At 33.4% G+C, this 144,179-nt stretch overlaps 1 protein-coding gene across 8 annotated transcripts; it reads left to right on the forward strand.

Moving 5' to 3' along the window:
- Positions 1–59,931: 59,931 nt before the first annotated feature.
- SLC35B3 (solute carrier family 35 member B3) lies at positions 59,932–110,339 on the forward strand. Of its 8 annotated transcripts, none has more exons than XM_012541660.3 (10): positions 59,932–60,010; positions 74,386–74,667; positions 78,413–78,534; positions 81,420–81,574; positions 84,306–84,413; positions 86,928–87,025; positions 95,240–95,332; positions 95,761–95,872; positions 106,037–106,106; positions 107,349–110,339. In XM_012541660.3, the coding sequence occupies exons 2-10, from the start codon at positions 74,467–74,469 to the stop codon at positions 107,497–107,499; spliced, it is 1,110 nt and encodes a 369-aa protein (XP_012397114.1). In that variant the 5' UTR covers positions 59,932–60,010; positions 74,386–74,466; the 3' UTR covers positions 107,500–110,339. The 8 variants fall into 8 exon arrangements, 7 of the variants coding, with proteins under 7 accessions (XP_012397114.1, XP_023352115.1, XP_023352116.1 ...); XR_004231024.1 differs by lacking the exon at positions 59,932–60,010 and adding an exon at positions 60,219–60,351 and having other exon boundaries at positions 95,744–95,872; XM_023496347.2 differs by lacking the exon at positions 59,932–60,010 and adding an exon at positions 60,219–60,351.
- Positions 110,340–144,179: the final 33,840 nt, after the last annotated feature.

Genomic DNA, 144,179 nt, shown 5'->3' on the forward strand with positions numbered 1-144,179 from the left:
ATCTAATTTATCAAGTTAGCTGTGCCTCCATTTTTATTTTTTCTTCATTTTTTGTCTTTCCCTTTTGCTGCAGATAGTGAAAGATTTGGAAGAGGAAACTAGTAATACTATATATATATATATATATATATATATATATATATATATATCAGCAATGATATTCTCAAACAGAATTAAGAGAAATGCAAAATTAGTGTGGGGTGTCACAGCAGGGAACAGACAAAGGGGAAGAAGGAATATCAGGAAAGGGGAAAATTGCAGGTTAATAACCTGATATAATTCAGATCAAAATAGAGATTTGGCTTAATTATCTGTACAACTGTCCCAAGTAATCGTCTTCACTTTGGCCCATGAAGAACTGAGCAGTGGAATTTGAGCTTGTGAATCTTAAAGGCATTATTTAAAATATAAACATAATATTCTTATTTAATATTAATTCATTCCATAAATGTTCAGTTAAGCATCTCCTATATGCTGGCCTCCTGCTAGCTATCAGAGATATAAAGACAATAAAATAGCCTTTGCTCTCAAGAAGCAGTGGGGGAATGCTGCAAATCAAGAACTAAATGAGGAGTCCAAGAAACTCGATTCTTATAGAAGCTTCTTCCACTGATTTGATATTTCAGTCCCTTCCCATGTTTCCTGTTTTGTTTTTTGTTTTTTTTCTATTTGCCAAATCAGAGTATCTCAAATTTTCAAGTATCCAAGTACAATTATATTGTATTATATTTATTTTATAATATTTATATTATATTAATATTATTATTATAGAAATGAAAGCAATTTTACTGAATTTTGAGATTCTTTAGAAAAAATTAATCTAAAGAATAAAATTGTTAATATAGACATCTGATGGAAAATGGATTTGTTACATGAATGCTCTGCATTCTGGCTGATTTTGATATATAGGAATTCACCTATACAGTATGACTTCAGGTTTCCATAGAGATCCATTGTCTAAGAATTTCTTCTCCACTGTCCTGCCAATGGCATCTGCATAGACTCCCTGCTACTCTCCCTTTTTACCAAGCCCCAAATACCTATAATTAAAAGTGAATAGTATAGGTTAAATAAAATCTAGACACTATGTTCAGAAAAATACTTTAAAATATGAACACCACTCTAAAATACCACTACACACCTCTCAGATTAGCTAAAATGACAGGAAAAGATAATGACAAATGTTGGAGGCCAGGAATGTGGAAAAAATGAGACACTAATACATTGTTGGTGAAATTGTAAATGGGTCTAACCATTCTGGAAAACAATTTGGAACTATGCCCAAAGAACTATCAAATTGTGCATACCCTTTGATCCAACAGTGATATTACTGGGCATATATTGGATTTAACATATACTTCTATCATATTTAACAAGTTTTGGACTGCTTGCCATCTAGAGGAGGGAATAGGAGAAGGGGAGGAAATTGGAAAACAAGGTTTTGCAAAGATTAATGTAGAAGAATTATCCATGCATATGTTTTGAAAAATAAAAAACTTTAATTAAAATACATATAAACACCATATATTGCCTGGGAGAAGAGAAACCTAGAGTTTTACATATCTCCTATTAGCACATGTATAGACTTCCATAATCAAGTGCTAATTAACTATGGTTTTAAAAGACACAAAAAAATAGATCTTGTAAGGAATGATATAGACACATTTCAATGACAGTGTGAAGGGACGTTATAGTAACAAGATATATGTAACCACGGAGGTCCATAAGGCCCAATCTTAAAAGAGTATTAGCAGCTGGCCATTCCAGTAATGAACTTGGGATTCAACAGAAGTTATGGAAGCATAAAGCTTCCAAGCTAAATAAAGCAGGCTGCAGAAGATCATATCTCCAGGACAGATACTAATAAGTGGATTACGTTAAAGAAAGGAATGCTAAAGCACAGAAGGACTGGAAAGTAATGTGGAACTGGGAAAGAACTAAAGACAAGCTTTTTGTACTTCAAAATGATGTCTAAAGTCAATCTTGTTTACAATATCATTTCTATATAGTGAACAATTTAGAATAATTTTGGTATCCAAATTTTCACTTAATTTTCACATGTTAAAATAATGTCATTGAAGGAGCTAGGAAGAGAACCTGAACTTTAGTTGTATCTGATAGTCAATGAATTTGCTTCTCTTAGCATCTACTTTTAAGACCTGAAGCCTGCAAATAGCAGTTTGTGGTAAAGGAAAGATGTTTCAGGCTGTTTTTATACAATATGAAGTATTTGTGAAAATGAGTAATGGGATATCTACTTTTGATAACCCATAAGCATTTCTTCTATAAAAGAGAATTAATCTGAGATCTTTAAGATAAAAATAGTCAAATATATATCAAAATAGGCAGATATATACACATGAAGATATAAATATACATGTATATATATATACATGCATATGTGTTACATATACATATAAAGAGAAGAGAGAGAAACTTGAACAAGTTACTTAAACCTCTGTTTACCTAAGTTTCCTCCCCTGTAAAGAAGGGAAACAATGCCATCTACTTTCAGGATTGTTGTAAGGATAAAAGGAGATAATATTTATAAAAGCCCTTAGTCCAGAATCTTCCTGGCACATAGGAGGCACCATATAAATGCTTATTTCCTCTCCTTTCTTATGTATCAGATTTCTTCTTATAGATTCACCATAAATTAAAAATGTTTTCTTAATTCCACTAAAGAATGATCACTTCAAATTATAGTAGTAAGTATTTTCTCTGGATTCCTCTTTATTATTTCCATTAGTGTAACTTCTGAATCCTCCTTATATTCCCTAAAAAAGTAGAATGAAAAAAGAAAAGCCTTTGGAGCGTTCAGAAGAAATATACTCCTCCATAAAAAATAGTGACTTCTACCTATTAAGTAGAGCAATATAGCTTATAGCAATATAGTAAGATAGCTTATCTTTATCAATCTTAAAAATCATAGAATTGGAGGTTGGAATCTTTAGATTTGGATCCATTTTTTTCAAAATTTTAATTATTTAGTACATTTGATTATGGTATCCTTTCGGAGACAATGCTAAGAAGATGTTTTTAATTCCCTATTGTCTAGGCCACATAATCCAGCTCCCTGTTCAGTGAGGAATCTCTTCTATACCTGACAGGTGGCTATTTAGCCTTGACTTCAATTCATCTAGAAAGGAAAAAGAAAAAAGAGAGAGCTCTCCATTTTTTAGTGCCACTTATCCCATTGTTAGATAGTTCTCTCTACTGAACATTATTTCCTTATGCTTAGGTAAAATCTACTCTTTTATCTCTTTGACCTGTTGGTTATATCAGTTCCTCCTTTTGGAAAACAATATTCTTCTTTCCTTAGCATTCTCCTCTCCAAGCTAAACATATCCAGTTCCTTCAAGTATTTGTTACAGCCCATGAGTTTTAAAATCATCAAAATAAAATAAATTCATCTTATCCTGAAGTCTTTTAGGAAAGATCTCTCTAGTAATTAAAGGCAAAAACCCCTTTCTAAATTCTAAGCAAGGGCATTAGGGCAGCCCCTAGTGGATGAAAATTAGAATGTGACTGGGAATTATTTCACTGACTCAGGTCTTGGATAATGGCGTACATTATTGGTATTAAAATGGCAAACATTTGATCAGCTTGTCAGTATTTTATCTCAGAAACCACTACTGCCCTTACAGATATGCTATGTTGATAACCAGATTTTTGGTTTTGTTTATCTTTTAGTTTTTGTTTTGGTAACCCTATTAGTATGAAAGAACAAATAAGGAGCTACTAAATGCCGAACTTTGTGGGAAATCTTAATTGTATTTCTGCTAGTGGAAATAAGTCTTCTTTCTAAAGAAAGTCTTCTTTCTAAAAAAAGAAGGCAACAACTGAGATTTGTTTTTCAAAGTTACTACTATGGTTATAATAAAAATGTACATTTCTGTTTAAAGAGAATAATAAATTTCTTGCCAAACTTCATCTTAAAGAAAGGAAAGAAAAGGTTGGATGTACACTTCATTGGACCTTATTTTAATAATTCAAAACTTATTAGGATTAGTAGGAATTGAGTTGCTATATCCTTATGCATTGAAGTTCTTTTTTTAAAATCCTTCTTTAAGAAAGATAAGGACATTTTAAAAAATTCTACTAAATTCCTTTCTGGCTAAATATTCTATAATAAATAGTTCAGTTTTTCTTTTTAGTACAGCAATGGTATTATATCAAAATTACATGCTTGGTACATTGGACAAATTCTACATTGACTGACAGTTGTTCAGAAGAAATGAAGCAATTAACACTTAAAATCTGAAGTAGTATTGTAGAATATGAGCTTATCAGCAGAGTTCCTATTTTCCTTAATGATGATGACAATATATCGCCTCATTTTCTTCCTAACAGTATGAGAGGCTTCTGAAGACCAGATCATCAGCTTTATATCATTTATTGTGAACAAACTTCCTTGATAGTAGATGATATGTACAAAATTGTTTATCTATTTGTATTATTAAAGTTCAGCTTCTGAGGGTTCATTTTTCAGAATCATATGTATTACTATTTCTTAGTAGCCATTGGGTAAATAGGATGATTCCATGCATTATGAGGATGCATTTTCAATATCAGAGAAATCACAACAGTGGCAAAATGAATGAAAAAATACAGAGCTCTAGTCTGGCAACATAACACAAAATGCAGATAAAAATAAAGAACATAAACAAAGAAAAACACATATATAAAGCACATAAATATAAATAGATTGATGCTACCTGCTTTTTCTGTAGAGAAGAGTTAAAATGAATATTGAAATTAAATAAGAGTCCCTCATATTAATTTTCATTAATACTATAGGTTAAATCATACAATTAAAACCATCATAATATAGTAGCACAGAAATGGTATGTTCAAAAGTTACTCTAACCCACAGAGTAATCCTATTTTGATATGCCTCAACTTAGAAAATGTGCTAAGGACCAAATGGATCAGTAAAAATAGTTAAGCCATTCCATAGTCTGCCCTTGGGGCTATAAAAGAACAGCCTCTGTTAGCATACATGGAGTGAAAAAGAAAGTGACATAATTATCTAGAAAAACTACTGATCTCAATAGTTCAGAGGCTAATTTTTCCCTCAGAAGTAGAATGTTTAGATTGAATTCTTTAGAAAATCTACTTTGCCTTTAAAAACATACATACTTAGCCAAGAAAATTTGCTAAATATGCTATAGATTAGGAATATGGACTGAATCTGTGATTGTATTTGGTACATGGAACTCTCAGGTGAAAAACTATCAGCATTTTCTCTGAAGTTTATAATATAATCTTAAGAGAACTGTAAGGAACATTGAGAGATTGAGTGGTTTTGCTCATGGTCTCAAAAGCAATATGTGTCAAATACTCTTGAATTCAAGTCTTTCTGGTTTCAAAGATAACTCTCTATCTACTCTAAGGTACATTTCTTATGTACCTTAAATTGAGGGTCATTAAGTACGCTATATGGCAGAGAAGTAAAGGAAAGCTGACTAAATAAACTAACTGCATGGAGAGAAAAGAGATAAATGCAATGAGCTCTGACTTATAATACATAATCTACAATTTTAAGTACTCATGTGATTTGTATTTAAGCTGAAAAATAATAATGCCACAATTCACACATATCTTGCATTTATCAGAGGGGAAAGTAATAGTCTAAATAACTCTAGTTATTTAAATTACTTTTCAGAAAAATTCAAGTTATGTTTTCATATTCAAACTGTGATGAAGTATCAAATGATAACTAGATTACATTTATACAGTTCTCTAAGTTTTAAGGTGTTTACAAATATTGTTTCATTTCATAAATGTGCATGTCCCAGAGAAAAACTCAGGTGGTTATTCATGTTAAACAAAAAATGAGAGTAAATATGTTATGGAGGCATTTACAATCAGGCCAGGAAGACTTTGCTGGGTTACATATGAGAGAAGGAACCTATCTCACCAGAAGTCTGATTTTATGAGGCTATAAGGGGAAGTCACAAAGTTTGTTGCAGTTCACAATATTCTCCTGATACAGTCAATTGGTTCCCTCTTCTGGCCAAAGTCGGTGGAGAATTTGAACTTTCTCAGTGCATCTAAACAAAAACAGCCAGTATCATCTCCACCACAAAAATAAATAAATAAATAAATCTTAAACAATGCAACCTCAGTTTGTTTTAGAACTTTGTTTTTTGGGTTTTTTTTGTATTAATAGAACTAAAATCTGTTTATAATTGAGAAAGCATAACTTAAAACTTCTTGGAAAACTTTTGTGAGAAAAAGCTATTGAGCTTTTCATTTGTAAAGCATTTTGCAAGGAGAAATGGAATTAAATCAGTGTTCACCAAGCAACCTTTCATAATAGGAAACTATAGGTTTCCTTGCATGGAGGTCATTGGGGGTTAATATATTTTGATTTTCAACTAACAATATTTATAGACAGAGGAATACAGAATGGTAGTTCTTACAAGAAAGAATGAGGAATTGCACAAATCAACTGCAGAAATTTTACCTCGGGTTCTAAAATGAAATACAATTCCCCTTTCTAAAACCTGTTCAGCATTTTCAGTAGTCTGGGAGCAGACAAAAAAAAATCTGTATTCCTGAACTCAAGATTATTTCCCTTAATCATAGTAATTTAAATAGTTTAAGTGTTCATTAATGTTTTCTGCCATTCCACCTGAACATCACTCCCCCCAAAAAATCATACTGATGCTTTTTGACCAAAAAAATACAAAATTAGATTATATCATGTGCACTTAATTCAAAGGTTTGTTGTGAGATTTAAATCATAAAACTCATATAAAAAAAGCTTTACAAAGTACCAGATAAAAGTTCTTGTTATTATTCTTAAAAATTGTATGGTATAAAATGCAATCTGCTGGCAAAAAGATAGTGTGACTAAATTCAAGAATATTTCCCTTAAACAGAAAAGTTAATAAAAAATTCAAATGAACTTTAACATTACTAGCCATCTTACCATCCCCCACAATAATTACATATTGATGATTTTTGAAAAAAGCAATTGTTCTGCTTGAGAAAATATCTAGCAAAACTAAGTTTTCATACTGTTGTAACTTTTTTAAAGCTTGTTTCTGGATTACATAATTGTGCAGTTATCTATTTAACAGAAAGTCTATAAGTGGCCAAAATTAATATGAATTGTACAGAATGAAATAAAACCAGTAACAATAAATAAAGTATGGACAGTCAATCCCTAAGTATGTAGATTTTAAAATACTGGTGCAGCTTAGGATGGTATTCTTTTGAATATGATTAGTGGAAAAGCAAAAGAAAACTCACCATCTCCTATTAAGAAGGGCTGCTCACTATACACTGATTTAATTCAGTTACTCTTTGTAAAAAATTCTTATAAATGAAAAAGAACTAAAATCTGGAATTTTGAAAATGGGAAAGGGAAACAAAAACCATTGAAATTTCAATGTTTCTCATTTAGAGAGATATGAATATATCCTAAAATATTCAAATCATTGATTTAAAAGGTAACCAACTAGATAAATTTGCCCAAGTATTATTCAAAAGTATGCCAATAAGTGTTGCCTATCACTCAACACACAGTACAACATGTGTGCTTCTAGCTACTAATCTCAAGTGTTGTGTAAACCAGCAAGAATCTATGAAGACAACTTTCAGTTTTCAGGAATTAAATCGACACAAATGGAAAGTATTCTTAAAGGTACAATTTGTAGAAACCAATTTTTAATACTCTGATGGATTCAGAAAAGTATACACAAATGTATACACTTATATAGAATTATCTTTCCTATTATATAATATTTATGTAGTAGGAATGTCAAATCATTATCTTGGGTCATCATTTGCCCTACTGATGCTTCTTGGTTCTAGCACAGATGACAGTTTGAGCCTCATATTCCTTATCTGTAAAATAAGGGAGTTGGACTAGATGAGTCTTAGAGATCTCTCTGAATTCTACATATATGATTATATATTTCTTCTTCATACAAAGTAGGGGTAGGGAACGTCTTTTTTCTGCCAAGAGTCATTTGAATATTTATAACATCATTCCTGCGCCATGCAAAGTTATCAACTTACTGAACTCAAGCAGTGGAAAACTATCGTACCTAGCTTTTAGCTCATCATATCCTATAGTTTCCTTGACAAATTATTTCACTAGTTTCATATGGCCCACAGGCCAGACTTTTCCCACCCCGATGCAAAGCATAAAAGCCATTGCTGCCCACTGATGAGGATATCGTACTAGATTTGGAAGCCTGAACTTATCACCATGTGTAGAGATATCTTTATTAAACTTTATGAAGTGTTTAACATAAATTGGATTACTTGCCATCTAGGGGAAGGGGAGGAAGCGAGGACGAAATTGGAATACAAGGTTTTGTAAGGGTTAATGCTGAAAAATTATCCATACGTATGTTTTGAAAATAAAACTCTTTAATTAAAAAATAAACTTTATGAAAAAAGTAACTCTCTGTAACTAGGGAGGTCATGGTAAGTCTTCATCAGAATGAGACTGCTTGCCACAGAAATCTTCTTTTAATAGTATCTTAAACTTCAACCCTGTCCAGGAACCAAGACTGGGTCCAATGCAAGGTATCTTCTCCTTGTGTATCTCATTCACTACCAACTATCATTCACTCTCCAACATGTTTTCTCTTCCTATTTTTTCCAATCCGTCCCACTGCTCTGGTCCTAATTTTCTCCCTTCATAATCTCAACCCTATAGTAAACAAATTCAATAAAAAGATTCTTCTCTACTTCCAAATTTTTGCCTTCTTACATTATGCTTACTCAGGTCTCACCACATTCCCACCATCAGTTTTTTCTATTCTTACTCATAACAATCATGACAACCAGATTCTTATATTCTCAAATTTCAAAAGGGCCCTCAGGATTGCATGGGGATCATTTCATTCTCAATTGACTGATTCCCAATAGTGTGCCTCTCAGGAAATGTTCCAAACATTCTTTTCCCTCTTCAATTCTATTTCACCACTTCCTTCTCACTCCCTCTTAGCAAAGTAACTCACTAACTACTTTATTGAAAAAATAAAAGTCATAGTCATGAGCTTCCCCTTAACACATTTGTAGCTCAAAATCCTTCCATATTATCTCAGAGTCTTCACTTCTTTACACAACAAAGATGCAGCTCTTCTTGACAAGATCAGTGCTTCTATTTATGCTCTCACTCATATCCTTTGCCATCTCCTCTGAGTCTTCTGCTCCTGCCTCAAAGTTCAACTTCTATCTACTGACCTTTTTTCCCTGTAGCCTATAAACATTTCAATCCAGACTATAGTAAGCAAATTTGTATTTTATCCTTTCACCCATTCTTTGAAACAAACAAATAACAACAAAATCTTTCACTGACCCTTCTATCCCCTCAAGCTATTAACATCTTCAATCCACCTTCCACTTCTTGATATCTTCTGAAGGAGAAAGGAAGAAGGATGAAGCAGTTGGTCTTCCAAAGAAGGAGCCAGAGGTTAAATTAATAGTCATGACAATAAAAAACGATGTCATATTCCCCTTCCCCACGCATCTATCTCAATCAGCTCCCAAGAGGGGGGAAATATATGCACAAAATATTTTTAATTTTAATCTAATTATTAAAATTTTTCCATCACTTTATTAATTCCAGATAATCAACAAAACAATAGTAAAACAGGCTTTATTTGTAGCATTTGCCAATTTCTGAGGTGTAAATAATCATACTGAAAATTTAACAAGAGTTTTTCCTCAACTGATTTCATTTGGCTCCAGGATACTCCTGGTTTTCTCTTCAAAGACTGTTTTATTTAATTATCTGTCTGTATGTTGCACCCCACCTGGATAGAATGTAAGATTTTTTGAAGGGAGAAATTGTTTTTCCATTATTTTATGTACATATACAAATCTTAATATAGACACAGGGAAAATTCAGGTTAAAAAGAATGAGATCCCCCCCATGTATGAAGTTTTCAATTAATGAATTATTATATTAATAACATCCCTTTAACAAGGTATGAAATTTCCTTGATAGCTTTTTAATGCCGTGTGAATCTCTTATTTTGTCTTAGCTTTCTCTATTCACATTACATTTAAGATGTTTGGTGGACTGATGATCAGTTCATATACCTGAGCTATTATATCTTTAGATTTGCTATCTAAATAGAGAAGTTGAAGAACTGCTTAACCTATCAACTTTAGCTTCCACATCTAGAAAATGGGCATAATAAGGAACTAGAAATTGAGTGAATGCCCATCAGTTGGCAAATGCCTAAATGAATTGTCATATGAAGGTAATGGAACATTATTGTTCTATAAGAAATTATAAGCAAGCTAATTTTTAAAAAGCTTGGAAAGACTTGCATGAACTGATGCTGAATGAAGTGAGCAGAACCAGGAGAACATTGTACATAGTAACAAGATTATGTGATGATCAACTGTGAAAGACTTGGCTCTCCTCAGCAATTCAGTGATTGAAGACAATTTGAATAGACTTGGGATGGAAAGTGTCAATTATATCCAGAGTGAGAACTATGGAGACTGTATGGTGAAGCTACTATTTTCACCTTTTGTTTGTTTATTTTTTCTTTCTTATGTTTTTCCCCCATTGGTCTGATTTTTTTTTTTTTTTGCACATGACAAATATGGAAATTCATTTAAAAGGATTGCACAGATTTCTTGCTGTCTTGGGAAGGGGAAGGGAAGGAGGGAGAAAAATTAAGAACACAAAATTTTACAAAGACAAATGCAAAAAACTATATTCACATGTATTTTAGGAAAATAAGTACTATTGAAAAAATGGGCATAACTGTATCTACGTCACAGTATTATGGTGAAGATAAAAGGTCGTGTATGTAAAGGGTTTTGTAAACCTTAAAGAGCAATATTGGCACTGTTATTTTGTTCAGCTTTATTACCTTGAAAATTTGCGTGTAATATGAGAATTATTTCCTTACATCATAGAACCTTCGATATAGTCAAAAGTGTGATGTTCTAAAAGGAAACCTTAGGTAGTAGCATTAAAAAAAAGGATGGGGAAGAGGAACTTTATAGTTAAACTATTAATGTATGTCCATAGCTTTATTTATCAGCTATCGTATGCACATGGATAGTCATGGATAGATGCTATAAGATGTTACACCCACAGCAAGAGTTCCAGGATATATTACTCTCTCTGAGAATCATATAACCTGCTGTAAGAGACAATTTGACTTTCCTATCACTCAGTTATCAAATGAAGCTAGTTCTTTGCTTCCTGCTCCTAGGCAGGTTCCTTCCTGGACTTCATTAGGGGAAACAGAATGTCTTCTTCTGTTGAAAAATATCTCTCCATATCTATGAAATAGTGAAATCACAGATATGAACTTAAAAAAACTAACAAAAATAACAACAAAGAGAACATTTAACTGAGGATAAAACCCTTCTCTTACATAGATAGAACTACAAGGCTTAAAGTGCTTATTGAAGTAAACTAAAACACACACAAATATAATTAATGAATTAAGAACCACAAGTAAATAACAGTTTCTCTCCTTTTTTGATAGAGCAGAAGTGAATTAAAGGTATCTGAAATGGACAGAGAATTTGCCAGTGAGAAAGGAAGGAGATACAGAAAAGAAAACCTAAGAATTATAATAGCAAATCTCAGACTATGTCCCATTTTTAAATCATACTCTGTATGCTTTCAGTGGAGTGAGGACAAATACAAAGTATTTCCAGAGATACTCTATATATTTGGCTAGGAATTTTTAAAAGTAAAGTTCCTATGATTTGCAAATTTTTCTTTGATTTTATTTAACATAGATTGGTTATTAAATGTGTGTGTTATCAAAGGATTTATTGATAAACTGAGATTCATAATGATGATTCTGATTAAACTGAGAAAATGTTGTGTTTTCAAATTCTTTTAAAATGAAACGGAAGTATATATTTTAGAAAGAGCTCTACTAAGAAAATGTTTAAAAGGTTTGAAATATGTTGTTATTTATAGAGTAAACTTCATTTCTATGGAAAGTCCTAGTTCCCTAAAAATGCAGGAAAAAAAATCAAGGTTACTAAAATTTCATGGTATCCACATGTGCTCAAGTACACATATACACACATACACTCACACAAAGATATTATTGATGGGATAGTGAAAAAGAACACAAGTAGAAGTTATATGAGAAAATCTAGGTACCAATTCAGGATCTATCACAAGCTAACTACCCGATTTTGACCAAGTAATATAATCCCTCTCACCTTAATTCCTTCATCTTTAAAATGAAGGCTTTTGTAAGATATGATCTCTATTTTTTTTTTTTTTTTTGCTGCAGCAATTGGGATCAAGTAACTTGCCCAGGATCACACAGTTAAGAAGAGTTAAGTGTCGAAGGCCAGATTTGCACTCGGGTCTTCCTGACTTCAGAGCTGGTGCTCTAACCACTGTACCACCTAGCTTCCCCAGCTGCTACTTTCTTTATTAGTCCTGTCATCTCATGATCAGTCTTTTCTCTTTAGATAATTTGGGGCATTTAGAATACAGGAGAATTATTGACTCCAGAATCTTTGAAAGCATGGGGACTCATGAGGCCATTAAGACTGTAGATTCTGAGCAGAACAAGGCCAAGAGTGTGTTAAGACATGAAGTTGCCCAAGGAGTCCACTGTAGATCCCAGTTAAACCTAGAGAGACTGAAAATTTGTAGTGAGAAAGGATATTCCAGAAACCTCAATGGAACAGTGGTCCTCTATATCAGGAAATACTTTAGTTTTATTTGACCTGCCCAATTTCAGACTAAATCACTAGAATGACACTCAGGACCCCAAAAAGCTCTAGGTCTATCCCAGGATTTACAACTTTGGCCTTAAAGTTTATATTACCCACAAATTTCAGGAACAACTAAATACCTACTGTATTTAGAGGCACACAAAATTTGGTGGGAATAGGAGGTGGCACCCCTTGTAGGTTACTCAATTGTCCAAAATAATACATTTGGTTATTGGCCCAACCTAAATTGATGAATAATTGCAAACATCTACTTACCGTTTTATGATTCAAAGATTTGGCTCTGGACTTCACATTCCAGGAAATATTTCAACAGAGAAAAAGACAAAGGGAATGAACAGAAAACAGAATAACTACAAAAAGAGATCAAATTAAAGAGCCTGCCAGGAAATACCAGAGATTTTAAATGCTGAATGGACACACACACACAAAAAAAAAAACAACCAATTTTTTAAAATGTCAAGTTTAATAGACACTAACTGTTGAAAAGCATCCCTGGCTTTGTAGTCCATCAATCTAAAATAACAATAATGGCTCATGTTCACATGCTATTTCAAGGTTTATAAAGCCTATGCCTCACGATATCCCTGTGAGGTGAGTGGTACAAATAAAAGTTTTACAATTTTACAGAAAAAAAATGTTAGATTCAAGTTGGCTTAGTGACTTGCCCATAGTCACACACCTAGTAAGTGTCAAAGCCTTGACTCAAAGCCACGTTTTTTAACTCCCAAATCAAAATTCTCTGCACTACACAATAGTGCCTCTCAAGAACAAAAAATAAATGTTTTTAAAGTATACTTTAAATGAATGCCTTTAATATCCACGCTTTTGATCTTTTTCTCTCCCTACAAACCTACTTAGTCACCAGGTCTTATAGATTTGACCTTAGCTTATAGTGATTCACAGTGTCATATATTTGAAAGGGACCACAGAGATCAATAGAACCATAAAATGTTAGAATTGAAAAGAACTTTGTAAATCAACTAGTGGAATTTTTTCATTCTTCAGAGTAGCTGTTTAGCTACTGTTTAGCTAGGATCAGATACTACCACCCCGTACATTTAATTAAATGCTAACCATATACAAGGCACTATGAGGGCTCCGAGAATATCATATATCTCCAGACCTTGAGTTTTCCTTCTGTTTAAGGTACTGAACCTAACATAGATAAGTAAACACAAAGTCAATTAAGTGAGGAAAATACTGTCCAGTGACAGAATCTGAGAAGGTCATGTGAAGGGAAAAACATTTGCTTTCTGTTACCACTGAAAACACTCTATTTCAGATTGTTTTCCCTTTTCGATAAATCATTGGAAGACTTCTACCTTTTTTCTAGATATATCATAGACCTATCTCTAACATTTCCTCCATTTCTAAAACATAACTTAATCATGTCATTGCCCTGTTCAGAAACTATATATGCTTCCATTTTCAGTATCCATTACTAAAAGCATCAAGAGGGGAAGAGAGGGAAATAAGAATCAAGTACCTACTGTTTGTCAGACACTATGCTAAGTACTTTACAAATATTGTCCCATTTGATCCTTTCAATATTTCTAGAAGTTAAATGCTATTATTATCCCCAAATAACTAGTAAATATATGAGGCTGAATTTCAACTCGGGCTTCCTAACTCCATGTCCAATAATCTATTCACTTTACCACCTAGCTACTTCAATAGCAGCCACTTCACAGACTATCATAGGGAAAATTGTACCAACGATGGCAGAGTTAAGGTTTATTGTGAGCTTATTTATATATTCCACAAACATTAGACAAAATTTTATATCCAGATTCTGTAGATTATCTTTTTATTACCCAGTACTTAGCACAGCTGAATACATAGTAGGTACTAAATAAATGCTTGTTTGTTTACTAATTAATTGAAACCTAAATAATATACAATTATTAGCCAAAGAGAAAGTCTGTTAAAGAGAAAGAGAGAGAGAAGGCAAAGATAAACACTAGGGTTAAAGGAGCAAGGAAAAGTATGGACTCATGTTTCCATTCTTACATCACTACTGGGATTCATAAATCCATGCTACAATTTGGAACTATGACTAAAGAGTTATCAAACTGTGTATACCCTTTGATCCAGCAGTGTTTCTACTGGGCTTATATCCCAAAGAGATCTTAAAGGAGGAAAAGGGACCTAAACATGCAAAATGTTTATGGCAACCCTTTTTGTCATGGCAAGAAACTGGAAACTGAGTGGATGCCCATCACTTGGAGAATATCTGAATGAGTTATGGTATATGAATGTTATAGAATATTATTGTTCTGTAAGAAACAATCAGCAGGATAATTTCAGAGAGATCTGGAGAGACTTACATGAACGGATGTTAAATGAAATAAGCAGAACCAGGAGATCACTGTTTATGGCAACAAGAAGCTTATACGATGATCAATTCTGATGGACACAGCTCTCTTCTACAATGAGATGATTCAGACCACTTCCAATGATTTTGTATGAAGAGAGCCATCTACACCCAGAGAGAGGACTGTGGGAATTGAGTGTGGCTCGCAACATAGCATTTTTACTCCTTTTGTTTTCGTTTGCTTGCATTTTATTTTCTTTCTCATTTTTTTCTAGTTTCATTTGATTTTTCTTGTGCAGCAAGACAATTGTATAAATATGTATACATATATTGGATTCAACATATTTCTACTATGTTTAACATATATTGAACTAGTTGCCATCTAGTGGAGGGGCTGGGAAAAGGGGGGAAATTTGGAACACAAGATTTTGCAAGGGTTAATATCAAAGAATTATCCATGCATATGTTTTAAAAAAATAAAAAGCTTTAATAAAAAAAAAACAACAAGAGGTTTAATTCAAATCTAAAAATAAATAAATAAATAAATTCATGCTACATTAATTATCTTTTTCAAGAAGCCTTTCCAAGGCTCACATCTATTACTACCTCTTGATTCAAACTGTCTTGTATCTGTCTATATAGACCTTATTAAGTACATAGTTATTCATATATTGTCTCTTTCATTACAATATACATTCCTTGGGGACAGGAACTGTTATTTTGTCTCTGTATCCCCAGCACTTCACACACTGTGTCTAGCATACAAATAAGTGCTTAATAAATGCTTGTTGACTGACTGACTAAAATCACTCTTATTCTAGTGGTCCCTATAACTATTTACCAGGTGTTATCTTCTCAAATACTCTTCTCTCATTAACCTCGACCTCTACAGATGCACTCAGGCTAGGGCAGCATTCCATTCCTCTATTTTGTTCTATTACATTCTGACTACTCCCATTAGGATTCACCTAAACTAATAGGTCCAAATATTTCAACCAAAGCTCTTATGACTTGCTAATACAGATTACGCTATATCTAATTTTTTTAAAAGATCTAAAATTCATCATTGTAAAAAGCTCCCAAAGGGGAAATTTCTTTTTTACCAGTATAAATAGTCTTCTCTGTGACTTACAGTCTTAGACAGATGTAGGGGGTACTGGAAAGTTAAGTGAATTACCCAAGTAACATGTATCAAAGAAAAGATTCTAACTCAGATCTTCCAGACTGAGGCCAGCTCTCTAGATACTCTATCATGCTGTTTCTCACTTCATCTAATTTAGGCCACTATACTGTTGGCAATAGTTATTGATTATAGAAAGTACTTTTTTCCAACATTCTTATCCATAGTAAATTAGATGAGCCTGCTATCACTAATCATAACCTCCCAAATAAAGTCCAAACTCCTCAGTAAGTCTCTTTCCCTTTCCAATAACCTCCCCCTTATTCTCTTACAAGTAGCCTGTTCTCAGTGCTCAGATTATTCCCCAAAGCTGCACATTTCATCTTCACTTTGTTTTTCCCTTTCTGTCTAGTAGGGTCTCTATCCAATTCTACCCATCGAGATGCTAACCACCTTTTAGGATATTTCTTTTCACCTCCTCCATGAAGCCTTTCTTATTCCATCTAAATAAAATACCACAGCACTTAGTATCTCCTCAGGGATGCATATTCTATTTTATTTATGAAATAGTTCTTTCACTGAAGCTGTGCCTTTGCATAGTGAATAGAATTCTGAGTTTGGAGTCAGGAAGACTTGAAAGAGTCACAGAAAACTTGCTAAGATTTAACTATCAATTTATAGACTGGCTGTGATCTGTATTTCACCTTGGCAAAACTTTCTATTGAATCATAAAGACTATTAGAGTACGAAAAGACCTTAGCAATTAAGTAGTACAACTCTCTCATTTTACAGAAGAGGAAATTTAGGATCATATAGGTGAAGTGATTGATCTAAAATATTTAAATACAGACTTGGTTACTTCCTATATTCTCTTAAATGACTTAATCACTTAACCTCAGGGCCTCATCTATGAAATGAAAAGTTTCTATTTGATGGTCTTCAAAGTCCCTTCCTGTCCTGAATCTATAATCCTATGTTTCCCTAATAGATTGTAATTCAATTTTATTTTACATTATCCTACATTATTTAAAGACAACGAGTATGTCTCATTCATTCTATAATTCCCCCAAATAATAGCCTACAAATAGTAAGTAAGCACTTAATAAATATCTGTTGAATCTAACAAATCCTGGAAACAACTTAACTAGCATATATAAACAGTCATAAGTGAAAAGTCCTAATATAAATATGATCACTTGATCTACTAGAATTTATTAAGTACCTACTACGTGCCAGACATTGTGCTAAGGATAGGGGATACCAAAAAAAAGGGAAAAAACAGTCCCTGTTCTCAATGAACTCACAGTCTAATGGGAGAAAACTTGCAAATAACTATACAAAACTTCTATATGTGTGTGTACACACATATGTATTATGTAAAAGTATGTACCCATAAATATGTGTATATATATATATATGTATGTATGTATACATTATGGATATTATGTATATGTGTGTATATTAAATATACACATGTTGTTTTATTTCAGTCATGTATGACTCTTTGTGATGTCATTTGGGGTTTTCTAGGCAAAGATACTGGAGTGGTTTGCTATTTGGTTTGCTATTTCCTTTTCTAATTCATTTATAGATGAGAAAACTGAGGCAAAAAGGATTAAGCGATTTTTCCAGAGTCATTCAGACAGTGTCTGAGGCCAGATTTGAATTCAGAAAGAGAAAACTTCCCAAACCTATACCTAGCTTCTCCTGAATTCAAATCTGACCTCAGACTCTGACTGAATGACTCTGGGAAAGTCACTTAATCCTGTTTATCTCAGTTTCCCTCATCTATAAAATGAGCTGAAAAAGCAAATGGCAAACTAGTCCAGTAACTTTGTCAAGGAAACCCAAAATGGGGTCACAAAGAATCAGATACAACTGAAAAACAACTGAACAACAAATATACACTTATGTGTCTATATTGGGTGTGTATATATTTGTATATATATACAATAATAGTTATACATTCTTATGTTTGTTTTTTAGACATATTTTAAGACACTCCAGTTAAGCCTTTTTGTGAATGTTTCTGAGTAAAATATTTTTCCCCTTCATGATTTCATGGCAATTGTTCCACAAACCAAGTCACATGGTGTTCTTTTATAACATGCCTCATTGAGATATCACCTAAAATGAGCCATTGTTAAAATGTCACAGAATTAAGCTACTTGATTTACCCTTTAGCAGTAACTATCCATAGATAGTTATTTTCTAAAAGTAAAAGGCATGAATGGCATTTCAGAATTAAAATATGTTTTGTGTACCTATGTATGTATGTATGTATACATACATACCTGCCCTGAGATTGTCTCCAATTTATGATATATACAATATGATAAATTGGAGATTTTTTTCAGAGGGAAAAACCATATAATAATATGTTATCTCTAACAATAAGAGTATCCAACGAAATATCTTTAGTCTCCAAAAGGAATCCAGGAATTATTCAAGGTTGCTGGTATTTTTTTTTTTTGTGGTCTGAAATAGTTAACTAGTTATTCATTCATTGTGCACACCACAGAGCACTACACAGCAAAAGTAACTGGTTTTCATTCCCTTTGAAATCCTGTAACTTGATTTTGATTGACACTGCTGTCTATCCCAGCCTTACTCCAGATGGAGGTTGCAGGAGTAAGGTCACTGTATGTTTGATCCTGCTTTTTTCCCTTGACTATTTACTTATACCTGCCAACAAGTGCTACTTTAAAAAAATCCATTGCCAAAATTGTGTTCACAAGTTATCAGTGATTAACTCTGAAATAAATACCATGTCCTGAACCTTTGTAAAGTAACTATCCAGTTGCTTAATCCTTTTTCAGAGATTAAGAATTGTCACTCAGAGCATGAAATAAAAACAGTTGGTAAATCAAGTGGTTTATTTCTATGGCATTTTGACAATGGCTGGTTTTAAATGACATCTCAATCAGGTATGACATAAAAGGAACACCATATGATTTGGTTTATGGAGCAGTTACCATGATGGAATCACAAAAAAGAAAAAAGTATTCTATTCTGAAATATTCACAAAAGATTTACTTTTAGTCAGGATTTCTTAAAATGTTTTTTTAACTGAATATAACATGTCATTTCCATAAGAATTTATAGCTATTGTTATTAACAGAGGCTTTTTTATTCTAAGATATGGACACAGACAACAGGTCTGGAGATATCGAGGGAATTCTGATCTAGATATTTCTTTACCCTTATCCCAACCCACTAACTAATTTTTTTTTCAAAAGTATTTTCAATTACTAGATCAAGAAGATAAACTAAAAAGCTATCACCCCTTTGCTCTTCTACTTCCATTTTGGGAATGATCTACTATATGTCAAACTTGGATATGCCAAGCCATTACACTTCACCATCTGGTTAACCTTATCAGGAAAGCACTAGAAAATAGATCCAAAGCATTACAGTTTCATCTGTGCTACAGAGTTATCCCAGCCATAAAGAGTTACCCAAAACTGAGATAAATTGTTATGGAGACTGGAAATGGGTTGCATTAACTGCACATGATTGAATTCAAGCAAGAGTACCGCACCTGCAACAAACCACAGTGCATGATGTTAGGAATAAGGATACAATTGAAGAATCACAAATGCTGTACATTCAGCTGGCTTAACTAGTTATATTTTCCCATCTTATAACCTGACACACATCAAATATGTCTAAATGTAAATGAATTGGGGTTTAAAGCTGAACAGCGCCAGTTTTAGAGGACAGGACACCTCTGTGTGCAGTTGACCGTGTTACTGCAATGCAATTTAAAGCCTACATTTTTCCATTCTTTTCTGGGTCAGATATTGCATAAAGTAAAAGCCAGAAAACTGTCAAGCATAAAATTGAAATAAAAACAAAAGCTTCTGTAAGTAGGAGTAAAGACTGCCAAAATTCTTGGATTCACTTAAGACATAAGAAAGGAACCACACACAAAAATACCCAAACTACTACTTTTTTTTTTTAAAGATTGTATCTCCATATTTCAGCACAAGCTGTATCCCTCTCTAATTGCCCAGGAAATTTTACCTATTCTGATTCTAACCTGGGTCAGATCATTAGATCATCTATCTATAGGTAACTTGGGGGCATTCCTGGGAGCTTACCATATTAAACATGAATTTAGTGTAAATACCCAACAACCTAGATCTTCACAGCTCAAAAATCCACAGCTCAAGTGATCCATTTGCCTCAGAATCCCTGGCAGCTGGAATTAGAGCATTCACTGCCATATTCAGTCTATCTTGTCCCTATGGCACCTCCAGAGATTAGAAAAAATAATCAATTCCTAAAGTTCTGGATAAGTTGAAGAAATACAAAGCATTCTTACTCTTTGTCCCTATCTCCTAAAATTGTCTTGTATTTCCTTAACACATACATGTTTAAGGATAGGATTTAGAATATATTAGGATGTGCAGAGAAGTCATTTGGGGGATGAAAATTTGCTGAGACTAAAATACAAAATAAATAAGCTAGACATTGATAATTGAGAATTGATTATCTGATGCATTTCAGGAACAGTAATCTCATTTCCCTTGTAGTTTACCATTGTGATAGCTTTAAAAAAAAATGATGTTAGTATTCTTCTTCCTACAATGGATATATATATATAATTACGTTCAGACTCTACATACCAGAGTACATCATGTCACTCTCAACCAGTGTCATGGCTTTTTTTTTTTTCCTTTCTGCCCATAGAATTCCAAGAACTTTCAAAATGCATTACCATGCAAATATCTTGGGTGCCTTTACTACACATTTATATTGCAAGGTAATCAATAAATTATTATTTCAATATTTATTGGAATCTCAGAATAAGAAAGAAGATAGATTACACAAATCCATCTTAGTTGATTAATGGAGACTCCAGCAAAAGGCACACACTGATGGAGTGGGTCAGTATGCAGACTATATTACTGAATATTTCAGCCAGGGTTGTAAATATAGTATCTGTTTCTCTTAGGGACTGTCACACTGAGTGCAGTATAAAAGGCAATAAATTTCAACAGATTAATTAACTCTTTGGTTACTGGGGCTGTGTGTCACCGATCCTGGCACCTAATAAAAAATCCTTTAATGCCAAGACATAAAGAAGGGCCTCTTTGGAAATGAGTTATTAACAGCATTTCGTGAATAGATGGAGAAATTGTAGGCTAGCCATTTAAGTGTCATAAAGTGCAGCAAAGGCTGCTGGAGGCCTCTGAGGGACGCCAGGCAATACCATAACAATCAAATCTGAGATGGAAGAGGGATTGAGCTGTCCACTCAGAATTTTTATATTGTCAAAGAGCAGCGAGGAAATAATGTGATCAAGAAGTGAATTAACCTTGTGTGTGAAAGGAAGGGGATGATCTGATGGAAAAGGCCGTAAAGTAAAACTCACTCCATAATGCCTCCATTGCAGGCTAGTCATGAGGGGCCCCTAATGTCTGCAGGCTGTCACTGAACAGATCCAACCCTCTAAGTACTATAAACCCATTACCTGCATTAGATTGTAATTGGAATACATTTATTCACGCTTTTTTAGTTCTTTGAGGTCCCAGTGTTGTAGACCCACAGAGCATTAATTCCTATAAATGTTCTGCCTTTTGCCGACTCCTGCAAAGAACTAGACAGGCTTCTGTGGCAATTAATACTCAGTGAGGGAGGAAGGAATTGCTGTATATACAGCACAAGATTTGTATCCATTTTCTGTGTCATACAATATTGTTTAATTTAGAGCCCTAGGTGCTGCCTCCCCCAAAACACTCTCTGGGTGTATTCTGATAAATGTATAAATGTCAGAGTAGAAGAAAAAAAAAAAAAAACTTCCAGCTATTTCCTTCCTCCATATCTCTCTCTCTCTCTCTCTCTCTCTCTCTCTCTCTCTCTTTCTCTCTCTTTCTCTCACTTCTAACAGGCAGAAAATGGTAAATGCCAAAAGCTAACAAATTGTTTTCTAAGTAATCTTTGAAAGTCAGTATGTCATGAGGCAGATCTCATTTTCTCTGATTAGCTTGCTTCTGAATATGTCATTTTAAGACTCACTCAGAATTCACTGTGCTCTGTAACTCAGAAACCTGCAACAGCCAATTGTTTAACTTATTCCCATAGCCCTTCTTTCTGGCATTTTATTTTTTTTAATTTATTTTGTATTTTATTTTCCCCCAATTACATATAAAAACTATTTTTAACATTCATTTTCAAAACTTTGACTTCCAAATTCTCTCCCTGCCTCCCTTCCTATGCCCCTCTTTGAGAAAGCAAGCAATTCTATGTAGGTTTTATATATATATATACATACATACATATATATCATATGTATGTTATATATATACACACATACATACATACATATATATACATAAATATGTATATATACATATATATGCAAATAATGTAATCATGATTATGTAATCATGCAAAACATATTTCCATATTAGTCATGTTATAAAATAAAATATAGACCCCCCCAAAAAAGATTGAAAGAAAAATAAAGTTTAAAAAGTATGCTTCAATCTGTATTCAGAAACCATAAATTCTTTGTCTGAGAAAGAATAACATTTTTCATCATAAATTCTTCAGAGCAGTCTTGGATCATTATATCACTGAGAATATCTAATTGATTGACAGCTGATCATCTTACTTCATACCTGTTACTTTGTATACAGAACATTTCACTTTGCATCAGCTCATGTAAGTCTTTCCAGATTTTTCAGAGATTATTCTGCTCATCATTTCTTATACTGCAAGAGCAGTTCATCATGATCCCATGGCACAATTTTTCAGCCATTCCTCAACTGATGGACACATTCCCAGTTTCCAAATCCCTTGCCATCAAAAAAGTGCTGCTATAAATATTTCTATATTTAGGTCCTTCTCTCCCCCTTTTAAAATCTCTTTTTGTACATAGATCTAATAATGGCACTATTAAGTCAAAGGGTATGCATAGTTTTATAATCCTCTGGGCATAGTTTAAAATTGCTCTAAAGAATGGTTGAATGAATTCACAAATCCACCAACAATGCATTAATATCTCATTTTTCCCACATCCTCTCCAACATTCTATTTCCTTATTTTTCCTATTAGTTAATTTAATTGGCATGAGGTAATACCTCAGAATTATTTCAATTTGCATTCCTCCAACCAATAGCAATGTAGAGCATCTTCTCATATGGCTATAAATAGGTTTGATTGCCTCATCTGAAACTATTCATATCTCTTAATCATTTATCAATTGAGGAATAGCTCCTATTTTTACAAATTTGATTCAATTGTCTATATACTTAAAAATGAGGCCTTTATCAGAGAAATTTGCTTCAATTTTTCACAGTTATGATTCCTAAATAAATATATTTCCTTCCATCTATCTCTCCCCCATTTATTCTATCCTGTATCTCCTTTCACCCCATCCTTCTTCAAGTGCTTTGATTCTGATTATTTCCTTCCCCAAATTGCTCTCCCTTCATATTACCCATCCTCCTCCTCTTATCCTTTTTTTCTCCTATTTTCCTGTAAGATAAGATAGATTTCTACACCCAATTGAGTATGTATACTATTCCCTCTTTGAGCCAATTTTGTTGAGAATAATATTTACTCAGTGTCCCTTACTCCTCTTATCTTCCTCTTCACTGTAAAAGCTTTTCCTTGGCTCTTTTATGTGAAATAATTTGTCCTATACTACCCACTCCATTTCCTATTCTCCCAATACATCCCTTCACCCCTTAAATTTTCTTTTAAATAATATTCCTTCAAATTTGGCTCACACGGGTGTCTTCTATGTATATATACTCCTTCCAAATGTCCTAATAAATGAGAAAATTCTTATGAGTTACAAGTATCCTCTTCTCATGCAAGAATATTTGAATTTATTAAATCTTTTATGATTTCCCTTGCCTATTTACCTTTCTATGCTTGTCTTGAGATTTGTATTTGGAAGTCAAGTTTTTCTATTCATCTCAAGTCTTTTCATCAAGAATACGTGAAAATCCTCTATTTCATTGAAAATTAATTTTTCTCTTGAAGGATTATACTCAGTTTTGGTACGTGATTTTTGGTGTAATTCTAAATTCCTTTGCCTTCCAGAATATCATATTTCAAGCCATCCAATCCTTTAAATTAGGAGTTGCTAGATCTTGTGCTGTCCTGACTGTGGCTCCACAAAACTTTCTGATTGTTTCCAATATTTTCTCTTTGACCTGAGAGCTCTGGAATTTGGCTATAATATTCCTGGGATTTTTAATTATGGGATCTCTTTCAGAGATCATTGATGGTTCTTTTTATTTACCCTCTGGTTTTAGAATATCATGGAAGTTCTCCTTGATCATTTCTTGAAAGATGGTGTCTAGGCTCTTTTTTATGACAGTTTTTAGGTAATACAATAATTTTTTTTTAATTATCTCTCTCAGATTTTCCTCTCTCTATTTTCCAAGTCAGTTGTTTTTTTTTTTTTTTTCCCCAATGAAATGTTCCATTGTTGTCTTCTTCATTTTTGGTTTTGTTGTATTGTTTCTTGATTTCTCATAAAGTAACTACCTTAAATTTGTTCTATTCTAATATTTAAGGAATTCATTTCTGAGGCAGCTAGATGGTTCAGTGGATAAATCCCTAAAATCCACCCTAAAATCAGGAAGAGTTGAGTCCAAATATTGCCTCAGACACATCACACTTCATATCTGTGTGACCTGGGCAAGTCACTCATCTCCAAATGCCACACACACACACACACACACAAAGAATTATTTTCTTCAATGGACTTTTGTACCTCTTTTTCCATTCTACTTTTTAAGGCATTCTTCTCTCCCCATTAGCTTTTTGTACTTCTTTTACCATTTGGCCTATTCTGTTTTTTAAGATGTTATTTTCTTCAGTATTTTTTCTATATTGTCTTCTTTACCAAATTATTGGCTTGTTTTTCATGTTTTTCTTGCATCACTCTCATTTCTCTTCCCAATTTTTCCTCTACCTCTCTTATTTGATTTTCAAAATCCTTTATGAGATCTTCAGTGTCATAGGACCAATTCATATTTTTATTGGAAGTTTTAGATGTAAAAATTTCACCTTTGTTATCTTCTTCTGATTGTGTATTTTTATCTTCCTTGTCACCATAGTAACTTTCTATGGTCAGAATTTTTTTCTGTTATTTACTCATTTTTTCTAGTCTATTTCTTGATTTTTCTTTGTTAAAGTAAGATTTTGCTTCTGTTATGGAGGGTGCATTGTTCCAAGTTTCAGGGATTTTGTCCTTCTATTTTCAGAACTACTTCTAAGGACCTATAAGTTTTCAATTCTTCTGGTTGCATGATCTAAGGAGAGGTGCTTTTACTTCTCTCCTGGTCTATGCTCTGGTTTGTAAATGACCAAAAGCACTCTTTCCTGCTCTTACTGTGACAAGTGTCCCTCCTTCACTGTAGCTATAAGCTCTGATGTGCTAGTGCTCCTCCAAAGACTGCCACCAAGGACTACAGCATCTGCATATGGGCAAAACAACGAAGTCCTGTCCTCCAGTGCCAGCAAAGAACCTCCTGTAATTTCTGTCTCTATCCTGAGAACTCCCAAAGCAACTACTGCCATCAGTAAGTTCCTAAGGCCTGCTTCTAGTTAGCTGGAACCCAGTTTGCAATGAAGAAGCCTACATTGGACTGTACTTTGCTGTCACCCAGGTACAATTGACCTTTTCTGTCAACCTTTTAATTTGTTTTAGCTGAAAAATAATCTCACACCATTTTTTTGTTGATTCTGCTATTTAAAGAATTATTTAAAGTTGTTTGGAGGTATTTTGCTTTCTTCTTTAACCCATAACTAGCCCCTCATGTTCATCAGTAAGATAGATATTTTGTAAATGTTTTAACACTTTTCAGTTCAGTCTCCTAATCATATTTTAGGAATATTAGTATTATTTTATTTTTGTTAGTATTATTTGTATAGTATTCTAAAATATTATTTGATAAATTATTATTACTGGGCAATAATTATATATTGCATCTATTTATAAGCTACTTGGCAAGCCAAAGAATAACTCCTTCATTGACCATGTCTGGATAATTAAGGAAAAAAATAAGGGAGGGAAGGAAAAAGGAAGGAAAGGAAAATGGGAGAGAGGGAAGGAGAAGGGAAAGAAGAAAGAAAAAAGGTTCAGATGGAGAAGGGAAAATACAAGATTCTGATGAGAAACGGGAATGTAGGGGACCTTGCAGTGCCAGACCTCAAACTGCATTGCAAAGCAGCAATTATTAAAACAACTTGGTACAATCAATCAGTGGAACAGTTTATGTTGTAGATACAGTATTTTCTTAGCATTTAATAAACAAAAAGACTACCTACTAAAATCAGAGCATACTATTTGACAATAAATAAATTTAAAAATCCATTTCTGGGAAATTTAGATAGTTGTAAAGAAGAAATCAGATTAGATCAGATTTAGATCAACATTTCACAGGATATACTAAGTTCCAACTCAGTTTGTTACCAAGATGCAAAAGATCACATTATAAACAAATTAGAAAAAGTGTAAATATCAAATCAGATCTGGAGAAACAAGAAAAGTTCTTGAACAATCAAGCAATAGAGAGGATCACAGAAAGTAAAAATTAATAATTTTGATTATATAATATTAAAAATCTTTTGCATATACAAATCAAGTAAGGCTAAGATTAAAAGGAAAACAATTGATTAGGAAAAATCTTAGGATAAAAGTCTCATGTAGAAGATATAGAAGTAACTAAATTTATAAGAAAAAAGGTATTTCCTAGTTGATGAAAGATATGAACAGATGGTTTTCAAAGAAAGAAACACAAGCTATCTATCTAGCTATATGAAAAAAATGCTACAAATCATTACTTATTGAAGAAAGAGAAATCAAAACTTCTCTGAGATTCTACTTGATACCCATCAGAGTGGCAAAGATGACAAAAAAGAAAAATTACTAGACATTGTGGGAAAACAGTCACATTAATGTATCCTGATGAACCTGGGGTTACATTCTGGTGTACTAGGATATATATAACCATTCTGAAAATGAATTTGGAATTGTACCCAAAAAGTTACTAATAGTTCATGCCCTTTGGCCCAACTATATCAAATATATGCCCAAGTCCAAAAGAAGTCAGAGAAATAGGAAAAAGATCAATATGTACAAAATATGTATAAAAGCTCTTTATTTGTGGTGGGAAAAAAGAAAAATTAAAAACTAAGAGGATGTCAAAAATTGAAGAATGGTTAAATAAGATGTGGCATATGAATGTGATGGAACTATTAAGCTGTAAGAAATGAATAAATAGATGCTTTCAAAGACATTCAATGACTGTGGGCCATACCTGTGGGACATGTATCCCAGGGCATTCTAAGGACTTGTGGCCCTTTCCATCCAACCAATTCCTGTACCTTTAGGACTTCTACCTTTCCATCTGCCCTGGGGCTGAACTTTCTTATGCATTGTCTTTTACGGTTATTTTGTGAGCTGCTTGAGAAAAAGAACTAGCTTCTGGTTTCATTCTTATCCTCAACACAGTGCTTAAAACAGACAAATAACTAAGTAAACATTTGTTCAGAGATTCATTTTCATTTAAAAACATTATGAAAAATATTGAAACCAAAATAAATAATATAAAGAAATGTAATTATTTAAATTTAATTTGACACTTGGTGTTTACACAATACCAAAATTCCAAAAGAAATTTAAAACAATTATTAATGAACTAATTATCTTGGTATAGAGGCTAAAAACACTCCCTAGTATCAGAAAGATGTGGGTTTAAGTCCTGACTTTAAAATTTACTGTATATGCAAGAACAAGTCACTTAACTTCTCAGTGTACTAAGAGATATAAACTGAATACTTTTTTTCTTAATATTTACTTTTTAAATTCAATTTTGTTTTACATTCAACTACAAAATCTCTCTCACTCCTTCTTTTACTGAAAAAGCAAAAAAAAAAATTACAAACATGAATAGTGAGCAAAACCAATTTATACATTAACCATATTTTCTCCCCCTCAAAAAAAAAATGTCATGGTATGTAACGAGTCCATCAGCTCTCTGTTTAAAGATATGTAACATACTTCACCAATGAATAGTCTGGAATTGTAGTTGGTCAAGGTATTAATGGTATTAGTAAGAGTTTCTAAGTTTTCCAAAATTATTTATATTTATTTTATTTACATTTTATATTTATTGTTATTATATATAAATTGTCCTCTTATTCCTGCTTAATATGCTTTACATAAGTTCATTTAAGTGTTCCTAGGATGCTCTAAAATTCACTCCTTCACCATATCTTAGAACATAAATGTGTGGACTTATGATGGAGAGAGCCATCTGCATCCAGAGAAGACTTAAGGAACTGAAAGTGGATCGCAAAATTCTGGTATACCAGAATAAGTATAACTATTCTGAAAAGCAATTTGGAATTATATGCCAAAAGTTACTAATAATGCATGCCCTTTGGCACAACTACCATGTCCAAGTCCAAAAGAGATCAAAACAATAGAAAAAAGTTAAATATGTACAAAATATGTATAAGAGCTCTTTGTCTACTTTTTGTTGTTGCTTATTTGCTTTTTGTTTTCTTTCTCATCTTTTTTTCCCTTTTTTGATCTAATTTTTCTTGTGCAGCATGATAAATGTAAAAACATGTATAGAAGAATTGTACATATTTAACATATATTGGATTACTTGCTGTCTAAGGGAGAAGATGAAGAAAGGGAGAGTGAAAAATGTGGAACACAAGGTTTTGCAAAAGTAAATTTTGAAAACTATCTTCGCATATATTTTGAAAATAAAAAGCTATTATTTAAAATTATGAGAACATTTATGAGAAAAAATTATCTGGGATCTTAGAATTTATCAAAAGCTAGGCTATTGCTTTGATTCTATACATTATAGACCTAATTTGGTCCACTGGTTAACCTCTCTACTTCTTATCCAGTACCTAATTGTTTTGATAACTACAGCTACAGATACTGATACTGGCCCCTTCTTCTCCGTTTTTTTATTAATTCTCTTAATATTAATGACCTTTTGTTCCTTCAGATAAATTTCTTGTTTTTTCTAGCTCTATAAAGTAAACTTTTGGTGGTTTGATTGGTTTAGCAATGAATAAATAAATCTCAGCCTACTCATGAGGAATGAATATTTCTCCAATCATTTAGATCAATTTTTATTTGTGGAAGGAATGTTTGATAATTGTGTCTATACAGTATGTATATGAATATCTTAGCTGGTAGATTCCCAAGTATTTTATATTTTTATGGTTATATTTTAAATGAAATTTACTTATCTCTCTTCCAGATGGATTTTGCTGGTAATATACAAAATTCCAGTTTGTGTTAATATATTTTATATTCTTTAACTCTGATGAAACTTAATTATTTAAATTAGTTTTTTAGTTTACTTTCTAGGGTTCTATGAGTAAACTGTCATATGATCTGCTAAAAGTGATACTTTTGTTTTCTTTGTGAAGTTACTCATTTCTTCAATTTCTTTTTCCTGTCTTATTATTATCATCTAAATGTTATTACCAGAATTTACCAGCATTCTATTTAGTAATAATGGTGAGAATGGATACCTTACTTTATTCTGATTTTTTTGGAAAGGTCTCTAGCTGATAATACTGGCTCTAGGTTTTTGATAGATACTATTTATCTTAAATATGGTCTATTTCTATGTTTTCTAGTATTTTTAAGTGCAATTGATAGTGTGTGTTACCAAATGCTTTTACTGCATTATAATTATAATCTGATTATAATCATATTATTTTTGTTGTTTTGATAATAACCTGAACCAATTATGTTTATAGTTTTCCTGACATTGAAATGCATTTCTGGCATAAATCCAGTCTATCCATGGTATATGATCTTTGTGATACATTGTCATAGTTTCTTTGTTAATTTGTATGTATGTGAATATAGGGATACATATATATATATATATGTATATATATATATATATACAATATTCATATTAATTCATTATCCATGCTAGTACCTTCCCACAAAATGAAGTTTCTCTGTTTCTCTCTCAATTAGGTCTATTTTTTTAATTTTATTTTCTATGAAATAATGACTATTCTCCCTATCTTTTTTTCTTTAGCAGAATCAGAAGATTCTGCTATAGTCCCTTACTTTATTTCTGTGTGTCCTCTTTCAAATATGTTTCTTATAAACAATGTATTATTGGATTTTAATTTCTAATCCATTCTGCAATTCTCTTAGATTTTATAGGTAAATTTATCCAACTCACATTATGATTATGAAATATATATTTCCCTCAATCCAATTTTCTTATACCTTTTTGTTGTTTTCCACCCCCTCTTTATTTGGATTCTCACTAATTCCTCTTTTAATAATTTTCCCTATTTCTCTGTCAAATGTATTTCTGTATTCAATTGTGCATATATGAATTCTTCCTTCTTTGACCAGTTCACATAAGAAAAAGAATTCATTTGTTGCCTGATCTTACCACTCCATCCTCTTTAGTATGTAGATTTCTGCTTGTACATCTGTTTTATGTCAGAAATGGTCACCATTCTTTCTCTCCTTTTCATATTCCCCACAATGTGTTTCTCTTCCACTCTCAGGCCTTATCTACTTAGATATCTTCTATGACTCCTGAGGATAATAGATGGTTGTAGGGATACTTTCCCTGTGTGAAGTTTAAGTGTCTTTAGTTCCTTATGGTTCTTTACATATTTACCTCTGTATGTTTCTCTTGACTTTTTAGTTTGTATGTCAAATTTTCTCTCTCTACTCTTTTGTAGTAGTGGCTGCTAATTCTTATGTGATACTGTGATTACTCAATTACTTGAATTCTTTATGAGTGCTTGCAACATTCTCCCCTACTACCTCCCCAAACTACATACACACACATTTTGACTTGGTATTTCTGGAATTTGATTATAATATTCCTAAGAATGATTTCTTTCAGGAGGTGACTGGTTAATTCTTTCAGTTTCTTACTTTGCCCTTCTAGTTATAAGAGATTTAGTAAATTTTCTTTTATCATTTCTTGAAATATGATCACTGTACTCCTTTTTGGCCATGGCTTTCACATAGGCCAGTGATTTTTTAAATGATCTTTCCTCAGTCTGCTTTGTAGATCAATTGTTTTTCCTATGAAATATCTCCTTTTTTTCTATTTTTCAGTTCTTTTAACTTTATTTTAATCTTTTTTATGTCTAATCTCTAGCCTATTCTATCCTATCTAATCTATGGACTTTATGGAAGAGATGGGCTCTGTGTATTTTGGGGCAAGGGAATATATATGAATTGAGTTTTTATTCTTGCAACTTCTTGCTGCTTCCAAGTCAGGAGATCTTCAAGTTTCAAGCAAAGCAATGTAATCAAGGGCAAAGTATATTAACGCCCACCTGATTTGAACTCTATACACTTTTGATTCAGGTTTGGGCCTTTCAGCTTGTTCTTGGTTGGAATTTTCAGTTCAGTTGTTGGATTCAGGCACTATTAGCCCACCTAGAAACTCTACAATTTCAGATTAACTAAACTATAGGTTTCCCTTTGATATGAGATTTCTACCTTGATTAATATACTTGAGGCTGAAACTGAGTCCTTGCTCTGCTCTTAGGATCAGAATCACATAGTTACTGTTTGTTTCTGAACTCCCTCCTAGCTACTATCTCTGACCATTACTCTCTGCCAGCTCTAAGAGCAGGATTCCTCCTCAGTCTTCTCAGGATATTTAACCTAGAATTGGGTAGTACACAATAGAGCTGCCAAAGATATTTACTCCCATACCCTTTGCTAATTCAGTGATCCCTAGGGATCTCTTCCTATCTCAGTACCCAGTTTCAGTCTTTTTTCAGTCCTTAAGAACTAGAATATTCCATGTGTATTCTTTTTCTGGTCAGGCCCTGAATCCAGTGTCCATAGACCTCTCTATCTGTATTCTGGAAGAAAAATGACTATGACTTTTTCTGATCAGAATTCAGTTTGGTATACTTTCTAGATCTTTGGGAGGTTTGATAGGGGTGCTGAGCTGTATTTCTTTCCACTACTCATCCCATTTCCTTCTCTCAAACTGCATAAAAATCACAAGACAAACTTTCTTTTCAAAACATTTTATCATGAGATATTTTCTACACTTCAGTTTCTGGAATATATCAACCATATTAACATTAATTTCTATCCCCTCTAAATCATACATCTGTGTCTTAACCTTTCAGACAGCTTATGACTTCACACAATATGCATCATGACTAAATTAAATTTTACTTGTCCAAGTTCATAACTATATAATTTAGTATTATATTTTGTGGTTCAGATGACAAATGCTATAGGAATTTAAAGGGAGATTAATTAAGATTAGAACAGATAGTGAAGGATTTGTGAAAAAGGAGCAATTTAAACTAAAACTTGAAAAATCAGCAAATCCCTTAGCTCTATTCCAAGTCTTTATTTTTTTTACCTGCCCTAATTAGTCTAACACATCCTGGTCCTACCTTACATCTATCACTGAGTATCCTGCCCATTGGGTTGGGTCAAAGAGATTTCATCAGAGATGCTGATCTACAGCTCTCTTTCATTCTTTCCCTCTGGGGGCACCAAGCCTGGAACAACACACTTTAGTAAGAAATACAACTACTCCATACCTCAGAGCTATCTAACACCTATTCATGGAGAATAGAGTCTGTCATGTAAAGCTGGGACAAATGGTTACTACTTGTGTGTCTAAAAGAATGTGAAAAAAAATAATTTAGCATGCTTTACTTTGTAAAAAATGAGCAGAATTTGAATTTTAAAAATGAGAATGGATATTTCATCAAAATCAAAGGTTCTGGAATGAACATAGTGTATTCTTGAAACACTGAGGAAATTAACAATGACTTTACTGACCATTCATTCAAAAGAGATTTACTGAGAAACCACTAGGTCCAAGTGTGTATGCCACACACAAGAATGATACAACGATATACACAGGCACTGCCCTTACCCAATTTAGTATTGCTATTCAAAGAAAACAGAGTAACAGACATAAAAAGACTATTAAACTATGGAATAGAAGAGGAAAACATCCAACTCTGTACACTTCCCTTAATCTTTCTCATTTTTCTTTTTATGACTTAAGTAACACAGTTTCACCATCAACCATGTAGTTTTGAACTGACAAGATCAAAATCTTTTATGAAAGTTTCCACCACGAACATCCCTGCCAACTATAGTTATGGTCTAAACTCTGAAAAAGTCAAAAGATGCTAACTTGGCTGATTCTGATTATTTTTTCATTGTAAAATTAATAAAATATCCCTTCCCCTTAGAAATTCCAAAAATGTAGAAGTAAAACTCAAAATAGGGCATTTTTGCCTAGTTTGAAACTTGATGTGCAGACTGAGAAATCCATACTCAACAGTCATGCAAACCCAGTATCTATTTTCACCTTAGAGATTCAAACCATCCTTTTCATCCTACTTTTTTTGCCTGACCTCTAACTTTAAGAATGAGTCTTGAGAATGTTGAAATAGGAAGGCACAGTGATTGCTGGGATAGTCTTACACATAGAAGCATCTTAATCAGCCTTTTATTTTAGGTATGCTTTTATGTACGGTTTCAAATTAATTCTATGGAATTGGTCCATACATTTAGGGATATAATCTCATTTGGAAAATTTGGAAAAATTAAATATTTTGAGTTCACTACCAATTCTATCAAAATCAGTAACATTTTCAATAAAATGATGAGGTTAAAGACCAGAACCATTTTTCTACAGACAAATCTTATTGCTAGTCTGAACATAAATTATCCATAGAAAATACAGCCAATTTTTGTCCTCTGCCAATAATGAATGCCAATATATCATTGGCTAACAATAAAATCATCTAATCACTTACTGTATCACTAACAGATGGAAATTTACAGACATTAGCACTGCACCTGCCACAAATGTCCAGTAGTGAACCTATTTACATAGCATTTGTAATGCAATGATTAGAATTGAAGGGATACGAATTGCAAAAGCTAAATGGGCCTGCTAAATGTTAAATCAGAATCATAGAACTGGAAGGGAACTTAGAAATAATTTATGTATTGTTCAATGGAATTGGTGAAGACTTTGGAGGCAAAGTACCTAGGTTCAAATCCCAGGTCTGTCACTTACTCCCTGGGTGATGTTAGGCAAATCATTTGAACTCAGTTCTTCCATCTGTAAAAATGAAAGGATTAAATCAAATCACCTTCATTATCCACCACAAAATCCATGAGTTTATGAAATCCTTTACTCTACTAATAAAGAAAATGAGGCCTAAAGAAGAGATTAGTGACACCTAAGATTACAATTTAAACAAGGGCAAGAACAATGTTTCAGCACCAACTATATAAGAGAAATTGGTACCAGTAGCCAAGAGGACAGGGCACCAAGATACTCATTTTTTAGAAACAGGTCTAATACTTATTAACTAATTAAATTAAAATTAAATTAATTTAGAATCAAAAGGTGTAAACTATTACCTTCAAACATGTATTTTTGTTCATTTTCACTTGCAAATCAATAATTTCCAAGGCTATTCCAAATGGCCACATGTATTAATACCTTCAAAATCAGGACACATCAACCATTTATTAGTTGTTACTTTGTTCCAGAGAGTTTATTAACAAACCAGCTGTTGAGGCCTCTATCTTTTGCAAAACAACTATCCCTAAAGAACAGGCTTGAACCAAGGATGAATCTTTTCATCATAGCTTTCGGTCTTATTTAACAGATTGTATCTCAGAGGGACCACCTGGCTTAATATGGCCAATTCCATTTAAAGGCTGTGATTTGGCTGTTCAACTTCCCTAAGTAAATCTAGTATCTTCACTAACAGTGAATGTGGCAATAAGCATCATTGATTTTATGTTTGATAGGCAAGACTTGAAGTATTCCAGCACAACAAGCATCAAGTCCCAATAGATAGAGAGATTCCAGATTTGGCTATGCAGTAGAGCACTGTTCCAAACTGAAACTATCTTGGTTATCTATTGAGTTTGATAGAATAATGACAATGTACCCATGTCTACCAGCCAACAGCAGTGATGCTAGTTAATGATCTGTGTAGACTGTCATCCAAAGAATCCTTAATGGGGAAGTGCCGCCATGTGCATAGCTCTTGGTACTCTCAGTGCTCTCATCACTAATAGCCTTTAAGATACTTTGAACATTATCTGTTACAGTGAAGCCTACCATGAACCTAGTTTCTCCACAGAACCAGGTGTTCTTCATAGTACTTATGCTAAGTAGAATACTGTTGAAAGTACAGCTTGTGTCTAATGTTCAAGCACATAATAGTGCCAGCTGTGCCCCCAGTTACTCAGCCATCCATGCTGCTACAGGGGTGGTCAGAATTACACGGATTGCTATTTTGTATGCCAGCAAAACAGGCTGGTTGGATTTCATTTATACTTTTCTGATCACAGAACCTAAAATTAAAAATAGTAAACCAAAGAGAAATGGCTTCTTCTCCATGATGAAATGCCAATGTTGACAAAATTGAAGTGCTTCCAGTTTTTGTCTAAGCAAATATTGTTCCAATGGGTCCTTTTTCTCTCTGTAATAAATCCATCCGGTTCATGCTGCAAGAATACATCATCTGTAGCAACTCAAGTAATATTTGCCTTTTGCCTTAATCCCAGATCTGGTATTACCAAATGGTCAAATTACCCAAAATTCTAATAGTTCAAAACTTATGTGAATATGATTTTGATATGTCCACCTCATAATCATGTACTGACAGTTTTAATAAAGATGTATAAAGCAGCCAAAAAGAATACTTCTATAGCTGAAAAGAGAAGAAAATCACTATTGTAAAATCAGAGTAAATAGGCGTAACTTGATTATCCTTATATCTTTTTTTTTTTAGTTGGTTTATTTGTAGTGACTAATGGTCCAAATTACTTATGGAAGAAATGGTTTAAAAGGAGGGGCATATAAGGAAATAGATTTCTTATTGTTGCCTTAAATTTAACAGTAGACTTAGCAATTTATGGACTTGATTATACCTTCAAAATGAACACTAACCCAGTAACTACTGCAGTAGAAAGGTACTAAATTTTTATGATATAAGATAATCAGGTTGGCTACCAAAGATATAACAGGCATGTTTTCCAAGAAGAAATAATTCATGTTAAAATAGCTGAGTAACAAAATTCTTCTTACAAAGGCAATTTCCCCCTTTTGAGGACGCTTTTAACCATCTTCCAAGTTTATTGTTGGGGGAAAAAAAAACAGCAAAACTGTTTTGCATTAAGCCCTACTCTTTTATTTTCCCCTTTCCCTCAAACAATGATAGTAAGAATGCCTTAGGATATCTTAAACACGTAAGTAAACATAAATGGACTTCCTAAAAAAAACATAGGGTTCTCAGCTATTAGTAATGAAAGTGTACCTAATATTTTATATCCCATTGATCTCATTGTAGAACAGAGTAACCTTTTTATGATTATCGTCATCAATGATAAATACCCAATATTAGATAACAGTCGAGAAACTACAATCCATAGTATTTTCTCTATATATAATTGTCATGGGTCTATGTTTTTAAACTATATCAATAAAAGAAACACTATTAGCAATAGGCATCTTTAGACTTCCTTTTCTATTCAAAAATGACAATTCAAGCAATCAGGTATGTATTTAAGTGAAACATATGCCCAAAAAGTGCCTGAAGTTTTTATATTGGAAGAATTTTAAGAATACTAATTAATTTTAATGTTATATATTAAGTCCATTCCTAGCAGACTAGGTTAAAGTCTCATGTCCCAAAACCCTCCACTTCTTTGAAATCTAGCTTGTAAGCAGAGAGAATACATAACGTGAGAGCAATATGCTTTAAATTGTTATGTAAGCAAGACTTTTGTACAAACAATATGTAAATTTTCAGAATATATTTTCTGTGATGCACTGGATATTTGTATTCACTTATTTAGTTGTAAGCAATCTATTGTCTGATTACTATTGTAATCAACCTACTTCCCCATGAATTAATGTGTATTTTAGAAAATCAATGGTTATATGGAATCATTTTGTTTAACATAGCAACAAATAAAGGAAAAAGTAAAATACAGCATATTATTTTAAAGAAAAATAAAAATCTAATATAGTTTATTTAGTCAAATGATAGGTTTTTGTTTTTTGTTTTTGTTTTTTTTTGCAATGAGGATAAAAAAAATGCCTTAAGTTAAGATATTCAAGTATCACTGGATGTGTAATAGGTGAGGCTCCTTCAGAGATATATCCTTTTGATACTTCAGTATATGAGTCCCTTCAAAGGGGCTCAAGATGGATTTGACATATTCTATTCTATTCAGTATACTGCAAGGTTACACTGAAATCCTATTGTTTTCTAGGATTTTTTTTGCTTCCAAAATGATTCAGAAGTTCCTGATGTGGAGAGTCTAACTCAATAAATCAAATGTTTTCATCTATGTGATAAGGCTACCTCAAACATATTAGTTTTAAAATATAAATTATCACATAGAAATAAAGATTTTATATGTTAGTGTATGAAGCAGTTTATTAGGTTTTTAAATATAACTCTATTATAAATCCAGAAAATGCATTCTATGATTTATCAGGAGAACATGGATTTCTTTTTTCCTAGTTCCATCTCTTCATGTGATATAATTTAACCCATTCTACCTCTCCCTTCTCTCCTCTTCCAGTGAAATCTTCTCATTCCTTAACTTTTTTTTAAATCATCACATCAAAGTATCATTTTTCCATATAGAGATATAGACAATTTAACCTCATTGAATAATTTATTTTCTCTTTCCTGTTCACCTTTTTATGCTTCTCAAATCTTTTATTTGAAAACTGAATGTTCTGTTGAGCACTGGACTTAGCATTAAGAATATTCAAAATTCCTCCATTTCACTGAATGTCTATCCAATCTCAACATCCACTAATATAAATATATATATATATATATACACACACACACTCAGTTTTGCTGAGTAGTTGATTCTTAATTGTAAATCCATCTCCTTTTTCCTTCTGGAATATATTCTAAACCCTCCTATCCTTTAATGTAGTAGTTTCTAGATCTGTGTAACCATTATTGTGGCTCTTTGATATGTGAATTGCTTTTTGTTTGTTTTCTGGCTGCTTGCAGTATTTTTTCCTTAACTTGAGAGTTCTGGAATTTGGCTATAATATTCCTGGAAATGTTCATTTTGGCATCTCTTTCAGGAAGTAATAGGTGGATTATTTCAATGACTATTTTACTATCTGGTTGTAGTTTATCAGAGCTCTTTTTTAAAAAAATATGGTAGTCCAATAATTCTTTCCCCTCCCCCCCCCAGGCAATTGGGGTTAATTGATTTGCCCAGGATCACACACCTAGTAAGTCTTAAATGTCTGAGGCCAGATTTGAACTCAGGACATCCTGACTTCAAGGGTGATGCTCTATCCAATGTGCCACCTAGCATCCCCAATCTAATAATTCTTATATTTTATCTCCTAAAGTATTAGTCTCAAAGTCCTTGAAACATCATTATCACTACTGTTCAACTTGCAAGGTCTGGGTTAAGATGGATGCCTTTATCTAGATAGTTGAAGGTCTCTGAGTCATCAAACCAGTTTCCAGGTACAGGAAATGAAGGCTTTTTAGCCCACCTCCTCATCCACTGTCTCATTAATAGTTCATTCAGGGTTAGGGATACCTACTTTTCCAAAGATATTTAATCATTCAGTGACTTTGTCTTTGGTTACCCAGAGAAACCACTGACCACCAACTTATTTGCTGAACTAATAAATTCATTATTACCTAGAAATTCTTGCCTTTTCATTTGTCTCAAAAGAATTGTTTCCTTCAGTAAGCTTTTATACCTCCTTTTCAATTTTTCAATATGGCCTAGTCTACTTTTTTCCCCTGAGGAAATTGGGGTTAAGTGGCTTGCCCAGGGTCACACAGTTAGGAAGTGTTAAGTGTCTGAAGCCAGATTTGAACTGAGGTCCTCCTGACTTCAGGGTCGGTACACTTTCCACTGCTCCACTTAACTGCCCTGCCAATTCTACTTTAAGGAGTTGTTTCCTTTGTCCATTTTTGTGCTACCTTTTCCAAGCTTTTTTGTTGTTAACTCTTTTGCATAATTCTCATTTCTTTTCCTATTTTTTCTTCTAACCTTCTTATTTGATTTTAAAGCTTTTTTTTTTTTTTTTTTTTTTTTTTTTAATGTCATCAAAATTTATCCTTTTTGCTGAGGCAATTGGGGTTAAGTGACTTGCCCAGGTTCACACAGTTAGGAAGTGTTAAGTGTCTGAGGGCAGATTTGAACTCAGGTCCTCTTGACTTCAGGTCTGGTGCTCTAACTACTGCATCAACCAACTGCCCCTACAACTTTTTTTTTTAAGCTTTTTGAGCTCTTCCAGAAATTCTATTGGAGCCCAAGACCAATACATATTTCTCTTTGAGACCTGACATTTAGGGGGTTTGATACTGATATTCTGTTGGTTTCTGGGGCTAGAAGATCATCTGCTAACTATATCAGGGCCTCCAGGCCTGCTCATACCAATTGTACTAGGGACTAGAAACCTCACATCTTTGCTGGCCTGCTGTGCCAGAGCTACAGAGCCTCAGTTGCTGATCCATGCTAGGTTATGGTACCTCTCACTGGCTTGCCCAGACACTACCTGTGCTAGACTGTACTCCCCATTTTCCCAAGTGAGAAAGACCTTTCCTGAAATCCTTCTAAATTGTCTTGGGTGAGAAAATTATTTGCCCTTTCTTCTGATTTGTACCACTCAAGAATTTGTTTTGAGGCACTTTTAAGTGTTGTTTGGCACACACCTCTCAGATTGGCTAAGATGAAAGGAAAAGATAATGATGAACGTTGGAAGAGATGTGGGAAAACTGGGACACTGATACATTGTTGATGGAATTGTGAACAGATACAGCCATTCTGGAGAGCAATTTAGAACTATGTTCAAAAAGTTATCAAACTATGTATACCCTTTCATCCAGCCATATTTCTATTGGGTCTATATCCCAAAGAAATCTTAAAGGAGGGAAAGGAACCCACATGTGCAAAAATGTTGGCGACAGTCCTTTTGGTAGTAGCAGGAAACTGGAAACTGAATATAGATGCCTATCAGTTGGAGAATGGCTAAATAAGTTATGGCATATGAATGTTATGGAATATTATTGTTCTATAAGAAATAATCAGCATCATGGTTTCAGAAAAGCCTGGGGAGACCTACATGAACTGATGCTAAGCAAAACAAGCAGAACCAAGGAGATCATTATACACAGCAACAACACGACTACATGATGATCAGTTCTGATGGACGTAGCTCTCTTCAACAAGGAGATGATTCAGACCGCTTCCAATACTCTTGTGATGAAGAGGGCCATCTACACCCAGAGAGAGGACTGTGGGAACTGAGTGTGGGTTCACAACATAACATTCTCACTCTTTTTGTTGTTCACTTGCATCTTGTTTTCTTACTCATTTACTTTTTTTTTATCTGTTTTTTCTTGTGCAGCAAGAGAATTGTATAAATATGTTTATACATATTAGATTTAACATATATTTTAACATGTTTAAGATATATTGGATTGCTTGCCATCTAGGGGAAGGTTGGGGGGGAAGGAGGAGAAAATCTGAAACACAAGGCTATGCAAGGGTCAATGTTGTCAAAACACAATTTGTTTAATTTTTTCTTCAGTCTGCATTTAATAATGTTGAACTTAAGGAATTTTTGAATAATCTTACCTAAACTTTTACAACTGGGCTTCATCACTTTCAAGTAAATAGTAGGATTAAAAGGATGATGAAGAAGGAAACTTTTAAAGGATTCACCAAAGCAGATTGCTGAAAGAGAATGGCCATCAAAGGGGAAAGTGATGGGGGATAATAGAACTCAATTCCTGGGGGCAGCTGGGTGGCAGTAGATAGAGTACCAGTCCTGAAGTCAGGAAGACCTGAGTACAAATTTGGTCTCAGACACTTGACACTTCCTAACTGTGTGACCCTGGACAAGTCACTTAACCCCAATTGCCTGAGGAGAAAAAAAAGCCTGGGCAAAAAACTAAAACTTCCATAATCACCCAGTCCAGGGATGGGAGTGGGAGCTAGGGTTAGTAAGTACAAAGGGAACTCTACACTACAAAGCAATGATCTTCAGAACAATGGATATTGATGTTTTTTAAAAGAAAAGCTCATAAATGCAACAAATTAGAAATGCAAAATCCACTAGCATAGTATAGAACAGTTGGACACAAACTACTTAATAAGAAGTCACTATTCAATAAAAATTGCTGGCAAAACTGGAAAACAATCTGGGAGAAATTAGGTTTAGAAAATCATTTTATACCACAGTAAATCATAAATTGAGGCAAGATCTAGATATAAAAATATATCAAACAATTAGAAGAGAATGGAAACACTTAAAACTGTGGAGAAGAGTTCTTCACTAAACAACAAACCCCCCCCCCAAAAAAAAATCAGAGTAAATAAAAAGGGATAATTTTTATTTCAGAAAATTGAAAAAGGTTTACACAAATAAAAATAATGTATTTATCATTAAAGGGGAAATAGTTACCTCTTAGGAAAAAGAAATCTTCCCAATAAATTTCTTCGATAATGGCCAAGTATCCCGCATGAGAGGAAATTTCTACAAAAATATAAGAACAAGAGCCATTCCCCAATAGAGAGAAACGATAGATGGATTATATTAATGGGTAGACATAAGCAGGCAGTTGCCAAGGAAACAAATCTAAACTATCAATAATTCATTTTTACAGTACTTTAAATTCCAAACTTCTCTCCTGTCTTGTTTCTTCTCCTTCCCCCAAAACAGGCAGCAATCTCATAAAGATTATACATTTACAACCCTATTAAACATATTTTCACAATAGTCACATTATGAAAGAAGAATTAGAACAAGAGGGAAAGACCATGAGAAAGAAAAAAAAAAGATGAAAATAGTATATTTTCATTTGCCTTCAGTCTAAATGTGAATGGCATTTTCTGTCCCAAGTCTATTTGAATTATCTTGGATTACTGTACTGCTGATAAGAGCTAAGTCTGTCATAGTTGACTATCACATAATGTTGCTGTTACAGTGTACAATGTTCTCCTGGTTTTGCTTACTTCATGCAGCATCAGTTCATGTAAGTCTTTCCAGGCTTTTCTGAAATCAGCCTTCTCATCATTTCTAATAAAACAACAGTATTCCATTGCATCCAAAAACTACAACTTATTCAGTCTTTCCTCAACTAATGGGCATCCACTCAAATTTCAATTCCTTGCTACTATAAAAAGAGCTGCCACAAAAATTTTGTACATATGGCTCCTTTTCCCTCTTTTATCATCTCTTTGGGATATAGACTCAGTAGTGATACTGTTGGATCAAAGGGTTTGCATAGTCTTACAGTTCTTTGAGCATCGTTCCAAATTGCTCTCCCCAAATTGCTCTCTAGAAAGGCTGGATCAGTTCACAGCTCCAACAATCATTAATTAGCATCCCAGTTTTCCCACATGCCCTCCAATGTAATATCTAGGTTTGGCTTGATCTTAGTGGACCAGCTTTGATCTTAGTGGCGGAGTGAAGGAGGCAGGAGAGCCACCAGGAGGATGGTCAAAGATGAAATGTCTCATTTCCAGTCCTCTCAGTCCTTAAATACCCTACTGTAATTACATCATTACAGCATACTGAGTATGTGTGAACTAGCAAACCATTACATCACCATACTAAGTAGTAAGTATATGTGTGAACTAGAGAACCATTATCTCATCAATTCCACTGAGTTAACACCTTGCTTCAAGTATATTTTCCAGCTTTCCAGACCTCTACATCTCCTGATTTCTTTTGTTTTAAAATACAGGTGGTCATGCACTCCTTGACTTCTGAGGAAGGTAAGAACACCAAACCAGATATTGTTGGCAGGTTTCCTCTGGACTGAAGGGTCTTAATTGAAACAGGTATACATAAATCCATCAGCATGGGAGGTATTACACAAGCACATAGTAATATAACATAGGCTAGTAATGATGTAACAAACAATTGAATCAACATGAGGAATTATACATATTCATAAGTCCTAGAAAGAAGATATATAAATAACAATCACACATACACCTCCTTCAGCAACCAAGAGACAGTCCAAAACCAATCTATTGTCTAGTACTTCACGCGCCAGGGAATCCAATGATTCCTGCAGGTTTTCAAGTCCTGCAACATTCGTATCAGCAATTTTTGATGTTCATAAATCAAGTGCCATATGGCACATGTAGAGATGAAATTGATATTTCTTGGGTATTCTCCATCTCTCTCCAATGAACAAGGCGAATATGGCTCGTTGGCACTCATCTGATTCCTTCTCCATCTGTAGATACAAGCAAATCCTCTCCCCCAAGCAGTGAACCTATCTGGTCCCTTCCATTCACCACTTTCTGGATCTCTCCACATCACCTGGCGACTATCGAAAAGTAGTGGAGCTGCTTATCCTGGACACTGCCCTTCTGGTGGGTTATAAAACCTATCTGCTGGAGCCAGTGCATCTTTATAAAATAATCAATAGTATAAAGAGCTAAATTTAAATGTTCTTTAGGGTTACCTGTGGCTCCCCTTCTTTTATTTTTGGAGGAGCATCTTGATGTCTCTGTTTCTCCTCTATACTATTGCCTATCCTTGAGAATTAAAAGGTATGCCAGTGGTGTGTAAAATCTGATACTGTGCACAAAAGTATGCAAAATGTTTAGAAGATCCAAATGAACTCTTTGATGATTTTGTGAAGGCTTCCCCTCTATCTTGTCTTCCTGGAAGGGTGACCCATGCTTTGATAGCAGCAGAAGCAATTTGCTCATATGCTGCTACAGGGTAATTAATCTGCACTAAAGTGTCTGCATAGGGACCTAAACTTGCTAGTTGATCAAAGATGACTGGTATATTAACTCCAGGTTGCCTGTTTCATTAGGCTTGTATTCTACAGTGTTCACTATACTCAGAAAGCCACAACAAGTTTTGTCCAGGTTCTAAACATGTCCTTGCTATGGATTTCCAATCACTAGGGGCTAAAATTTCATAAGCCAAATTCTCTAATACCATCTTAACATAAGACAATGTAGACCCACAAAGAGTGCAAGCCTTTTTCAGATCTTTGATAATTTCCAGATTACAAGGAGTGTATTTTCTTCTTTCTCAATCTGAAGAATCAAACTCTTTAATCACAGGGTATGCTTCTATATTTCAAATCAGATGTATCCTGTCCTTCAATTTTGGCTTTAATTAGTGCCTTTTGTAATCATGTCATAGTGGGTGAACAAAGCTGCTGCATGGATAGTGCTAATTGGGAAGCACCATACTCCTTAATTTCATCAGCACTGTACTTAACTCCTTTCTTGTCTAAATCTTCATGCTTTTCAGCTGCTTTGTCCCTCCTGCTCTTTCTCCTTTTTCCTTGTTTTAAAACTTATGGGATTCCTTAAAGCCAATTGTATTATGTTGTATATATAGAGTATTTCCTCAGGAATTGAATCAGGACCATTATCATTGTAATATTCAATTAGTTGCCTTCCCACTAGTTTCCATTTATCTGGCTCTAATTTTTCTTCCTTAGAAAATTAAAGAGATGTGTACTCTAATATTTCTAAGACTAATGATTTGTTCCCAATTTACCAACAAACCTTGCTTCTTTATTAACCTATTCTTGTTACACACTTCCCTTAGAGTGGGGAAGTCTCTTTTCTTAGTATTTGCCCCATTTCAGTTGGAAAATGAAAGTGACTAGTTTACTCACCCTATTTCCAGGTCACAAGGAATGTAGTTTGCTTCTTTCAGTGCTCCACATTGGGCGCCAGAATGTAATGTTCAGATTAGCTCTCTGGAGGATCTCGGGACCAGTCTGGTCTTAGTAGAGGAGTGAAGTAGGCAGGAGAGATACCAGAGGGGGGGGGGGGGGGTCAAAGATGGAATATCTCATTTCCAGTCCTCTCAGCCCTAAAATACCCTATTGTAATTACATCATTACAGCATACTGAGTATGTGTGAATTAGCAAACCATTACATCACCATACTAAGTATATAGTAACTAGAGAACCATTATCTTATCAATTACACTGAGTTAACACCTTGTTGTAAGTATCCTTGTTTCAAGTATATTTCTCCAGAGTTCCAGCCCTCTATGCTTCAACCTTTATCATTATCTTTTCCGGTCATCTTAGCCTATTTGACAGGTAAGGTAGTATTACCTTATATTATATTGATTACATATGTTAATTTGTATTAATCAGTAGTGAAGTAGAACATTTTTTCATTTAACTACAGAAGACTTTAATTTCTTCTAAAAATTCTGTTCATATTCTTTGACCATTTATCAATTGGGGAATGATTTGTATTGACTCAGTTCTTTGTATATTTTAGAAATGAGGCCTTTATCAGAAATCCTGAGTGCAAAAATTGTTTTTCAGCTTCTAATCTGGGTTGCATTGGTTTTCTCTGTTCAAAACCTTTTTAATTTAATGTATTCAAAATTATCCATTTAGAAGTTCATAATGTGTTACTTTCTCTTGTTTGGTAACAAATTCTACCCTTCTCTATAGATCTGAGAGGTAAACTACTTCTTGCTCTGCTAATCTGCTTATATTATCACACTTTGTGTCCAAACCATGTACCCATTTTGAACTTATCTTGTTAAATGATAGGAGATGCTACTCTGTGGCTAGTTTCTGTCATACTATTTTCCAGGTTTCCTGGCAATTGTCAAATAGTGAAGTTTTATCCCAGAATCTGAAGCCTTTGGCATTATCAAACAATGGTCATCCTAATATATATCTTCCCACTGGATCTATATGGCTATAGAGGACAAAGTGAGGTAGATAACCTTTCATAGACCTTCCTCACTAAAATTCAATTCATTTGCATGTCATCACATCATATCTCTGTTGTCATGATCCTCTTCACAAGTAGACTCCCAAATATTTTATGTAGTCATAATTAAAGTAGAATTTATTTTTGTGTCTCTTGCTGCTCGAATTTATAATACATATAAAAAACTGATGATTTATGTGGGATTATTTTTCATTCCAAAACTTTGCTTTTGTTTCAAATAAATTTTAGTTGATTCTCTAAATACACCATTGTATCATCTGCAGAATGAAAGTTTTATTTCTGTATTGCCTAGTCTATTCCTTCAATTTTTTTCTTCTTTTATTGCTAAAACTAACATGTCTAGTACAATACTGAATAACAATGAGGTATAATGAGCATCCTTGTTTCACTCTTGATCTTATTGGAAAGGCTTCTAACTTAGATCTATTAGAGATAATATACGCAAATGGTTTTAGATAGCTATACTTATCATTTTAAGGGAAATGCCATTTATCCATTTTTAAAACAAATGGGTGCTATATCAGAAGCTTTTTCTACATCTAATAAGATAATCATATGATTTATGTTATTTTTGGTACTGATGTGGTCAATTATACTGTTTTCTTAAAATAGAAGCAGCCCTGCCTTCCCAGTATAAACCTGGTACGTTATTCTTGTGATAAATTGTTGTAATCTCTCTGCTCAGATTTTACTTAATTTTTTGCATCAATGTTCATTAGGGAATTTGGGCTATACTTTTCTCTGTCCATTTTGGCTCTTCCTAGTTTAGTATTAAATTAGCACCATATCTATGTCATAGAAAGAATTTGATAGAATTTCATCTATTTTTCCAAATAGTATATGTAGTATTGGAATTAATTGTTCATTAAATGTTTGGTAGAATTCACTTGTAAATCCATCTGACGCTGGTGGGCTTTTCTTAACTTGTTCATTGAAATTCATTGAATTTCATTGAAATTGAGTTGTTCAATTTTTTTTTTTCCTAAAATGGAGCTATTCAAGTATTTTATTTCTTCTTCTGTCAATTTGAATAATTTACGTTTTGTCAACATTCATCCATTTCATTTAGATTGTCAGATTTATGGCTATATATATATATATATATATATATATATAGTTGGCTGAAATGGCTCCAAAATAATTTCCTCTTAATTGGCAAATTTGCCCATTTCGTTTTTTATTTTATTTTTTAAAGCTTTTTGGTTTTCAAAACATATGCATAGTTTTCAACTCTCACCCTTGCAAAACCTTACATTCCAAACTGTTTTGTTCCTCTCTTCTCATCCCCTCCCCTAGATAACAACTAATACAATATATGTTAAACATGTGCAATTCTTCTATATGTTTTGCACAATTATCATGCTGCACAAGACAAATCAGATCAAAAAGGAAAAAAATGAAAACAAATAAAACAAAATTCAAGCAAACCACAACAAAGTGAAAATATATGTTTTGATCCACATATAGTTTCCCACAGTCCTCTCTCTGGATACAGATGGCTCTTTCATCACAAGACCATTGGAACTGGCCTGAATCATCTCACAGTTGAAAAGAATCGTGTCCATCAGAATTAATTATTGTATAATCTTGTTACTGTATATAAAATTCTCTTGATTCTACTCATTTCACTTAGCAACAACTGATGTCTCTCCAGGCCTTTATGAAATCATCTTGATGATTGTTTCTTATAGAACAATAATATTCCTTAACATTCATATACCATGACTTATTCAGCCATTCTCCAACTGATGGGCATCCACTCACTCAGTTTTTAATTCCTCCCCAATATAAAAATATTTTTGCACATGTGGATCCTTTTCCCTTTTTTATAGTCTCTTTGGGATACAGACCCAATAGAGACACTACTGGATCAAAGGGTATGTAGGGTTTGATAGCCCTTTGGGCATAGTTCCATATTGCTCTCCAGAATGGCTGGATCAGTTCATAACTCCACCAAAAACGTAGCAGTGGCCCAGTTTTCCCACATGTCCTCCAACATTCATCATTATCTTTTTCTGTCATCTTGGCCAATCTAAGAGGTGTAATGTGATACCTTAGTGTTGTCTTAATCTGCTTTTCTCTGACCATTAGTGATTTAGAGCATTTTTTTTTTTTATTTAATAGCCTTTTATTTACAGGATATATACATGGGTAACTTTACAGCATTAACAATTGCCAAACCTCTTGTTCCAATTTTTCACCTCTTACCCCCACCTCCCTAAATGGGGATGACCAGTGGATGTTAAATATATTAAAATATAACTTAGATACACAATAAGTATACATGACTTCAAAACATTATTTTGCTGTACAAAAAGAATCAGACTCTGAATTATTGTACAATTAGCTTGTGAAGAAATCAAAAATGCAGGTTATGTGCATAAATATAGGGATTAGAATTCAATGTAATGGTTTTAGTCATCTCCCAGAGTTCTTTTTCTGGGTATAGCTAGTTCAGTTCATTACTGCTCCATTAGAAATGATTTGGTTGATCTCGTTGCTGAGGATGGCCTGATCCATCAGAACTGGTCATCATATACTAATATTGTTGAAGTATATAATGATCTCCTGGTCCTGCTCATTTCACTCAGTATCAGTTCGTATAAGTCTCTCAGGCCTTTCTGAAATCATCCTGTTGGTCATTTCTTACAGGAACAGTAATATTCCATAATTTTCATATACCATAATTTATTCAGCCATTCTCAACTGATGGACATCCATTCAGGTTTCAGTTTCTAACCACTACAAAAGGGCTGCCACAAACATTCGATGCACATACAGGTCCCTTTCCCTTCTTTATAATCTCTTTGGGATATAATCCCAGTAGTAACACTGCTGGATCAAAGGGTATGCAGGTTTGATAACTTTTTGAGCATAGTTCCAAACTACTCTCAAAATGGTTGGATTCGTTCACAACTCCACCAACAATGAATCAATGTCCCAGTTTTCCCACATCCCCTCCAACAATCATCATTATTTTTCCTGTCATCTTAGCCAATCTGACAGGGTATGTAGATCAGTATCTTAGAGTTGTCTTAATTTGCATTTCTCTGATTAATAATGACTTGGAGCATCTTTTCATATGACTAGAAATAGTTTCAATTTCTTCATCTGAGGAATTGTCTGTTCATATCCTTTGACCATTTTTCAGATTGGAGAATGGCTTGATTTTTTATAAATTAGAGTTAATTCTCTATATATTTTGGAAATGAGGCCTTTATCAGAGACCTTTGACTGTAAAATATTTTCCCAGTTTATTGCTTCCCTTCTAATCTTGTCTGCATTAGTTTTGTTTGTACAAAAACTTTTCAGTTTAGTATAATCAGAAATTTTCTATTTTGTGATCAGTAATGATCTCTCTAGTTCTGCTTTGGTCATGAAGACCTTCCCTTCCACAGGTCTGAGGAGGTAAACTATCCTATGTTCCTCTAATTTATTAATAATTTCATTCTTTATGCCTGGGTCATGAACCCATTTTGACCTTATCTTGGTGTCTGGACGTTAAGTATGGATCAATGACCTAGTTTCTGCCATATTAGTTTCAATTTTCCAGCAATTTTTATCAAACAGTAAGTTCTTATCCAAAAGCTGGGATCTTTGGGTTTGTCAAAGACTAGGTTGCTATATTTGTTGACTGTTTTATCCCTTGGACAATCTATTCCACTGATCAACTAATCTATTCCTTAGCCAATGCCAAATGGTTTTGGTAACTGCTGCTCTATAATATAATTTTTAGATCTGGTACAGCTAAGCCACCATCATTTGATTTTTTTCATTAATTCCTTGAAATTCTTGACCTTTTGTTTTCCATATGAACTTTGTTGTTATTTTTCTAGGTCATTAAAATGGTTTTTAGGGGTCTGATTGGTATAGCACTAAATAAATAGATTAGTTTAGGTAATATTGTCATCTTTATTATATTTGCTCGCCCTATCCAAGAGCATTTAATATTTTCAATTGGTTAGATCAGACTTAATTTAGTGTGACAAGTGGTCTGTAATTTTGCTCATAAAGTTTCTGATCTTCCCTTGGCAGATAGATTCCTAAATATTTTATATTATCAGTGAGTTACTTTAAATGGAATTTCTCTTTGTAACTCTGAGTGTTTGGATTTTGTTAGTGATATATAAGAATGCTGATGACTTATGTGGGTTTATTTTATAACCAAGCAACTTTGCTAAAGTTGTGGATTATTTCTAATAACTTTTTAGCAGAATCTCTGGGATTCTCTAAAGTATACCATCATGTCATCAGCAAGAGTGATAATTTGGCTTCCTCATTTGCTATTCTTATTCCTTTAATCTCTCTCTCAGCTCTTATTGCTATAGCTAGCGTTTCTAATACAATATTAAATAGTAATGGTGATAGTAGGCACCTTGTTTCCTCAGATCTTATTAGGAATGGTTGAGTTTGTCTCCATTACATATGATGCTACTGATGGTTTTAAATAGATGCTGCTGATTATTTTAAGGGAAAAGTCCATTTATTCCTATACTCTCAGTGTTTTTTAATAGGAATGGATGTTGGATTTTATCAAATGCTTTTTCTGCATCTATTAGGATGATCATATGGTTTTATTAAATTTGGTTATTAACATGGCCAATTATATTGATAGTTTTCTAATATTGAACACCCTGCATTCCTGGTATAAATCCTACTTGATCATAGTGTATTATCTTGGAGATGATTTTCTGTAGTCTTTTTGCTAATATCTTTTTAAGATTTTAGCATCAATATTCGATTAGGGAGATTGGTCTATAATTTTCTTTCTCTGTTTTCAGCCTACCTGGTTTAGGTATCAGTACCATGTCTATGTCATGAAAGGAATTTGGTAGGACTCCTTCATTCCCTATTTTATCAAATAATTTATTAGCATTGGGGCCAATTGTTTCTTTAAATGTTTGGTAAAATTCACATATAAATCCATCTGGTCCTGGGGATTTTTCTTAGGGAGTTGTTTAATTGCCTGATTCTGATTTCTTTTTCTGAAATGGGACTATTCAAATAATTCTTCTTCTCTCTATTAGTCTAGAATCTGTATTTTTGGAGGTAGTCATCCATTTCACTTAGGTTATCAAATTTATTGGCATAAAGTTGAGCAAAATAACTCCTTATTATTTCTCTAATTTCCTCTTCATTGGTGGAAAGTTCTCCATTTTTCATTTTTAAGGCTACTAATTTCATTTTCCTCCCTCCTTTTTCTAATCAGATTTACCAAAGGCTTATCTATTTTATTGGCTTTTCATAGAACCAACTCTTAGTTTATTAATTAGTTCAATAGTTTTTTTACTTTCAATATTTTAATTTCTCCTTTTAATTTTAAATTTCAATTTAGTATTTGATTGGGGGTTTTAATTTGGTCTTTTTTAGTTTTTTTATAGTTGTCAAAGCCAAATTCATTAATCTTTTTCTGTTTGTTTATTTCAAGTAAGCCTCTAAGGATATAAAATTCCCTCTTATTTACCCTTATGGCTGACATCCCATTCAAATTTTGGTATGATGTCTCAATCATTGTCTATTATCTTTTTTTGGTGAAATTATTAATTGCTATCTAAAATAATTTGCTGCTTCACCTAATCATTTATTTAAGATAATTATTCTAAGTTTCAATTACTTTTGGTCTTCCACTAACTTTTTGTTGAACGTAGTTTTCTTTATTGCATTCATGATCTGAAAGATCAGCTATTTACTATTTCTGCTTTCTTGCATTTAATTTAGTCTTTTATGTCTAATTTGGTCAATTTTTGAACTAGAGTTCCATGAACTGCTAAGAAGTAGTATATTCCTTCTATCTCATTCAATTTTTCAAAGATCATACCTAATTTCTTCTGAATATTTCTATTTACTTCTTTAATTCTTTCTTATTTGTTTGTGGTTTGGTTGTCTAACTTCTAGGTGCAAGGTTGAGATCTTCCTACATTACAGTTTTTGTTGTCTATTTTCTTCTTGCAGAACTCTCTTAACTTCTCCTTTAGGAAGTTGGTCCATACTTTCACTTGTGCATCATATGTTTAATATTGATATTGCTTCGTTGTTATTACCCTTTAGCAGGATGTAGTTCCTTCCTTATCTCTTTTGATTAGATCAATTTTTCACTTTGCTTAGATCTGAGATAAGGATGGCTCCTGCTTTTTGACTTCACCTGAACATAACTGATTTTGCTCCAGCCTTTTACTTTTACTCATGCATCCCCTGCTTTAAATTGTGTTTCTTGTAGATACAACTTATATTGTAGGGTTCATGACCTCCGTTTTGATCCAGCATCTGCTATCTTTCCTTTCCCTCTTTAATGGGGGAGATTCATCCCATTACATTTCAGTTAGAATGTACTAAATCGTGTTCCTAGCCATCTAATAACCCCAGATTGTGCTTTACATATTCTTGCCTCCCCAACCTCTCTAAATCCCCTTGTTAAACTTCATGTACCCCTCTTGAATCACGATGCTTATCCTCTTTTAATCCCTCCCTCCCCCCTGTTTGAGTCTTTCCCTTCCTTCCTATTACTCTTTTTATTTTCCTTTTCCATCTCCCACAATTTTAAAGTGAGATTTTTCTCTACAAACAAATGTCAAGTTGTACTTTTTCTTTTGAGTCCTGAACTTCTGATTGTAGGTAAAGATTCATTTTCACAAATGTTCCTCTCCCTCTAAATTCCACTCAGATGAGTAAGTTTTCCTTGGATCCATCTTTGTGGCTTGATATGGTTTCCCCTCTTTTTATCCTCTCCTTCCACTTGTCTGCCATCATCCCTTTTCCATGTCACTTCCCTTTTTAATGTTATTGCTGTACAATTTTCAAATTATACAGTATTCTTTTTGTATATCCCACAGAAACACATTATGTTTCTTCAAAGGTTATTTTTTCAACCTTTTTCTGCATCTCTTGGGTTCTATTCTTGGGAGTATCTAAATTTTTGTTTAGTTCTGGTTTTCTTCAAGAAACAAATGGAATCTCATTTGATTTCATTAATATCATTCTTCCCTGGAAGGAAAATGATCAACTTAGCTGGTGTCAGTTTTATTCTTGTTTGCTGCATCAGAGTTCTTGTGCCTTTCAGGATATCATAGTTTCAGGCCTTCTTTCAGCTTTAATTGTAAGAGGCAGCTCAGATGCTTTTTGGGTGATTCTTCTTATTGTGGCACCTCGGTATTTTAAATGTTTTTTTTGGCTGCTTGTAAAGTTTTTCCTTAATCTGTGGATTGAATTTGGCTCACAATATTCCTTGGGGTTTTTATTTTAGGGTTTTCTTCTCCAGAGGTGTTTGATGAATTTCTTTCAATGCCTATTTTCCTTCTGATTCTATTACATCTGGGCAGTTCTCTTTGATGTTTCCTTGTGGAAATAGTATCTAGGCTCTTTTTCATCTAGTTTTCAGAAGTCATAATGCCTCTAAGATTTCTCTCCTAGATCCTATTTCTTCAAGTCTGTCGTTTTGAAGTAGAAAATTCTTGGTTTTTCCAGTTTGTCATTTTTGTTGTTGTGACTGAGTTCTTGCTGTCTCAATGAATCATTAGTTTCAAGTTTGTTCAGTTCTAATTTTTGAAGAAGTGTGGATTTTTCTTTCATCTTTTTTATTCTTTCTGTTTATACCTGTCAGTTGGTTTTGATGTATTGTTTTGGTCTAGGATTTTTCCATTTCACTAATCTTTTTTTTGTAGCGGAGATGTATTTCATTTTGCAATCATCAGGATGCGTACTTTCTGCGTGTTTTTGCTTTCAAAGTTCAGCGATGCCTACTTTCTGTAGTGATTCTTTGTTTTCAATTCCATTCTTGCTTTCCTAGGATTTTTGGATTTTCCAATGTCACCATTTTGTTTCCCTGCTTCCTGGCGACATTTTTAACTTTTTCAATTTATTTCAGGAAGTTGTTGCTCTCGTTGAAGAGCTTCTCTTTCCTTTCCCATTTATCTTCTGACCTCTTTTGAGACTTTTAAATGGTCTCTACTGTGCAGGAGCATTATGTAAGGAGACAGTCTGGAGTGCATTTTGCTGTTTGGGTCTCTTCAGGTTTGCTCACTGCTCTTTTCTGCATAAGAAGCTGGATTGTTCTTTTCATCTTTTTTATTCAGTTTTAAAGCCTTTAGGGTGGTCTCCTGGAAGGGGTTCCAAGCTTCTCTGCAGGCAGGGAAAGATGTAAACAGATTTCTGGCTCTGAGGTATGGGAGTGCTCTGGGTGAGTTTTCCCTTCCCCAACAGGAGTGGTTGCATGGCTAGCTATCAAACTTTTAGTAGGGCTGGTGGATTATCGTTGCCCTAGGCTGGACTAATGGTGAAAGTGTCACGCCCCAGACGCCTCTTTGGGACTGTGAGTTTAGCTGCCGAATGCGCCAGCACAAACTCTGTAGGCGTCTGCCTGATGCAAATCGGCCTGGAGAAATCTGATGGCTACAGCCGAGGCTCCCCACTCGCAGATTGGCTAACCGGCTGCGATCCTCCTGCCGTGGATCACAACTGCCCCAAGGAAAACCTTTCTGCGGGTTGGGGCTTTGCTGGCTTGTGCTGAGATCGCCTCCTCGTTTGAGACTCTCCGGAACCTAGTTTCTCTCCCAGTCTCTGATCTCCCTGGCCCCGGAACCACCTTTTGGGATGCAGTTTTCTTGACCGGTGAGTTGTTCTTCTTCTTATACTTTACATTATGCAGTCAAGACTATTTTTTGAGGCTCGATATAATATTGATAAAGAGGGTAAGAGAAGAGCTTAGAAAGTCGCGTGTGTCTTCTCCGCCATCTTGGCTCCGCCCTAGATTTAGAGCATTTTTTTATATGACTAGAAAACTCATTTCATTTTTGTTACTGGTAAGTTGGTTCTCTTTTTTAAAATGAAATTAACTAAAATTTTATACATTTTATTGAGTTTTATTTTTCACAAAACCAGCTTTTCTTTTTATTCATTCAATAATTTTATTTTCAATTTTATTAATCTCTTTGATTTTCAGACTTTCTAATTTGATATTTAAATAGGAATTCAAAATTTGTTCCTTTTCTAGCTTTTTTAGTTGCACTCATTTCATTGATCAGTTCTTTATTTTATTCATGTAAGCATTTAGAGATATAAAATTTATTTTTCAAATCAGTTGTTTTTTCAATGAGTTAAATTACATTTTCTTCTTCATTCTTTTGGTTTGTTCATGTGATTTCTGATGTCTCAAAGAGTCATTAGATTTCACTGGGTCGATTTAAATTTTTAAAGACTCATTTTTTTTTGTTTGTTAGCTGTTGTACCTTCTTTTCCATTTGGCCAAATGTATTTTTTAAAGAATTGTTTTCCACAGTCAATTATTGTCCTTCCTTTTCAAAGCTTTCGTCTCTCTCTTGCATACCTTTCATATATTTTCCCATTTTTTTTTAACCTCTCTTATTTTATTATTTAAATCTGTCTTAATTTCTTCTGAGAAGGTTTTTTGGCTTGAGTCTAATCCATATTCCCTTTTAAAGTTTTGCACCCTCTCCTTTACCTTATTGTCCTCTTGTGAGTTTGTATTTGGATCGCTCCTCCTTTGTAGTACTTTTCTATGGTTGTAGAGGGCTGAATGTCTGAATAGGTGTACTTGAATCAGACAACAGAGCACTTAAGGTTAATTATCTATTTGATATGAGACAATGATTCTATTAGCATATGCTCTTGTCACAGTTGATACTGGCTGAATGTTTGGCTAAGATAATCATAGGCAAGGAATAGAGAGTGGGGTGAGAAAGGCCAGAGTCACTTTGTGGCAGGATAAGGAGGAGAGAAGTTGGTAATTTTGGACTGGAGAATCCAGGATACATCATTGGCTATCCTCATGGCGGTTTGTCTGTCTCCTTCACTTCTCCCCCTAAAGACCAAGGACTTTTAATTTATCCTGACTCTGACTGACCCCAAGGCCCTCCAGGGAACTACCTGTACTCCACATATGGTCAGCCCTCTTTTCTGTTATTTGCTCATATTTTAGCCTATTCTGTAACTTTTGAAGTTGAGTTCTGTTCCTAAAGCATTAGAGAAATTGTACCAAGCTTTTATTTTTGCTAGGAACCAGAGGTGTGATCCCTGACTAGTGCTCACTCTGCTGCGGTGGTCCAGCCTTGTCACATCTGTTGGGCTGGGATTTCAAGGCTTACAATTTGCCTGCTGCACTGGGTCTAGAGGCATCACAACTGGCATTTTGTGCCATTAGCCTGCTGAGCTGGGACCTAATGGCCTTGGTTACTGATCTGTGCTGTGGCTAAGTCTCCCACTGGCTTGTCCAGAAAGCATATCTACTAGCTTCTATTCTCCTCTTACCCAATGAGACACACCATTACTGAAATTCTTCCCAATTATCTTGGTTGGAATTTTTTTTTTACTCTGTCTTTTTGTGGATTCTATTACTACAGAATTATTTCTGAGGTCTGAATTGTTCCCAAGGAAAAATGGGGAGGTCTCAGGCAACTTCCTGGTTTTTCTTCACCATGTTAGCTGACCGCATTATTTTAAAAGAAAACTTTGAAAGATAACAGTAATTAATGTCATTTTGATCCTCTTTAAGAACGAAAAACAACCAACCAGCCAACCAATTAGCAGTTAAATTATCTTTTCACCCAAGCATATGGATGTTTCTGTTTCTGTGCAACTACGCACTTGTGGCTTCTTCTCCTCACAATTCACTTCTATACAGAATAAAAATGCTCCCTGGAAAAAGAAATTCCAGAAAAGGCATTATATATGTTTCATTTCTCAGTAGTTGCCTGTCCTAAAGCAGGAAAAGGAAATAAAGGAAATAAAACAGTTCCCAAATGATGCTCAACTTGTAACATCCAATAAGACCAATCATTAGATGAAGGACTAGCAACTCCAAATCTGACACAGGACTTCTTTTGGTGCAAATATATAGTCTTGGGACTTACTGCCAACAGAAATCCCTATGGCTGATGCATTTCTATGCAAAGATCTTTCAAATACAACTTGTAAGAAGAATGGCTAAGAATGGTTAGTAGGAAGGAGTACTATAACTAAATTCATCCCTATAATGATTTCAATACAAATTTAAGAACACCAGACTAAGCTGTGATTGGAAAATCTAAGGAAAAAACACAGTGAATCATTTTCTAATCAAAGGAGCAGAAACAGGAGTCAACTAGCAGCTCGTTCTTTAAGCCCAAAGCCAAGTTGAAGTTCCCCTGTAACTTAGAAGAAAATCTGAATTTGAGCACTAGCCTGACTTGAAACTGTTCCTGGACCAGAAGCAGTTCACCCATCCAACAGATCCAGCTCACTGGACAAAGAGGAGAAATTCAAGCAGGCAGAAATTGGTCACTCATCCCAAATAAAGGTTGCAAATTCAGACCCCAATCCAGTCTAACACCAGCTGTTGAGAAAACAGGTCGCAGGGCTCAGATCAAGTGACAAGTCTACAATTCTATTACTTTAAACCTATAGGATCTTCCAAGTTGCTGACAGGGTTGAGGAGCAATAACAGTCTACTGGACCACAAGCCAAGGGCAAGCATATAGTTGTGTTTCCTAGATACAAAGAGGGATCAGATGAGAAGGGGAGCAATCAAACTTTGTCTTAAATTTGCAGTGACAATTTACAGGTAGCTGCTCTGAGCTACCTGGGAGATCCTTTAAAAACAAAGCACTCCATACCAAGCAAAGACATCAGAAAGACTGAATCTATGTTACATATTAGTTGCATCAGCATTTTGTGGCTAGCAAACAAAAAAGTAATTGTGAAAATGCAACATTTTTTTAAAAATCTAAAAAATAAACAAACCCCAAATAATCAGAAAAAAAACTTTCAGATAGAATAGTCTGTAACCTTGAAGACCTGTTTGGGGCATTGAGAGGTTCAATGATTTGCTTGAGTTCACATCTTTATGACTCCAATATTGGCCCTCTATTACTATTGGATCTGTGATCCAATCTTTACTTAGAGAAAGCATATTGCAGTAAGAAGAAATGTGCATTAGAAAAAAAAAAAACCAAAAAACAAAACCTTGGATTCAAATCTAACTTCTAATTCCTCTGTGAGGCATTTGCCTTATTTCTAAAATAGCGGACAATACCGGCTATTGCAGTGGGTTAGAGTCCCAGAACCTAGTTCCTACGTTCCCATTTACTGCCTTTGGAATATTAGACAAATCAATTTAAATTTTTTGGGACCTCAGTTTTCTCCTCTGTAAAAAGGAGATAGTTGGGAGTCTGCGGTGCAATAGATAGAGCTGGGCCTGGAATCAGGAAAATATGAGTTCAATTTCAGTCTACTAGTTGTCTAACTCTGGCCACTCACTTATAATGGAGAAAATAGTACCTATCACCAAAAATTTCGGTGAGAATCAAGGAAAAAAAGAGATAATAAAGTAAAAATTGTAAATTGTACAATCAGGAAGATTTGAGTTCAATTCCAGTCTGATTATTTACTAGTTGTCTAACTCTGGGCCGGTCACTTATAATGGAGAAAATAGTACCTATCATGGAAAATTTCGGTGAGAATCAAGGAAAAAAAAGAGATAATAAAGTAAAAATTGCAAATTGTACAATCAGGAAGATTTGAGTTCAATTCCAGTCTGATTATTTACTAGTTGTCTAACTCTGGGCCGGTCACTTATAATGGAGAAAATAGTACCTATCATGGAAAATTTCGGTGAGAATCAAGGAAAAAAAGAGATAATAAAGTAAAAATTGTAAATTGTACAATCAGGAAGATTTGAGTTCAATTCCAGTCTGATTATTTACTAGTTGTCTAACTCTGGGCGAGTCACTTATAATGGAGAAAATAGTACCTATCATCGAAAACTTCGGTGAGAATCAAGGAAAAAAAGAGATAATAAAGTAAAAATTGTAAATTGTACAATCAGGAAGATTTGAGTTCAATTCCAGTCTGATTATTTACTAGTTGTCTAACTCTGGGCCGGTCACTTATAATGGAGAAAATAGTACCTATCACGAAAATTTCGGTGAGAATCAAGGAAAATAAAGAGATAATAAAGTAAAAATTGCAAATTGTACAATCAAGAAAATTTGAGTTCAATTCCAGTCTGATTATTTACTAGTTGTCTAACTCTGGGCCTGTCACTTATAATGGAGAAAATAGTACCTATCATCGAAAACTTCGGTGAGAATCAAGGAAAAAAAGAGATAATAAAGTAAAAACTGTAAATTGTACAATCAGGAAGATTTGAGTTCAATTCCAGTCTGATTATTTACTAGTTGTCTAACTCTGGGCCGGTCACTTATAATGGAGATAATCGTACCTATCATCGAAAACTTCGGTGAGAATCAAGGAAAAAAAGAGATAATAAAGTAAAAACTGTAAATTGCACAATCAGGAAGATTTGAGTTCAATTCCAGTCTGATTATTTACTAGTTGTCTAACTCTGGGCCAGTCACTTATAATGGAGAAAAAAGTACCTATCACAAAAATTTCGGTGAGAATCAAGGAAAAAAAGAGATAATAAAGTAAAAACTGTAAATTGCACAATCAGGAAGATTTGAGTTCAATTCCAGTCTGATTATTTACTAGTTGTCTAACTCTGGGCCGGTCACTTATAATGGAGAAAATAGTACCTATCATGGAAAATTTCGGTGAGAACCAAGGAAAAAAATTGATAATAAAGTAAAAACTGTAAATGGTACAAGGCCCATAGTAGTGCCATAGAAATATTCGCAATTACAATTATCAATCTCTAGCTCTATGATCCGAGGGCTTGTAAACCCTTTGACAACCTTTCAGTTAAACACAAATACCCTCTGGTACTATCTAGGGGGCCATCTTCCTCGTCTCGCTTTGCCATTTCCGTGCTGGGAGGCAGAGTTGGGGCCAGCTGACCCGGAGGGACCAGGCAGGGCCCTGGCGCGGCGGAGGCGGGACCAAACGCCGGCGCTCGGGGCCACGATTTCCCCTCCCCAGTTACCAAGAAGTTGGGTCAGGGAGGAGAGCGCCGAGCAGGAGGATGCGCCTGCTCGAGCCGCTCGGCGCTCCCCGTCCTCCCACGCCATTTCCCGCCGCAAGGAGCGGAGGCCGGCTAGTTGCCGCTACGTGGGCGACCCCCTCCGCCGCGCCTCGCCCCTCACCCGACCGGGAGAGGGAGCCCCCACAGCGCGTGTCAGCGTCGAGGTAACGAGCCCCGATCGCTCCCTGGGGCCAAGGGAGGGGGAAGGGAGCCCGAACGGGGAGGCCCCAACCGTGGGCATGGCAATGGGCCGGAGCGGCGCGGTTCGCGCTTTCGATTTTGCCGGCTGGATGGCGCTCGCGCGCATATGGACGCATGCGTACTATGCACGTACATACGTCCTATGCACGTGCATACGCACGTACGTATACACATACGCGGAAACGGAACGCGAGCTCCGGGATGCGGACCGTAGCCGAGGTGGCGGCGGCGCTGCTGGCAGGTGATGGCGGCGGAATTGGGAGCGCTCGCGACTGATCCTCCTGGGCTCCAGCCACCTTCCCAGGTGACCCCTCGGCCTTAGGTGGGCGTGGCCTCTGCCTTCTGCCCCTGCTGCACGGAGACATCCCTCTACCCCCCTCCCACATGCGTACACCTTCTTCCCCTTAACCCATTCGCCACTTTGCTCTGTAGCTCAGCCCCTTGCTCTTAGGTGCCTGCTGGGTTCGAGATGGTCGCACCTGTCGTGCTTTGGTTTTAATTGAAGGCAATATTCAATTGACACTCCCTGATTCTAGGGCGAACAGTATCAGTGAGTGCTTGGGTGCTGAGCGCAAGTGTTGAAGATTGCCGCTTTAAAGTTATCCATGAAAGTCTTGTTCAAGTACCTGATTGCTCTCAGTATGTGAAGCCCTTTTAAAAACACAAGGGAGCGTTATCTACCTATGGAGACATGCTACTTAAGCATATTATACATACAGTCGAGAGTGTTGAATATATGTGTATGTTTATGTTTGTAGGCTGTATGTCATATAGTATACATATATACACATGCATGCTCAGTGCTTTCACTTGTGTATGTACGTACATTGTTTATATAGTTATTGTTTTTTCTTTTTTTTTCTTTTTTATTACTTATTTATTTGTTTATTTATTTTATTTAATAGCCTTTTATTTACAGGTTATATGCATGGGTAACTTTACAGCATTAACAATTGCCAAACCTCTTGTTCCAATTTTTCACCTCTTACCCCCACCCCCTCCCCTAGATGGCAGGATGACCAGTAGATGTTAAGTACATTAAAATATAACTTAGATACACAATAAGTATACATGACCAAAACGTTATTTTGCCGTACAAAAAGAATCAGACCCTGAAATATTGTACAATTAGCTTGTGAAGGAAATCAAAAATGCAGGTGGGCATAAATATAGGGATTGGGAATTCAATGTAATGGTTTTTAGTCATCTCCCAGAGTTCTTTCTCTGGGCATAGCTAGTTCAGTTCATTACTGCTCCATTGGAAATGATTTGGTTGATCTTGTTGCTGAGGAGGGCCTGGTCCATCAGAACTGGTCATCATCTAGTATTGTTGTTGAAGTATATAATGATCTCCTGGTCCTGCTCATTTCACTCAGCATCAGTTCGTGTAAGTCTCTCCAGGCCTTTCTGAAATCATCCTGTTGGTCATTTGTTACAGAACAATAATATTCCATAATATTCATATACCACAATTTATTCAGCCATTCTCCAACCAATGGACATCCACTCAGTTTCCAGTTTTTAGCCACTACAAAAAGGGCTGCCACAAACATTCGTGCACATACAGGTCCCTTTCCCTTTTTTATAATCTCTTTGGGATATAATCCCAGTAGTAACACTGCTGGATCAAAGGGTATGCACAGTTTGATAACTTTTTGGGCATAATTCCAAACTACTCTCCAGAATGGTTGGATTCGTTCACAACTCCACCAACAATGCATCAATGTCCCAGTTTTCCCGCATCCCCTCCAACAATCATCATTATTTTTTCCTGTCATCTTAGCCCATCTGACAGGTGTGTAGTGGTATCTTAGGGTTGTCTTAATTTGCATTTCTCTGATTAATAATGACTTGGAGCATCTTTTCATATGACTAGAAATAATTTCAATTTCTTCATCTGGGAATTGTCTGTTCATATCCTTTGACCATTTTTCAATTGGAGAATGGCTTGATTTTTTTTTATAAATTAGAGTCAATTTTCTATATTATATAGTTATTTTTAACATAATATGCTAAGTCAGATCAGCAAGTCGGCAATCATTGTTAAGCAGGGTTGTGTGCCAAGCTTTGAAAATATGAAGAAGGGCAAAAGACCATCCCTTATCTCAAGCTGTTTGCAGTCCGAGTGGATGCAATCACTTATATTCCTCACCTCCCAAACCCTTCATCTTGAGATCTAGTTTATTGATATAGGGGAGAAGGAAAACATTTTAAAAATCAATTGTTTGGCTTGGCTCTCCTGGTAAGCACTTAAAGAAGTCCTTAAAAATTTAGATAACTGATATTTTCCGCGCTAAAGTAGCTATTTTTCAGAGGTAGTCCTCTGCATTCGTAACAAAAGAGTGGTTTCTGTTTTTGTTTTTCCAAGAGGTCCATATAGCCGTGAAATCACAAGTCTATACTAGGAAAAAAAAATTTTTTTTCTAAAATTAAGTAAGGTTCATGCCAAATCTTAACTGAATTCTGAAACAGTAGACAGTAATGATTATATTAGCTTTGGATGTAGTTTTAACTATGAGCAGTGATTGTAATGATTCCATTTCTACCCCATGCCTCTTCTTTCCCCATCCCCATACTCACATCTGTATTGTATCATGACTAGAGCCACGCTTGCTTGTCTGGAATGTCATGATCATTTGGGTTTGGAATATTTGTGACAAACTGCTGCTTCATTGATGGGGGCCTTTTTGAAAACTAATAATTAAAAATAGGGCCAGAATAATAATAACAATAATAATAATCAGAAGGTTGTTTTTCATTGTAGATATTACTGGCATCAGAAAGTGCAATGTGACACAGTAGGCATGATATTCTTGATTTAAAGACAGAGGATCCAGGTTCAGATATTCAATTTCAATTCAATTCAGAAATCATTTAATAAATGTCTGCTATCTAATGTTCCCTAAGGTCTTTTCCATTTCTAAATCCTGTGAACCTTGTGTGCTAGGAACCCTTCAACAAAAGAAATATTGGAAGTGTACTCTGCCCTTGGGAAACTGAAATTTCTAAATTTCTTAGTTGATTTTAATAGTAAGCCTTAGGGCGTGGATTCCCAGTTTGGGTTTTACATCTTATAGCACTACATCAAGAATCTATGTTTTCCTGGGTGTGGGAGCTCCCATATGATTACAACACTGAGTGGTTATAAGAATTACCAGTTTAAGCATTGTGAAATTATAAAAATAGAATTAATTTTTCAAATGAGTATATATCAATTAGAATTTTTCCTAAATAAGTAGTCATGAAGTAAAACAAATGGCATTTCACAACTTCCTCAAAGTGAAGCCATTGAGGTAATTACCTTAGAACTTCAGCTGGATTAACTTAAACATTAGTCATACCAATAAATATTGGTGGGCATAATTCCTTGCTTTAATATTATTCATTATAAAATATGACATTTGAATAATTTTTGTTATTGAATAAAAACTGTATTGAGAGTCTTCTTAAATTAACCAAAATACTATTTATATTCAGGAATTTTGTATCTAAAAATGTATATTTTTGAGCTTTTAAAAATATTTTTGTTAAATTTGTGCATTTTGATTTAGGCTACTTTAAATATAAACAAACTTTTCATTTAAATTGTTCTGTGATTTCATGCATGTAATGTCAAGAATGATACAAATACTTCTAAGCTCAGATGTGCTTTAAGTTTGTGATTGGAGTCAATATGTTATTAAATTTTATTTATATTTAGTGAGTGGTTTATTGAACAAAGTTTTCTATCACTGCTAGCCGGAACAAGACTCTTAACCTTTAATTCTGGAAGTCCAGACCCCCCCCCCCCCCAAAAAAAAAAAAAAATTTCATCAAAAACTTCGTCTCATACATACATTAGACTCTTGCCAGCTGCCTGAATTCCCTTTAAATTCCTTTTTTACCCTGACTCACTTGTTTCTAATTTACCTTGTTGCCTGATTTGGAATCACAGAAACATACTTTTTGAAATCTGGCGGCTTTGACTTTTTTTGCCTTTCTGCTTATATTAAATTAAACAAAATGAATGTGATATTGTATCATTACCTACTCAAAAGATTCTGTTTGGAAAAAGAGACAATTTTAATTAAATAATATTTTCAGAGTTTTTACTAAATAGAAAGATCTACATAGTTGTACATAGAAGAAAAAAAAATAGGACAGGACAAATGTGAAGTAGAAAAGAATTGACAGCTGTAAGCAACACCACAACAACAGCGACATCACTGCACAAATATTCTAAACTTTTTTCATTTACCACCTCTTTTTGGCCAACAAATTTTTACATGACCTTGGGAATATAGGTATGCAAAACTGGTATGCAAATAAAACACTTACTAAATATCATAATTTTGTGACACTCCCACCTTTAATATTCAGTTATGAAATCTCAAACTACAGTTTAAGAAGCTGGGTTCTAGATGATCTGAGGATTTTGCTCACTTTAACAAAGCAGGAAGATGTACTACCACATGATCTCCTCCCCCCCAACAGCGCAGAACTGAAGGATGCTTACCTAGTTATATAATTTAAGAATTTGATTAAGATATTTGATTTAATATATGGGAGACCCAGCCAATTTGAGAATCAGTCAACTAATATTTATTAAATCCCTAATGTGTCAGACACTGTGATAAGCACTTAGAATTGAAAGGAAAATAATAATAGCATGTATATACCCCTCTAGGTTTGTGAAGAGCTTTTCAGGCATTTTATCCTGACAACATAGAAGAGAGATAGATGCTATTATTATCCCCATTTTACAGATGAAGCAACTGAGACAGACAAGTTAAGTGAGTTACCTAACATCACACAGCTAGTAAGCATCCATGTACCACCTAGCATTCTGAGCAGAAACAATCCCTGCTTTAAAAGAACTTTAGTTGCACATATATGTGTATGTGTATAAAAAATGCATACAAGTAAAATACAAGATAACCTTGAAAAAATTATTAGGGGCATGGGAGACAAAGAATGGCCTCCTTCAGTAAATGACACTTGAGTTGACTCTTGAAGAAACAGACATTCCAAGAGGTGGAGATGAAGAGGAAGTATGTTACAGACATGGGGAACAGCTAGTACAGAAAGAGATGAAAGAATGAAGCATGATGGGGAATAGCAACTTGGTCAGTTTGGCTGGGCCAAAGGGGAATGTGTGCAAAATAAGATGTCAGAAAGGAGGAACCATAATGGAGCCTTGGTACACCCCAGTGTTGATAGGTATGATGATATGGATGATAGGCAAAGGAAATTGAGAAGAAACAGACAAGTAGGAGAACCAAGAGAATAAGGCCCGGAAAACCCAGTGAGTATCTAGGATGAAAAAGTGAGCAATATTACCAAGTGCCATAACAAAGTGGAGGAGGATGATTGAGAAAATAACTTAGCAATTAAGGTATAATTGGTGACTTCGGAGATAGAATTTTCAATTGAGTAATAAAATATGATACCAAATCACAGAACATTTAGAAGAGATGAGAGGAAATGGAGGTAACAAATGTAGAAGAATTTCTCCAGTTTGCTTGAGAAAGGCGGGGAGGAGGTGGGATAGGGAAGGGCTTCTTGAATTATAGCAGGGCTAGTAGTATCTAATGCAAATTAGTCTTGGATGGGGTAAGAAAGACAAGCATCTTTTAGGCATCAGATTATGGTGGACCTCAGGTATTTGAGAACGGGAAAAATAGCTCTGATTAACACTTTTAAGTAGAAACAAGTTATTGTGGCTTTTAAATGGTAGATTTCAAAGTATTGCCTAGAAATTAATGAAGCTGTTCCCCGAGGTAAATACATGAATTTTTCAGTTTCATATCCATTACATTCTTTTTTGGCCTAATCCATAGGAATGCTTAGTTTTGGGCACAGATTTTTCATCAATTTCCAGAGGGACATAGCTTCACGTGTGCATCGTAACTATGTGGGATTGGGACGCTTGGCAATAAATGTGGAGAAGGCGGTCAGGTGAGGAAGTAGAGAGAAATCTACAAATCAATCAAATACTGCCGACTAAAGACATCAAATTAACAGTGCCTTGATATCTAATAAATATTTGTTGCATATGCTTATATAGTAAAGAGTCTGAGTTCCAGTTTATTTATATGTCCTTACTCTGTGACTGTAGGAGGGATATTGTCTCAAGGATCCCACTCATTCCCCTAACTAGATATTCTGCCTCTCAAATGCAAATAATCATGCTATAAGAGGCCTATGACAATTCTCTTTTGTTTTAGTTTTACTTTTGTTTATAGGTAATATATATATATATATATATATATATATATATCCACTAATATAGATAATATATATCTTTTTGTTTTGTTAATTTAATTGCATGTTAAGGGAAAGTTAAAAGGAAGAGAAAGTAATGACTTTTGTGAGGGAAAGAAACATACTACTGAAAGATACAAAGAAAAATACATTTTTTTTAAAAATCTAAGCTCAATAGATTCTTTATACATTAGTTGAATATGTAAGGTCACACTTTTTTTTTTCATTGGCTTTTGTTTATTTTAGCCGCCTGGAAACTTTTTTCTAGACACTGAATCAAGAAAACTAGTCTAAAATCCATTAGATCATTTGAAAAATAACACTAATCAATGTTGATTATGTTGGACATTATATTATTACTTCTTATGTGCTTAATGTTAAATTGTAAAAAAAAAAAATTAAAGTTTAGAACTTCAGATAGCTTACTTATACTTTAGAATATATTATTTAAAAATAAGTATCATGAAGGCTACTTCCTTTCAAGAATCCAGTCAGATTTTATTTTAGACATTTCAAAAGTAAATAATAGTTTAAAAATTTTGTTGTAAGCACAATAATTACAAAGCTATAAATTGACTTGCTTTTCAAAAGTTTATTCAGATAAAGAGACTAAACGGAGTAGGAAATAACTTTTTTTTAAAATGCCAAAGGAGAATAAAAAATGAAGTTTAATAAGTTTAAAAGTTAATAGCTGGCTGAAGGATCCTCCCCATTTTTATATAGAGAGATAGCTATTTCTATTTTAAAGCCTTCTAAGGAAAAAAAAGATTATAATGTGTAGCCTTCAGAAAGCCATCCCAGTGTTAAATTTGAAGAATTGAGTTTAATTTAACTTTTATCTTTCAGCAAATCTTAATTGGAAACACAGCAGCCAGTTATTTTACATTTTCTTAGTCTCTGACATAGTATTTAAAAACATTAATTAAAGCAACTTTTGTTTTTCTCTTCTGGCCAAATACTCTTTTTATTCTCTATTTTTTTTTTTAAATCACCTTTATTTTTCCAGTCATTTGGTTGATTTTCCATTTCTTTTGGACTTTCTTTTGCCTTCAACTATTCCTTCTACACAACTAGAAATACAGTTTATCAACAATCCTACTGAATATTCAAGATTATTCTAGGAGAATAAAAAGAAAATAATTGACTTTTTATATGGCTCTTTATAGTTTGCAAAATGCTTTATACATCTTTTATTCTCATAGCAATCTTGTAAATATTAAAGATATTTTTCCATTTTACAGATGAGGAAATTAGATATAGATATCTTCAGTTTATATTTATAATTATTATATATTATTATATATAAATATAGCGATATATAGATAAATATGTATATATAAGATCTGACATATATTAACATTTTTCTTGGGTATTTCTCCCCCCTCTTTAATATTTTATTTTTTCCCCACTACAAGCAGCGCTTTAAAATTTTGATTTCTAAATTTTCTCCCTTTCTCCCCAACTTTTTATTAAGAAGGCAATCCATTTGATATAGGTTATACTTATATAATCATATAAAAAATTAAGAAAACAGGCGCCTTGGGGAGGGACAAGAAAAAATAAATGTTTTGATCTCCATTCAGTTTTCATCATTTCTTTCTCTGGAAGTGGGTAACATTTTTCATCATGAGTCCTCAGAATTGTCTTAGTTCATTAGATTTCTAAGAATAGCTAAGTCATTCACAATTGTTTATCATAATATATTGGTGCTACTATGTTTAATATTTTTCTGGTTCTGCTCATGTCATTTTGCATCTATTCATGTGTCTGTAGATTTTCTCTGAGCGTATCCATTTAATTTCTTATATAGTATTATATAGTATTCTTATACAGTAATATAATAGTATTCCATCATAATCATATACATCCACTTATTCAGCCATTTCCCAATTGATAAGCATCCCCTCAGTTTCCAATTCTGTGCCACTACAAAAGGAGCTTCTATAAATATTTTTTAATATATTGATTCTTTTTCTTTTTTAATTTTTTGGGAATACAGACCTTTGGGGATAAGTGGTATTGCAGGATCAAAGAGTATATATCATTTTATAACCCTGTACACATAGATCCAAATTGCTCTCCATAATGATTAAATATAGTGGTGAATTGTACATTAATGTCTCAATTTTCCTATCCCCTCTAACATTTGTCATTTTCCTTTTCTGTTATATTATCCAAGCTGATAGGGTCACCTCCTATTGGCACTTCAAAGATGTTTTCATCAATAGTGATTTAGAGCATTTTTTCATATGACTATTGATAGCTTTGACTTCTGAAAACCCTAAAAGTTGAGAAAATTCTTAGGAGTTACAAGTATCATTTTCCCATGTAGGGATGTAACTAGTTTAATCTCGTTGTATAACTTATGTTTTCTCTTTCCTATTTACCTTTTGATGTTTATCTTGGGTCTTGTATTTGAAAGTCACATATTCTGTTCACCTCTGTTTTTTTCTTCAGGAATACTTGAAAGTCATCTGTTTCATTGAATGTCCTTTTTTTTTTTATTTGAAAGATTATGCTCAGTTTTATTGAATAGATGATTCTTGCTTCTTTTTTTACACTGGAATATCATATTCCAAGCTTTTTTTTATGATTTTCTTGCATCACTCATTTCTTTTCCCAATTTATGCTTTTCCTGTTTTATATGATTTTTTTAAAAAAACCTTTTAAAATTTCCAATAATTATTGTTGAGTTTTAAACCAATTCTTATTTTTCTTTGATCTTTTGAATGTAGCATATTTGATTGTTGTCTTCCGGGTTTGTGTTTTGATATTCCCTGTCATCATAGTCACTTTCTATGGTCAGGTTCTTTTGTTGTTGTTTTTGTTCATTTTCCCAGCGTATTTTTTGATTTTTAATTTTATATTAAATTTGGGCTGTGCTCTTGAGACAGAGGGAGATTTGTCCCAAATTTCAAGTTTTTTGTGCAGTTCTTTTAAGAGCTTGTTCTGAGAGGGTCTCTTAAGTTGACTTCAAAGTAATCTTCTAAAAAGGAAGAGTGGCATTCCTTATGGAAAAAGAAACAGCATGGATAAATAGAGACAGTAAACAGCAAAATCACTGTCATTTCATAGGTAATGACATGATACATCCTACCTTTTAGAAAATTAATGTGACCGAATTATGTACCCTGGATTGAAAGTAGGCAGGGCTGGCCAGTGATATTTCATCATTGAGCAAGCATTTTTTAAGTGCTTGCCAGGTGCCACCAGACACCACCCATTGGGAATACACAGAAAAGTTTTTAAAAATCAATCTCTGTCCTCACAGAGCTTACACTTACCTGGTTGTTAACTGCATAAAAATGCAGATGACATTTGGTAATTGATCTCATGGGAACTGATGAGGTCATAAGTCAAATGGCAAATAAAAGGACATTACAAACTTTGGAGAAAGCAATTTCAGTTAATGATTCTTTCATCCCTGTTAACTGTTGTCTGATATCTCTTCTGCTCTTTGCTGCTAAAATTTTATTTTATATCTTTATGTTTTTTATATTAGTAGTATCTTTACTGTATTTCTGGCAATAGGTCATGTAAGATAATCTCTGAGGTTAATTTAATTTTATTCAGGTCAACATGCTGAACATTAAAAAATTGAGTAAAATAACTGACTTTATTTTGACCTCATTCATATTTACAAGCTAAAAAAAAATGAGATTTCCTGTGTTTTCAATTCATAAGTGAATTCTCAATATAAAATGAATTAATACAAAAGGAGCAAAATTATTTTTATACCTGTAGAAGCTATTGCTGTTAATATTATTTAGAAGGCCCTACTGAATAGAGGTTTTTATATTTTTAAAATAAATATAAGTTATTACATTGCTTAAATCCTCCTATATTATATAACTTTCATCAATTGATTTTCTCAATTAAATTAATTAATTAATTTTCTTTATTAAAACTTAGGTGAATCAATAATTTCAAAGATATGTTACCTCCTCTATCAATAGAGATTATAATCTATTCATGTCTTCTTCCTCATCCTGTGTGGTCTCTCTTTAAAGTATTGGAGACCTTCTTTGGGGTCTTTGCCTTTTTTGTGGCTCCTACTATAGTAGGCCATACTATATATTTATGTATAATCTCAGATTCATAATACTGGATGTCTCATAGGCATCTCATACTCAGCATGTTCAAAAAATAATTTTGTTCCCTAAAAAGACCCTCACTCAAATTTCTCTATCATTGTTGTCAGTTATACCATCCTGTCAATTACAACCCACAACTTCTGTTTCTCTCTTTCCTTGCTGGATCTTTTTCCAAGGCATATCTGTTTACCCATGGGGCTGTGCCTGGGTCCTATTCTCTTTCTCTGTATACTATTTCAGTGGGTAATGCCATCAACTCCTATAGTTTCATTTTTCTCTATATTGATGATTCTTTCATCCATTTATCCATCCCTAACCTCTCTGCTGACCATCAGTTTAATTATCTTTAACTGCTATTGAATATATTGAATTGGATTGAACCGTGGCTATCTTGAATTCAGCATATCCAAAACTGAACTTGTTACCTCCCCATCACCAACCCAAACTTTAGCATCTTCCAAACTTCTCAAACTAGTTCCACGGTACCCAAGTCACCCAGGCTTACAAAATAAGTGTTGTCATAGTCTTTTCCCCTCTGCCTCCACAATTTCCAATCAGTGTCAGTTCCTTTTGATTTTATCTTTGTGACATATATATACCTTCTTCTCTTTTCTAGCACTGCTACACCCTGGTTTAGGCCCTTATTATTTCATACCTAGACTATTTCAAAAATATTCTGGTTTTCCTACTATAAGCTTCTTCCCATTGAAGTTCTTTCTTCACTTAGCTTCCACAGTTACCTTCTTAAAGCTAAGGGCTGACCAATGTCATCACTCTACTCAGTAACAACTCCATGTCTCCCTGTTGCCTCCAGGATCAAATATAATCCTCTGTGCAGAATTCAAAGCTCTTCATAATCTGCTTCCCAGCCTCCTCACTTTTATCTTACTCCTTTTTATCCTCATTTAATGTTTGATACAGTGACACTCTTCCCCTTCTAGTTCCTTGTATTATCTCCTGACTCCAGGGATCTTCACTGGCTGTCCTCATCTCTGCATCCAGGCTTCATTTAAGTCCCAGGTAACATAATACCCCCACAGCAAGTCTTTCCCAATCCCCCTTCATTCTATTATCTTCTCTGGATTTATTGTCTCAAACTTAACCTTTGGTATTTAGGTTTTGTTTTTTTGTTTTTTGCTTATTTGCACACAGTTGTTTGAATATTGTCTTCCCCACTAAACTAGGAACTCCTTAAGAGTAGGAATTATCTTTTGCCTTTGTTCGTATCCCTACAACTGAGCAGAATTCCTTAGCACATAATAGTCACTTTATTAATGTTTATTGATTGACCAGCTGAAAGCATTTCATTATTATTGTACACAAAATGGAATCTGAATGGATTAAATGATTAAAATATTTAGGGTCTGTACATAGACATCTGATTTGGAAATGATTCTTACATCAGTCATGTTTTATGACATTATTTTAGCACTTGTCATTTCTGTCACTTTATAACTCTTAGAACTCTTTTGACCTTCACATTATGATTCTTTTATATTTATTAAATATCTCTGTGAAATAGTTTATAAGCATAGTTATTGTCATTATATTTTTTCCATTTTTCAAAGTTAATGTCTCATTTGAAATTGACTGGAAGCTACTTCACTTTAACACTCTTTTCATCTTTATTATTCTTTAATGTGTTCTTAATTTTGACATTTGCCCTAATTAGCTGATGATTTAATAACTATGCAAAGATAGTTCCAAAATTACTACCATATTGGTAACCAGACATGTCCCATTTTAAATAAAGTCAGATTCATTTTTTTAATGTTACTATTTGGTAATTGCTGTGCGTTAAGCCTTTCAGGTTTCCTTGGCAAAATGCTTATAATATATGGGCATGATGCTTCTTTAATTTTTAATCATACTTATTTTCATCTATTTGTATATAATGTTACCAATTATTGCTTATAGATTGATTTTTTAAGATAATTTTCCACATTTTTTAATAGAGTTTTACTCAAATCATTCAGTATAATACAATTTGCTACATAAACTGCATCAACCTTTTATATACAATCACCATGATTCCCTCAAGCCTAGGTAACAAAATAGACTATTAAATAATGTTTCTTATTGCCTTGAACACTTGATAAAGACTATCGTTGCCAATTACTTTTAAAGTCTGACATATAAGCCATTCTTCCATTTAGCTATAGTTACCTTCTTCTGTCTTAAGGTTTCTTTCTAAGTATGAATGAAAGTTTCTCCAGAGGCATAGCTGCTAGTTGAACATTAAATAAAGAAAGCACTTTTAGAGTATCAAGTTAAATTAATGCATGAAAAGATTCTTTAAAAAAAGTATTTGACTATAAACAGACTCTGTCCTGCTCAGCTAGTCCTCTAATACGCTTACAAAAGTAAGAGCAATTGGGGATGGGTTGGGTTTTTTGTCAGTTCCATTGGTAGACATGACTAAAAAAACTTTAATCAGCATATGCATTTTTTTTCCATTGCCTGTAATGTTCTCTTCTCTAAAATATAATCATTTTCTGGTAGCAGGTGTCTGGGGGTGCTTCTGGAGGCAGCCTTAGTTTCAGTTCAGAGTAATAATCACAGTCAGATGCAGTCAATGTTAAAGTCCAATCCTTTATTGTTTCCTTTTCAAGTCTTGTGTCCTTCCTTGGTCCTGGTTAGCTTTCTTAGATGCCTATCTCTCTCCTTGGTTCTGAGAGCTCCTGTCACTTGTCCTTTGCCTCTGCCAGCTTCCGCCTCCAGCTCCCTCTGAATCCAAAGCCTCCAACCAGCACAATGGTGGAATATCGAATGGATCTGACTCCTCCTCCAAGAGAGTGGGCTTGTGGGAGCTGTGACTTGTGAATCTCCTCCACTGAATGCTGACTTGTGAATCTCCCAAAAGTCTCTCCTGGGCTTGTGGGAGCTCCTCTTTATATATCCTCTCCTAAAGGTGTGAACTCTAATGTTTGAACCAATGTGTGTGCTCTCCCAAAGGTGTGAACTCCAAAGGTGTGTGAACTCTCTTAAAGGTGTGAACTCTAAAAGTGTGAACTAAGTACATAAGCATTGTCTCTATTAATTCCAGTGACTTAGCACCTTGTCTTAAATTCTGGCCCATAACAATTTCCCTTAAAATTTAGTGTAATTATTATTATCAAATAATAACTTGCTGGACACTGTGCTACAATCCAATGTTCTTTTTAAAGCAATTTAAAAAATCAGTAATAAAGATAACAACTTCAGACATTTAAATACCCTATCTGATTTGAATTTCACAACAACCCTATGAGACAGTACTATAGGCATTATTATCCCCATTTTACAAATAAGGAAACTGAGGATTTTTGGAGTAAATGACTTGTCCAGGGTCACACAGGTAGTATTTATCAAAAGTAGGTTTTCTAGGATTCTCTCTGGTGCTAATCATTGAGGGAGTTAACAAAAAATCATTCATGGAAATCTAATAGATCGTTGTGCTATTTTAAAAAATGTTTGTTTAGAAATAGTTATATGAATATACAACGGCAAAAGTTATATTCCATATTCTTTGTACAGTCTTTGAAACTTTACATGTAAAAACTAGGTAAATATTTTTATTTTTAAAAGGGTTGCCTCAAAATAAAAATATGATTTTTAATTCATTATTTTGAAATAAACTAACATAGGAAACAATGTATTTTATAACATGAATGTTATTTTGACGTAATGGTGAAAATATGACTTTTATATTTATGTATATTATAAACTCTCTAAAATGTATAACCCTAGGATTAAGATAGTAATTTAGTATTAACTATTAGTTTGTCGCTGTGGAAATGAGTATAAAACAGGCTGTTTATATTGTGACTTTACCATCATCTTAAACAGGAGAAGATGAATTATGATCATAGGCATACATATTTTGACAGTTATATAAGGTAAATAAATACTTTTATATTGAGAATGAGTGAGATCAGTTTGTATAATTTTAAAATGCAGTGTTTAATGTAAGATAAATGAGATTTGAATTTCACATATCTCTTTTTTGTCTCTTTCTCTAGGACTTTGGTCAACATTCTAAGAAAGAGATCAAAAATAAGGAAGGTAGCTTCATAAGCACTGAATGCATCGAACTAAGAACAATGGATCTGAAATTCAACAACTCCAGGAAATATATTTCCATCAGTGTCTCTTCCAAAGCCCAAACTATGTCACCCCACATCAAGTCAATAGATGATGTTGTAGTACTTGGCATAAATCTCAGCAAATTTAACAAACCCACTCAGTTTTTCATATGTGTTACAGGAGTATTTGTATTTTACTTAATCTATGGATATTTGCAGGTAAAGAAAAAATAATCCCATTTTCATTTATTTTCTTTTTTATTAATGGTATTTGTTCTTATGCAATAGTACTTAAATATACATGTATACATGCATATTTATGTGTGTATAACACTATTTGGCTGACTTAGTAAATCCTAAATTTTAAGTAGGTAAAAGTTTTATAAAATTTACTTTTTATATCAATTTTCCTGCTATCTCTACAAAGATAAAGTTAATTCTGCAACTCAAGTAGAGGAACATTATGATTTTCACAAAAATCTGGGCAGTAATTTACAGATTCTTATTAGTGATAGAAAAAGTTATAAAATTAGATTCTAATAAATTATTTGAATTACAAATTTAAAATTTTCTTTGGAAGTGTGGAAAAAAGTTTAAAGTAAATGTAACTAAGGAGATCATTATTTGTGTCCTGAATAATCTCAAGATTAATATTATCAACTAACAAGCCATCCAATTAATAAATATTTATTAAGAGCCTACTTAATAGTGCCTGGCACTATGCTGTGCTAAACCAGAGGACTAAAAGGAAAGGCAAAAGACAAACCCCATAAAAAGCTCATGATCTAATGGGAAAGCTCATTCAAACAAAGTATATACAGAATTAATAAGAAATAAATCAACAGAAGGAAGACACTGGAATTAAGAGGATTTTGAAAAACTACCTGTAGAAGGGGGATTTTAGCTGAGACAAGGGAAGCCAGAAGGTAAAAATGAAGGAGGAGAACATTTCAGGCATGACAGACAGCCCTTGAAAATGTCTATATCCAAAAGACAAATCTTTTCAAGGAACAAGAAGGAGGTCAATGTCTTTGGGTTGAAGAGTACTGGGAGTGTTAGGTATAAAAAGATTGGAAAGATGGGGAATGGAGAGGGTGGCCACTAGTTCTTATACATCTTGAAAAATAAACAGACTTTTATATTTGATTCTGGAGGTAATAAGGATCCATTGAAATTTATTGAGTAGAATGACGTGATAGTGCCTGCACTTTTGGAAAATCACTTTGACAGCTATGTGAAGGATGGACTGTGACAAACTTATCAATCAGACTATGAAATGATCCAGGTGTGAGATGATGATGGCAATGTTAGAGGAGGGACAGGGGAATGAATATTTGAGAAATCTTTAAAATCAGTAGGTCTTGGCAACATGTATATGGAGGTGTGAGAGAATCAAAAATGACATCTAGTTTGTGAACCTTGTATCTGTAATAATAGAGAAGTTTGGAAAGGAAAATGAAGAGGGTTTGGGGGAAAAGATAATGAGTTTAGCTTTTGACATTTTCAATTTAAGATGTCTACAGAATATTCAGTTAAGATGTCTAATAGTTGGAGATGGAAGAGTAAAGATCAGCAGAGTGGTTAGGAGCTGGATAAATACATTTGAGAATCATTAGCAGAATGATGATAATTAAATCCACAGGAAGTGATGAGCTCAAGTGAAATCTTATAGTGGGAGAAGTGAAGAGGGCTTAGGACAGTGTAGTAGGTTTTGACCTGCATATTGATCCAGCAGAGGAGAATCCTAAGCATAAGGGCCAGCTTTTACAATCAGTGTGTTCATCTTTGGAGTTACACAAACAACAGAAAAATAGTCTCTACCCTGTCTGTTAGGGAAGAACTGTTTACAAATAAGCATATCCAAAATAAATGCAAAGTAAATGGGAGGAGATACTAATAGATGGGGGAAGTGGGAGTAGTCAGGAAAGGATTCTTGTAGAAGGTTGAGTAGTTTTGAAAGACAAAAGATGATTTCATAGGTGATGGCCAAAGGAAATTAGCCAACAAGTCCATGCAATGCACAAAGACAGGATGTGTGTCATATCAGTCCCAAAAGTTTATTAAATCCTTCTTAAAATTTTTAATATTTATACATAATAATTTTACCATATTGAAATATCTTAAGAAGTATAATGAGTATCATTAAATAATCCTCTTTGAAAAGTTCATTTACCTGCCTCATCCAGAATCTGTTTTTAAAAGCATTTCTTACATTACAAGTACTTACTAAAATTTACCAATATGGGAATTTTACCAGTGGTGGTTTTGATTAAAATTGAAATGTAAAAGACTGCTATAATTATATATATTTTTATATATGAAGTTATATGAATAGCTTGTTGTTTTTTTATGGATGTTTGTTAAATTCATCTACGATATTTTTACATAATGGGGAATTGTGTCATCATTATTGCAGAAGAACAGGAATCAGTGATTTGAATAATTTTCTTAAGGAAACATTTAAGTAACAAATAGAAATAAAAAGTAATTATCTTCCTTTTAATCCTTTAAAGTAGCATGTACAGAAATCAACAAAAGTTATTTTAAAAGGTCATTATAATTTGACTCATTTTTGTCATAATTATTTTTTAAATCCATATTCCTATGAAAATAGTTGTAATATAAAAATATGGTATTAGATTTCATTTATAGTAAAAGTCTAGACCTTTGGCAATGAAAAATCTGATAGATTAGTTACACATCGTACCAGTCATATTTTATGTTAAATGCCAAACCGTACATTTTGTTTTCTTTTACCTAAAAGCAAGCAAGGCAGTTTACAGATTGATATGTACAAAGGAATTAATAGTTCCTTTTTGATATAATGCCAAGAGACACTTTAAATTTTTTTTCATGATAATCAGCAAATGTATAATTCAGTATATTATTGCTTTTTTTTAAAAGTTTTAAGCAAAAAAATTCTTAGTAGCCTTATTTGATTTCTGGGTTTTTTTTTTTTTATTATTATTATTTCAAGCATAGTTACTTATTTGTTGAGTACATTTATAGCTGTGAAGATTCACATTTGCTAAGCTCATTTTCAACTACAAAATCCCACTCTTATAGAGTGAGTCATGAACATACAAATCTCCCAATTCAGACAAATTATGGTTAGGTCAGTCTGATTTAAGAAATTTGAATTATAAGATTGTTTTAAAGAAAATTATTTTTAATTTTGTTATGGTAACTGTCTGGATGACAAGAGGAGACATGACTAATCAGTAAATTTGTTGTGTATATATCATGTGCTTCAAAAGTGTTTTAAAATATCTTCCTTAAGCTGGTTAAGCATTCCTATTCCGAAGGGAATTATTTATGCTATTAAGTTGATTAGTATGCTAATATTTGTAAAAGCCAACTAAATTTTGTTCCATATCTAAAATATTCCAGTTCTAAATTATTGGGATTCAGGTCAATTAGATTTTATAGAATTCATGATCATTAAGATACATCTTAGCAATCATTTAGTTCAACCAACTGAATTCTTTTATAGAGAAGTATAATATATACATAAGCTTGAGCTCACACTTATATTCTAATAAACCATGCTATCTATTCAGTCAGTGTCTTGGGAATGTTGGAATAAACTAGCCTTTAATTGTCATTTTGGCAATCCTTTCAATTGCAATAATTATATAATATTAAATTTTAGGGGGAAGAATGAAACACCTGCTATTTTTTCTTCTGTTTTACTGAGGATTTACCTATATATCATTTAAAATCAGTTTTGTGGAGAGTAGCTTCTTACATTATTACTGCTGTCTTCTGTCGAATAGCTTTCAGGTTCCGTGTTTGATTAGGCTCATTCTGACTTACCTGTGTCTAATTATGTTCTCATTTATTCGATGTTGTTATTCATTTTCTTTGACTCTGCCTTTTAAATGTTGTGTCTCGAGTTAATAGTGTTTAATTATTTGTAAGTAATAATATTTGATCTTAAATAATTTCATAAATTTTTTGACAGGAATTGATATTCTCAGTGGAAGGATTTAAGCCCTTTGGCTGGTACCTTACTTTAGTTCAATTTGGGTTTTATTCCATATTTGGACTAATAGAACTTCAACTTATTCAGGACAAAAGGAGAAGGTATGATTTCTTTTTTAATAATTAAATTGTGGATAAGATTTGAATTTGGTTCAATTAGTCTTCTAGACATTTTACACATAAAGATTATATTTGATACGACAAAATTTTCAAAACAATTATCAGTTTCTTAAATTCTAACAGTTGGACTTTTAACTCCCTACTTTTCATCACTAATTAACCTCTGTTTAAATTCTATCATCTTACTTTTAAAAATATTTATTCTTCAAGTAATGCTCACAGAAATTATCTGGGAAATAAAAAAATTTGTAGTTGCATACTTCTAATGAATATAAAAATACAGGTTGTACTCCTAATTGTCTTACTTTCTTAAAAACAAAATAACAGTCAAAGGTTTTTTATCTTAAATAGACATTATCTATTTCAATAAAATTTTATTTGTGGGTAAAAGTTTCAGTAAAGTGCAGAGTCACAAACTGAAGTACATAGTATAATAATAAAATGATGACATGGAATATCATCCTCATTTTTCACAATGTTTATTAAAATGTATTTGACTCAATTTTTTTTCATATTCATACCCCACAACAAAAGAAATTTTAGTTTAGTAAGATTTTTTTTTCTGCATCTTGTTTTTAACAAAGGCAACTGGATTGAAAAAAAAACTTATAAAATTCTGTTAAGTAATATTGGTAAATAGTTTATAAGATATATGACTTCTAGTAGTCTCAAGTTTGTGAAATATTGGAAATACATGTTCTCTGATATTTTCTGTCATTATATATCTTTATATTTAAATGTGTATATTTGTATATTGAGAAGGCTAGAATACATCTATATAACAATCATTATTATTATTTGACAATCAGTACATAAATTCTGGCTACTAAAATTGATTAAAATATCTGATTTTAAAATAAAAACAAAACTTTGTTGCTAATATAACTGCCAACATCACAGTACTTATTATTTAGGAGAGTAGTTTTTTTCATTAATTTTTTCTTCCAATAATCTGCTTTGTTTAATTATCATGATAGGAGATGAATTATAGTAATGATTATCAAAATTCTTCAGGCTACTAGTGTTTATTGTTGGTTCCATTTCTAAAATTCCTAAGCTCCAATATATTGTTTAGGTTGATTGGAAGTTGGTAAATAGAATCATATTACAGATACATTGCTGTGATAGTTGCAATTATTTCCTCTCTTTTGAATTGCTGATTTTGTAGAACCCCGGGGTGTTGTTTTATTTATTTATTTTTTTGCCAAAGGATAAGACAAAATTCTCACAGAGAATTAGATAGAGATGCTATTAGAAATATTTTGAAGATGTTTAAAAGCCACTGGCTTCCTGGTTGCTCATGAAAAGGTAGCTGGTGCAATTTCATTAAGTGAAACATGATATGTAGAAGATGAAAATTGTATTAACTCAAATTTTAACACAAGTTGCCAAAAGAACTACTGTAGCTAATTTTAGACTTATAAAGACTTTCATTTCAAGAATTTCAAGACTTAACTTCCATAAACTTTAAGTAAATACATTATCCAATTATACATTATACAATTATGCATATTATTTTTTAATATTTTAAAATAAGAGTATTTGATTTTGTAATTCAACTACAAGTAAATAAATATGGTACTCTGTGAAAGAGAAGAATTTGTAAACTAAATAAACTAATTTATAATGTAGATAAGTGTGATACTGAACTAAAAATTTTCATTAAATATCTATTCAAGGTATATTTTATGACCAAAGTATAAAATCCTCCAAAAGTGGATTTATGATTAAAACACAGATAGCTCCTAAATTACAGCATCTCTTTGGGTATTTTTAAACTAAAAATGTGTACAATTTTAGATTTTTTTTTCATTTTTTATTAAAGCTGATGCTATTCTGTGTTATTTATGAATGTTACATCCTTTTGCTTTCTTTTAACTTTCTTTTTATCCCCTTTTTGAACTATTTTATTTTTCAGCACTTCGACCAAAGGCTGAAATTAGAAGCAAGGAAGAGAGGAAATCAGAGCACTCTATTTTTTTAAATAGTTAAATATTTAATGAAGTTAAAATATTTGTAAAATAGATTTAATAACTAAGCAATTTATTTATTCTCCTACACCAAACTTCTTTTGGCCTGTATAATTAAAAACAGATTGTATTTTATATTTTCAGCTTGTAATTATTACACAACAGAAGATCATGTATTCTTTAATAAAGAAAATTTTAAAAATCAATAGACTTTTTATAAGTTTCAATAAAACACTATCTTCCCAAGAATTAGGAATTTATGAAAGTAAATTAAATCAATAAATAATTTTGACTGGAAAATACTTTTGTTTTCTAGGTGTTGTTTGCCAAAGATAAAGCAAATTTAAATGTGTAAATCAAAGATGTTCTAATTCTACATTTATTAATTGTTGACAGAAATGTACTCTGGAAAGAGACAAATTGCACACTTAAGTAGATATATAGACTATATCTACAATAATCCTAATTGAAATTTAAAAGTTAAATATTAAAGTGATTATTTGGTATTACATAAACCACTCCACAGCAAAATAAATTTTAGTGACTTTAGTAAGGTAATTTTTTTTCTGTATCTTCTCATATGATTTATATATCTGTAGAAAATAGTAAATAAAATTTAAAGTACATCAGTGAAAATGTAAATTTTTCATAAATGTTTCATCATTTTAAAAGTCAGAATTATTATTTTCCCAGCATACTTCCATAAAATGATTCAAAGATAGTAAGGTCATAATTTTAAACTTTAAAAAAAAAAAAAATGATTTTTTTTTTTAGCATTGCTAGGCAAAAATTCAAAAATTATTTACTAAATTATTTCCCTTTTGTGAATACATCTTGAGTTGTCTCATTATTAATTTGGTCCCCAATCTTCATTTTAATGTTAATTGTATTTCACAGGATACCAGGAAAAACCTATATGATAATAGCTTTTCTAACCGTGGGTACTATGGGTTTGTCAAACACTTCCCTAGGCTACCTGAATTACCCCACCCAAGTCATCTTCAAGTGCTGTAAATTGATTCCAGTTATGCTAGGAGGAGTTTTTATTCAAGGTAATGATTGATTTTTAATATTCCTTAGAGCTAATTAAAGATTGTCCATTAAAGTTTTTTTTTTTTAAATAGCATCTGACATTAGAAAAAAGCATTTAGTTTCCATTAAAAAATGGAAAATGTCCATTTCTAATTTTTAAATGATGAGTGGTATATTACAAAAAGGGCATAATTTTCAAAACAAAATACAATTATGTATCTTGTTCCTGAAGTATTTGACATGTCTTTTGAAGTATTTAACCTGGATGCATGCAGTTCAAGTATCAGGATTTTTTCCATTTTCCCTAAATTTATAAAACTCTTAGGTTTTGTGTTTTTAATAAACACATATTTAATTAAAAAATAAAAATTTGTTTTTTATTAAATTATTTGAAACAATTTGTATTCATCTTTAATCTCCAAATTTTAGTTTTTTTTTTTTGATTATATATAAAACAGACTTTGATGAGGAAAGCCAATCACCAAACAAATGAGAATAGTTCAGAATTGAAATTTAGGAGAATTTCTTTCATTTTCTTCAATTCAATTTTATTCCTACATTGTATATAATGTATTTCAATACAGTATTATATTAATTTATATTGTTTAAAATTGATATTAAAAAGAGAAGACACAAGGAGAGCCCTCTACTCTTTCAGTTAAAGGAAACTAGATATAGCCAAAAGTGTTTTATCTGTCCTAATCAAGTGGAGAAGTATATGAAAGTACAAAATATATTTCTATTTCCTTTTGGAATTCACCACACTACAGCAAAATAATGAAGTGATTATATAAACCTTATTTATCTGGTGCTCCCCACTAATCCACTCTCATTGGTGCCTCTTTCTAAATGCTGGAAAGAGACAAGTTGCACACTTAAGTAAAGAATTAACTCAAACACAACTGTTTTTTCCTTAAGCTTATTTTTTTGACTCAATTTGGTCCCTATAGAACTGTACATGGAAATAAGAGTTTAAAAAGAAAATACTAGCAAAAAGAAATTTAAGGCACTCTTTGTTTCAGATAAAAATCCTAAGAATAATCTATTTTAAGATAATTATATATTAAGTATGCTTTTTATAAAGGTTTACTTTTTACAATAACTTTAACTTCTGGAAAAATAATTTATAAGTGAAAATGTAGATAATACCCACATTTCCTTGTGACTTACCCCCAAATGCTGAGACATAAATAATAAAGAATTTGACACTATGTTCATGATATAACAGCCTTCTCTCATTCTCCTAAGTGGTAATGATCATCTAACCTTTTATATATATGTATTTGTTTTGTAACTCTGATGAACTTTTCTTAAAATGCTGAATATAATAGTTATGTACTTTGTGTCTTAACCCCTGTTAGAGAGTTTCCTTCTTGAAGTTAGGAATTAAATTTAACCTAAATTTTCTACCTTCCTAGTATCTACCACAGTGCTTTAATAAGCAGGTTATGGTTAATCAATGTTTGTTGACTGATTAAATGAGATAAAATCACTAATACTCGATGTTTTGTCAGTGAACAAACTCATAAATTTATTTTTCTTATCTAACACATCAGTGTTAGCATGTAAATATTAAAACATAGGTGATCTTTGAGCAATTAAAAAATTTGTTATTAAAATACATCATGTAACTATATCTCATATAACTGGAATCTTAGTGACTCTATGGGACTTGAATATTTTATTAGTCACACTGCCTAAATCATCACTCCACTAATCTCTACAACTGACTGGCTGGTAGAACCATAAAAACATACATGTGTTTGTGTAGTTTTCTTTCGAGTTCAAAAATGCCCTTGCTAGTAAAGTGCCCCTCCCCCTCCCAATTAAATTCATTGAAAATTCAATTCTTCCAGCAGCTAGATTGCAAACTTGAGAAAGAGAACTTTGTTTTACTTATTCTCAACACAAAATCACAGAAATTCAACACTAGAAGGGAATTTCAATGGTTATCTGGTAGTTACAAGCCAAAACCAGTAAACCTTTGAATGAATTCATTGTTTTACATCAAATGGGTATTCAGTACACGTCTATTGAATGTTGCATATCACTAGTTTTTCTCTAGAAATATTTGTTAAGTATAGTGATAAACAGGGAAGTCCATCCTATGCTATTTAGAACATTTTTAGTGTTAACCTACTGGAAAATATTTGAAGATATATTTATACCTTAGTTTCCAGAGTCCCTTTGTATTAATGTGGATGTGGATGATAGTAGAGTTGAAATCTCACATCAATTTATCGCATTTATTAAATGCTTAAAGTTGTGTTAAACTTCCTCTTAATGGAAAAGTTATGGCTTCCCAAGATCACACACCTTGTGGCTGAATTCAAGCTACAAGTCTTACTTTCTGATTTTATAGTGATCTTTGAAAAAGTGGCTAGCTGCTCTACTTTATTCAGTGCAATACTTCATGGACTTATTATTCCATTCCAACTCCTCAAAGTCTTCATAAACAAATTTCTAAGTTGTTATATCCAGTGGAATTCATCAAATAGTAGCTAATCCTCTGCTGATAAATATCTATGAACTTAGGGTGGCACTTGATGGGGAGACATGGATGCCTTTGCTTGGCCTGCTTGGTAAAGGCGTAGCAGATCTCATATTCCATGGACATAGCCTTGAAGAGCCATGATAATATATGTAAGGATTTATGTGGAAGACCTTATTAAATTCAAAACATAAAACTATATTAAGTATATATGTATAAAATGGGAATATCTGATATTTATAAACTGTTGTTTTATATAGGAAAGCGTTACAATATTGCAGATGTGTCTGCTGCAGTGTGTATGAGTCTTGGGCTGATATGGTTTACTCTAGCTGACAGCACAGTTGCACCAAATTTCAACTTGACAGGTAAACTCTTTGTTCTCTTGGATTTTGTAATCATTTTCACATTTGCTTAAAACTTATAAGAAATATGAATGATGATCTGGTATAAATCCGAAATAATAATTAAAGTCATTTTGATATAAGCTTGTCATATGCTATATATGAAGAATTGATTTACAAAGGTCATAAGAAATAAGGTTAATTGTTTTGGTAGCTTTTAGTTACCCATTGGTAACCAAACATTGGTTCCTATGTGAACCATAGTTTTGCTTCATGGTCATAGTAACTAACATTCTTATGGAACTCTAAAGTTTGCAATTTGTGTTATATACATTATCTCATTTAATCTGAAAAAAGAAATCTACAAGATATGTACCAAGGGGAGACATTAACCTCTGCACTGTAAGGAAGAGAAAGCTGAATCTCAGGGAAATTAAGTGACTTAATCATGGTCACTCAGCTACTAAGATTCAAACTGAGGTCGTCCTGAAGCCTCTTCCAACAAAAAATACACTACAACATGCCGCTTTTCTAATTTTTGATGTAATCTCATAATTATATAATCAATTACTTTTTAAATTTTATGTTTGTGTATATATACACATGTGCATGCATATATATATATATATATATACACACACACACACACACACACACACACAGGTAAATGGCACAAATACACCTTTGAACCATCTTGATTTAATTTAAAAGATTTTAATGTTCACATTGTCAAGAACAACTGTTTTACTGACTCACTTAAGATGGATATGTGCTATAAAATTAAATAGAATGAAAAATCTTGGCTCTCATACAATGATGATAAAATCCAAATGTATTTAGAATTTTTATTGATGAACAACTTTTCTCTTTTCATTTTATGTAGAATTCTGTAAAAAAAGGTTTATAATTTCTTAAAAGTAACTAGGATAAATAGTTATATATTTAGAAATAAATAAATATTCTAAAATGTGGTAACATCCAAAATCTCATTCACAGTTTAAGAATGTTATAAAAGAATTAAAATGTTACTTTGGATTAATTTGCATAGTTATATTTTGTTACCTTTAAAGTAAAGTATTGAATGTTACACTTTTACTGAGTGTAGGAAATATTTTTTCTTTAAGTAGCCCCACCTTAGCCTCAAAAAAGATACACCTGGCAGAAATAGGAATTCACAGACAAGTTTGCTCATGGAATCCCAAGAGGAAAAGAATTGATAGTCCAATCACATTTAAACATCATGGTCCACAATCTTAAAATAAGTAAAATTGAACTTCAAAGCAATAACAATATATAAGCATAAACTTTAATGAGATAACCAATAAAAAATATGCTGTTTAGATTACTGCTAATTATTTCAACCAATTTCATTATCTTTTTTAATCAAGATTCAAAAAAGCTCTTAGCTGACTATTTACTAGATTGCTTACTTGAATTGGCAATAAATAAATGGATTACATGAATGAATATATTGTCCATTTAGAATCATACTGTGTAGACACTGAACAGCCATTGATGTATGATCCCAAGAGGTAGAATCCCAGCACCTGTCTGCTTTACATTTCTGTGCTTAGAAGTGGAATTAACTCCTATTGCAATAAGATTTCTGGTCATATTAATCCCTTCTAAAAGTCTAGGTAGCTTTCTGTTACCTACTGAATAAAGTTGAAATTCCTTAACCTTGTATTCAAATCCCTATAATATGGTTTCCCCTCTACTTTTACCTGGCCTATTAACTGCTCTTACACCTCGGCTACTGTTGTATCTTATGTATAAAATAAACCCTTTTTTTTCCCCATTGAAATCCTATATATCCTTTTGCCATACTCAGTATGAAGCCTTACCCTATCTCCTAGTTAGTAATGATCATTTTGCCTTTGAATCTCGATTCTTTTTTTCCCCTTAAATCACTCTCTTAATTCATGGTGCAATATATCCTTTTGTATTGTAATTACTTATGTATATGTTATTCACAGACCCTAAATTAGGAAGTTTTAGATGTTTGCCTAGATTGCACTAAGAAGTTTAGCGATGAGGATTACCCAGCCACGTATGATTCTAAGGTTATACTCATTACTATCTTACTGGTTCAAGGACAGTGCACCTATCCACTATGTTTCACTGCTTATTTTTTTTTTAAATAGGAGAATTTGAAGCTTCTGAATGAATGTTGTCACTTTAGGAAGCCACAGATAAAAATTTTATTGCTTGAATCTTTTTTGTAATAAATTCTATGGAATGTCATCATTATTGAAGCCAAAGGATATGATTTTAGGTCCAATACAAGATATGCTTTTTAATAAAGAGATCAGTCTTTTTTTGTGTGTCTCTTAAACTAGATGTAAAGCAAATTTGACATGAAACTTAAATGGACATGACATGGCAAGACTGTATTTTCTTTATGTGAGAATTCAAGTTTAAAGACAAGTTTTAAAACCTGAATACTTTATTGTGTTTTGTATATTTAAATAAAGAGACTTTTTTTGTTGTTTTTTTTGTTTTATTTTTTTTTTTTGTTTGTCTTTTACTTTCTGGAAGGTGTGGTCCTTATCTCCCTTGCCCTCTGTGCAGATGCTGTTATAGGAAATGTACAAGAAAAGGCTATGAAGATGCACAATGCTTCCAATTCAGAAATGGTAAATATGAACTCAAGCACACTTGTTATATTTTTAAACTTAAAAATTCAAATGTAATAATGTACCTTGTTTTATGTAGTAGTTGTCTTACTGAAAATTTGTTGGTGAATTTTGTTTTTGGTAGATCAGCTCATTTTATAGGAAACTAGGTCATTTTAAAGGAACTTCTAAGTACTTTTATGAAGGAAAAAAAATGCAGTGTAAATAGTCTACCTCTGCCTAATCTATTTTATTAGAAATAGACTTGTTACATTGTCTTAAAGTAAGATAAACTCTTAAAATAGTTAGATGTTTCTCTTTGAAATTATGTTTGGATTTATAATTACACTTTTTTCTTCTAAAACATAGCATTTTTTTTTCATTTTTTTTATAGCTTGAAAAAGAAAATTGATATATGTGCTTACATCATCATGTAAGTGAAAGGCAGTATGCTTTGTGATTAGATCACTAGACTAGATCTCCAGATACTTGAGTTCTACTTTCTGGCTCCACCATTAAGATATGCTGTATATATATTTGTATATGACTTTGAACTCCTATCATTTTTCTTTCATAGTTGGAAATGTTAGAAGATAATTTTGTAGTCTCACAAGCTCACAAAATAGTTATGAGTTATGTATACTGTCCCTAAAGTAAAAATATTTTAAAGAAATGTTTTGGCTTTTAAGATTAGGCAGTAATAGTGCAGTTATTCCCTTGTATTTAATAGAAATCCAAGGATCAGGATCTTAGGCATTTACCAATAGGAAGAGATCTCATCCATCTCCTTGAATTACACATGACTACCTCTTACAGTATTAAGGTTCCAATTTAGAAAGTTGTAGAGAATCTCATTCATCTTTACCCTCTTTAAAAATCATAGAGAAGACCTTACTAACTAACCTGTCTTATAAAGCAGCTCACATTTAGAAATTTAAAATATATGTGGAAGGGGAAAAATTTAATGTACATAATGTGTAACTTTTTACCCCTAAACATAATTTTACCCCTAAACTACCATTTGACCATTTTAAATTGAAAAATGATTAAAGAAGAATACATATTTGGGAGTGTAGGGAAGGGTGGGAAGAAGCAAATGTTTGTAAATTATATATATATAAACACACACATGCTTAAATATTAAGTCTACTAATAAGTGAATCATTATGAACATATAGTCAGAAGTTGTGCCAAATTTAAGTGATCCAGATATTTCCATTGTAAAAACAGTTAGGCTCAGAAACTACGCAACTGGGTGAAATCTCATCTAAGAACTGAATCTTAACTGTATTGTATCATGCAAATATGAATAATAAGTATAAAGATATTGTTAGTAAAATGTGATTGTATTTTGCTCAAGTATTTTCCTCTAGTTATTCTAAGAAGCAATTTGATTTTGCTGAGATGTGAGGGTGAGGGGGTGATATTGGAATCAGAGTACTTATGTTCAAATCTTATTTATGGAAAGTCTAAGGTCTCTTCTGGTCCTAAAATCTATAATCTCCCAAAGAAATTTTAGATAAAAATTCAGAGGAATTAAGTCATGACTAAAAAATTCTATATTATTAACATTAATTTACTTTGGCAATATCTAGAAATGACATTAAGTTTTATCTGAAAGGAATCTATATTTAGATAGGGCATACCCATTATTCTTATGAAGTGACTCACAGAAAAATAACATTCTTTTATTTCTCCAAGTACCTATCAAAATTAATGAGAAAAGTAACTGAAAATTGCAGTGACCATGACACCAATTTACTACTGCAAAAAGCCAAAAATTAAACTGGGGTGGAGGGGGACACACAATTATATGATATTATATGATAACTTATCACAGTTATGAAAGTGGAATGAACAATCAGTTTATCAGGTATAATACAATGAGCTGGGTACTGTACAAGGCACAAAAACAAAAAATAAATAGATACTGCCTCAACCAAGAGAAATTTCTGAAGAAAAGCAATAACTTCTAGGATTAGGATGTGATAGTAGAACTGTACTTTCAAGCAACTTAGGGTTTATTTTTAAAAGACAGAGGTGAAGCGTGAATGCATTCCAGTTGTGGTACATTCTGGCCTTTGCCAAAATATGAAGATAAAAAAGATGGGAAGTCATTATTTGAAGAACTGTAAAAAGGCTAAGACTTCTGTGCCCAAAAGTACATGAAAGACAGGGATTTATAAAATGACTAGAAAAGTAGTTTCAAATGAAGTTATAAAGGGTTTTAAATGCCAAGGGTTTATATTTGGTCCTAAAAGCAATAAGTTGCTACTGGAGCTTATTGAATACAGATCAGGTGTGTACTTTGGGAATATCACTTTTGTAGCTGTGTGAAAGATGGATTAGAGGGGGAAGAAATGAGACAGAGAGACCAATTAGAAGGCTATTGCAATAGTTCAGGCAACAAGGGGTGGTGGTGGTTGTCGTCATTATGTTGATGATAATAATAATAACTGGTATTAAAATAATAACTCCTCTGGCCAGACACTGTAGGCAAGTGGCTATATAAGAAAAAAAAAAGTTGGGCAAATTCAAGATATGTTAAAAAGATTTGGCAGCTACTTTATTGTTTAGAAGAGAGGAAGAATGAAGAGTGAAGAATGACCCAATAGTCATGGGTGTATATGTATTGGAAATTGGGAAGTTCAGAAGAAAGGTCAACAAAAATAATGAATTTCCTTTTGGACATAATTTAAAATACCTGTAGGATATCCAGTGATACTCAATAGGTAATTGGCAGTTGGCAGTGTGGGACAGGTGTGATACATAGGTCTGAACCTATTGGACAAAATGAGGTCACCACAAGAGGAAAGTTAGAAGAAGAGAAGAGGACCCAGAACAGAACCTGAGGGCCATACCCACAACATAAATGATGGTACTTCAGATGAGACTGAGGCAGGTAAGAGAACCCAAGAAAAACAGTGTCATGAAAAACCAAAGAGGAGATAGTCTCTCATGGGAGAGTATATTCAATTTTATCAGATACTAGGGATTGTGGTGTTCTCTTCTTTAAAATATAATGGTTCTCTCTGGGAGCAGGTTTCTTGGAGAGGTTTTCTGGAGGCAGCCTTAGTTTCAGTTAAAAGTAATAATCACCCAAATGCAGCCAGGTGTTAAAAGTTCAGATCTTTTATTGCTTCCTCCAAAATAGTCTGGTTAGTTTTTCTTAGAGGCCTCTCTTTCTGCTTGGTTCCAAGAGCTCTTGCAGTTGTCCTTTGCCTCTGCTTTCTTCAGCCTCCAGCCAGCACAAAGGTGGAAGATGGAATGAATCTCTTGTCTCCTTGCCTAGGGTTGGTCAGCTTTCTGGAGAGTCTTTCAGACCAACCTTGATGTCAATGGGGGAAGTGCAGGAGCCCAGCCACCACAGTGGTGTGAGATGAAGTGAATCTGGTTGCACCTTCGAGAGAGCTTCTTTCTCAACTCACTTGACTGATTCACTGAAGCTCTATTTATATTCCTTCTCCAAGAGTGGGATTGTGGGATCCGAGAATGGGATTATGGGTTTCCTCCCAGAGTGCTCTCTGGCCCTAAGAGCTTCTTGCTTATATGAGCTCTCTAAAGGTGTGAACACAAGCATTGTTTCTATCAGTTCTATTTAGTACCTTGTTTCAAGTTCTGGCCCGTAACATCTCCTCGTAGGATCAGATCAATCATACTGAACCACGGTAAATTAGATAATTATTGTCTCTATCAACTCTAATGACTTAACGCTTTGTAAGGATTCCAACAAGGGATTGAAAAAAAATTTATTGGATTTGTCAACTAAGAGATCTTTGGTAATAGAGGAAAGATGAGTTTCAGTTGAGTGAGGAAGTCTGAAGCCAAATCCCAAGGACTTGAGAAGTGAGTAATGAAAGAAGTGGAAACAAGTATAGACATTTTTGTGGCTACCTAGTTAAGAAAGGGAGGAGAAATATAGGATAATAATTTGAGGATAGTGTGGCTAAAAGATGGTTTTGTTAAGGACAGGGAGACTGGATGTTTTTGTAAATAGTGGGAAATGAACTAATCAATAGGAAGTGATTAAAGATTAGAGAGAAAGGAAAGATGATTGAGGGGTAGTCTATCAAAAGAAATAGGATGGGAGAAGATCAAGGGGAAATTAGCTTTGGAGAGAAGAAAGACCATCTCTTTGACCAATACTAAAAGATGAAAAAATGAGGGAGCATGTCAAGAGCTGGTGAAACAAAGAATAAGCTCACACAGAGAATGGCTTCTGTTTTTGCAGTAAAATGTGAAGAAGTTGTCTTCAGTTGAGAGGATGGGAGAGAGAGGTAATGTGAGAAATGTCAGGAGGATAGAAGAAAAGATTTGGAATAGCAGCAGAATAGAGCGAGGAAATCAGGGTCAAAGCAAAAGATTTCTCTGCAGCAGTGAGAGAGCCCAGTTGAGGGCTTTCATATATAGTGAGTAGATTCATTTAATTCAGTTGTGACTTCCTCTGGCACTATTTGGTATCATGTAACTTGGAATAAGAGACAAACTGGGTTTTACATGAATGCTTCTAAAGAGCATATTTTGTCTGGAACTTCAACAACTCAAAGCATTCATAGGTCTAATTTTGGGAATTTCACTTGCAAACATTCTTTTTCTTGAAAAGTCCGTCTCTGTTTTTACTTAAAACTATATTAAATGCTGTTAAAACCTGATTTATGACTTCCATTTGAAGGTATTCAGATTCTTTAAATGTTATGATCCTTATTTTATATACAAAAGATCAAAATGATGAGATGAAAAATTCAAATAATCTTTATGAATGTGGACAAGGCCAAAAACATGTGGTAGAAAAGATTTTTTCAGAGCAGTGTTCCGAAGAATAGTAGCAGAAAATCGGTGAATACAGAAATAAAAGTTATTACTATAAGTATTGTCTCAAGGCACTAGCCATAGCATTGGCCTATTTCTATGCAAAATAGAAATTTATAATGGATTCTTATTTTAATAAAAAATTGTATACAAATGGCAACAGATACTTGGTCATTAAAACTTTACCTAATCAGAGTTAGTAGCTTTTTCTTAGTACTGAACTGAAATGGGTGATTAACCTCATTAGAAATTACTTTAGAAAATAATCAGAGCTTGTAAAATTAAGTGCTTAATCATAATGAGCAATATGGGATTTCAAAAGCTGAACAAAGCCCAGAAGCTCTCTATAGTTTTCTAGTGAACAGTCACCAGCTTTTATAATCTCCATATTCTCTAAGTACCTGTAGAGAAATGCCAAGAATAAAGCATTTGCTATCTTGTTAACATATTCCAGAACCAAAAAGAGAATAAAGTACAAATTGCCACAGAATTGAACATGCACTAATAATTGAGAAAAAATATAATTAAGAAAACTTTCAGAAGCCCAAGAATACAAAATGAAATGATTTTAAGTAAATGTTGAGTTCAGCAGGAGCTTTAATTTATATTGGTCAGAAAACAAAATAATGACTAAATTCATTAATGTAAGCCAGAGAATAAATACACTAAATGAGATTCTTTGGGTAAATTTTGAAGGCATCATAAATTAGTTAAGTACAATATGGAGCAGCCCCTAGTAACCTCCAAAATGTTTACAGAATGAAAACAAATTTTTTTGCAAGTGACAACTACAACTTTTTAATCAGCTTATATAATTAATGTGTTGACTCATTTTGAGAATTAACATCAAAGTGATGTTAATCAGTCAATTAACATATAATAAGTATCTACCATGTGTCAGGCATTGTTCTAAGCACTAGGGATAAAAAAAGGCAAAAGCAAAAAACAAAAAAACTAGCCCTACTCTCAAGAAACTTATTGTCTAATGGATGAGACAACATGCAACAAATAAAACAAATAGAGGAAAAATTGGAGGTAAACTCAAAGGGAGACCTCTAAGATTAAGGAGGAAAGCCTTCTTGCAGAAGATGGGAATTTGACTCACATGTAAGGATCCAGGAAAGTTAAAAAAAAAAATGTGGAGATGGGGAGGAAGAGTGTTCCAGGCTTGAGATCACCCAACAAAAAAACAAGCTGGCCAGTGTGATTAGATCACAGAGTATGTAGAGGTAGGAAAGTAATATGTAAGAAGAATAGAAAGATAGAAATAAGCTATATTATAAAGGGTTTTAAAAGCTAAATACAAGATTTTATATTGGATCCTAGAAGTAATAAGTTGCCACTGGAGTTTATTGAATAGTTGGGTTATTTGGTCAGAACTGAATTTTAGAGAGAACATTTTATCAGCCAAGTGAAGGATAAATTGGAATAAGGTAAGGTAAGGCAGGAAGATCAACCATCAGGATATTGCAGTTGTCAAGGACTGAGATGGTGAAGGTCTGCACAAGGATTGAGACACTGTCAGAGGTAAGAAGAGACTATATAGAGCTATTATAAAGAAGCAAAATAACAAAGTTTGACCACTAAAAATTGGACGTTGGGAGTGGATGGAAAATGATGAGAGAGTAACAAGTTGAAGATCTAATCATTGTTAGCTTGGGTGACTGGGACGACAATGGTACTTTCAAAAGTAATAGGAAAGTTAGGAAAATGAGTTTGGGGTTGGATGGGAGTAATGTGCTCAACAAGTTCAGTTTAAGATGTCTATGGAACATCTTGCTCAAGCTAACTGAAAGGCAGTTGGAAATAATAATTCTAATAATAGCTGATATTTACACAGTTGCTTTGTGCTAAGCACTTTATAATTATTATCTCATTTGAACTTTAAAACAACTTTAAGAGGTACTGTTATTATTCCCATTTTCTAGATAAGAAAACTGAAGCAAACAGAGGGTAACTGATATACTTAAGGTTACACAGCTAATGAGTGTCTAAGGCCAGATTTGAATTTTTCCTTCTTGACTCCATGCCTAGATAGTTATCCAGATCCAAGATGTAAAACTAGAAGTTGGCCATAAGGTTAGGGGCTAGACAAATTGGGACTGACATCATCACCCCATCTATCATCTTGGTAGAAATGATAATTGAAGCAGTGGGAACTGGTAAGGTGGCCATGAGAACAGTATACAGAGGCAAGAGAAGAAGGCCCAGGAAAGAGCCTTGGGAAACCCCAATTTTTAATGGATTTAGCATGGATGATGATCCAGCAAGGGAGACAGAAAAAGCAGTCAGTAAGCATCTTGTTGGACCAGACCAATAAAATATTTTTGGTAGATGGCTAGCATAACACTTTGTGTACAGTAGAGCCTACTGAACCACTGAGAACCATAAATACTGAACCATTCTAATCTATGCTCCTTGTGTTACCAAACCTTGACTACATATGACTTAAAATTATCTTGTGGCAGAATAGTGATTTCAAACATATGACATAATGAAAGGAACATGTAGCTGGGAGTAGGGAGATCTTAATGATTAAGTGTGTGGCCTTGTAAATTGCTTAGCTTCTCTTAACCTGTGTCTCATCATTTGTGATATGAGGTTTGCACTACTCTAACCCCAGGTTCCCTTCTGTGTCTAAATTTTTGTGCGTATGTGACTTCATTGTGAGGACATACAGGGCAATGCAAAGAAAAGAAGTGGAAACAAAAACATAGGAGAACTGGTGCCAATAAGTATTATTTTGGAATTGAGCACAAAGTGCTTCTAAATGGTATATATGCTTTACTGGTGTTCATGGTATAATTATATACCACTGCTAGGCCAATCAAGAGATTACTTTTTAAAACTATAGTCAGAATAAATTCCAGATCACTATCCTCACTTCAAATAAGGCATTCTTGGCTAGGAGGATATGGCGAAACAGCAACCCAATACCCTAAGAACTGAGATTGTTAGGCAGGTAAATCTTGCAGTCTGTAGGTTGGTTGAGAAATAGAGACAGTTTAATATGAAGTCTTCCATGCAGTGCTTCGCTATTTTGTTTTTATTATAAATGTATGTCAGTTTAAAGTATTTTTTTCTTTAAGTCTTGGTGTCCTGTTCCAAAATGTCATCTTCAAATGCAACAGCTGCCTGTAGATATTAGTAATAAATGCATGTAAGTGAATATGTACTGCAGGGTTTTGTTTATTTTAATTTAGTCTGTAAGGTTTTAACAGTTACTATCAACCATCATTTTTAGTATGTTAGTTTACACAGTAACATTGATGTTTGCTTCAAAATGTTTTGTGCTGTAGACTTAATTGAATAAATTAATCGAGCCACATATTGAGAGGCCTTAATTTCCTGTCTTTGGTTTGATTGTTCTTAGAACTAGATAATCTTTTTTTTTTTTTTTTAACCACTTTATTTCATCCATTCCAGGTTTTGTATTCCTATTCAATAGGTTTTGTGTACATTTTATTGGGACTGACATGCACTACTGGATTAAGCCCTGCAGTAGCATTTTGTTCAAAGGTAAATGCCAGTTAATCACTTTTTAAACAAACATCTGCCACTAAATAGTTTTCTATATACTTTTAAAGCTCCCCTTATTGGAAGAGACAGTTACTAATGTAATTTGGAAATGTCTTTAATTTAACCTTATTATGACCTGTGTTAGGACATTAGAAATTTAGATTGCGTGATTTATATTTTAATGTGTGTTGTTCTTGCTACAACCTAACAAATTAATTTTTTTTAAATTACTATGCCAAAGTTGTAGATTTTTAATTTCATTATAATTTTCCATTCTTTAATCAAAATTAAATAAGGATCTTTGCTTGAATGCATTGTTGAACAGCTTATTATTACTCCAGCAGTTGATTAAAATCTGTATTTTATTTCATCTTGTAATACCTCAGGGTTTGTTTTGCATTTTCCTAACAGGTTTTTTGTTGTTGCAGCATCCAATACAGACGTATGGTTATGCATTCCTTTTCTCCCTTACTGGGTATTTTGGAATCTCCTTTGTTCTGGCTTTGATTAAAATTTTTGGTGCTCTTCTTGCTGTAACAGGTATGAGTAACTTATATATATATATATATATATATATATATATATATATATATATATACATATATATTTAATATAAGCATTTTAATACTTTCTAAATGTAAATGCTATTTTTTAAAAGCAGGAATATCCACTTTTTAATAGCAAATAGAAATAACTAATTCCATTAGCCTTTTTTTCTTGAATGATTAGTATATATTGTTGATTCAGCTTTCTAAGAGAAACGGTTTGCTTTTTACATAATTCCTATGTTTCTAAAATTTTATCATAAAAAAATAAAGCAAAGTGATAATACAAAAATGCCATCTTACATGGACAATGAGAAGTAATATAGCATAATGGAGAAAGGACCAACTATTGAGTCCGGAAAAGTTGAATTCAATTTGTCTCTCTCACGCATATTAGCTTTATGAACCTGGGCATGATATTTAACCTCTTAGTACCCCAGATAATTCCCTATAACTGTAATCTATAGAATATTGTTCATCTGTATCACCAGAAAGAGATTATACTGCTCTCCACCTCCATATATGGATGTGTGTGCATGTGTGTATATGTGTGTGTTTGTATATGTCTTTCATGTGAATATGCTCACTTATTTCATTTATATCTATTTTAACATTTTAGGATTTAAAGATGATAATCAGATAATATTTTCAAGTCAATCAATCCCTTTTCTAGCATCAAAATAATTCAGAATCATTGAATTTTTACAAACCAGTAAAAAGTTTCTTCTCTCTCATATTGTCATTCTTTTACCTTCTTTAAAAACAAGTAAAGTCAGAGGAAATCAACAAGCATTTACTGTGCTATTCATTCACTCAGCTAAATTGTCATTTATGTAGCACTCACTTTATACCACTGTGCTAAGCCTTAGGGATACAAATAAAGGGGGAAATTTTTTTCATCTCAAGGATATCACATTCTAATGGGGGAGACAACATGCAAAGAACATGTATATAGCAAATATGTGTGAAATATATGCAAATTGAAGAAAATCTCAGGAGGAAGGCACTTACATTGAGGGGGACAAGGAAAGGCTTCTTCCAGAAGCTGAGACATTAAGAAAGCCGGAAAACTCAAGAGGAAAGTAAGAAAAGGAATAATATTCTAGACATGGGAAAAGGGGGATAATCAGTGAAAATGTATAGAGTCAGAAGATGGAATGTCTAGGTGCAAGGAACAAGCAGGCCATTGTCACTAGATCATAGGGTAGAAGAATAAGGATAAGATGATTGGAAAGGTCAGAAGAAACCAGGTTACAAACATCTTTAGAAATCAAGCAGAGGATTGTGTATTTGATCCTAAAGGTAATAAAGAGGCACTCGACTATATCGTCTTGAAGGATGATATAATCACATTTGTACTTTAAGAAGATGCTTTAGAATCTGAATGGATAAAAGACTGGAATGGAAAGAAACTTTAGACAAGGGAAACCAATCAGCAAGCAATTGCAGTATACCAGAGTGGTCACAGTGTCAGAGGAAAGAAAAAGTTTTACACAAGAGATATTATCAAGATAGAAATGGCAGGATTTTGGCAACAAATTGGATATGGGGAGTGAGAATAAGTAATCAAGGACATTAAGGTTTCAGGCCTGTGTAACTAAAAGGAAGAGGTGCCTTCAATAGTAATAAATAAATTTGGAAGAGGGAGAGATATTTGAGATGTCCTAGTTCCTTTAAGTCCCAATTAAAATCCTATCTTTTATAGGAAAACTCCCCTAATCCATCTTAATTTTTGTGCCTTCCTTAATTATGTCTTATTTATCTTATGTATAGCTATGTATATATTTGTTTGCATGTTATTTCCCTTATTAGATTACATTCTCTTTGAAGGCAGGAACTGTGTCATATCCCCAGGAACTGTGTCATATCCCCAGAATTTAGCATAGTGCTTGCCACATACTAGGAACTTAATAAATATTTATTGGTTGGTTGGTTGATTGATGTTCAATAGATAGTTGAAAATGGCAACTGAAGGTCAGAAGAGAGGTTACGGGTACAAAAATTGATCTGAGAATTATCTCCTCATTGATGATAATTGAGTTCATGGGAACTGAATAATCTCTCCTTAAATTTTGTATAGTCTTTTTCCTTCCACCTAGCAATTCCTGATATCCTACCTTTATAACAAACTTTATTAATTATTTGAAAAACAGATAAAAATCGAAAACTCTTAGTTGTGTAGCTCCCATAGAAAGGACTGTCTCCTTCTTTGTTCATCACCCTTAAAAATATGGCTGTTGTAAAATTTATGACTTATTCTATTTTACATTCTTCAGTATTTAGTCACTAACTGTTGTCCCTTTAATCAATAAATAAATACTCATTAAATGCCTACTATGTGCCAGGCACTCTGCTAAGTGTTTCACTCATTAGATCTTAAGTACCTTGAAGTAAAAAAAATGTATTTATCGCTTTGTCCAATTCTGTCCCTATATCACTCCTTCTCTCTGCTTCCTCTACTCCTACTCACATCCTGCTGTACTGGAGAAAGTTATTCAACTGTCTTGATTAAGTCCTCTTGACTGAATACATGTTTTCTGACCTGAGTCTGATACCTCATTATGACAAGGTCAGATTTTTTTACCTTCCCAATTGATTCTCTCTCCTGTTTCCTAGAATGGCTATTCCAAACCTGTTCTCTCATCAAGCCTTCCACCCCACCTCATTCCCAACCCTCTCTATTGAGGACTTTAATTCATACTTTGCTGAACAAAGGTATTCTCTATGAAACTGTCCTTTCTTTTTTTTTTTCATTTCATAGCCCCTTGAGTTCATCTCGCATTTCTTCTTCTATATCTGAAGAATAGATGACCCTTCTTTCTAAAACCAATTCTACTTCTTGATAGGATCATTGTTAGAGATGGAGGGGATGTTCAAGATCATGAAGTTCACTGCCTTATTTTATAAAAGATTTGGAAAGCTTGAAAAGCCTTTGCCTTTACAGCTAGAATATCTGAGGGAATGTCAGATGCTAGAACTAATTGACTCCAAATGCACTCACTGCACTGGTTGTATTTATCTACTACAGAAATAAATAGAACAACACATGGCAAACATAAAAAAAATTGCCATTTCTGTGTGAGAGATTAACAGCTACCCCTGATGCTTCAGCAACTGCTTCATAGATTCCCTTCTTCTAAAAGTACAAGATACAAAGATCACTGAGAAAAAAAAATCACATGATTGTGAGCCTGGATGATAGCGTTCTAACATTGAAAAATACACTTCAATGCTTTCTTGTTACTTCTGGATTAAATATAATTTTTTTCTTTGTCATTTAAAGTTCTTCATAGTCTGGCTGTGCTTTACCAGCCTTCTTATGTATTTTGCCCTTTAATAATCTCATAGGCCCAGTGAAACTATTTTACTTGTGACACTCGATCCCTTTTTTAGATGCCTTTGTGCTCACTATGCCTGGGAACATGCTGCCTCCTCATCGCCATGTCTAAGAATTCTTAGCTTATTTTAGAATTCAACCTGAGATTAAAACATTTTTCAGCTTGACCTAGTGAAACAAATTCCTGATGTGAAAAACTGGAGAATGGATGAAGAAAAAGACCTAGGATTAATTGTAATAATGTCTTTGTGAAGTTTAGCATATAACAGTTGCCATACCAATGAGACCAAAATAGCTTAAATATTTGTTTAATCAATGATCACTTCTTCACTATGACACCTGAATACAACATTGATATAAAATATAAATTTACAAAATTTACAAAATCATAGAGAGCCTGGTTAAAGATTATGGGTTGCATCATCTTATAGAATGGCAAGAAACAATGAAGGGGGGGAAAAAAAGGATTTTAAAGAAAGCCTGGGATAGAGACCTAGCTAAACAAAATCATTCTGAGCATATTTAAGAATGAAAATGGAAGGAAGGTAACAAACAAACAAAAGATGGAAAAGATCTGCAAATAAAATCTTTTCCCCATCAAGAGCAGTGAGACCCCCCCTATTTGTACTCTTGACATCATAGTCTCACATCAGTTAATCAGTGATATGCATTTAGAGAAAATGTAAATAATAGCATCCTAACTCTGAGCTGGCAGGGATGCCAGAGGTCTTCATTTTATAGATGGGGAAATTGAGTACCAGAAAGGTAAAACTAATTATCTAAGATCACACCGATAGTAAATGTCACGTCAATAAATACTAAATGTCACTAATTAGTAAGTTTGGAACACAGGCTCTCTAATTCCAGATTAGCATTTTTTTTCAACTATGCCACATTACACAGGGGAAAAAAAACAACATAGGTGGGAAAACTGCTAGAATGAATTCAATATGAAAAGAGGTCTGCCTGTAGTTGATACATTTTTAAGAGTTTTAAGGAATTGATTATCAAAGTATCTAAAAGAGAGTAAGGTACCAGCCCTAAGTACAATGTCTTGCACATACTATTTATTTGGTAAGTGATTGTAAATGCTTTGACTTGATCAAATAAAAAAGGTTCAAATCTTACATACTACCCTCCCAACAAAGAAAACATCAGTAACTACTGAGCCATACATAAAGCATATCAAGAAAGATATAAAAAGGGAAATCTATGCTTGCCAAAGCTATTGGGCACTTTCTTGAGGAAGATACAATGCAAAGTCCAGATTGAAAAGGATTCCTATACATAGTGATGTCTTCCAGATCTTCCAGTTTATTGATGATAATATGAAGATTGCATCAAAGCCTAGAACCTTGAAAAGCTTTCTCAGTGATATCCAATTTGGCCTAACTATCTGCATCAGAAGAATCAAGTAGTAGTTTAAGAATGCCTATTCTTTTTTCTGATATTCAATTAAATGGAAAGATAGTCCTTCAGTATTATATACATATGTATGTATTTAATGTATGATATACTTTATAAATCTGACTCAGCATTAAATATAAGGAGGTGTGAGCTAGATTTCCTTTGAGAGATTGAAAATTTTACTCTAAATAAGAGTCCCTTTTTTAAATATCAGCATCCTTCTAGTGATAAACATATGACTACACTTCATTGAATTCAGTGTAATCTCTTTAGTCTCTGATGAATTCAAATTAAGGCCTATGCAAAATGGAATAGAAAAATGCAATTATGTACATGAACAGAGAGTCACTATAAACAAGGAATTATGGAGAAGAATTAGAATAAAGGATGTCATTAAATAAAAAATGGGCTAAACAGGGTATATTCTATAGCTTCCTTGCTCTTCGTAATGTCAAGAGAATCCAAAGGCCATAGCTAGCATGTTGGATGGACCTTCAGCAATAAATTTGAGGAATGACATAGGCAAGAGTTGTACAGGATGGGCAGGCATGGATGAATTGCAACATATATGGCTAAAAGAAACATCCACTTAGATGAGATCATAGATCTCTGAGTATTTTATTATTTCTTTATAATAAGTTTAGCAATTGTGAATCTGAATTTTTATGAAACTATTAACATACTTTTCTTATCCATATTCACATTTGCAGCAGTCATGAAAGATGCATGTGTGTGTATGTATGCCTGTACGTGTGTGTGTATATATAATTATATGTATAGTTGTTTCTGTGTATGTGTACACATAAGAAATATGGAAAATAAAGTAAATATGTGTATTTGAAAAATATCTATTTCTACATATATATGCATATACATACAAACTCAACAAAAAGATCTATAATAATAAAAAAGTCTTTCATTTATTGATTTCTATAATTTGTTTTCATTTCAGTTCAATAAGTAATATTTAATCAAGCTTAAAAATATAACATTTCATGTGTGAAAAATTTAAGGTTTGCTTTTATATGAAACTTTCCTTAGATTTTCCTTTCCCTGATCTTGAATTTTAAATCAATCCTTTAAAAATACAGAAATTAAAAGATGTTTATTTACTGTGCTCTGAAACAATATTCCCTTGTTTCTTGCATTTTCTTTCATTCTCCTATTAACTGTGGGGACTGGTGAAAATGTTTAATGGAAATTGTATTTCTATTAGGAAAATGAGAACTTATCAAACTTAATTGGAAAACAGAACAAAAGGCATTTAGCTTAGGAAATAGTTATAAATATTTTAATTAATAACTGATTTCATGAAACAGAAATAATACTAATTAAAAAACTGAAGTAATTTAAGTGTTTTTAAATTATTCATCTGTAAACTCAATTTTCTAATTAAAACTGCTTTTTTTATTTTCCTTTTTCCATATAATGGAAAAAATCTTTTTCTAATATAAATTCAGACAATGTTGCAAAACATTACTTAGCCTTAAAATAAGTAATTATTGAGTGCATACCATGAATAAGCAAGGAATGTTCTGCATTAGAAATTTTTATATGGAATTATCATCATGAAAATTTTAGGGTAGAAAATGTTGCTGAGAAATGACTATAGTTAAATAGTTTTCCACTTTATTTAAAATGTTTTATTTTCTTTTAAAACTATTGAGCATGTATTTGCCTATATTGTTAAATATAGGGAAATGACTGACTTGTCATTTTATTTAGCAAACTTTTAAAAAATATCAAAGTTTAAAAATCACAGAATCTCTGACTTCATGATGCCTAAAGACCAACAATCAAAACAAATCTCTGCAGCATATTCCAGTTGAACTTAATGGCCAGTAGTTGATTATAAATATATTTTAAAAGTTGAAGTAAGTACTATTTGGGCAAAGCAGAAAAGCTCCTTACCTACTTTGGAAAATTTAGGAAAAAAGTGTGGCATTTTTGACAAATAGACAAACTCATCATGAACAAAGACACACAAAGAAAACAACTAAACATTCTCCATAAATGCTGGAGAATAGGCATTTAGAAATGTCATTCTGGATTTGGCTATTGGGAAGAAAAATCAAGGCTAACCTTGGATTTTTTAGGTTATTGGCATAAAGGTATTATTAATTGAAGTTAGTGAAGTATTGTGGTTCAGTGGAAAGAGCATTGGATTTGAAGTCCAGGATCCTGGGCTGAAATTTCTGCTCTACTATTTACTCCCTATATGACCTTGCAGAATTCAAATATCTTTCTTGGGACCTCAGTTTCCTGAGATTGGGTGGGAAGTGGATTGGTCTGAGGATCTTTCCATCTGCCAGCTCTAAATCTATGTTCTTAGGAATGAAATTACCAAGGAAAAGAGTGTTGAGTGAAGAAAGAAGAGACTCAAGGACAAAACCTCATATGTATATCTGAAACAAATTTCCACATTAGCCATCCTCCCCCCCAAAAAAATGCTTTATTCTTTACTCCGGACTATCATGAAAGTAGATAGTATGAGTTCTCAGAGTTCCTAAGTAAAAAATAATTTGTTTTTATAATATTATAATTATTATATAAATTATTTTCCTGGTTCTGCTCATTTTACTTTGCATTTTTTTTATTACATTCATGGGCCACAGTATGTTCAACCTATCAATGGACATTTGATGTAATTAATATAATTAAAATCATCTTTAGTTCATAGAGGTCTTTCCAGGTTTCTCAGAATCCAAGCCCTTCATTATTTCTTATGCTACAATAGTATTCCATTAATTAGTATACTATATGTTGTTCAGCCATTCCTAAAATGATGGATATCACCTCATGTTTCAATAATTTGCTCTATGAAAAGAACTGCTATAAAATTTTTTTATATATGTGGGTCCTTTCCTTCTTACTTCCAAATTTGATTTCTAGATTTCTTGATTAAATATCTATCTGAATAGGAGGTAAACTGTCCAATCCCCACATACTTACTACAGCTAAGATTCACCGTATACCAAGTAATGATCAAAAAATCCAATGAGAAACTACAGTGACTTCTCCAATCTTAGAATTACACAAAAAGTCAGTTAGAAGCCCACAAGCAAAAACACACACACACACACACACACACACACACATTCTAGCTAATCTTTCTAAAGTGTACCATCAGTGAAAATTATTTTTTGTCTACAGTTTGTCCTGTTCTGATTTCTGCTTTAGACACTGCTATTGTTTGTTTGCCTGATTTTTAAGAAAACATGTGGATAAAGTTAGTCAAGATTATGAAATCTAAAATTTTTAATCCTCCTCTCTTAAAAAAAAAAAAAGAAGAAGAAGAAGAAGAAGAAGCCCACAAGCAATAGGAAAAACAGTCCCTCTAGTAAAACCAGCTTGTATATAAGTAGGATGGAACACATCCTACTCTGCAAAGTTCTGTGTTCAGAGACAACAAGAGCTGTGGGTTTCTCTGGGAACTAACCACCAGGCTAGTCAGAAAACTCCAAGAAGGAGTAGCAGGCTGAGACTAGCAGTATGTTCAAACTGGGATCCCCAGGCTCCTAGCCCCAAAGTTCTGTAAAGAGGTTCCTGTGAAGTTAATGCTTTAAACTTAAAATGCTTTTAAACATCAAGTGGTAGAATGTGATGCAGAAGGTTGAAGTTAAGACAAAAACCCAGAGTGAGAATAATTAAAGCATAGTAGTCCTCCCAAAAGGGCAGTGGGAGACAAAGGTGAGGAGAATACAATGCTCAGTCCCAAAAATAGGAAAGAAGAGATGAGTAAGTCAAGGTAAGTGCAACCAAAATTAAAATATATTTAGATAGTAGATAGATATAGAGATTTATGTTTATATATGATATATGTATATTTTTTTCAAAATTTTAGTTCCCCAAAAAGGAACTAGTAACTTCATAACAACTATAAATTCAAAGGTTTAAAAGAAAGGGATTTTTTCCACAATAGCTATATGAGTAATGGGGGAGGTGGGAACAGATATAAAAAAATGAAAAAATGAAATTAAATCTTTAAATCTTTGGAGGAAAGAATTAAAAGGGAGGATGAGTTAGTTTAAAAGAGAAATTGGTAAATTATACCCAAGAAATGGAATAACTGAAAACTATAATAGAACAAAGAACAATCAATAACTCCATGTGACAACAATAATAATAGAACAAAGTCAAAAAGTTTTAAAGACAGAAAAAAAAGATGTAAGCTATGTGATATCAAAAACAAGTGACAGCTCAGAGAGAAAATTCATTGAAAAGTCATTGAACTTACTGAAAAACATTTACTTTTTTAATAACCCAAACTCTATTTCAATAAATCATGAATTTAAAAAATCCATATTCAATAGATGTGGCATGCAAGCAAATGAAAATAGAAAGAATATCCAGATCACCTCTTGAAAGGAACCCCAAAAGGAAAAATCTCAGAAATGACATAGCCAAAAGTCAGGATCACACAGAAACTTGGCTGCTTCAACAAGACAATTTAACTGTGAGAGAGAGATGTTCACAGGCAGATTTTTTTTTAAATTTTATTGATTTTTTAGTGTCATTTCCCAATCTTTCTTCTACTCTTTTTGTTGTACTACTCTAACAGAAGTAAAGTTAAGCAAAACAAGCACATTATCCATGTCTGATTGTATAAATTTCATTACAGAGTAGATCTCACCACCTATTCCTGTCTGCTAAGAGGAAGAATACCAGAGACAAGATTTGTCTTTGTACTGACCTAGATATTAGGGGGAAAAAAATCTCTCATTGTTTTCCTTTACATTATTATAGTCATAAATTGTTTTCTTGGTTTTGCCTACCTCTTTCTGTGCCAGTTCATGCATGAAAGGGTTCCCAAGTTTCTCTGAATTCTTCATAATGGATTTTTCTTATTTCATTATATTCATGGACCACAATATATTCAACCCATTAGTGGGTTTTTTTTATTGTCACATTTATTTTATTGCCACAATAAATCTGTTGTCGCAATTAATTACTTAAAGTTCTGGAAGAAATTATCATGATGTCATTTAAGTTATTTCAGTGTTTAACATCACATTTTTTTCCCTATTTTTCTTTTTTTTTCTTTCTTTTTTTTTTTAACTAATATTTTTTGTTCTGAATCCCTGTTCCGATTGTTTGCTGACTCAGAGGTAACTCCCATATCAATAATAATTTCTTTCCTGCCTATTCAAATATAATCCATTTATATAATTCAAATATAATATATATAATTAAATAGATAATTTTTTAAAATGTTTATAATCACTTAATTGCATTTTAGAGAGAATATTCATAGGTCATGCAGAAGAAAGAAATCTATTATTTTATCATTCAATTGATATCTTGATAGTTACCACATTATATTTTCTCTTTTGTATAATAATTTCAGTAAAAATCTTATGAGACATTAGCAAGAAAGTAGGCATATATTAAACTGATCTTTTGTTTTTCCTATAGTAACAACTGGAAGAAAAGCAATGACCATTGTGCTTTCCTTTATATTCTTTGCTAAGCCATTCACATTTCAGTAAGTATTTTATCTTCTAGTTTTCTTGGCTTCTATAATATAATGCTTATTTCCCCCTAAATAACCATTAACTGTAGCTTTTGACTTTCTATTTCTTTTATATATGCCTTAATTTATTATGATTTAGAAAATATTTTATAATGAAGCCTTTTGCTTGAACCTCTTATTTACAGATATTCTATACCATACTCTTTTTTCTATGAATGAATTTTTTTGAAAGTGGTGAGCATAACTTGGAATCCTAAATGTTAGTGTTGCATGCTATATATTACTGGTAATAAGTGATTGTTTTTTAACACAAGAATTCAGAATTTTTCTTCCCAATACAGGAAAATCATGTAGATGTGCCTAATATATTGATTTGGTATTAGTTTTCTGTCATAATATGGTACATGCTCATCCTTCATATTATTTAATCTTTCATCATAGTGTGATAGCAATCCCAAGTTTTTGAAAGCTGAGTCAGCAGAGTACCAGCTTTGATCTTTCTTAATCTTAAGGTCTGAGACCTAGTGAAGATAATTTCATGCCCAGGCTGGTCTCAGAGTGTGTTATACAGACATTGCATCTTGGGTCAGTTGTAGAAAGCGTGTATATCAATGAGCTCCTTGAGCCCACTGGTAATCGGCATTGTCTCAAATCTGCTCATAGATCTGCAACTCCTAGACATCAGACTTACCTGAATTTTACATGTTTCAGTTGCCTTAGATTGAATTTCTTGGGTTTCTTAGAATCATTTTAAAATTAAAAGGCAAACAGGTTAATCATGAAGTTTTAGAACTAAAGCTAGAGGAACTAGAATACTAGAAGAAGTTAGAGCGCTAGACAAAACAGGCACATGAATCCAGACATTAAAAAGTTATAATTTTACTTTGAAATACAAAATTTCATCCACTATCTCTGTTGTCTTTGCTTTATAAATTTAAAAAGAAAACAGACTTCTTGAGTTGATAGCACTTTAACTTTGTGGTATTTGTAAATTCCAGTGCTTCGCAATTTACATAAAAAGAAACTGAAGTCACAAAGCTTCTAAAGTTGATAAGCTTAGAATCCAGGGCTTTTTCCATTCCCATGTAAATATTGTTTAATAATAATGATAATAATAATAATAATAATAATGAATATGTAATAATATAATAGAAAACTTCTGTCTTTGAATGTTATTACATATGCATAGCCAAGTTTATTTATTTACCATGAATTGTGACATTGACAGTCTTGCTCTTTTTTTTTTCCTCTCAGATATGTCTGGTCTGGTTTATTAGTTGTACTTGGTATATTTCTAAATGTTTACAGCAAAAATATGGACAAAATCAAGCTCCCATCACTATATAGTCTGCTAAATAAAAAATTTGAAGACAGAAAGATAAGGACGTTGGCACAAACAGTATAGGCAGTAATTTATACTGTCTCAAATGGAACTTTTTTTGAGGGAACAATTATCAATTCACTTTCCAAAGGGATCTTTATAAAAACCAAAGGAGGAGAAGGTAAATATGAACTTTTTTTTTTTTTAATGAAATCAACCTTCTCTTTAGAACACTTGAATTCATATTACTTTTGAAACATTCAGCAAAGCCATTGTGTAGCACATTATAAGAATAAAACATCAAGATGAAGGACCGAAGTACTTGGCAGCTTATGGATAATTTCTACTGGAAATGAGACATTGCAAGACCAAGACCAATTTGAATGCTATATTTGTGTCATATCTAAAATGTCATTAATATGGAATTTGTAGATTTTCTTACTTTATTGTTTTCATTGTTTGATTAGAGTTATTAAAATTGATTTTTTCTATTATTATGATACTGATGACCAACTTTATACTTTAAACTCTTAGGAGAATGATTATTTTAAATAAAAACATATTTAATGATTTGTAAAGTCTTAATATAATTATGTATTGAAAGTTGAAAATGAAAATTAGATTTTCTTTAATGAAACAAAAAATTGGGGGATTTTTCTCTCACTTGCAATTTAAAAATCTATTTTCTAATGATAGCATGCCTTTTAATTGCTCTATAAAATGTGCCTGGGATGAATAAATTAATTAAATGAATATCAATAAAAGGAATTGTTTCTGTCCACTAGGATGATTCTGAAAAATTAAGTTATCCCAGAAGGGCTTATTCATTTAACTAAGGTAGAAAAAGTTTGTCTTAAAATGATTATAGTTTATTTTTCTTACAAAATATGAGTCCGCTTTGAAACAATAAAAGATATAGTACAGTTATAGTTGAAAGTTTGGTTTTTCATGTGTACAAAAAATAGTATACAGGTTCTTAAATAGCAGAAAAAATTTAGGCTGTTTATAGGCTATTTTAGGTCCAATAACTGCCACTAAAATGTTATTTTTAAAATGTCATTAAAACAGGGATACAGCTTTGGAATGACTGACAATGCCAGGGAGGTAGTACAAACTCAATCAGATCCTCACAAAGGGGAACACTCACTATGTTTGGAGTGTGTCATCCCCTGAAAGATGGCCAACAAGTAATATTGATTTGGGGAGAAAGGGGAGTTTACATTTTCTCATCCCAAGTCATAAAGAATTATTATTTACCAATGTGTAGATGGAATCATTGATATTTTATAATATTAAAGTGTGTTCAGAAAGACATAGGGAACTGTCTACACCAATAGATCACAGTCTTTCTTAGTAGATAAGGTCATAGTACCTTAGAGTCACAACTGGAAGATCATTTAGTCTAATTCCCTCCTTTTTCAGATAATGAATTAAGGATAAGCAGGAATTAGTGTATTGCTCAAGGACATAGGAGGACTTTTTGGTATGTAAACTCAGGTTCCCTCAGTACAGTACTGTAGTGAGATATCAAAACACATTGCTGATAAGGGAATTGTCTAATTCAGCAGAATAATCAGCAGACAAGAATGAAACCTAAGTAAATGTTTGTAACTTCAAGCCCAGGACTTCATCCATTAAAACATAAGTCCAAAAATATAGCACTTAGAATTTGCTTATATTTAACATAATCCACCTTTTTTAGTCATTTACTTTTAATTATACTAACAGCTTTTCAAATGTCTAATATATGGCAAAGCCTATTTGAAACAATATAAATTTGACTTCCCAATACAAATAATATTGGTCAAATCAAATCAGTGTCTGTTCCACCAGATAATTTCACACATGCTTCTTGGATGTCAGTCAATAGTTAATTTATTGATTGCTCTCCATGTGCCAAGTCTTGGGCCAAGCAGTGGGGATACAAAAAAGAACAAAGGACAGGCCTTCCCTAAAGGGGCTCACAATCTCATTGAGGAGACAACAGGCAAACAAATATGTGGCAAACAAACTATATACAGGATAAAGGAGTAATTGAGAGGGAAAGCGCTAGAATTAAGAAGGATTAAAAAAGGTTTTCTGTGAAAGGTGGGAATTGTTTTGGGGCTTGGAGAAAACCCGGAAATAGAAGTGAGAAGGGAAGAACTTTCCAGGCATGAGAGAAACCAGAGAAATTTCCTTGAGCCATGATGATAGTCATGTTCAGACTATAGTCAGGAGACCAGTATCACAATATGTAGATATTATAAGGTAAGAATATACTAGAAAGGTATAACTAAGTCATGAAGGGCTTTGAATGTCAGAGGATTCTATATTTGTTCCTATAAGTAACAAAGCTATTATAGTTTATTAAGTGTGGAGTTGGAGTGTTGACATGGTTGGACCTGTGGTTTTGGAAAGTCACTTTGGTTGACGGAATGGACAGTAGATTGAAGAAAGACTTAAGGTAGACAAATCTACCAGCAAGCTATTGCAGTAATCTAAACCTGAGGTGATGAGGACTTCCACCAATATGATGACAGGAGGAAAGGGGATATATTTGAGAGACCAAGTTGCAAAGGTCAAATCAATAGGCCTTGGCAACAGATTAGATATGATTATTAACCTTGTCAGTTATTACAATGGTTGTCACTAAATTTCTGGTGATGGCAGCTTAATGAATGAAGAACTGATCATTAGTATTAAAAAATTTTTACTTTTTCTTAGTCACTTTTTGAAAAGTTCAATTCTAATCTTTCAAAACTGATCTAAGATTAAGAAGCATGATGAGTTTTAACATGTATTTGTAAATTCTTCATATTGTTTTGTAAATGAACCATGAAAAATCATGTATTCTACCCTTCTTGCCTTAGAAGATGGATAAATAAAACTGTCCTTTTCGGAGAAAGCACCTAATAAAAAAGTTGTTCACACAAAATCCTCAATTACCTGTTGTCAAGTTTCAATTGCTTATGTATTATAAGAATCATAATCCTGACTGTGATTAGTGTCAAGTACACTGAATTTAGAATTAGAAGACAGCTCAAATTTATCTCGAACTTAATTTCTAGACATTTTCCCTATTTATAAAATGAGGACACTGTTCCTCAGTTCCCATCTAGTTCTAAATTTTTGATGCTAAATGACTTCTTAAAAATATTTTATATTAATCCTTAATGAAATTTGCCCAGATTCGCTATAGATTATATGTTGTCTATACACTTAAATAGGTCAGTCATCTTTACTTTAAATAAAATCAGATTAGCATAATAGGTTCTGATTCTTATGAAGCCATTCTGGTTATTAACCATGTTCTCTTCAAAGATTGAACAGATAATTTTTGGTACTTCCCACTTTAAACTGTCCCCAACTGGATTAGAATTTAAATTTGCAAGTCTAAATTATCAGGTTTGTTTTTTTTTTCTCCCTTTAATATTATAATGTGGACTCTTTAAAAAATCTTCCAAAAAATTTCCTAATCCTTTTAATACTCAAAACTGATAGCAGATTTTTCTCCACAAACCTATTGTTGCTATGATATCTTTGGCGCTCTACAGTATAGACAATTAGAATTTCCAAAATTAAGTTGATCTATATGATTTAGTCTGTCATCTGACCATTATCCATTTAAACCTGAATTCTACATTTCCCAATCTCTATATTCTATTTTTATTTGTTAGTGTCCAACATATTGTTGGTATAAATAAAAGGATTTTTTTAATCATCACAAGTATTTGAAAGATTTTGTATTCATTACTTTCTTTATAAATGTCTGCTACTTATAAAAAATCTTTATAAATATGAGATAAAACCATAATTCACTATGAGTCATGGTCTGTTGTTTTAATTTCATGGCATGTAGTTAGAATACTTTTTATGTTATGGTGCAGTGACATTATGAAAAATATTCACTTCAGTGAACTCCTGTTGCTTCGGAGTGAGCTCTGTATTACAAGGGGTTAGAAAACTTCAGAGCAATGTATAACTTAACACTTAAGGGGTTTTCCAAGAGTTTATTCCTAAAATGTGTAGCATTTAATAGTTAATTATATAACCAATCACCAAATCTCAAAAACATAAATTATTTCTTACTCCATGAATTGTTTATTTCCATTAATTCAGTGATTTGAAGATAAGTAATGACAGAGATTCATGATCATCTAAAGGGCATCTTTCTTAGCTTTGGTCTCCCACTTTTCTATCCCAAGGGCACCCACAATGTGAGGGATGAATAGATGACTTCATCTTAACATAAGACCTTGACACAATATTCTGGGGAATTTTTTTTGGAATGAAAGATAATGGACTGTGCTGGACTTAGCATCTGGAAGAATAGTTTCATATCCTGCCTATATTTGTTAACTCTATGATCCTGTCACCTAACCACTTTGAGATTAGTTTTCTCATATATAAAATGACATTAATAAATAATATCATCTACCTAATAATGGATAATATATTTATAGTGCTTTAAAATTTGTAAAGTACTTTACAAATATTCCATTTTATCTTCACAGTAACTCTGGGAGAGAGATGCTATTATTCCCATTTTATAGATGAGGACACTGAAGCAACCAGAGGCTATGAATTACCCAGTCATAAAAGTAGTACTACATGTGAAACAATTATTGAATTGAGGTCTTCTTGATTTTTTGTCCAGTGCTCTATCCAACTAGATGCTCACAGAATGTTACAAAGATCAAATTAAATAATTTATATGAAACTGAGCTATTATCATGTCCAAACATTAGCATATATCATTGCTTATATCCTAATCTACTTGCATTGAATAAATATAGTAAATATCCCATACCAAGCCAATCCTTTGCCCTGTATAAGTGATCCTGCTCTATTACATTTCTTCCAGCAGATTGCACCTTCTATCATCTTCACTCTATCATTTATCTTCAATTTCCCTGACTACCATCTGTCTTATTAGTACCTGCAAACATGCCCATGTCTCCCCCATTCTTGAAAAACCCTCATTTAATCCACCTAAGTCCTTGTTAACTATTGTACTAAATCTTTTTTTTTTTTTTGGCGGTTTTGATTAGAGCCTCAAGAACATTTACAGTAGGTCCTCTATTTCCTCTCATTATCTGATTACCTTCCTATGATTTGGCTTTTGATTCCATCTTGATTGAACTGAAACTTTTTTCTCCAAAATTACCAATAATCTCCAAATCCAATGACTTCTTCCCAGTCCTCATTCTTCTTGACTTCTTTGTATCCTTTGACATTGAGTTATCCTTTTGTCTTTTTTACTGTCTTCTCTAGGTTTTCAGGTCATCATTTTCTGTAGTATTCTTTGTTAGGTTTTCCTGGAGGTCTCTGGGGCAGCCTTCTTTTCAGCAGAGTAATCACCACAAGAATAGCCAGGTGTTAAAGACCAAAAGTCTTTATGGTCTCCTTTGCCTGGTGCTCAGATAGCTTTCTCGTGGCCTTCACAGGGAACTTGGTTTCAGTGGAGAAAAAGCATGAGGACAGACCAGCCATGGTGGTATAAGATGAAGTAAATGAGTCAGTCCCCCAGGAGAGCCACCAGGAGCCTGACTGAATGTGGAAATGAATCTCATCCAGTCCTTGCTGGCTGTTATATACTCCATTATCATAGATATGAATCTTGTAGAACTATAGTAAGTACTAAGTACATGTACTGAACTAGAGAACTATTAATCACCATGCTAAACTAGATAACCATTGTCTTGTCAATCCTACTGACTTAACACCTTGTAGGAATCCTTGTTTCAGAGTTCTGGCCCATAACAATTTTCTACTGGTTTCTTATCTATTTGGCCACTTAGTATCCATTGAATTTTCTTCTGGATCATGTCTACCTATGGGGAGGTATCCCAAAGAGCTCTATCCTGGGATATCTCTTCTCCCTGTGTACTACACTTATCAGATCCCATGGATTTAATTATAATCTTTCTGTGCATTATTTTCAAATATACTTACCCACTCTAATCTTTCTGCTGACCTCCAGGATTACATCACTGACTGTCTTTCAGATATCTTGAATTTGATATCTAATAGACATTTTAAACTTAATATGTTCCAAACTGAACCCATTATCTCCATTCCTACACCTTTACAAACTTACCTAATACTTTCAAGCATACCACCATTTTCCCAGGCTCACAATACTATCTGTCACACATCCTTTCTCCCTTATCCAATCTGTTGTCAAGACCCATTTATTTCACTTTTGCATATCTTTGTCCCTTCTCTCTGATACAGCCACAAATCCGAACTGGCCTTCATTTCCTCATACTTGGACTATTGCAGTAGCTTTCTGATTGATCTGCCTGCCACAAATATCTCCTTTCAGCTAACAAAGCTATTTTCCTCAAGCAAGAGACTGACCTGGGACTCCCCCCCTACTCAATAAACTGCAGTGACTCTTTATCATCTGCAGGATCATATGGCATTCCACTACACATACTCTGATCCAGTGACAATGGAATCCACAGCTCAGTGAATATAAAATTTTGTCTCTTGGCTCTGGGCATTTTCTTTGGCTGTTATCCAGGCCCAGGATGCTCTCTTTCTTTATCACTACTTTCCAGATTCTTTGGCTTTCTTCTTGTTAGAACTAAAATTCAGCCTAATTCAAGAAGCATTTTTCAGTCCCTCTTAGTTCTAGCACTTTCTCTTTGTTGCAAAACCAAGCCATGGTGTCATGGAAAGAGCCCTAAGCTTGATATCAGAAAAATTATAGCTGGGCAACTAAATCTCTTGATGAATTATTTCAGGCTAATCATTTAACCTCTCTAGATTTCAATTTCCTCATCTCCATTATGAAGAATATTAATTAAATTTTCTTAAATTCTCTTCTAGCTCTCAAGATTCTAAATTGTTTTGTTAAAAGCCATTTAAATGTATTGAAAAATCTATCAAGAAATCAACAAATATTTACTGAATACCTACTAAATACTAGGAGTCCAGGATTAATCTTTTTATTGAATTCCAGTTCCACATCAACAACTGCTGATCAGTATTTTGAGATGGCTATACCATGGGCATTTTTAGTTCAACATTCAAAATAGTACTCATCATCTTTATCTCAAATATTTCACCTTTTTCCAAATTTCTTCTTTTCTGTCAAGAATATTAACTAGCCTTCAGGTCACCCAAGTTCATAACCTTAGAGTCATGCTCAACTCTTAATTTTTACCTGAATATATCACCAATTGCCAAGTCTTATCATTTTGACTCTCTTTTATATTTTTCCCATTCTCTTTACTCACAAAGCCATCACATTAATTGAGGCTTGTCTTCAATACTCAAGTGAATCATAGCTTCCTAATTGATCTCCATACCTAAAGTCTCTATTTTCCAATTCATCCATCACATAGCTAGCAAAGAGATTTTCTTAAAATACATATCTGTCATTTTCCTATTGAATAAGCTAGTGGCTGTTCCCTCTAGCATCAAATATAAATTCCTCTATCTAGGCCTGAAACCCCTTTATACCTTAATCCAACCTAACCTACTTTCCCACCCTTTTTTTATTTTAAATTTTATTTTTTATTATAGCTTTTTATACACAAAACATGCATGGGTAATTTTTCAACATTGACCCTTGCAAAACTTAATGTTCCAATTTTTCCCCTCCTTCCTCCCACCTCCTCCCCAGATGGCAGGTAGTCCCATACATGTTAAATATGTTAAAGTATATGTTAAATACAACATATGTAGACATATTTATAAAGTTATCTTGTTGCACAGGAAAGATCGGATTTAGAAAGAAGGTAAAAAATAACCTAAGAAGAAAAAAACAAAAATGCAAGCAAACATTAAAAGAAAGAGTGGAAATGTTATGTTGTGAGCCATACTCATTTCCCAGTGTTCTTTTGCTGGGTGTAGCTGGTTCTGTTCATTATATATCAATTAGAACTGATTTGGATCCTCTCATTGTTGAAGAGAGCTACATCCATCAGAATTGATCACCATGTAGTATTGTTGTTGAAGTATGTAATGATCTCCTGGTTCTGCTCATTTCACTTAGCATCAATTTATGTATGTCTCTCCAAGCCTCTCTGTATTCATCCTGCTGGTCATTACTTATAGAATAATAATATTCCATAACATTCATATATCACAATTTATTTAGCCATTCTCCAATTAATGGGCATCCCTTCAACTTAGTTTCTAGCCACTACAAAAAGGACTGCGACAAACATTTTTACACATATGTTTCCTACCCTTCTTGTACATTACTTCCCATTGTGTACTCATAGATCCAACCAAATTGCCATTTTTGATGTTTTACATACATAACACTCCTCTTGTCCCTATGTCTAAATACATAAGGTGTTTCCCTGCCTGGAATGCACTTCCTACTCATCTCTGCCTTTGAGAATCCTTGGTTTCCTTTAAAATTCAGCTCATGTAACTTTCTATATACAGCCTTTCCTATTTCCTCCAGCTGCTAGTGTCCCCCCTCTCCAAAAGGAGAAAATCAATATGAGCCTATCAAGAGTAAATTGAAATGATGTTTCTTTCAAATGATGTAGCTTTGGATGCACAGTAAAACCAGTCCTTTCAACTTTATTTACCTCTCCGAGGAGAACAACTGAACTAGCTTTCAATTTACTTGCAACTGTCTGTTGTCTTCAGCTTTCATTTATAGTAGAATGTTAAGATTAATAATTTAGTACTTCTGTAGTATAATGTGTTAGACTGGCCAATATGAGGGGTTAGTCCTTAGAACTGGTAAAGTTGCTATCTGACTAATCCCAATCCTACTACACAGAAACTAGTGAGCCTAATGGCCAAGAATGATTCTGGGAGTCAGACTATGTAATGATGAAAATGACTATGGAACCTACAGAACTGATGTCTTGGTAATTGCTAAGCCCTGATTAGGTGAACATACAAAAGCTATGGCCTATTCATCTCTCAGTCTCTTGTCCTTTCAGTGGAGAGTCAGGCAGTTTAGCTGTGAGCTGCCAGGGTGGGAGTGTGGGGGGGACATAAGGAAGGGCAGCTTCCTTGATCTACCTACCCACCCTGTGTCTGTGAGCACACTATGAATATTCTGAGACAATCCTATTAACCTTATGATCTCAAGAGGTCTAATCCCACTAGAGACTGGAAGTCATGGCACTGGGTATAAAAACATCTTGACTGATGACAAACTGAGATAGATGGATCTTAAAAAGACATAAACTGAAGACTACGATAAATTTAAGAAGTATAACCCATTATGGCAGAGAGAAGTGCTAACTATGGAGTAAAGAATCTAAAACTCAGAGTAGAAAAGTACATCTATGGGGACTTCATGAGGACTCCACAAAGGGTGAAAAGGGTTTTCAAAACCAGGAGTCAGGAGGTACCTTTTATCATACATTATGTTCTCTATTCTCTTATACTTTTAAGTCTGAGTGTACTTTCCTCAGAGCCTTGTTATACAAGCAGGGAATATACAAGCTTCCATTCTGAAGGGAGAAAGTTTTGAAACTATTTTCATGATATAATTTCTCAGTAAAATCTTTTACTGATGAAATTCAACTGACTGACTGTTAATATGGAACATACCTACATGTAGCCATGAATGAATCCAGGAACCCATACTACAATTGATAATATTAGGAGATAATGTGCCACAACACAAGAAATCCAGGGATGCTCAAGGTTTTCCTGATGAGAAGCAGTAATAACTGTCCCCTCTGGGAATCCCAATTTATGAATGATAGTGCCTGCTTGAAGCAATAACTCTAGAAGGGTTACTACAGTAGAATAAATACTACCAATTCACTATGCAGGGATTTCATGTTTAGAGTTTCAACACATTAAGTATAAAATCTTTATGATTCTTAATTCTATCTGTCCAATTTTTAACCACTTTGCCATTTTTGATACACAAATAAAAGGAATTCATACAGGTTTAAGAACCATTTTGTATTTTTCCTTGTTGCATGGATTTCTATAGGCATATAATTCAAGAAGTATCCAATCTAATGACAATGAACCTTTCCATGCTTAACTAGGCTGTTCCTCAGAAGGCAAAGATAATCTGTTGTGCTAAGTATGTTCTGAGCTTATCTAGCGCATAAGAAATCCAGAATCAGAGGGGGCCTATTAGCACAATACTGAAAATGGGGAATGAATAGGACCATAATTTAACAGCAACAGGAGAATAGTCTGTATTTTGTAGGGAAATTCCATACTATTTTTAATATCTCAAAGCCGCTCCCAAGATAGAGAATTGTCTTTTTTCCTTGCTTTTATAATGGCAGGTAAAGGGACAACAAAGAAAGGACAGTTAAACAGTTGGGGGTAGAGTTCTTTAGATAGAAAGAAGTCTATAGCTCACATGGCTAACTAACTGCAGAAACAAAATCTTCTATTCAAGCAGCCCTATCCAAAAGTAAGAAAATATTGTCTATTAGCTTAACAAAGCCTTTTGTTACAATCCCTTTTAATTTAATAAAGACACAAAACAATTCCTTTTAAACAGACAAGCAGGGAGAAATGTACAATTCTTTCAATACACATGCCCCATCAGGAACAAGTAAGGAAATGTACAATTCTTTCACTACACAATTCCCCCCTTGGGAATAGGTAAATTGGGGAGGAGAAAAGACAGTCCTCAGCATAAGCTTTCATTATCTGCAATCTACTGGGTCATAAGACCCATGCTCTGATCAAGCATTCTTATGCTTCTTCCCTAGTAAAAGGAGACAAAATTGTCTTTTGCCTATTATTACCCAGTTCCAAGTCACAGATCGTGAAAAAGACCTGTGCAGGGAGATGACATTCTGAGTAAGGTGGCCAGGGAAGTACAAAAAGTTTGGGAGCCAGCAACCACAGCAGTAATGTGAATCAGAATTTTACTGAATCTCTCTCATTTCTAGTGTCTAATCCTGCTTGCAGAGGAATAACCAATGCAGGAATTCTGCTTCTCTGAGCCAAAAGAGCTTTCCAGTTGGATGATAGGATAGGAGTCCAGCAGCAGTATATTTTAGCAAGGAATCAAACCTAGGTCAAGAAATTGCAGAGCTCATACTTGAGTGATGGGAGGGTGAGGAGGGAGAGAAGGGGCAGAATAGCAATTACACTGTGCCTTCAATCAGACCACTTTAAAAACGATGAAAATTTTTAAATCTCCTGCCTATCACTAGAATCCTGGAATAATATAATACTCAATGCCTCCAAGAAAGCAGCAATAGGACCAATCTAGACCTTCCCATCAGAAGTGTAACAGAATTCAGCCCTAAAATCAAATACAAAGTCAGAAAATAGATTGTAAGAATGGACAAATAAAAAGGAATCCTGCATAATCAGGTCTTATGATGGGCAGGGATATTCAACAAACAAATGCAAAATGATTCCAAAACATCTACAAGCAAAGCCTCAAAGAAAACAGTTTGGGAACCATTACAGCCAGAATTCTTAAAATAGATGAAACAGAAGTTTAAAAAACAATTTAATTTTTTTATATAAATGAAATGATAGTTCTTGAAGGACAAGTTGAAAAATAAGTGATGAAAGAATCAGAAAGGGAAGTTATCAACTAGGCACAAAAGATTAAAAACCTTGTGCAAGCAACAACTACCTGAAAAATAGGATCAATCAAATAGAAGCCAATGATTTCACAAAGCAATAATAGATATTAAAACAAAGACAAATTCGGGGAGAGGGGAGGAGAAAATGTAAGGATAACAAAAACAACTGATCTCAAAAAGAAATTGACAAGAAAAAATTTAAAGAATTTTAATTCTACCTACCTACCACAAAAAATGTATATTTCAAAAAATCTCAAAACTACTAAATCATTTAGAACCAAAGAGTAAAATAAAAATAGGAAGAACTCAATGGTCAACTTATGAAGGAAATCCTAAAGTTAAAATGCCTAGGAACATCATTGCCAAACTCCAGAATTTCTAAGTCAAATTAAATAAAAAAATTTTCAAATAGTCAGAAAAAATTCAAGAACCAATGAGCCATAGTTAGAATCACAAGCATTTTAAAAGCTATCACTGTAACACAGTAGAGAGTTTGAAGTATGAAATTCCAATAGGCAAAAAGTATAAGAATAAATTAGCCAGAAAATAAAATGAATATAATGCAAGATGGAGAAAATTGGATCCTTAATGAAATAGAAATAATAAAATAGATTTCTGAAAAAAATAAGAACTACATTAAAAATTTTGAAGTTCAAACACATGAATTAAGAGAAACATAATTATGTAAATAATAATTAATAAAACTGCCTACATTCAAATAGGGGAGATAATTCCTTTGATCCTGTTATCATCAGGCTTCATAGAGAAGACCTGGGAGTGGTTCAGTTGTGGTTTGATTTTATAAAAAGAATGGAAAGAGAGGGAATGAAGAAAGTAGTTGTGGAGGAGGAGAGGGAAAGAAAGGTTAGGGGAAATTATTTCATATAATAAGGTGCAAAAGTAGACATGTATACAAACTGACATTTAAACCTTATTCTCATCTGAATTGGTCAAAAGAAGGAAGAATACACACATACATGCCTACACATGCACATATACACACTGATAGGCACAGGAATACATTTCACTTAAAAGGAAAACAGAAAAGGGAATAGGGGATTTAGAAGGAGGGTATAGAAGGATTAATCTGAGTAGATGCTCCTAAATTGAGAAATGGATAAAAATGTTATGGTACATAAATATGATGAAACAGTATTGTGCTGAATTATTCTTATACATATAATTACAAACCTGGATTCCAAAAGACTAATAATGAAACATGCTATGCATTTCCTGATAGTTAAAAGAATCAGAGTACAGAATGAAAAAACAATTTTTACATGGCCAATGCAGAAATTTACTTTGACCATAATATGTTTGTAATGGGCTTAGTTTTTCTTATGCTCTCAATTATGGGGAAAGGTAGGAGAAGTGAGGAGGTGAAACGATGAGAAAGCAGACTTTGATGTTTAAAATAAATATTTTAGAGAAGGGGTAGGAATAAGTTATAATTTCTTGATCAGAGAAATTACTGTATAGTGAAGACATCACAGAAAATATTCCTCCCTGCTAAAAAGAACTGATGAAATGATGTGCACCTGAGAGAGGGATAATGATTTAGGATTAGAAATGAAATCTACTTGATTTTTTTCTTTTGTAGTTGTATCTAATTTAATAGTAAAATGTGATTTTTCAACTTAATTTTCCAGTGACAACCTGATAACCACAACTTACTGAACATTCCCCAACCCTTTTGGGTTTTTAGATGATAAGCAGTATGTATTCTGGAGTTGCACTAAGCAAAACTGGAACTCTGAAGCAGCTAGGCTTCTCTAAACAGATGCAAAGCTTCACTATTATTACACATTCAAACAGCATCCCCAAATGGGCATGAATATGCAAATGAGCCTGCTGTCATGTCAGAAAGCTTCATTACAATTATATGAATTTGAACTTAAAACTACCCAGAGAGCTCTTCTGTAAGTCTGTTTACATCCCCTTCCAGAGATTCCAGAGCTAAAGACTGCACTGAGGCTGCTGAGACTCCACACTACTTAGACCTTTCACTAGAAGTCTTCACACTGGGTCTTTCTCTATTTCCTACAGGCTGGGATTAAGTTCTTACTTCTTTTATATCCATTTAGTTTTGCTTTGCCAACACATTCTATTGTATGGGCTTTTGCATGGTGTGCAGTTCCTTGCAGTTCTAAATCTTCTCTCCTTCAATGTTAACAAACAACAGAAATTTTTAAATTTGTTCCTTAGAGCACTAGACATGGAGTCAGGAAGACTTTAATTCATATCTGTTCACAGAATACTCATTGAGAAATCCTGGAGAAAGCACTTAATAATTTCTGTTCGCTTCAGTTGTCTCACCTATAAACTGGGGGTAATAACAGCACCTACTTCTCAGAGTTGTAAGGATCAAATGAAATAATTGATAAAAGGGCTTTACAAAGTGTATGTTTCTCTCTCTCTCATATATATATATATATATATATATATATATATACATACATATATTTGTTTTATGTGTTTTCTATGTGTATATGTATTTATATGGAGAGGGAGGGGAGCTATAAATGTTTATTTTCTTCCCTTCTCTTCTCCTTCCTTTCCCCTTTATCCTTCTGGAGAAGTATGAGTCTGAAGTAGAATCCAGTTTAAACTTTATTTGTGGTTCACTTGGATGATTTTGGCCAAGTATTTATTGTCTACTTTAGTTTCCATTATTTAAATAAAGGGGAGAAAGAAGATGCTTAACAGATAAATGTTTATTGATATTGTGTTTATTATCCAACTTTTCAAATATCAGATCTTTTTTTTCAGACAAAGTACTATATAGGCACAACCTCCCTCTTGAACGTCTGAAATTGAGTATTTTTTTAATCTACTCATGACAGTATTTACCCCTTTTGCATTGTTTTATTAAATTCTTTACAATGTCTTTGTTGGAAAAGAGCTTTCACAAACACATTTTGCTTTGCCAAGTTTTATACACACACACATATATACACCCACATACGTACACATACAAACACAAACTATATGTGTATGTATGCATATACACACATATATGTAAATCAATCCATATAGATATGAGATAAGTGAAAAGTCCAAGAGACATAATTTCTGGGTAATTAATAATCAATTTATTAATTATGGCTAGCAAAATTAACAGATTGAGGTCAGTGGCTTTGACACGTAAACCAAATCCACCCCACACTCCTGCCCAAAACACTGAATGCTTTGGAAAAGGGAATATACCTGAGGTAGAAGACAACTCTAACTGGTTAACAAGCAATGAGGGGGTATACATATTATGGAAGAGGTAGGCCAAAAGTCCTCAGCTTCTCCTGCTGAGAATGTGACTGAATCATAAAACTCAGTCACCTTTAGCAATCTGGACAAAAGAATACTTCTCTACCCACGCTGTTCTGTCTGGTTTTTCTCCTTCACAAACTGGATCACCCTAAATTTTAATGGAAAATTCCAAGGACAAGTGTTTATTTCCTATGAACAAGATCTTGCCTAGACTGGATTCTTTTTGTAAGGTCTTCTAGTTGTGTGGGTCTCAAAGTATGTACTCAGAGGAATTGGGCAATCTCGTTTATCAGCAATGTTTTTGAGGGACTGACTGAATAATCTACATGGGATTGCTTTCTGAATGAAGAATAGAAAGAGAAAAACCTTAATCTTAATTTAATAATTGGTTATTAATATGAGAAAAATAATTTATCAAAGATATGTTTCTGAATATATGTATATATGTATATAAAACATTCTAATTATATGTGTATATATGTCAAATATATGAATGTGTATGTTTAGTCATTTCTAAGACTTGCTAAGCATTGACAAAGATTCTAGAATGATTTTCCATTTCTTTCTCTATCTCATTTTACACAGGAAACTTAACCATACAGTGGTAAGTGACTTACACAGAATGATGCAGCTAGTTAAGTGTCTGAGACCATAACCTGCCACTTTGTCCATTGTGCTACCAAATTACTACACACACCCATGCAAGCATACAAAATACATTGTGTACATGCATATACTCACACATATACTCACACATATATATACATATATATATATATAATCTTTGTATATATAAACCAAACCATATGATTGTGTATATGTATATAATTATTAATTATTTTATTTGCACACTGGATATGTATACATATATATCATATATGTTATGAATGCCAAATATAAGGGCATTTTTATCAAATAGATATTCACATATACATATATACACATACATGTGTATACAAATAAACAAAATGAAAATATTTCTTAAACTTGTCTTTGACATCTAATATATTATCTGATCTTTGCCTACAAATTTGATAAGCATTTTATCTATGCCTTTATTCAAATTAATTTTTTTAATTGCTGAATAGCTCCTAACTAAGCACAGATTTTTGAGGTACAATCTCCTTCCAAATTGACTTTGGGTTTATTCTTTGGGTGCAGCTATCCAATTACTTCCAAACTCATGAAATTGTATTATCCCTTAGCCTAAATTTCTCCACATACATGTATACATACAGTGGTAGTAAAAGAAGTTTTGCCAAATGTTTTACAAAAATTCAAAGAAATTGTGGTTTGAGACTGTGATTTTACTGGTATCCTGAATCTCTTGGTAATGGAAACTTCCTCTACTAGGGACACGCCCTTGCCTGCAACTTAAATCATCAAGCATAACCTGGAGCACTGAAAGGCTAATGACTTTCCTCTGTAATACAGAGCCATATTTGTCAAGAGGTGGGACTTGATTTCACATTTTTTTCTAATTTTAAAGTCAGCTCTCACTGAATTTTGTCATGCTGCGTCTATTGCTAAAAATATAGGAAACTATATAAATAACATTCCCTTGATCTATGGTAAAGCACCAGAACATAGCAACTCAAATTTAGAGATATAACAGGCTGTAGAAGGTATTGAAATAGATTGAATCTTTATTTATTTATTCATTCATTTATTTTTTTTGCAAAGGCAATTGGGGTGACTTACCTAGGATCACACATCCAGGAAGTGTTGGGCGTCTGAGACCAGATTTGAATTCAGGTCCTCCTGACTTCAGGGCTGGTGCTCTATCCACTGCATCACCTAGCTGCCCCAGTAGATTTCAATTTTTACAGAGGAGGAAACTGAGGCACAAAGTGGTTGAGCAATTTGCTCAGAACTACTATGTATTCTTATGTGTCTGAGGAAGGATTGGAACATGTGTCTCTGACTCGAAGTCAATTCCCTATCCAGTATCATGCTTCATTTGTAGCAGTTTAGTATTCTTTTAAAAGAGAAAGAAAGGTTAGCTTGGGTAGCCTGTGATATAATATACTGATTATATCACAACCATAAAAAATCTAAATCATTCACCAAATCTCAAAGTTAGAAGAGATGTTAACTATCACCTCATACAGCCACCTTCATTGTTAATGATTACCATCTCTCACCCTCTTGCTGAACAGTCAGTTGGATGATTACAGAAAGCTCCTGATGATGAAGAACTCCAAACTTATGAGGCAGTCCATTCAGTTTTTAGATAGCCATAATTCAAATCACAATTGGTAATAAAATATGCTACAGCATATTAATAATACCCATCATATGTTTCTTCTTTACTATTTTGGGTCACATAAACTTTTTTAATACCGTCTTTCATGACTCTGATTCACAATACAACATTTGTTAAAGAATATTTGTTATAAAAAGTTCTTTTAATGGAATGTGGAGCACAGACCTTTTTTTTTTTAATTTAAATTTAATTTTTAAAATGTTTTCCCCAGTTAAATTCAAAACAATTTTTTACATTTGTTTTTAAGATTTTTGAGTTCTAGGTTCTCTCCCTTATCCCCACCCACAATTAAGAAACCACATTAAAATTATGCAAAGTATTTCCATAAAAGTCAAGTTGTGAAAGAAAACACAGATCTCCTCCCCCTCATGAAAATAAAAACCCTGAAGAAAAATTAAGTTGAAAAAGAGAGAGAGAAAAAAAAACTTCAATTTATATCAGATACAATCAATCCCTTCCCTGGGTATGGATAGGATATTTCATTGTTAAGTCTTACTGAATTAATAAAATTCAATGGCAGGACAACAGTCAAGACTGGGAATGGCCCAGAATGACCTATATATCTTTGAAGGCTGACCAAGCTCTAAGTGTTGACATCCAACTGCCTTTCATAGTCTGGACAAAAGGCATTCTTTGCGTTAATAATTCACATTTATGAAGAGCTTTTGGGGGGTCCATGTGGAGAAAATGAGACTAACTAACTTGCTTGTTATCTGAGATGAGATTTAAACACAGATATTCTGACCCCATATTTAGCAAGCTCACTTTCTATCATTTTCATTTATTTGTGTTACACAGATTATTAAATTATATCCCTTTCCTTGGGATGCTGGACTTTGATAAGTGATTTTTCACATTATTTTGGCCCAAATCAGATTGCCATGCCAAATGCCAGCAAGCTCCCCAATATATGACTGATGCAAGGTATATTTGAACATTACCTCCATTTCTATTTTCAGCTCTTTTCCAATCCCAGCTACCCAGGATTTAAGTTCTTTGAGGGCAGAGACGGTTTTGCTTGCTTGTATTTGTTTGCAGAGTTTTAGACTAATATGTAAAGGGCTAAAACTCTGAGCAGATGCACTTGGACAACAGATTGGACAATACTCTATTAGCATATGCTTGGAAAATGTATCTTCCCCCCCCCCCCCCCCCCCCCCCCCACTATTCTGTCTTTGCTGTATCTATTGATGTAGACAGAGAATTGTAAAAGGGATTAAAGGGTGGAGTAAGACAAGCCAGAGTTACTTTTGGGCAGGAGACAAAGAGGAGAAGTCATGGAGATTCCTGTGTCCATTCCCCTCACTAAAGACCAAGAATAAAGACCAAGGACTTTTGCTTATCCTGACTCCGGCTGATTCTAAGGTATCCAGGGTGCTAACTCGGTCTTCACACTAATATATAATATATAATAAGTATATAATATATAATAAGTTCTTATAGGCTTTTTCTTTCATTCATTCCTTCTTTTGAGCAACTGGGGAATTGTAGAAACATCTGCTTTTCCCCCCAAATCCTCTCAAATGCTATAAACTGCCCAAAATAAAACTTAAGAATAAGAGGGAAGATAACTATAGCTAGACAAAACTAATGATGTAACAATTGGATGAATCAATAGAAATAAAATCATAAAAGCAGAACTTATAGTCCACATAATTAATATAATTGGCAGAATAGAAAAAATTAGAACCACACTGGTATTCCTAGTGTTTAGTAGGAATAAAAGAGAGAATAGTTGATTGGCAATGCGGATACAAATTGAAGAATAAAAGACAAAAAGAGAATCTTTGATCCATTTTTTTCTTTCACAACATGACTATTATGGAAATATTTTGCATGAGTACACAAGCTAACATATCAAATTGCTTGCTTTTTTAATGAAGAGGGGGCAAAGGGAGGAAGGGAGAGCATTTGGAATTCAGGATTTTAAAAGTAAGTATTAAAAATTGTTTTTACATGTATTGATAAAATACAATATTAAATGAACTATGGTTAAAAAGAGAAGCAGCAAGATTGATATAAAAATAATGATCTCTATACAAAGCATATTGATCTTGAGGATACAATGTATAGAAACAATTTATGAATTATATGTTTCTCAGAAAATCATGACAAGTTGAAAAATGTGAACTATGCAATAAATCACTTATGCAATAAATATTATAAGAAAACTGACAGATTTTCCTGAACACAAAAAAAAGTGCCAATAAAAAAAGAAACAGGTCATCTCCAAAAAGGACCTAAAAACAAACAAGAAAAAATATAGAACAAACTCCAACACTGTGTGCTTAACAAAGCACTTGGTACATAGTAAGTAGGAAGTTAATAAATGCTAGCTGACTGACTGAAATGTTATGGTCAAATTTAACATCTCCAAAGACAAAAAATAAACTAAGCAAATGGTCAGAGGAAAGACCTTCAAATATAAAGGAAAGGAAATTCTTTGTTTTGTTTTGTTTGTTTTTTGTTTAAATCTAGAAATTAAATATCTATTGTTACATGATCTACCATTGGCATTTTTTATTTTCAAAACATGTGCATAGATAATTTTCAACCCTCACCCTTGCAAAACCTTGTATTCCAAAATTCCTCTCACCCCCTCTCCTAGACAGCAAGTAATCCAATATATGTTAAACATGCAATTCTATACCTATTTCCACAATTATCATGCTGCACAAGAAAGATCAGATAAAAGGAAAAAATGAGGAAGAAAAAGAAATGAGAAATACAAGCAAACAACAACAAAAAAGTGAAAATACTATGTTGTGATCCATATTCAGTCCGTATAGTCATCTCTCTGGGTACAGATAGCTTTCTTAAGCCAAAGGCCATTGGAACTGGCCTGAATTACCTCACTGTTGAAAAGAACCACATCCATCAGAATCAATCTTCATATAATCTTTTTGTTGCTGTATACAATGTTTTCTTGATTCCACTCACTTCACTTAGCATTAGTTCATATAAATCTCTCCAGGCCTTTCTGAAATCATTCTGCTGATCAACTCTTATAGAACAATAACATTCCATAAAATGCATATACACTAACTTATTCAGCCACACCAACTGATGGACATCCATTCAGTTTCCAGTTCCAGTTTCTGGCCACTACAAATACTTCTTGCTGCTGCAAACATTTTTGCACATGTGGATCCCTTTCCCTCCTTTAAGATCTCTTTGGGATATAGACCCAGTAGAGACACTGCTGGATCAAAGGATATGCACAAATTTTTAGCCCTTTGGACATAATAATGAAATGAAATTCAATAATGCAACTGAAAAAGGGAGTGAAATAATGTGCTCCAAAGATCAACCCAAGGTAACAGATTTTATAACTCCAAGACTACTCATCAATGTGAACAGCTAGGTGATACAGTGGATAGATCATCAGACTGCAGTCAGTAACACTCATCTTTCTGAGTTCAAATCTGGCCTGAGACATTTACTATTTGTGTGACCCTAGGCAAATTACTTAGCCCTTTTCCCTCACTTCATTTATAAAATGAGCTAGAGAAAGAAATGGTAAATCCTTCTAGTATCTTTGCCAGGAAAACCCCAAATAGGATCAGAAAGTGTTAGATAACAACTGAAAAACAACTAAACAACAAACTCATCAATGAAAAACTAATGGATATTCTATAAAACAGAGGTATTTAAAATATTCTAATAGCAACTAAAAAAGCCATTGATATGTTTGCTTTGCAAATACCACAGATAATAGTAACAAAGATGGTATAATGGATAGAACATTGAACCAGGAGTCAGGGATTCCTGAATTTGAAACCAGTCTCTACTTACTAGTTGTATGATTCTAGGCAAGTCACTTGACATCTGTCTGCCTCAGTTTTCTCATCTATAAAAATAGGACTAATATTGAACCTACAAAACAGGGTAGTTATGAGAAGGATTAATTAAGATAATATTTGTAAAGCACATACAAGATGGAAGACCATAAAGGAGAATGTTTGATGTATCCTAATCAAGTCAGTGGTTAACAATGAAGAGAAAAATGCAGATAATCTCAGAAAGAAGAAAGCTACCAGAGAAGAGGAGGCAAAGGAAGGAATGTGCCAATACAAATGAAAGGGATGAATCTCAATTCAGGGATGGAAGAAGATCAAACTGAAAAACATTCCCATGGTGGAGCAGGGGGGAAGGGAAGGAAGAAATGGAAGATGGAGCTGGACAATGGGCATAGTCAGCAGAGATTTGGTGCTTACAGAGACTTCTACCTCTCTGACACATTTACTAAAAGCTATTATAAAATATTGGCATAGAAAGATCATTTTGATATCACAAAAAGTAACTATTAAAAACCAAAAGCAATATTTTCCAATAAATGTAAGAGTAAAGAATGCTCACTGGTCCCACATTATTTTAAATAGTTATAGAAATGCTAGTGATAGCAATAAAAAGAAAAAAAATAAGGTAAAAGACAGGCAAAACTAAGAGAAAACTATTTCTGTTCATATATGATGTCATGATATACTTAGAATTCCTAAAGAATAAGCAAAATATTAATTGAGACAATAGCGAAAGCAAAATTATGAGCCATGAAATCTACAAGAATAAATAATGTTTATATAATAATTTAAAATCCAAAAGGCAATATTAGAAAGGGAAATCACACTCCAATTTTTTTTACAAAATGCGAAAATATTTAGGGATCTAGCTATCAAAATATACATAATATTTATATAGATTTAATTATAAAGTATTCCTTAAAGAAATAAAGAACATACTTAAACAGCTAAAAAAATATTCAGTGTCTATAGATGTGTTATGCCAACATAATAAAATGATATTATTAATGAAGTTAATTTTTAATGTTATATCAATCATAAAACTATCAAAAGGATATCTTATAGAACTCAGTAAAATAACAAAATTAATTAGAAAAACAAAAGATCTAGCATATCAAGTGAAACATGAAAAAATAGAGATAAAGGGTATATATACTTCTAGACCTCAGGAAAAAAAACCACTTAGTATTGACTAAAAATTAACATATACATAATACATATATACACACCTATGTACATACATACATATAGATATAGTATTACTGAAACTGGCATTCCCCGATATGAAAGTAAAGGAAACGAACATATGGTTCTCAAAAGAATTATAAAATATTAATAATTATATAAATTTATTGCAGTTCACTTATGTCTGACTCTTTTGACCCTATGGACCCATGGCATATTGATATTGTCCATGAGATTTTCTTCACAAAAATACTGGAGTGATTTGCCATTTCTTTCTCCAGTGGATTAAGATGAACAGAAGTTGTGACTCCTACAAGGGGTCATATTAATTGTATGAGAGTGAATTTGAACTAACTATTCCTAACTCCAGAGCCAGTGCTTTATCTACTGAGCTATCTACCTCCACCTATATGAAAAAATGTTCCAGATCACAAATAAGAAAAGAAATGAAAATTAGAACAACCCTAAGGTTTCACCCCATACCCAGTAAATTGGCAAAGATGACAATGGGAATAGTCAGTCTAAGAATTGCTGGAAGACAGGTACACTAGTGCATTCTTGAGCTGTGAATCAGTATAATCAATTTAGAATTATGCAAATAAAGCTATTAAAATGTCCATGCTATTTGACCCAGAGATTCAACTATTAGGCATATCCAGCAAAGATGTCAGTGATAAAGTCCCCAAACACACACACACACACACACACACACACACACACACACACACACACTTGTAGCCACAAAGAACTGGAAATAGATATCTTTTGATTAGGCAATGGCTAAAAAAATAAACTGATGCATAAGTGTAATGAAAGATTAAGAAGATAAATACAGAGAAGTATGAAAAGATTTATACAAAGTGATGCATAATGAAGCAAAAAGCTTTTTTTTTTTCATGGTATATATATATATATATATATTTTTTTTTTTTTCAATATGTAATTTAGTTTTGTTGGGGGATTTTCTTCCTCCTTTTAAAATTTTGCTTCAAAAAAAAAAAAACATTGTCATGTAGTACAGCTTTCTGGGGAAAGGAGAGAAAGAAACACTGAGAGAAATTTAGGAAATGTAAAACAAAATACATGTTTGGGTAAATAATATTTTTTTTCCAATTACATGTAAAGATAGTTTTCAACATTCATCTTATATAAGATCTTTAATTTCAAATTTTTTCTCCCTCCTTCCCTCCAATTCCCCTCCACAAGATGGCAAGGAATCTGATCTAAGTTATATGTTTGTGCAATCATGTAAACAAATTTCCACAGTAGACAGATTTTGAAGGAAAGAATGGAACAAAAGGGAAAAGCCACAAAAAAGTAAAAATAAGATACTTTCATTTGCACTCAGACTCCATAGCTCTTTCTCTGGAGTGGGATACACATCTTAATTGATTCGATAGAACATTTTTTCCCTCATTGCCCGGTCTAATTCCTTCAATTTCTTTTTCTTCTCTTACTTCTAAAGCTAGCATTTTAAATACTATATTAAATAAGAGGGGTAACAATAGATATTTCCATTCCAACTTATCCCCATTACATATAATTTTGCTCATGGTTTTAGATAGATAGTACTTATTCCTATGCTCTCTGTCACTTTTAATAGAAATAGGTGTTGTATTATTTGAGAAGCTTTTTCTGCATATATTGAGATAGCCATATGATTTCTTTGGAAAGTTATTGATATGGGTGATTATGCTAATAGTTTTCTAAAAATTGAAGTAGCCCTGCATTCCTGGTGTGAATTCCACCAGGTCATAGTGTATTATCCTTGTGATAAATTGCTGTGATTAAAATTAATTTAAATTGTTTTCCATCAATATTCATTAGGTAAATTGGTCTGTAACTTTATTTCTTCATTTTGACTCTTCCTCATTTAAGTATCTGCACAATATTTGTCATAAAAAGAATTTGGTAAAAGTCCATCTTTGACTATTTTCTTAATTAGTTTGTATAGATTGGAATTAATTGTTGTGTAAATATTTGGTAGAATTCACTTATAAATCCATAAATATTGTATTTTATCTTCTGTTAATCTGGACAACATACATCTTTGTTGGCATACAGTTGCACAAAATAGTTCCTAATTATTGCTTTAATTTCTTCTTTATTGGTGATGAAATCAAATCTTTTCCTTTTTGATACTGGTGATTTGGCTTTCTTTTTTTTAATCAAACTAACACAAAGTTTAACAACTTTATTGTTTCTCCCCCCAATAAAATTACCTCTTAGTTTTATTTACTAGTTCAATAGCTTTCTTGCTTTCAATTTTATTAGCTTTTCAATTTTTAGAATTTCTAATTTGACAATTAATTGGAGGTTTTTAATTTTCTCTTTTTCTAGCTTTTCAAATTGTATATCTAATTCTTTTATTCATGCATTTAGTGATATAAAATGTCCCCTAAATATTGTTTTGGCTATATCCCATACATTTTGGTATATTGTCTCATTATTGTCATTATCTTTTTGTATTTGTCTGTGTAAAATACTTTTATATATTCTTGTCATCTTTGCTTAACCTCTTCTACTTCTGTTAAGTTTCTAGCATTTTTGTCATTTATTATGCCCATTTTTTCATGAAATGTTCCCTTGATATCTAATTTCTTGAAGAGATCTCTTGTCTTGCTCATTCTGTTGTTGTCCTCTATTTCTCTACATTTCTCATTTCAGAAAACATTTGCTATTTTTTCTTGCTGTTCCCTAAAATTCTGCATTCAACTGTGTATATATTTCCTTGCTTCCTTTACATTTTTCTTTCCTTCTTTCCTCAGATTTTTTTAAAACCTTATCCTACGACTATTTTGATTTCTCTCTTTTTTTGGAAATTTTTTAGTTGCTGCTTCCTAAACAATATTGTGAATCTCTATTCTTCTGACCCATCATTCTTCAGGCATCCCATCTAATAGCTAATCTCTTAACCCTATTCATCAGTTTTACTTCATATTAATACGGGATATTATTTAGGCAATATCTGTAGAGGGTCACAGACAGTGGGGAAACTCTGGGGGAGATATAAGACCCTTCAGCTTAGAGGGAAACTGCTAACAATGTCTGGTTTGGCACCCTATATGCCCTAAGGTCTCTAGGCTTTCCTGAGAAGTCAGGGGGGCAATGACAACCTGCGTTGTGATTGAAGCAGAGTGATACTGGATGGAAGAGTGATAGCAGGTGGCAAACTACATACAATAGTAAATTGTTTATGTGGTTCCATGGACACAGTATATACTGGGTGCATGCCCAGTGTTGTTTTGGTTACATAAGGCTATGAAAGTATAAAAAGGGGAAAGTCCTTGAAATAAACAGACTTCATTTTTCCACCATCCTCAGGAGTCCCACCTCATTACTTCTCCACTAGGAAGGGATATTTTAATCACCCTAGTGCGGGGGCTCTAGAAAGCATAGTGTATTTTGTCACCCCAACTTGGGGGCTCTAGAAAGCAGGACACAACATTTGGCACCCAAACTTGGGGCTCTAGATGAGGTCCTATACATATCAGCATGACTGACATAATCATCGGAGTTCATTGGAGAAGTCCCATCACCCTGGAAGGATAAGTATAAAAATAGGCAAGCAGGAAGAATCGCTAAGGGCTAATCTAGTCACTTTCGTTTTTCAACCAAAATGAGGCAAATACAAAGAAAAGAGCCCCTCACCTCCACCCCCCAGGGAAGTATAAAGCATGCTTAGTTACATTAATAGAGAAGCAAGGTTTGTTGGTAACTGAGAAAGTAGATTGATTAGTTCTCAGATACTCTGGAATATGGCATTTATAAGGAGAGTTTGGAGTTCTCTGTGGCTTTGTAAGGAGAGTTTGGAGCCAGAGATGTGGAAGTTAGTGGGAGAACAACTAACTGAATACAATGGATTAAGGAATCTCAAAAGTTTTAAAAAGAAGAAAGATTTTAACTTGGGCAGCCAAACAAGGAAGTATGAGGAGAAAAACAAGCAGAGAGTTGGTGTCTGAAGTCCTGGAGAGTAAAGCATGCACATTGGGCGGAGCTAAGAAAATCTTTTTTAGTATTTTACTGATTTATTTTGCTGGTTACTGCTCAAGGAGAGCTGCAGGGCAAGGCCAGTTAGGTGAGAAGAGAGTTAACTGTCTTAAGTACCATGGCCTGTTGGCCAGAAAAGGAATTAAGTACTGTTAAGTACCTTGCTGATGAGCTTGCTTTTCACCTTCACACTTGAGCATGCATCCTTGGGTATTTCCCATCTTCTGACCTTCCTCCCTCATCTCTGCTATGTCTTGTCTGCCTAAGGAGATATATGTGTGGTTGTGAATTGATATTTTCTACACCTTCCTTCTGGGACTCATGGAAATCTTTTATAGTATTTTGCTTATTCATATTGATTGTTATGCTACTTGTTATGTTACTACTTGCTTGTATGATATTACAAATTGCCTGTATGATTCCTCCTATGGTGATGGATTTAACCAGTGCTATACACCTGCTTCAATTAAAACAAAAGAAAGGGTGAGATGTAGAGGGTCACAGACGGTGGAGAAACTCTGTGTAAGATATAAGACCTTCCTTTCAGCCCAGAGGGAACCTGCTACCAATGTCTGGTTTGGCTTCCCATCTCCCCTAAGGGCTCTCAGCTCTACTGAAAAGTCAGGAGGTGGTGACAACCTGTGTTGTGATTGAAGCAGAGTGATACAGGTGGCAAGCTACATACAACAACAAGTTGTTTCTGTGGTCCCACATGCACAGTATATACTGGGTGGATGCCCAGTGTTGTTTTGGTTACATAAGGATATGAGGGTACAAAAAGGGGAAAGTCCTTGAAATAAACAGACTCCATTTTTCCACCATCCTCAGGAGTCCAGATTCATCACTTCTTCACTAAGAAGGTATATTTTAATTAGCCTGGCATGGGGGTTTAAAAAGCATAGTACATTTTGTCACCCCAACTTGGGGGCTCTAGAAAGTAGGAGATTTTAATCACCCAGTGTAGGGGCTTTAAAAAGCAATGGTAAAGTTTTGTCACCCCAACTTGGGGGGGGCTCTAAAAAGACACAACACCTATCAATTGTTGATATTTACAATATCAGACTTTTTTTCATCACCAGATACCTGTTCATTTCAGCTTTGGCCCAGCCACTTCATTAATACTGGAGCTATTTGTCCTCCGTTCTTCTTCTTCTTTGTTATATGAATAGTAGCTATTGTAGTTATTATTTATTCACATTAACATTAGCATTTACAAAGTCCTCTATTGTTCATAAAATGTTTTATATGTTTTCTCATTAGATCTTTATTACAATCTGATGAGGTGGGTATTATTCCCATTTTACAGATGAGAAAAGTAAGACTGTGAAAGATTGAGTGACATTTTTTAGAATCACACAGGTAGTATCTGATGATGAATGTGCCCAATGAGGCATTGGAGGAGTATATTTGCAGAAGAAAAAATGCTACATTTGGGAAATTCTTTAAGCTCTGTAGAAGACAGGTACAATGTTAGCAAAATCTATATCATCCTGAGGCTACCACCATTGTCCTTTCTCTTTTCCCTGAGAACTTCAATAAAAATAATACAAAGATTTTTGGAAGGAGTGTGTTAATGAATTGCCATATTGGTGACAGCAGAGCACAACATCTTTCCCTGGCCAACACAGACCTATGAGTTTTATCTCCCCTTTTTAGAATATAAGGTCCTCAAGGAAAGCACAAAGGATGTGCTGGTACCAATTGAAATAGACTTACAAGAGTAATTATTCAATTTTCAGTGAAAGCATTTACACTTCAGAAATCAAATGTTATAAATCAGGTCTCGATGTGTTGTTCTATTGCTTATCTAGACTTAAGAAATGGATGGAGAAAATGTTAAGAATGTAGATTGAACTTAAAGTATATCATGGATACATTCTACATTTGCCAGCAGACTCTCAGCAGCACTCCTAGGCACTAGAGACATTGGTAGTAGTTCTGGTAAATTAGTACTTGTAAGTGCTTCTTCATCATCCAACTCCTTTGTTTTCTAGGTGAATAAACTGAGAGAGAAGTGACTTTTCCATGATCATAAAAGTAGCAAACAGAAAAGTTAGGGTTAAAACCCAGATCCTTTGCTTCCAAATATAGTTTGCTTGTAAATGGAGAAAAATATTTTCTTTCATTAAAACATGAGGGTAACTTCCTGCTTTGTTCCAATAAATAAAGGTTTCATAAGAATGCTTTTGCAAAAAAAAAAAAAAAAAAAAAAAAAAAAAAAAAAAAAAAAAATTAGTGAAGGCAAGTGGTTTAAAATTCCTTTAAGTAACATTATAAGACTAAATCAAACTGGGAGATTTTTTTAAATGATGTCATTTGTTTTTAACATTACAATAATTTCTCAATATGCCCTCTCAGTTCCATGGAATGTACTCTTTTTACAAAGAAAAGGAGTTCAACAAAACCAACAGACATAATAATCAATGCATGCAACATCTAGGACATACAATGTTGCCCCTGGAGAAGATGGAAATATGTTTTATTATTTGTCCTCTGGAGCCAATATCAATTATTACAATTAATATGAGTTTGGTGCCTTTCAGGATCTTCAATGTTTGTGGATTTGTTTGTTTGTTTTGGGGGACTTTTTTTGGTAACAATGATTGAATTAGAATATGAACCTATAGGGGTTCTCTCTAGGAGTATATTCAGAGCTTCCCTTACAAAGATGAGTTTTCTAGACTCCCAAGAATGGCACTCTATCTCAGGACTTTTTTTAATTTTTATTTTTTTCTTGTTATACATATACATTCATTTTTTAAACACATTTCCTTATGAATCATGTTGAGAAAAAAAATCAGAACAAAATGGAAAAACCATAAGAGAAAAAAAATAGAAGAAAAAGAAAATGAAAATAGCATTTGTTGATTTACATTCAGTCTCCATAATTCTGTTTATGGATGCAAATGTTGCTTTCCATCCAGTTTTTTCAAATTATCCCAGGACTTTCTAATTTTTTCCACTAATGATTCCTTTTCGTGGTAGAAATTTTTATGCATCTCTGGGCATATAGATATATGACACATATACAAACAGGTATACAAAACAAGTATATATATCACCTATATAAATCCAACATTTATGGATAATAAATCATAAAAAATTTTATTTAAAATATTTTTTGTATATATGTATACATACATATATATAATTGTACCATTTGTAAAGGTGAAGCAAATTTGCATATTAGTGAGGTGAATATGCTTGTTTTCACATAAAAATTAAATATTGATGGAATATTTGAGTATTTTTACAATCCTCTCATTCAGTTACATGACTCTATATGGGATTGCAAAACACAGTTTAAGAAGCTTTGCTCTATCCCAAGCATCAAGTAGTTACCTCTTCAGATACATTAGTATTTCTTTTGAGTATAGAAAAAATACCTGTTCCGTGCCTAATTTACATTGAACACTAAGTGCTTTTTTAGTCCACTCCTTTGGGGCAGGCCTTAGAGGTAAATATAAGTGTAATCTTCAAGAAATTTGTCATGGTGGTTGCCTGATAAGGGCTAACACAATGGAAGATTATAACCATACTAAGGAGAGCAAATTATCAAGAAAAAGCCCAAGTATTTGGAAGTCAATTCATTCCTTCCAATTTAAAAGTGAAAAAATAAACCATCTTTCTGAACTCTACTTCTTGAAAAAACAAATCCAGAAATCTTTTTGAAAATATTTTGAACATGGATGTGACTATAATCAAGAAAGGTTTTAATGGACAAGTATCACTAGAGTCCAGATCCAGGACTTAATGTAGTCTGAATCATCTTCACTAAGATGAATCACTTTCATAAAGAACAAAAGAGCCTCTTAAGGAGATCAGAATGGGTACATTGTCCCAATTTTTTGAGTCAAGGAAGAGTTATCAATTGTTTCATTTTCATTCATATTATTGTAGCCAAGATGAACTCTTGTAATTCTGCTTTATTTGCTTTGTATCAATTCATAGGAATCTTCCCATGGGTCTCTGAATTCATTGTTTCTTATAGGGCAATAATATAACTTTACATTCCATCATTTACTAATCATTAGACACATACTTCGAGGCAATTGAATGGTACAATGGATAGTGCTGCACCTGCTGTCAGAAAGTCTAATCTTCATGAATTCAAATGTTCTCTGACATTTACTAGCTATGTAACCATGGGCAAGTCACTTAACCCTGTTTCCTCAGTTTCCTCTTTGATAAAATGAGCTGAAGAAAGACATGGCAAACCATTTCACTATCTTTGCCAAGAAAACCCCAAATGGAGTCACAAAGAATCAGACAAGATTGAAATGACTGAAGAACAACAAAGCACATACCAAATTTTTTGTTATGAATATATGTATATATGTGAAGACTTTTCTTTCTGTATCACTGTGACCAAAGGGCATGAATAATTTAGTATTTTTCTAATATAGTTCTAAGTTGTATTCTGTCTAATTTCAAATGAATCTTATGCCACACTTTACCTCATATATTTTTTTCTTTAATAAATACAATACATAAAGCAATATTTATAAAATTAGTCACAATCCTAATGTGAGGAACTGAGCATTTCATCAAACAATCTTTGTCAAATGCCCTTCAGAGAAAATCATTTTTCATTTCTTAAATTGCTTTTCCATCTTATATCTTGTCACTTTCTCTACTCCTTTCTAAGGAACAGAGGATCATAGGGTTAGAGCTAGAGGTCATTGCTTTCAGCCCTTTCATTTTACAGATAAGAAAGTTGAGACACAGAATGTTTAAAAAACTTGCCAAAAATCACACCAACTTTAAATTTTTGAGATTAGAGTTGAACTTAGATCCTCTTGATTCAAAGTCCAATGACCTATGCATTACATTGTCTTATCTTTCCATTTTCAAATAAAAATGGTTTTAGTTCCAATGGTTTTATGATGAAGAAAGCCATCTACACTCAGAGAGAAGACTATGGGAACTGAATGTGGACCACAACAGAGTATTTTCACTCTTTTTGTTGTTGTTTGTTTGCATTTTGTTTTCTTTCTAATTTTTCTTAATGAGATCTTTTGGATCTGATTTTTCTTGCGTAACATGATATTTGTGGAAATATGTATAGAGGAATTGCACATGTTTAACATATATTAGATCACTTGACAACTGGGGGAAAGAAAGGAAGGGAGAAAATTAGAACACAGGATTTGGTATGGGTAAATATCAAAAAATATCCATGTATATATTTTGAAAATAAAAAGTATAATAAAAAAAAAAAACAAATAAAAATGGTTTTTCTCAACTTTCTCCTTAGTGGAAGAGAACTTCCTCATTGATACAACATTCCCCATTTTTATTATCCAAGTTATCAGAAGTAAACTAAAAGTATACTCTATTAGTTAATGGCAAAAGGAGCTGATTATTTAATGGATAATAATTTTCATCCTTATATGAAAAGAAAAACTGCACCAGCGATAGAATATTTGACGTTGGAGAAGAATGTATTCAGGCCTTAGATACTTTTTTCATTATGCACTGCATTAAGTGTTTTCCATTTAGAAGACAGATCTAAAACACTAGTCTTATCATTCTTTGGTTTGCAATTTAAGTATAAAATCCTGCCAGTGTTGCAACCATTAAAATAAAACAGTCTTGGAAATTAAGCACTAATTTCCCCCAAAATGGCCATTACTGTTTTTTCTTCCCTAATTACCATTGTAATGAAGTGGCCAGTATTATGGTAGGAAGTGATTTCAAAGGCAGCTTTTTCTTATTATGAATCATACTTTATTTTTTCCTCCTAATGTGAATCAGACCCAGTTATAAAAAATCCATGTGCAAACTCCATCCTTCTTGAGACAAAAACAATTTCAGATAAGCAAACCATACTTGTAAGCTTTCAAAGAGTGTAGCTTATCAAGCATTTTCACTGTAGGCATATTTCTGATCTCTATTGATCCTTTGTTATCAATGACCGATTATCAGTATCTTGGAAAATGCATTCTTAACAATAGTAATTGATACCTTTAATTTGGAAGACTTGAATGAGACAATCCATGTGAAAGCACTTTCAGTAATACAAAGCATGATAAAAAGCTAAGCTCATCCAAATGCCTCATGTCACACTGATGGTTATGTCCTCTCATTGTTTCCAATATATTCAAACTTTGGGTCAGCAGCTGCTTTTACCCTTTACTCTTTTACTCAATCCCTCCCCCCCAAATTTTTTTAATTGTTTGGCTTTTAAAGAGCTTCATAAGCTTTAAAATTACTTTTCTCTGAAAGTTTCTTTTCTGACCTTTAATGTAAAACACAACCAAACTTTTCCTCTCAACTTTGATGGTCTCTTCCTTGGGCATGCCCAAAGATCACTTTCTGTGCTGCTTTTCCAAACTATCTATTTTATGAGTCTGTCTAGTTAAAATACTCTACCTATGATTACTAGAATTGAAAAGGCATAGTTCCTAATCAAATATTCAAATGAATCTGTGATCTCCAATCTCCTTTGTGATCACTAATCTCTAGATAGCAACCCTTCTATATCTGCCCCATCCAGTGTGATTCTCATCCTTGTCATCCCAAAATTTGCCACTGACAGTTAAACCAAAGTCCTAGAAACCATCTTCCATGTTTTATTATCTAATTACTATAAAGGTACAGTGGGCTACTCAAGCTGTCCAACTGCCATCTTTTCTTTCTATCAAATATACCAATACACTTATTTAGTGATATCTTTAACCCCTTTGTCTTTCAGACTTCTTTCGTAGTTAAATATTGCAGCCCATTCACATCCACCATGCACTTTCCCATTGCCAGTATTCTCATCTTTACTTCTTAGAGACAATGATGTTCTAGGTCTCACTGTCATACAGCAGTACTGGAAAAATGTTTGTATTAAAAAGCTCTGCTTTTGCTGTTATATCTGTCAGATAAACAGTTATTAAGTGCCTTCCATGTGCCAGACACTAGACTAAGCCTTGGAGAAAGGCAAGTTGTAGTGTCTGCTCTCAAGAAGAGAGAATGAGGAGATATGGGGAGAAAATATGCAAATTAATATGTACAAAAACCAAAAAAAAAGAGATCAATTAGGAGTAGTATAGGAAGGAAGGTACTAAGATTAAGGAATGGAAAAAGCTTCTTGCAGAAGATGAAACTTTAATGGGGACTTGAAGGGGACCAGAGAAGCCAGGAGGCAGAAATGACAGCCATTTAAAATGCTTAGGGATGGGAGGTGAATCACACTCAAGGAACCACAAGGAAATCATTGTTTCTAGATTGCAGAATATGTAGAGGAGAGTAAATTGTAAGAAGACTGACAAGATAGAAAGAGACCTTATGAAGCTCTTTAAAAGCCAAACATAACAGTTTATATTTGATAAAGAAACAATAAGGATCCACTAGAGTTCACTGACTATGGATGATATTGTCAGTAGAACTTTTTGTTGTTGTTTTCCAGTCACTTTCTGGTTATATCTGACTCTTTGTGGCCCCAGTTGGAGTTTTCTTGGCAAAGAAACTATGTCATTTCTTTCTCCAGATAATGTCATAAATGAGAAAACTGAGAAAAACAGAGTTGAATAACTTGCTCAAGGTCACACATCTATTATATGTCTGAAGCCAAATTTGAGTCTTCCTGACTCTGCCATCTAGCTGAGTCTTAGGAAGACTATTTTTCTTAACATTTTGTTGTTGTTTGCCCTTCATTCTCAAAGTGGACCAATAAAATCAGGAGGAGGATGTCTTTGCTTGCAAGTGAGTTGGATTTGACTGATGCAGAGCTGTGCAGAATTGTCAGTTTTACTTTCTCCTCCAGATTTATTGAAATCTAGTGGCAAGACATAGATCAGAACAAATGTCAATGGCCCTCAATTCAATGTAAGACCTTGACCTTTTTAAGCTATGCTTTTTTCAGGTCTCAAGTCTATAGAAATATAGTTGTATTGGGGTAGATTTAAGCCAGGAAGACCAAATATCATGCTACTGCAATTGTACAGTGATGAGAAAAGTCTACACCAGAGTGGTTATAATGCCAGATGAAAGAAGAGGGAATATAAAGAAAGTGTTAGAAAGGTCAAAATGATTAGACTTGACTTCTGACTGTATATGAGGCATTAAGCAATGAGGAGTGGAGGATGACACCTAAATTTTTAATCTGGGTAACCAGGAAGATGACAGTAATCCTCAAAGATAATTGGGAAATTAGGAAGAGGGAAAGGTTTTAGGGGAAAGAAAGTAAGTTCAGTTTGGGACTTGTTGAGTTTATGATGTCTATATGATATCCAGTCCAATATATTTACAAGGTAGTTGTAGAGAGATTAGAGTTGGACAAGTCGATCTATAAATCACCATCATAGATCATTGTATCCTTAGGAACTAATGATACAGTATAAAGGAGGAAGAGAAAAAGACCCAAGATAGAAGACTGAGAAATCTATGGTTATCATGTGTGATATTGATAAAAACACAACAAAAGATATAGAGAAGGAACAGTCAAACAATTAGGATGAGAACCAGAAGAGAGCAGCGACATGAAAGTCTAGAGAGAAGAAAGTATCAAGGAATAGAGGATGAATAGCAATGTCAAAGGCTGCAGAGATGGCAAGGATGATAAGAAGAGGTCATTAGCGTTAGCAAGGATGTGCATAGAAGGCACAGAAGTGAACCACTTCTTCCTGACAAAGGAGTGTGAAGGAAGTGTTGTTAGCAGAAAACATCTGAGTGATGTGAGATGAGAAACAAGGAACTAGAGTCTTCTATTGAGACAAATAGTGACATCACTATTCCAAAGCATCAGATTTACATCTTAATTTGTATGGAGTATGGGAATAAAGTGTTTTGGAATTTCTCAAAAACAATCCTACTTTCATTCTTCATTTCAACTCTCATTTAGATTACTGTCAATCTCAATAATACAATATTTATAGGGTGTCCATTCAAATGCATATTGAAATCTAGGCAATAGACATTCTTCATCTATTTAATCTTTCCTGTGGAGCTGAATATGCCTAACTCCTGTGAATGAATTTTTTCCTGAAGGAGTTTGATTTGGGGGGGTCTTGATGCTTGGTCCCCTTTATTCCTCCCTAACTTATTCCCAAGCTCATTTTCATAAGAAGTTATTTTTTTGATCTTTATGTACATTTATATAAGCAGACAGGTGGTTTCTCTAATCTGTTACTGCTATGTACAAACTTCATAACTTTTACCCTATATAAAGGCTTCTTTAAAAAGAGACAAAACTTTTTATAGCAGTAGTGGCAAAAAACTGAATATTGAGTGTTTGCTCGTATGTGTGTGTGTGTGTGTGTGTGTGTGTGTGTGTATGACAGACAGACACACAGAGGGAGAGAGAGAGAGAGAGATAGACAGACAAAGATACAAAGATAGACAGACAAGCAGATAGAAAGAGACAGAGAGAGAAAAAGAGATAGAGGGATAACAGAGAACTTTTGCATTAAAAAAAAAAAAAAACAATCCACGTGAGAAGAATATGGATTAATGACCCTTTTGTAAATGCAGTTTGGTGACAAAAAAGGTTGGACAAAGAATTTTTGTTTAATAAAAACTGCTAAAATCCACAAGCAAAGAAATATAATTTTCAGATTAGATGTGACAGTTTATTTGGAAAAAGGAAGAGAATGTACTTTTTTCATAAATAAAAAAGGTTTAAATCACATTGTAAAAGATATAAATGGATTCTGCCTTTATGTTTGAATATTTTGGTGGCTAAAATGGACAGGGGGAAAACAAACTTTTATTCCTAACATCTTTTAAAATGTGTGCGTCAGTTTTCGAATATACATAATGTTGAGTACCAGTTCAAATACTGAGAAAAAATCAGAGATTAAAGGGTATTGGAGGGCATTGAATGCAGCTAGGTAGATCAGTAGCTACAGAGTTGGGTGTGGCTCAAACCCAAACTCACACAGTTATTATCTATGTGACCCTTGGACAAGTCATTTATTTTCTCTACCTCAGTTTCAGCTTCAAAAAAGGAATGATAATAATAGTGCCCCTATCACAGGATAATTATGAAAATCAGATGAGATATTGTAAAACACCTAGCACAATACTTGGCACACAGTAGGTACCATATAAATGTTTATTCCCTCCCCACCCTCATTGTGTTCTCTTATATCATTTACATTAAACTTTTTTTAGGTTTAAGAGTCTACTATTTACAAAATGCTAAATCATAGAACTGAAGACACTAAGGTGATTAAATAAAGAGGGCTGATTTAATAACCAGATAAAGTTTATAAGTGAAATTTTTTGTTTTGTTTTATTTTAGCTCAAAAGGTAATGGTAAATTACTAAGTACCATGAAGAACTGAATTGAACTACTAAAACAAGAGTAAAATCCAGTGGGAGAGATAGAAAATGGTCAGGAGAGGAAGGACTTAACTAGGGCGGAAAAGCCAGCACCTAAAAAAAAATGGCCATTGGGAGAGTCAGGTAACAAGAGGGATTCAGTTGTAGTTCTTATTTATCTAGTGAAAAGCGCCTTCTCACTGGAAGTCAATCAGATTTACCTTTATGGCATGAGTGAGATATCTTGCTCTCTAAGGAAGGAAGAAAAGCAGAAAAAGAAAATGTGAACTCTACCTTTGATTTGCTATTGGATTAGCTGGTTGGCAACTGATTAGAAGATAGTAAAGAACTAGATGGATTTTTCTGCATTTCTGAGAGAACCAGTTTGTTGAACTTTACAATTCTTTGTTTTAAAGGGAATTGCTGGTCAATACAAAAATGTCACACTTTCTTTTTACTCTTTTAAAGATGACTGAAAGTGAAAAGCCTGTAATATTATTGAGTGAGGTGAGT

Source organism: Sarcophilus harrisii, chromosome 1, assembly GCF_902635505.1.
Source record: "Sarcophilus harrisii chromosome 1, mSarHar1.11, whole genome shotgun sequence".
NCBI classification, from domain to species: domain Eukaryota; kingdom Metazoa; phylum Chordata; class Mammalia; order Dasyuromorphia; family Dasyuridae; genus Sarcophilus; species Sarcophilus harrisii.

Excerpts from the sequence above, each read along its gene's own strand:
- SLC35B3 (XM_023496347.2), top strand. The coding sequence starts at position 60,292 with ATGGCGGCGGAATTGGGAGCGCTCGCGACTGATCCTCCTGGGCTCCAG. Across the intron at positions 78,535-81,419 it reads ATTCAGGACAAAAGGAGAAG|GATACCAGGAAAAACCTATA; the intron begins GTATGATTTCTT and ends TGTATTTCACAG. Across the intron at positions 106,107-107,348 it reads GCTAAGCCATTCACATTTCA|ATATGTCTGGTCTGGTTTAT; the intron begins GTAAGTATTTTA and ends TTTTCCTCTCAG.